Source organism: Lytechinus variegatus, chromosome 4, assembly GCF_018143015.1.
Source record: "Lytechinus variegatus isolate NC3 chromosome 4, Lvar_3.0, whole genome shotgun sequence".
Classification (NCBI taxonomy): Eukaryota; Metazoa; Echinodermata; class Echinoidea; order Temnopleuroida; family Toxopneustidae; genus Lytechinus; species Lytechinus variegatus.
Genome location: NC_054743.1, coordinates 46,628,321 through 46,772,499, shown reverse-complemented (window position 1 = coordinate 46,772,499; position 144,179 = coordinate 46,628,321). Strand labels below are relative to the sequence as shown.

General features: G+C 36.4%; 6 protein-coding genes and 1 non-coding gene across 7 annotated transcripts; 3 read left to right on the top strand and 4 right to left on the bottom strand.

Annotated features, from left to right (window-relative positions):
- Positions 1-29,193: 29,193 nt before the first annotated feature.
- Positions 29,194-48,316, top strand: LOC121414183. The gene is made up of 5 exons (XM_041607257.1): positions 29,194-29,436; positions 45,107-45,848; positions 47,101-47,232; positions 47,610-47,804; positions 48,151-48,316. The coding sequence occupies exons 2-4, from the start codon at positions 45,168-45,170 to the stop codon at positions 47,790-47,792; spliced, it is 996 nt and encodes a 331-aa protein (XP_041463191.1). The 5' UTR covers positions 29,194-29,436; positions 45,107-45,167; the 3' UTR covers positions 47,793-47,804; positions 48,151-48,316.
- Positions 38,057-39,645, top strand: LOC121413034 (proline-rich protein 36-like). The gene has a single exon (XM_041605797.1). It carries the CDS (start codon positions 38,065-38,067, stop codon positions 39,643-39,645), a length of 1,581 nt encoding a protein of 526 aa, XP_041461731.1. The 5' UTR covers positions 38,057-38,064.
- On the top strand, positions 48,151-50,252 carry LOC121414184. The gene is made up of 2 exons (XM_041607258.1): positions 48,151-48,323; positions 49,356-50,252. Exons 1-2 carry the CDS (start codon positions 48,259-48,261, stop codon positions 49,615-49,617), a joined length of 327 nt encoding a protein of 108 aa, XP_041463192.1. The 5' UTR covers positions 48,151-48,258; the 3' UTR covers positions 49,618-50,252.
- An 8,732-nt stretch (positions 50,253-58,984) lies between these two features.
- Positions 58,985-59,118, bottom strand: LOC121414587. Its single transcript, XR_005969889.1, has one exon. It is a non-coding gene; the product is annotated as a U11 spliceosomal RNA (small nuclear RNA).
- A 4,391-nt stretch (positions 59,119-63,509) lies between these two features.
- LOC121414182 lies at positions 63,510-72,058 on the bottom strand. Its single transcript, XM_041607256.1, has 5 exons — positions 71,871-72,058; positions 68,984-69,790; positions 68,480-68,693; positions 66,298-66,467; positions 63,510-65,050 (listed from the first exon to the last, which is right to left on the bottom strand). The coding sequence occupies exons 1-5, from the start codon at positions 71,999-72,001 to the stop codon at positions 64,660-64,662; spliced, it is 1,713 nt and encodes a 570-aa protein (XP_041463190.1). The 5' UTR covers positions 72,002-72,058; the 3' UTR covers positions 63,510-64,659.
- A 4,525-nt stretch (positions 72,059-76,583) lies between these two features.
- LOC121412725 (ribonuclease Oy-like) lies at positions 76,584-96,981 on the bottom strand. The gene is made up of 8 exons (XM_041605496.1): positions 96,775-96,981; positions 94,631-94,694; positions 93,212-93,267; positions 91,413-91,482; positions 90,144-90,211; positions 88,686-88,799; positions 86,484-86,601; positions 76,584-77,549 (listed from the first exon to the last, which is right to left on the bottom strand). Exons 1-8 carry the CDS (start codon positions 96,870-96,872, stop codon positions 77,226-77,228), a joined length of 912 nt encoding a protein of 303 aa, XP_041461430.1. The 5' UTR covers positions 96,873-96,981; the 3' UTR covers positions 76,584-77,225.
- An 11,937-nt stretch (positions 96,982-108,918) lies between these two features.
- On the bottom strand, positions 108,919-138,183 carry LOC121414181 (transmembrane protein 181-like). The gene is made up of 16 exons (XM_041607255.1): positions 138,070-138,183; positions 132,173-132,276; positions 129,134-129,183; positions 122,647-122,737; positions 121,676-121,797; positions 119,774-119,890; positions 118,651-118,731; positions 117,433-117,532; positions 116,514-116,641; positions 114,704-114,853; positions 113,638-113,740; positions 112,607-112,658; positions 111,366-111,448; positions 110,441-110,530; positions 109,578-109,644; positions 108,919-109,055 (listed from the first exon to the last, which is right to left on the bottom strand). Exons 1-16 carry the CDS (start codon positions 138,093-138,095, stop codon positions 108,983-108,985), a joined length of 1,437 nt encoding a protein of 478 aa, XP_041463189.1. The 5' UTR covers positions 138,096-138,183; the 3' UTR covers positions 108,919-108,982.
- Positions 138,184-144,179: the final 5,996 nt, after the last annotated feature.

Genomic DNA, 144,179 nt, shown 5'->3' with positions numbered 1-144,179 from the left:
TGGGATCCTCACTACCAAGACTACATCTGGAAACTTGAAATGGTTCAGAGGCGTGCTGCTCGGTTTACACTTGGAGACTACCACCCCAGACCCAGTGTCACCAAAATGCTTCACTCATTGAAATGGCAGTCTCTCGCTGAAAGGAGAGCTCACCTGAAAGTGATCATGCTCTACCGTATTCTTCATGGACTGATTGCCATCCGACCTGAACCACCTTACCTCTACACAGCACTACGATCATCTGGACGACATACTCAATATCGACAATTGTGTAGCACCTCTGGGTTTCAGAACTCCTTCTTTCCTAGTGTTGTACGCCATTGGAACCAGCTCCCTGCCAGTGTAACATCTGCTTCTTCTCTGGAACAGTTTAAGAGGCAGCTGGACGGGATAACGCTGCGCCAGGCTTAGATGGAAAAGGAGTTAGTTTTTACTTGCACAAGGAGCACTTTTACCTAATATGTACATACACCTTTAACCTCATAAGCATATTACTGAGGTTCGGCAATGCAGCATGGCACACTAGTTTTTCAGCACTGCACAAAGTACGAAAATACTCTACCCAGAGGTCTGTACTACACCATGAAGAAGAAGAAGTGTGTTTATTGAAAAACTGCAAGCTGTTCTGGCCCATTCACTTGCTGTCGATGTTACAGGGATACACTGTTTGATCCATCTACAACATTCAAGGTAAGCATGTTTGGAAACTGTACTTGTTCTGACGATGCATTCAGGTCAGATGACAGATACAGATCTGATATAAATAATTTTAGAATCATGCATTTTGATTAAAATAACAAGTCTTTATTTTAGAATAATGTTTTTGAACAATTGCACTTGCAGCAGATTTTTTCTTCAGATTTCTAAATAAACTGGTCAGGACTCAGGCTATTAAATTATTTCAAGGAGCACTGGCATGGACCATGGCTTTGCTTGGTTGGACTAAAAAAATCTACTGTTTCAGAGGAATGTGTAATTAAGATTTTAGTATACTCGGAATTATATCACGATAATGCCGACGTCATGAAGCCAGACAAATTTTCAGCAGCGGTTACCGTGATTCCTGGCCGAAATTAGAGTCTGATGTTTCTTTCAGGTCAGATGACGGATACAGATCTGATATACATAACCGGAGAAATCCGAGTTTTGAATTTACAGGGTCCTCGCACACGACAAAACAATGGCCAACACGTTTGGCCACTGACCATTTCTTATTCCGTGAGAGGATTTTTAAGATATATGAAACAAAGTCCGCTCGCCGCTATGGACTAATCGTGTTTCGGCAATTCAACTGCAGTTTCAATCATTTCGCGATGGATATTGGCGTGTTATTTTGTGGTTCCTGACTTTGCTACGTAATGAAATTTCATTTTTTTTTCAGTCGTGAAGAAGAATGTCTATGCTTTATATTGATTATAATATTAATGTGACGCAAGTGTGATTTCTAAGTGAAAATATGCTTTGTTTATTCACATATATTTCTTTAAAAAAAATCATTTTTTCTAAGCTACATATCGGTTACCAAAATACGTTAAATGTGCACTTTATTTCACTGTTCAGTAAATTCAAACTTTTATCTATATAACAAGACCAATGTTGTGAGGAATAAACAATTCTAAGAGCAAAAAACGCTGATTGGAAAGACCGTCTTCGGGCTGCTGTCAGCTCAGCTACTCACTGCTCATTGTGTGACGTCACTCAGCTGGATCTCGCAAGAGGACCGGTGGAAGGCAGAAATATGGCATGAAAATAAATCGTTTTAGAGAGCTGATTTCTGCAAACTCTAATCACTATTTTGAAAAGTGAAGTTATATATTTGATTAGTAATACTTCCCCTTTACAATGATAACCACAAAAAGGCGTTATAAAATACTTTTGATTCTTTGGGTGTCTACTTTAACAAATGGACGCAGGAGACCGCCATCGTATGCGGTTAAGCTTGTAATTGATGGTGGCCTCATAAAAAGGGTTCGTGACTAATTGGTATTTACTGATCAAGTGGGTGCTGTAGTTGCAGTGCAGTAGAATTAGAATTATAATAAGAATGTGAAGTGAATAATGATAGCAATTTATGATATTATGATATAGAACATTAATGATAGTGATATTGTATGTTTGTAAGCACAGAAAGCTATGTAAGATGGATATGACTTAAAGATTACGCGTCAAATGAGCCCTATAGAGAGTGCTGAAGGCGCGTTCAGAATGAAAGATTAAATACATCATTTTTGTTTCGAACATTGTTGAGAGACTCAACAGGTATACAATTTGTTTATGTCTTAGTGAAGGCTTGATTATACAGGAACAAAAGATCTTTTCCCAAAAGTTTCTGAAATTTTTAAAGTAAAGATTGAATTGGATGCTGAACTACGGGTCTGGGAATGATTTGAAGAGGAGGTCCTGGTTTTGGAATGAAATGGCAAGCGAAATGTGTCTAAGTTTATCTAAAATGTTGGTGTGGTTCATAAAGGAAGAGGGGGGAAATTGCTCAAGAATGACAATGTAGGACAAATTAGATTCTTCATGTGCTCCACCCTCAACGAAAACTTTCATCACAAAAACATGAATTGTCTGTTTGTATTTAAAACATGGGATGTTATGCATGATAATAAGAACTTACATTCGGATTTTTAAATTAGATGCCCTAGACTACCACTTTTAGGGAGGAAAAAATGCAAACATACCCAACTTGACGGCCTTGTGGTGTTTCTACTGTACTAGATATTTTCTTCAATCCCTTTTTCTTCATCTTCCTCTGGCTGAATATATATAAGGTATTTGCTTCCTACCTTTATTAAAGGTATACTGCGGTATAGTTTTATTTTGTTCATTCTTCGCCGACCCCCCCCCCCCACACACTCTTTTACATTTGTCCACTTTCCTTCTCATTCTTTACCCCGCGATTATACGCTCATCTTTGGGTTTTCCTTTGCAGTCTGATTTTTTAGTGTCCGATCTCCTTGATTGCTAATTTTATAGTTACCTAAGGAACCTGCAGACATTACAAGCTCTGCTTTTTTATGCAGGTTTCGTCATATTTCACTTTATTTACTGCCATTATCTTTTGTATTTTGTATGTAATCAAATCTATTTTTTGTATTATGTTATTATTTTGTTATCTTGTGAAGTATGAAAATAAATTCAATTAAATTCTACTTTTTGCTTCTTCTTTTTCTTCCTCTTTTATTTCCTCTTTTTTTCATCACATCTAATTTTTCCTTCCCTTTGTTTTTGTTCTTTATGTTTTCCTACTTTTTGTTTTCTTTCTTTGCTTACTTTATCTCCTTCGCTTGTTTCTCTCTCTTTTTTGGTGTTGTTTTGTCACCTCAAGCTGGATAGGCGATTTTATTGAACTGGTGCTGTAACAAAAAAAAAAAAAAACAACGGTTACACTTCGTAATTCCGAAGCTTCGTAATTCCGAAGGTTCTTTATTCCGAAGGTTCGTAATTCCGAAACACGTAAATTGCCTATACCTCGATGTTCGTTAATCCGAAAACGAAAAAGGGTTCGTTAATCCGAACATTTGTGGCGTAATTCCGACGGTTCGTTATTCCGAAGGTTCGATAATCCGAAAACGTAATAAGGTTCGTTAATCCGAAAACGAAATAAGGTTCGTTTTTCCGAAGGTTCGTTAATCCGAAAACGAAATAAGGTTCGTTAATCCGAAAACAAAATAAGGTTCGTTAATCCGAAAAATGAAAACCGGGGAGGCAGAGGCAAGGAGGAGGGGGCGGGGGACACTGTTGCCGTTCAATTGTTATGAGGATGGGAAGGCAAGGGCGGCCGAACGAATTTTCGTTTGGGGGGTAAAGCCAAAAAAATGAAACTCATACGTCAAAATTGACATTTTCACCTTAAGATTATCATCTGCTTGAAGTCATTGTGTGTTTGATAGTGATTAAGTAGAGAAAAACCTTTTTTTGAAGTGATTTCTTATTAAGGCAAAACGTATATTTAGGCTTTATTTTTCGGGAGAGAGTATAATGAGCGAGCGGCTTGGTAAAACAAATTCAAAGGTGAAGTTGTAAAACTTTTTTGGGTCAATTATTCTTAAAATGGCATTATTGTGAGGTGTTGCGAGCGTGAATCACAAGCTAAAACTTTAGGGTATTTCAATAAAAAATGAAAATAAGTTTTTAAAAATCCGAGCAGATTTCTGCTGTCATTAAACAGATGTGCATCTAACTAAAAAATTAACACGAGCGCAAAACGCGAGCTTAAACATACTGACCAGAAAAAGGAACTTTCCCATTTTGGAAAATATTAATTTCCCTGTTTTTTATTTCATTTGGGGGGGAAGTGCCCCCTGCCTCCCTCCCGGCGGATCCAACTATCGTCAAATGGGGGGGGGGCAATTTTTTCCAGCCATATTTTCCTCGATCGGCAGCTTAAAGTTGATTTTTGTTTGTTTCTTTGAAAGGGTAGTCCTCACAGTCAATAATTAGCTTTATACTTATAAAATAAAGTAAATATGTAATAACATGATAAACCCTTTTTAAATAATGCGAGCGCGAGCTATATATATATTTTTTTTAATATGATGGGCAATATGTTTGTGATCTTCAAAACGAGATGCCTATGTAACTAAATTTAGATAATAACTGCGAGCAAGAAGCGCAAACAGACATTTTGAATATATAAGCTCTGACCTGATCTAAAGGGGACATTTTAAGAAATTTTTGCAGTTAGCCATGAAGACGATGCGTGTTTCAACCAGTGGCGGCGGAACATATTTTCCTGGGGGGGGAGAGCAAAGCCAAAAAAGGGGCCAATAGGGGCAATTTGGGGCAAACGTATATTTTCACCATGAGATTATCATCTGTGTAAAGAGGTTGTGTGTTTTGTAGTAATTGCATTGAGCAAAAAATTTTAAGTGATAACTGATTGATAAATTATATATCTATGTGTCATTTTTGCGAGCGTAGCGAGCAAGTGGTTTGGGGGAAAGAAATCAAATCTGAAGATGTATAATTCGCCTTTTTGGTCAATTACTGTTAAAAGGGCATCCTTGTGAGATGTTGCGAGCGAATCACGTGCTCAAACTTTTGGAAATTTCATGTAGGCCTAGAATGATAATAATGATAATTATGATATAGATATTATTTACCCTGGGAAGCCACTTCAGTTCTGAAAACTGTTCTCCCAGCTATTATTATTTTTTTACAAGAATGCTTAGAATGTCCAGTTTTCAGGTTGGAAAATCGGAAAATTTTGGCTCACGTTTCTCGCTCGTATCAAGTATTGTTTATTGAGGAACTCATTCTATTCCTGGTTACAAAAAAAAGTATAAAAATGTCCAGTTTTCAGGTGGAATATCACAAATTTAAGCTTGCGGTTCGCGCTCTCATTATTTAGTTCGTGAGATATATACTCTATTCATGAGTCACTAAATGCAGTCCTTAAAAGATTACTTAGAAGCCTGTTGCATAAAACATTTTACCTGAGAAAACTCTGGTAAAAACTGAAAACTAAGGTTAGTCTGATTTCCGCCATTATGCCTTTAGCACAGAGCAAAAACTCCGGTAAAAACAACCTGAGTTTTCTCAGGTAAAAAGTTTTATGCAACGGGCCCCAGGTCAGTATATAAACAAATTACAGCTCGCCCTCGAGTTAATTTTTTAGAAAGATACACATTTTTCTCACGATTACAAAAAATGCTCAGAATGTTTAAGTTCACGTCTTGTTACATGAAATGTCTACTAGTTTGAGCTTGCGATTCGCGCTTTCAACATCTCACAAGGATCATTATTAGTATTATTTTTATTTTTATTACCAGCAGAAGCTGTTATCAAAAATGACATCCCCTCCAATACAAATTCTATTATCTATGGTTACTCGCACGCGACCAACACACTTGATCCCTGCATCTTTAAACCATTTGCTTAGGCAGCAATTGCTCAGATAAAATCGAAATTAGCCTATGCTTGATCAGGGCGCCTATTCTTAATGAAATACATGCTTTTGGCCACAACACACGCATGTATCATCGATCGTTATTACTATCATTGCAGAATATCGTGTAATCTTGTAATGACAACACCGTTTTTGTTACCAAACTGAATAATTTTCATTTTCGGAAATACGAACCTTATTTAATTTTCGGATTAACGAACCTTATTTCGTTTTCGGATTAACGAACCTTCGGAATTACGAACCTTATTTCGTTTTCGGATTAACGAACCTTATTTCGTTTTCGGATTAACGAACCTTATTTCGTTTTCGGATTGACGAACCTTCGGAATTACGAACCTCATTTTGTTTTCGGATTAACGAACCTTCGGAATTACGAAACTTATTTCGTTTTCGGATTGACGAACCTTCGGAATTACGAACCTTATTTCGTTTTCGGATTGACGAACCTTCGGAATTACGAACCTTCGGAAATACGAACCTTCGGAATAACCGAACCTTCGGAATTAAGAAGCTTCGGAATTACGAATGTATGCGAAAAAAACAGCGATAGCGATTAATGACCCATCATGACTAACGTTCTTGGAAATACTTTTCGACGTCTGGACACTCAGTCCGGCTCTCGAATTCAATTGGCGGAAGCTTGTATCATGTTTAGTACTAATAGCCGGAAAGTCCAGTTGACCAAGATAACTAACCATGTTTTATTTTTCTTCGAAGTGTCTGACCATGGAGGAAGAACATCCATGGTCTGACTCCTTGGTCTGACTGTATTTACGGTTCCCGCGTACATTCCATGGTCTCACCTTTCTGAGGTGGCCTTCCTGAGCGCAGTGTTTCAGGGATAATCCTTAAAGGAGAATGAACATGATATCTTGTGTGAAAACAGAAAAATCAAAGAAATAGATCAACGAAATTTTGAGAAAAATCGGACAAATAATGAGAAGGTTATAAGCATTTGAATATTGCGATCACTAATGCTATGGAGATCCTCACATTGGCAATGCGACAAAGATGTGTGATGTCACTTGTGAACAACTCTCCCCATTACTTTACTTGCCTCTTTTACCACATCTATCAGTAGATCATGTGTTCTGACTATAGGAGGGCATGTAATACAGATTTCCAAAGAATAAATCATGGATAAAGTGTTTGTATCACCATAAGAAAAAGCAAAAAGAGACATTTTGGGGGTATTTTCTAGTCCATCAAGAGAAAGTTGTTCACAAGTGACATCACACATCTTGAATTGCTAACGGGAGGATCTCCATAGCATTAGCGATTGCAATATTCAAATGCTCATAACTTTCTCATTGTTTGTCCGATTTTGTCAAACTTTCGTTGATCTGTTTCCTTAATTTTTCTGTTTCGACACAAGCCTACTTATTCCAAAGGTTTAATTCCCCTTTAAAGCACTGGGTAATCGATAATTACATCTGACCATTGTCATTTTGCCCATTATATCTAGGCCTACACAGAACTAATTTTGGTCTTCTTGGAAAACCCTTACTGGAAGTTTACTTTCTTCAAATGAGTCCAATGAACCCAACTGTTGTATCGGTTAATATTTTGAAGCCAATGTCTGCCCTCGCCAGGTCAAATGAAAATTAAAAAAAGATTTAGGGTAAAGGAACTTATTCTAGAAAAGAAGAAGAGAGGGTAAAAACCTTCTTTCAGGTTTGCTGTTATTATTGAAAGAACCCACTGGAAGTAATAAATGATTAAATGAACAAACAAAGGAATAAATATAGATGAATGAAATAATGAATCAAATATATGAATACAGAAATAAATAATTAGATAAACAAACGAATAGATGAATAAATATAATTATGAAATAATAAATTAAATGTATGCATAAATGAATACATAATTGAAATAAAATAGAACAAAAATTCAGTTGAATAAAATCGAATTGAATGAATAATAAGTAAGTTTTCATCTGCCCGCCTTAAAGGGAAAGTTCACCCTGAAGAAAACTTTGTTGTAAAAATAGCATAAAAAATAATAAAAATATTGGTGAAGGTTTGAGGAAAATCCGTTAAAGAGTAAGAAAGTTATTAGAGTTCAAAATTTTGGATTTGTGACGTCATAAACGAGCAGCTGCCCCATGTGTTATGTAATATAAAATGTATGAATTTCAAATTTTGTATGGTTCCTGATGACTTAATTTTGTTTTCTTTTCATGATCTGGTGTGAAATCATTTGTCTATTGATATACAAAAGTTACAGTGAAAACCATTTTCAATTTTCTGAGAAAATGACATTTCATTGATTTTTTTACCATTCGCTGTGTAGGAATGCTGCTCGCATATGACGTCACAAATCAAATAATTGAAATTCTAATAACTTTTTAATTATTTGATGAATTTTCCTCAAACCTTCGGCAATATTTTTTATTATTTTTTCTGCTATTTTTACAATAAACTTTTTGTCAGGGTGAACTTCCCCTTTAATACGGGGCATCCCGTCAACGGATATTTTAAACGTGTTAAGTGAAGATCTTTGAAATGCCAAATGATCGCCTCAATACTTGACCACTGGAGAAGTGCTGTGGCCGAGTGGTCCTGGCAGTGGCGGACGCTGACCCGGAGGAGACAATTGATTGGAGGGGCACTGCATTGTTTGTGAACAATGCTGTGCCCTTCCAACGCTTTGTCTCCTCCAGGTCACGGTCCGCCACTGGGTCCTGGGTTCGATTCCCGGCACGGACTTTTACCAAGGTACTTTTATTGACATTGTTCTTTTGTCATTCTTGCATCAAATAAATGAAAATACTGGATGCATTATGGATACCAATGTGTACAGGTGCTTAAAAATTGAAATAAAATAAAACACTCTTAAATCTATCCTTCGCTATTTACTTTGAATAATTTTACACCCCATCAACCCCTTTACCCTCCCCCTCTTTTTTTTTTTTCTTTATTTTGATTTCCATTCAAAACATAATACAAAGAATATAAAGTAATACAAATCAAGTACAATTTTACAGAAGGGCATTCTTACTTCGTAAAATAGAAAAAAACAGTATAACATAGAGCATAAATGGAAATGAGGAGGGTCCACTAAAAAGCAATGCTTATAAAGTGTGGATCCTCCTTGAAAATGAAGAAAATATATTCGACTTATTCTTATATGCGTCCAAGTATATATTACAGGAAAGAAAAAAGAGAACAAAAGAAATCAAATTGATGCAAACATAATTACTGAACAAATGCAAAGCTTTTCACACAAAGGTCTTCGGTGTAAATGATATGTTGCGCAAGACAGAAAAGAAAAAAAAAACAGAAAGAAAGAGGAGATGACAAGACATAGAAGACAAGACAACAACAAGAGACAGGACAGTACAAGACAAGTCGCCCTTTCCCACTCCCACCTTCATCATGACCATGGTCGGGAGGATTCCAGGACTGCACAATATGGATAAATAAGATACGAAAGGGGCATAATTATGACCTCACAAGCTCCAACTGAATCATTACAAAGGAACATCTTTTAGAGCCTCAACTTAGCTTTAATTCATTTAAGATGAGAAAAAAATTAAGTGCACTATAGGCCCAACATTTTGGACGGCTCAAAAAATCTTCGCGATCAGCAGCTACGAAAAGGCAAAAAGCCAATCCAAACGGATCAGTGAGAACAATTGACTTTTTTTTCAAAGTCACTTTGGTCTGCTAAGGTTACAATATACCCCTTCTAAAACGTGTAAAATGGGAATATGATAGCAGAAAACCACAGACAAGTTGAACACTGAATACATGTCGCCGTCAACAATGGATCAAGTAAGTAATATTCTTTGTCCAACCCCCTTTCTTTCGAATGTATTGTGAGGAATAAAATGCTGACCATATACCTTGACGAATTATTTGGTTAATAGACTTCCATTCTTTCCTTTAGGGAATTTGCACTTGAACCTCACATCTGTGTGACCGAGTTTGTACCAAAACGATATCAATATCGCTCGGTTCACTGGCCACATTATCATACCGAAACTCATTATTGCCTGAAAAAAAGCGGAAATGTCAATGAGGATGATGGGAATGATGTGGGATTCCATATTTTGAAATTGTGTTTGCTGTGATTTTTATCAGACGTGTCTTCCAAAGTTTAGAACATTTCTACCTCATTTCTACCTCCATGCTATATAATTTTTTGTTTTAAATGATATTTTATTTCTTCGTCGTAATATGATTTTACAATAATTGTAAAATCATACTACGAGGAAGATATTTGGAATTATTCCAAATATCGCGAAACAAGTTAGTCACAAACTAAGTATCTCATATAAAAAACAAACAAATAGGAGCATACAAACTCATATCAAAATTATCTCAAATCAATATAACTGTACAATTTCTTCAAAACATTAAGTTTTAACCCGAATATATATATATATTTTTTATGTGAAACTCTTATAACTTTTTCCCCCAAAAAAGTACATAATATAGAATAAAAAAACTCAATATTTATATCATGTTAATATCAAAATTATGTCAAATCAAATAAACTACTGTTTTCATGAAACTCTATCAAATTTTCTCTTTTTATTCAAAATAACTTTTTGTCGGGGTGGACTTTAGCTTGAATGCACCATGTGCATGATGGGGGTAGGAAAGAACCTCCATGAATTGTGGTAGGGTCAATGAATGAAGCTGGATCTAAAGCCGGGGTAATATATACCCCGGCTTCATACGTATGTTATAGGAGGCTGCATCCTACAAGCTTCGCTTTTTAGCAGCCTCCTCCGTTTCCGACCTGTTATCTTGAGTATTATACATAATAAGTTTCTTTGTTTTATTGATTATAATTATATCAAGATGTATGTAACAAAACTATTGTAAATGTAAATGATTGTTGGAAATGGAAAAAATAAATGAAATGAAATGAAATATAGCGGACAGGTTAACCGGCAACGAGAAAATTTGCGTTTCATTAATGGTATATTATCATTATCACGGTCTGTGCAGTGATTAATGCTCTTGCTACGAAGTCAGGATTTCAATTTACACATCTGCTAAAGGGGGCAACTGAATATGAAAACCTTAAAAATAATTACAAATTGTAACGATTAGGAGTGGGCCCTACACAGCAAAGACTGTGGTGTTAACCGGTGTACATAGAGGACCACACCAGTTGTTTTACACCGGTGTTAAATTGGTGGTGTTAGTTTTACACCCATAGGTGTTATTACAACACCATTGGTTGTTATATTTACACTCTTTGGTGTTATGTTCAATCTCTAGGGTGTAGTTTTAACACCTCAGGGTGTGGTCCTCTATTAACACCAACTGGTGTCAGTTTTAACACCACAGTTTTTACAGTGTACGAAAAAGGAAGAAAAAGGGGGTGACCTACAGAAAATATTGAAGGGCACCTTGAACAAAAGACCAAGTACGTCATCTTCCATTAAACAGAGCGTGCTGAGTGTGGTTGGGTGAACAAAAAAAGGGATAGTGGGGGCTTTAAAGGAGTACTCCATGCTGAAAATAATAGGGTTTGAACAGATAAGGTAAAATCAGAAAAATATAGTTGCGACATTTCAAATTTTTGCATCATATTGTTGAAACATTTCTCTACATGTCTTCGTGAATATGCAACATGCAAGCTGATGATGTCATCTCCCCACTTGTTCTTTATTTTATTCAAATGTTGTACTCGTGAAACAATATCAATGGATTGACTTCTGATATATCGTGTAAGATAATCATTGCTACAACTGATGTTATTACAAGAGAGACATTTCATACACATGTAGTAACATTATACATAATTATAAAAAGGAAAGTGGGGACATGATTTCATAAGCCTTTCTATTGCAGCGTGATTACATGCTTTCACAAAATATTGCTAGATTTTCAATAACATCAGTTTTATCATCATTATTGTTTTTATTTTTTCATTTTTTATTTACTTTTTATCATTATTATTTTTTGGGGGGGATGGGAATATATCTGTTGCTTTGCTTATTAAATTTAACTCTTATTGTTTTGCTTTTAGATGCCATCATTTTCAGCCACGAATATCACTTTAATGAGAATGGCACGACCTCGTTTCCGACTCCGCTCGATCATCGCTTGAGTATCATCCGCCCATACAAATTGGCATTTCATACGCCGAATTTGTCATCGATGTGACTTTCCTGCCCGGGTCAAAAACAAAATCAGATAAAGAGAGATGAAATGAAATATGAGCTGCGAAAACAATGAATTCAAAGAAATGCGGGGAGAAAAAAGGAAAGATGTATAGAATTTTCTCCCCTTCCCATCAATTTGGCATGTTTGGTGCAAACAGGGATGCAAGAAGGTCACAGGTTTCTGGGTCTATCGACTAGACTTTACTTGGAGTATCTATTCTGGATAAATGGGGCGAATCAGTGAGATTGGTTGAACCCACTGGCGGATGCAGGTAAGGGGGGGGGGGCACATTTAGCCCGTGCCAGTCCACCCCCTCACCCAACCTTTGAGAGCCAACAATATTTCAGCGCGAAATGTCTTGCATACGCATATAGGCGAAGACCCGATGATTTGCTTATTTATTTGTTTTGTTTTATTTATATTTTTTTTGCTTGTCAAACTTTTCCTGACATACATTATCATCATTCGGTAGTGAAGAACTTTATTTTTTTTCTTTTCAAAGTTTTTCTGAACAAAAATACCCCTCCCCCCACTTGAAAATCCCGACTCCGCCCTGGTTTAACTGGGACAATCCCCTTGTCAAATGACCTGGACACGGTGCGTCGTTTCCCAGATGACAATGCACTTCGCAGACGCTATTTGGAACGTTTGAAATCTATTGAAAATGCCTGTCAAATTACATTGTATAGATTAGGGGTCATTGTCGAAAATTAGTGGATCAGGACAGAACATCGTCTTAAGATTCTACCGGTAGAAAGGGGTAGAATACCGGACGAAAAAATTGCAATGTCACTTGTCCAGAGTCTAGGACGACATAAATCAATTTGTTTTTCTCTCTTTATTACTACGTACTGCAACCAACTAATGCCCCTTCACCTGAGTAGATCGTTTATGCAGTTACATGTTTTATCGATAACATCAGACAAAAGACAAGACTGAATGGTCAAAATGCTCAACTCACACCGGAAGGCTTGCCTCAACCTTCAGGCTTCGTCGAGAATCCCTTTAAACCTTTCGTCTGACCTGACACGACCGTCACTCAGCCAGCGGTACGAATTGCTGGACATTCGTGCTCGACTTTTCCGTCTCACATAACATCGCGTTGCGGTTTGGGAGGTGGGCTCACTTCCAGTTCTCTCGGACTAGTTCGTGATCGCACAATTACATTTTTCTGTCGTTTCCTCGAAAAACGGGGATCTCTACCGTGCTAGGTTCTGTCATCAGTTTGGTCAGTTCGGGGTCAGTTTTGCCTAAATGAAGCGAATCTAGGGCAGTCCAAAAATCCAGGCAGAAGTCAGTTTCTGGCGGGCAAGCTGTCACGACACGGATTTTCGTGTCGTCTGCGGATTGTCTGCGGGATGCGCACTTGGAGTTGTAGTAATGTTCATTCATAAATTCTGACGTCGACAGGCCAGCGGGGTCAAGGGTAAACACACGCGTGGACTGACGATGTGGGCGGGGATGTGGGTCATTATAGGTTGTGAGTTGAATGTCCTTGAGTTGCGTTGCTGGGAGGAAGGGTGGCTGAAACATCGAAAAGTACGACGAGCTCATAGACCCTTCATGAAACCAAGGAATAAGTTTATAACCGGGGTTTATAAATGAGAGAATGTATATGTATGAACTATGACTATAAAAATCCTTTAATTTTTTATATAGCGCTTAAGACAAATGTTTCTAAGCGCTGCATACTATTATCCCGGCTTTAGCACGGCTACCCTGATTGGGCGCATCAAGCATTCAAGGAATTACTTCCTACCGGGTACCCATTTACTACACCTGGGTCGAGAGTGGCAAATGTAGATAAATGCCTTGCCAAAGGACGCTACTGCTGTGATGGGATTTGAACCCCGGACCTTATGGTTCACAGTCCGGAGACTTATCCACTGAGCCACAGCACCTCTTGATATTGATATTAATTGATATTGGGGCACATAAACGAATTAATAATAATTAGACTTATATCGCCCCAAATCCACTCTGTAGAGTGCTCAAGGCGCTTTTTAGGCCAAATTATAAAATAAATTAATAAGAATTGAAGAGAAATGTTTCAAGGTATTGTCTGAAAGTTTCAGAGGTCAAGCACTGTTTGATGTGAAATACCTTTTTTGTCGTGAGCTTATTAATTTTACAAAGCATTTGCGTTTTTAAACTTGACCTCTATTTTATGATTATAGTTTTGAGATGTATAGGCCTACGTTTAGATTGTGGATATTGTAGTTTGTTCGTTAGAGAAATGAGGATCTATGTAAATCGTATACTTTAATATATTTGCGTCATAATAAGTAAAATTATGGGAAAGGGGGAACTGCTATGTGTGAGGATTTATTTGAAAAAAAGGTCAACTTCATTGGCTTCAGCCCCCCCCCCCCCTTTTTTTCAAAAACCGTGTACATAAACGTAAAAATGACCACATGATTGCATTTTTTTGCATGGTCAGCCCCCCCCCCCTTGAAAACCGTTCCGCGGCCCCTGAACTTGACCTCGATATTAGTCAAGCGAGTAAAACGTTTAAAATATAGAGACCAAATAAATATTACAAGAATACACCATAGCTTAATTAACTTGGATATGACAAAATGACTGTGGACGTGCCGTAGTATTTGAGTTTGGATTTTCATTTCACCGCGTTCCGAGGCGTTTTCTTGTCGTGGTTTTTGGTAAAACGCAGGTCAGCATTTGCGCAATGCTTTGTTCATCCGCTTTCACCGTGCCCATAGACGTCGGGAATCGTCACCAACAGTAAACCGGATAAAACCACATTCGATTCATCTTTAAGTAAATACAAATCTTCAATTGTATTATGTTAAAAGAAGCATAGACTAATATGACCAGTTATTACTATTATCCCCACGGAACGCCCGATGACTCCGCACAATAAGAACGGGCCTACGCTGTCGAGCCGCTTAAATAATTCTTAATGCATTAAAAAAGAAAAGGAAAAGGAGATCGACACTAAGCTTGAAAAAAGCAGGTCATTTAATTTGAACCCGTCCATCCGGCGAATATTGTGCGATTATTATCTAGAATGATATTAAAGGGGAATTTCACCCTGACAAAAATATTGCCGAAGTTTTAACAAAATCCATCAAAGAATTTAAAAGTTATTAGAATTTTGATTGTTTGATTTGTGAGTCAACTGCGAGAGGTATTCCTACATACATGTAGCGAAAGGTAAAAAATCAATGAAATTTCATTTTCTCAGAAAATTGATTTTTTTTACTGTACCATTTGTATATCAATAGACAAAACATTTCACACTCGATAATGAATAGAAAACAAAATTAAGTCATCAGGAACAATCGGAAAAATGAAATTCATCCATTTTATATTACATTACATATTATAGGCAAGCTGCTCGTTTATGACGTCACAAAGCTAAGATTCTAATAATTCTGTTAAATTTTAACGGTTTTCCCTCGAACCTTCGCAAATATTTTTGATTATTACTTTTTGACTATTCCTACAACAAACATTTCTTCAAGGCTAACTTCCCCTTTAACAATTACTCCTTTTTAATGACTTTTATGAACATTGGCATAATATTCAAGATTTCGTTTCTGAGTGCAAACTCATGACCCCTTCCCCTCCCAGCCTTATTCATTTCATGGTCATGCATGAGAAAAAGATGAAAATTCTATGGTTGTCCAGTCTACCCCGTGAAACCGAATCCAAAGACAACGTCCAGGGAAGATGAACCCTCCCCAAACACATTGAACGGGTTAGAGAGAGAGCAAGGCGACCAAGCGGTGATTACTGAAGAAAAAAAATCTTGCATATTACACGTGATAGTAGACTTTATCAACAACTATGATGAATGGGAGAGAAAATAACAAGATAATAAATGGATTCTTTTTTTAGTTCAAAATAAGTACCCCAAACGAATATGAATTACATATTTCAGTGTGATATATTATATAATACAATCCAGATATTTTGTAAACGTGTCCCAGATTTTATAAAAGATTCTATTGAACGAAGGCCTATAGCTGGCATTTTGGACACGAAGGACCATATTCTATTCGGTTTAACTTATACCATGGTCTATCTCTGTGCTAAATTATGGGAAGCCAAACATTTCAAATTTGTTTACATTGCATCATACTTCAAACTATCACTGTGCTCTTTCCTAATTCTTTAAAATTGAATATAACTATCTTATTTTTCCTTCCCAGACAGTTAAGAATGATTTAAGAGTCAAAGGAACTGCTTAAAGAACCTCTTCTGTTAGCACAATTGGCTCTCCGTTAAACGATACCTTTACGCTAGTTAGAATAGTTAGTTAGAATCAACCCTAATTCTCCAGAATTCGGTCTTGGTACCATAATTTTACTCAATCACAATTGTTAGGAATGCTATAAAGAATATTTTCACCAAAAAGTAGCATTCTAGGAGCTTTATTTAGTGAATCAGACCAAAAAGTATGATTTCATGAATAAATTAGCATAATTAATTCATATAAATATTCAGTGAAATTTACTAATGGAACTGTGTAGATCACGTCATTCTCTACCATCGTGCAGATTTTCGTTGTGATCGCGCAATCCGCGGCCGAGATCTCAAGGGGGGGGGGGGGGGGGGGGGCATAATGCCCCCCCCCCCCCCCCGGGAATGACAAGAATCAAAATACCCCGGAGATTTAAACCCGATTTCAGAATACGGGCCGAAGTGTTAAGTAAAAAAAGAGGCGGACGAAACTAATGAAGCAACAATTCTGATCATCTTTGAATAATATTCTATATAGAATAAAGAACAAGATGAAGGTAAATATTGTATCATGCGAACGGGCAAGGCAAGAGATTTGGTTGGTGTTTCATAAAGCTGTTCGTTAGTTAAGAGCGACTTTAAGAACGACTGGTGAACCTTTCTTACGCGCTGAATAATCACCAATGATCACTTCATTTACCATAAGAAAGGATCACCGGTCGTTCCTAAAGTCGCTCTTAAGTTAACTTACGAACAGCTTTATGAAATGCCCCCTGAATCTATTCCATGACCGTTTACCACCAAAGGCCCTTCGCAATGAGCGTATTTGATGTTATTATTTTTATTAACTGAGCAAACCATATGCCAAATACAGAATCATGAACCATGACACAAAAATGGTCTCATCCTCATTTCTATGCATGACCCCAAATTGTCATATCGCATGACCCATTTAACCATGATAATTTACGATATCATTACTTCAAACCATGATAGCTGCTTCTTTGACGCATTCTGTGGCATTGATTCGTTGGTTTCTGAAAGAATTTACCCAATCTGTCACGCGATCACTGCAATGATATATGTGACTTACGTTCCCTACGTTGTGTATGTCTTGTATATCCCTGGAATTCGGGGTTCGTTGCGAGTTTGAAAATGGGTCAGCCCTCAATCTAGATCATAACGTTCCTTTGTGTTTTTCAAAAAGTACACAGCCATCGTAGCTACAGCAAGCATATTTCGTCACCATCACAAGTGATCCCCGCGACCCACATCTCGAGATCGTCTGATGATGAGCTCTAAATCATTGTATGATCCAGTTCATTCACAAAGTTTCCTTGGGGCGCGAATGGCGTGATTGGCTCCTGCAAAATAAAACCGCCTAGTCTAGTTCTAGACTCTCCTTATTTTTTACTTATTTCTTTATTTTAGGTCTACTAATTTTCTCATGGTAAATTGGTAAGCCTACAGGCGGGTCACGCGCTCGGTCGTCTTGGCGTAGGTCGGCAATTTAAGAATTCGCTAAAGACTCAAGAATTTAGCCTAACTCTAACGCCGAAAATATGCAAATTGACTGATATGGCGACAATAGCCAAATAATAAAAAAGAACCTCACACTCTCTAAAGACTAAATTAAACAGGATTCCGCTATGTTCATACACGTCTGCAAAAAAAAACATATGCACACACCCTCGCGCATGAACACGCCATGTCATTTTGCGAGGAAAAAAATATATGGTGTACAATGTTCCCATTTATGTTCACTCTCGCATTAATAGGAACGAAGTTCTGAGCTGTTTAATCTAGTTTACCAAGGCTTTGTTGATCTGGGTTATTGGTACGTCTAGGTCATTACGTAAAATGTGTTGCCGCGACCTAATTTTTAATATCTTAACACAAGTAGAACGGAATCGGGTCAAGGGCACTATTGTGCGCTCCATATCTCTTGTGACATGAGTAATGTCGTTCCCGAAAACGTGAATTCCAACAATCATGCATGCCTTCAAAGATTACCGTCGTCATTATTGACTTAGTATTCACGGTACATGGGGTGTAATATTGATAAATTTACAAATTGTCAGTTTCTGTAGAAGGTATGACGAACACTATTTCGGGAAGAGCCGCATTTAATATTTTGTGAAACTTTCTTCCCTCTTGAATTATTCATCATCGACAATGTTTGACAGCTTAATTCGATGTGAACACCTCAATTAATAATTTTACTCTTTTATGCCGGGGGGGGGGGGCACTTCCATTCACGAGTGGATACCATGCGCGACCATGGGGTCTCGAAAAGCACCCTAAACACGTAATTTCCATATTCTGAAAATGCACCCCTTAACAAGTATATAGGCGTGTGAAACCCTACCCTTAACAAGTATTGGAAACAAAACGATACTCTTGGCAAATATTCCCTGAAATGAACCCCTAAACAAGTACAGGAATGTTTTATTGTTACGGGTCCTTCGGTCGTCGGCTTTTACTATTTGGTTTAGTACTCGGACCCCAGCTTCTTCACCACGTGCAAATCGGACTCTAAACACGAAGTGTTTGGGCAAAAAGGACATCCTTTACAAAACATTTTAATTTTGTTTTATCATCCCCGCAAATTCGACCCTAAACACGTTTTTTTCCTAGCGAAACAGATACCCTTTTTTCATTATTTTTGTGTTTTTGACACCCTTATCACGTTACGTACGTAACGTGCCCTATCGTGAAAGAGATATCCTTTTACGTGTTTTTTTTTGGTCGCGCATGGTATCCACTCCTCAACGTAAGTGGCCCATGGGCTTTTATGTGATGTCCTGCATCATGATCCACACCATATCTAATGTAGGCCTTCTGAGAGGGATTTATTTTTTCTTGAATCCATAGTCATATTCTACTACCGAAAGTCCAATTAAAGATGTGGTATTTTGATGGGGGGGGGGGGAGACGAATCAAATTAAGGCGACGTCGATTATTTTCTATTTATTCCCCTCTCTCTTCTTATCTCCCGCACTCTCCCTCTCTCAGCGGTCCCAGCGGTCCGACCTCCTTTGTTTTGGCTCTTCTTTGCTTCTTCCTTTATTTATTTTTGGTGTATTTCTTCTTGTTCTGCGATTTCTTCTTTCGCTACCATTGGGGTTAGGTAGCTCCATGTTTGAAAATTCAGATTGGCGTTGGACCCAGCTTTTCTCGGACAAGAACGAGGAATCCGAACCACTTCATCAGCGCTCCTGTACATACACCTTCCGATGACCTCTCCACATGAACATGGGTTAATTGAAGGCAAGAATCACCCACAAACATGACAATCGGGGACTCTCCTGTGTAAATTATAGCCATGTCTTTCCTAATACACCCTCTTCCCCATCCCCTCACAGACGTGCACACACCCTCACAAACACACGCACACTCACATACGCAACGCAAGACTAACGATACCTGTATAATAATAATAATTATAATAATATGCAACATTCATATAGCGCTTAATACAAATGTTTCTAAGCGCTGCATTCTATTACCCCTCCTTAAGCACTGAGCTACCCTGATTGGGCGCATCGAGTATTCAAGGAATTCCTTTCTACCGGGCACCCATTTACTACACCTGGGTCGAGAGTGGCAAATGTAGATAAACGTCTTGCCAAGGACGCTAGTGCTGCGGTGGGATTTGAACCCCGGACCATGTGGTTCAAAGTCCGAAGACTTATCCACTGAGCCGCAACACCTCTACGAATCCCAATAAACTCGAATCCCTGCCTACTTTTGCTGGTAATTTAGAGGTAATTTGTACTTCACTAAGCATGGTTGGATTCGCGAAAATGATATTCAAACAGTGTAATTTTCAATCCAAACACTAAATTGCTTACACTCCGGGATTATACATGTATGATTAAAACCACTATTTAAACTATATTTGGGATATTTTTTTTTTTTGAAATGGTTAATTTTATTAAAGCCAATACGTCACAGCCTCTTTAAAGAGCATTATCTCATGACATAAATCAGTTCGATAGGTTCTTACTCCCTTCTAACTTACTAACTTGCCAGATTAGCCATCAATTCCTAAGTTAAGGGCTCTCTCAGTCTTTTCTTAAATGTAGCCACTCTATGTGAAGACACAACTTCTTCCGGAAGTCTATTCCACTGATGGACCACTCTGTTACTGAAGTAGTGGCCGGTTAGTTGTGTTCTGGAACGTCTTTGGAACAACTTTCTAGAATGACCTCTAAGAACGTTTTAGGTGAGAAAAGAAACTTTCGGCTGAATTTCCATAGTACCAATTTAAATATTAAGTAGTAATAAGATCTGCTTTAATTCTCCTCTCCTCCAAAGATTCAGAAGGTATTCTCTTGTTGCCAATTCCTACACACTATGCATTCATTTGGTTATTATCCCCACATAGATCAACCGACCAGAATTGATAGCCATTCATCAACACTTATCGACAACATATTTTCAAACATACTAAACAGAGATACTTCCAGCGGATTAATAATATCTGATATAGCTGATCATTTACCGGTTTTTTTATTATGTGATAATGATATTTCAAAAGAAAATTCACCTAAATCTACAATGTATAGTAAAGAAACACCAATCAATATTGAATCGTTTAAAAGTGATCTTGCGATTGAGGAATGGTTAGATGTATTTAATGAGTCAAATTCAGATATTGCTTACACAAATTTTAACAAAAAATTGCAGAAATATTACGATAAAAATTTTCCTCTATCACCTATCAAAAAAAGAAAAGCAAAAATGCCATGGATCACTAAAGCTATTCTACGATCCATACACACCCGAAATAAACTATACAAGACATTTTTAAAGAACCCTTCTATTCAAAACAAAAATAAATATAAAACTTATAGAAATAGACTAACCAATATAATTCGGGCTTCTCGCAAATTGTTTTATTCCCAGAAACTTAACAAAGTTAAATCAAACATGAAAGCCACATGGGAGATAATCAATGATTTGATTGGCAAGAAACCCAAAGTATTACCTAAAGACAATTTCACAGTTCATGCTGCTGCAATAAATTCAGATGATGTAGCTGATACCTTTAATTCCTTTTTCGTTAACATAGGACCCTCTTTGGCTAACAACCTTGCCAGACCAAACCAAAGTTTTGCAAAATTTCTTCCCACACCCATCAATTCTTCCCTATTCTTTAACCCCACAAATGTTCAGGAAATAATTGAAATAACAAAAAATCTCAAATCCAGCAAATCACAGGGATATGATAGAATTAGTACTTTCTTTCTTAAGCAGATCATACATTATATTGTCTCTCCATTGTGTCATATTTTTAATCTGTCGATCAGCACCGGTAAATGTCCAGATTCCCTAAAAATTGCAAAGGTAAATCCTATTTTAAAAAAAGACAATCCACACGAAATAACAAATTATAGGCCTATTTCTATTCTCCCCAGCATATCCAAAATATTAGAGAAGATTATTTACAAAAGACTTTATAAGTTCCTAGATACTTTTCAGTTTCTAAATTCAAACCAATATGGATTCAGGAAAGGGCATTCAACTGATCAGGCTTTAATACAAATATACGATAAAATTACAAATGCAATGACAAATAAAGAACACATAATAGGAGTATTCATGGACCTAAGCAAAGCATTCGACACTCTTGACCACCAGATTTTACTTAAAAAACTTGAAAATTATGGAATTCGGGGAATCGCACTATCATGGTTTGAGAGTTATTTGTCTGATAGAAAACAATATGTCACTCACAACAATATTTCTTCTAACTTTCAGTCAATAAAATGCGGAGTTCCACAAGGATCGATCCTTGGCCCCTTACTTTTCCTTATATATATTAATGATTTGACTACTGTAACGCCTTTATTATCATTTGTATTATTTGCCGATGACACAAACATTTTGTTTCAAACACTAGTTTAGAAACTTTAGTAGATACATTTAATCGTGAATTACCTAAACTATCTTTATGGTTTAAATGTAATAGGCTCTCACTTAATATAGACAAAACAAACTTTATGTATTTTACGCATACAAGTTCACATATTACTGAGTTTCCATACGACATAAGCATAGATAATATTCCACTCAAAAGGAAAAAAGAAACAAAGTTTTTAGGTGTCACAATAGATGAACATTTAAATTGGAATGAACATATACGTTGTATAACTACTAACATCTCCAGAAACGTAGGTGTACTTTACAAAATGAAAAACATAATTCCTCATACTACACTCGTTCTACTATACAATTCATTAATATTGCCGTATATATCGTACTGCAATATAGTTTGGGCAACGTGTGCAAAAACTAAAATTAATATAATATACTTATTACAGAAAAAAGCAATTCGAATTTGTACTAATTCGCAATATTTATCACACACAAATCCATTATTCCATAAACTAAAGACTCTAACTATTTTTGACATAAACTCATTTCAAAGCTTACTGCTTATGTTCAAATACGTAAATAACATGCTCCCACCTTCATTTCACAATTTTTATACTATGAACACATCTATCCATTCATACCCTACGCGGAACTCTTCTAATTTCCATTTAATCAACCCCAAATTGCTTATTGCGCAGAGATCCATAAGACACCATGGTCCTGATTTGTGGAACTCTCTACCTGAATCTATAAAAAGATCCACGTCTCTTTACTCATTTAAGGCAAACGTTAAATCTATGTTGATATCAGAATATTTGAAGTAAAATTTCTGTGTCGATGTGTCATCATTAAAGCATCATCACCATCATCCTCTCCATCGCCTTCATCTTCACCATCATCTTCATCCTTATCATCTCCATCTTCATTGCTCAAATTACATTACTGCTGTTTTTCATGAAATGAACTGTTTATCGATTCTGCTGTATTAATGTATTATATTAATCAATGAGTTCTAACCTGGGGTTGTCATTTTTTCAAGCAATCTGCTTATGATGACAATCCTTCTCCTGCAAATTGTAAATGTTAACTAATTTGGTATGAGATCAGTTTTGTTTGTAATGATAATTTTAGTACATTTAGTTATGATTCATGCCAAAAAAGTTCTCAATATACTATGTTTGTTATGTTATGGAAAATGTATTATATACGAATGATGTAATTGCAGAAGTAAACAATAAAATAAAATAAAATCAAATCAAATTAGACGTAGACATTTTGGTATGGACCTTTTTTAGCTTTTCAATGTTCTTCTTGGTTAGTGGGCTCCATACGGATGACACATATTCCAACGCTGGGCGAATTGTGGTCTGATACAATATAGTAACTTTATTTTCTTCATGTCCAGTAAAACAACGTCGGAACATGGCGATTTTCCGATGAGCCTTTTTTTCACAAGTTCGTCTATGTGGCTGGTAGGGGTGAGATTATTACTCAATATACGCATTACCATACCCATCTATGCCATACCCAAGATGCAACATTTTCATATTCACGTAGTCTAAATAAATGTGCCCATTAGGATGATAACTTAAATTGTTCCGCCACTCAACACTCCTACCACAATATTTTGCCATGACCAAAATGATAACACCGTATTTACAAGCACTGGTATGTTGGAATAAAGATTTTGATTTGATTTTATTTTATTGTTTACTTCTGCAATTACATCATTCGTATATAATACATTTTCCATAACCAGTTAACATAACAAACATAGTATATTGAGAACTTTTTTGGGCATGAATCATAACTAAGTGTACTAAAATTATCATTACAAACAAAACTGATCTCATACCAAATTAGTTAACATTTACAATTTGCAGGAGAAGGATTGTCATCATAAGCAGATTGCTTGAAAAAATGACAACCCCATGCAGGTTAAAACTCATTGATTAATATAATACATTAATACAGCAGAATCGATATACAGTACATTTCATGAAAAACATTAATGCATGTCCGTCATTTATCTTCTTTAAAAAATAATTTCCAGTTTATGAAAAGCTTATGAAATAAGTTATGAAAAGGTTTATGAATCAAGAATATCATCATGCACACAGGCCTATGGAAGAGTAAATTGCCAATTCGTCTACTGCCAACTTGTCCACTCACCGGATGGTCTACCTTCATTTAATCTAACACCATTCCGTCCATCGATATTTCTAACAACTATTTGGTCCAAAACCATTTGGTCGAATCATCACTTTGTCTAATTACCAGTTTGTCTATGACCGTTTCGTCTCATAACCATGCAGTTGGCCTTATGTCCATTTTATTTTATTAATTTCGCCTAATTCATACTTATAGTCCAATTAGACCAAATGGTATATGGACTAAATGGCTATTGGACAAACTGCGTGGTTGATTAGACGAAATGGTGAGTGGACGAAATGGCAATTAGACCATGTGAATAGTGGACGAATTGATGATAGACCAAATGATAGTAGACGAGTTGGTAAGTGAATGAATTGGCATCACACCAATTAAAAATATAGCCTACCTATGGATTCAGTATACTCACTGTGTGTTTGAGTCTTTCCGACAGTGATACTGTCCAGTATCTCGAATCCATTATTCCCATATATTCTGTCTTTTGATTTCATCGTATTACTTCATAAACAATGTACATCTACTTCGTCTAAATTCCTTTTCTTCTCATTCAATATTCAACTACAGTTTTCCTCTATTACCCATTATTGTCATATAGCCCGTTCATCATTTTTTTCTTTCCAATCTCCTATCTCCAGTAAGTCCATAAGCCTACCCGTTCCGTCTAATACCCATGGTCTAAGTCCGCAGTATTCTATGAACCACTTTTTTTTAACAAAGAAAAAGATTAAATGAAGAGGAAATAAGACCAAATTATGTAGGAAGTAAGAATAACTGGGTCTTAGACCAAGTTTAGTGTAGACCAAACGGCAGTTAGATTATAGGCCTATAGGGCAAATGGGTTTAGCCCACTGCGACTATCTGAGAAGCAGACCAACATGACCAACGGAATGTGGACCAAGTGATCGTTAACCCTTTAGACCTAATAATAATAATAAGAAGAATAATCTGTATTTATATAGCACTTAACACATCGGAACGACGTCTCTAAGCGCTTTACAGATATATTATTACATCAGTCATCGGATCCTTGCATGCCTGCATACAATGTATGCACTTCTCCACTCCCTGGGGAGCATTCCAACAAAAGTTCCAAGACTCAATTGCTATAGGTATACTACATAGGCTTTCGCATCCTACCGGTTACCCATTTAAAACCTGGGTGGAGAGTGGCAAATTGTGGATTGACGCCTTGTCAAAGGACGCTAGGCCATGGTGGGATTCAAACTCACCACCCTCTTATTACGAGGCGAGAGTCTGAACCGCTACACCACAGCGCTTCCACCTACAAAGGGTATTCAATGTAAGGAAGGATTTTAATTCAACTAGACATAATTCCTTCCACGATAGTCATATAGAGGAAGTCAACATCGTTACTATTTAAAACCATTTTATTCACCACAGCTTCATTTTGATGGTATATATAGAAACACACAGCTTAATACAGCCCACACCGCTCAAACCACACTGACGCACAAGCATCGACTTGGAAAAAAATACCTCCACTTATAAAATCATAAATTTCTCATGAAGCCCTTTTGGAATTTTAAAGAGCATACAAACCTACAGCCGCAATATTGCCCCCAGCTCAGGTCATCCACTTCTCATAATCTGGCCAGATTTATTACCCATAATACTTTGCAGCGTATATAGTATCGTGATATAGACCCACTTGAATAACACACTATTTTAATACTCGGTACGTTCATATTGCAATAATTGTGTTAAGTAGCGAAACAGATACCTTTCCCCTCAAGAACATATAAGTTTCTCTATACACAAATAAAATATAGGCTAATTTATTCCCTGTAGTAATAGTTTAAAAAGGTTATCAATTTCAAGACTAGCTAAAGAAACAGCCGATCAGAGTCCGCATGCACTTAGTCTTAGTCCGATCGATGTCCCTTTAAAAAATCAGTCTGTCCTAAAGGTGAAATGGAAGAGGGGAGATTTTTTTCCCTGAGACCACTGTAGAATATCTCTACGACCGCCTTAATTGAATCGAATTGAATTGAATAACTATATTGTCCATAACGGATTTTTTTTCATTGGATTACACACATGTAGATACAATGTATATACACAGAACAAAACAAAAGATGATGAAAACATGTCAATAGGAGGAAATAATTCCGACTCAGGTGCACTCCTGGTCTCCCGACACTCCTAACCTGGCTGGCACTCCTGGCCGGCAATATTATGAATCACACTGAACAATGAAAAGTTAATCAAAATGAGACAAGGAAAAAAAACAGTTATATCTTTGTTAAGTTTCGCATTATTTCACTTAAACAGCTCACTGCATGTCGTCATGAATATGCAATGAGCAAGGTGATGACGTCAGGTTATCATGGTTATCCCCACCTATTCTTTTTGCATTTTGTAAAGTGAAACTAAGTGAAAAAGTGAAAAGTGAAAATTCGTCCACCGGAAATATATAAAAAAGAATGACAACTGATTTAATGAGTAAGCCATTGCTGCATTTGTTTACAAAGAGATATTCCATACACACGTGTATGAATACATGAAATAATAACAATTTTTTGTAATAAAGTAAGAAAAAAAAGACATTTCAACAATGTAAAAATCGATCCGTCTATTGCCCATTCATGTTGGCGTGGATACAGCAGTTTCCACAAAGGAAGTATATTGCTTAACTAAGAACTTAATTATTTAGAATCATATTTTGATGGCATTTTCAGCATTTCCATCACAATATAATTTTCAGCCCGGAGTACCCCTATAATAAAACCAGTGAATGATAATTTATTTCGGTCGTGTATTAACAAAGACCGTTATCGTAAATCGAAAGAACAATTTATACATATTTTATTTCTACAATTATAATCATGCTTTAATCATGCAATCTTCAGTCTGTATTTACCGGATGAGTTAATGTGTCACTGATAATCAAACATTAGCATTTATTTCGTCAAATAATTTGAGACTACTAACAGGATTATTTATGATTTCCCTCAATCCTTTATATATGATTTCGTTACATTCAAACCCCCTTTGCTTCATCGAATAAAACGAACATTGATAATGTTTTTCTTTATATTTTTGTAGTCGTTACATAATCTTTAATGTAAACAGTTTATTGTCCTATTTCATGAAGGTAGATAACAGAATAATATTTATTATGGTGATTCTTTTTTTATCAAAGTGAAGAAAGACACGTAACCATGAATATATAACCGCCCCGATTTACAACTTTTATAACTTTAATACGTTTTAATCCTTGAATATAGTTTGTCTAAATCATATTACCAAAACGATTGTTTCCAATTCGTCCAATGCCATCTCGTCTACTATAATTTGGTCTAACATCAGTTCGTCCACTCACCACATGGACTACTTTCATTTAGTTTAATGCCATTCCGTCTAATAACCAGTTGGTCCAATAGCCATGTAGTCCATATACCATTTTGTCTCATTGGACTAAGTGTTAAAGGTCAAGTCCACACCACAAAGATGTTGATTTGAATCAATAGAGAAAAATCAGACAAGCACAATGCTGAAAATTTCATCAAAATCGGATGTAAAATAAGAAAGTTATGACATTTCAAATTTTTGCTTATTTTTTACAAATAGTTATATGAATGAGCCAGTTACATCCAAATGAGAGAGTTGATGATGTCACTCACTATTTCTTTTGTTTTTTATTGTTTGAATTATACATTATTTCAATTTTTACGAATTTGATGATTAGGACCTCCTTGCCTGAAGTACAAAATGTTAAAATAATGGAATTCCACCTGTTCAGGGAGGAATGAAACTTCATTTCACATGACAATGACGAGAAAAGCAAAATATTCCATATAATAAAATACAAAAAAATATTGAGTGAGTGATGTCTTCAGTTACCGACCGAGACATATATAACTGTTTTGTGAAATGAAGCGAAACTTCAAAATGTCATAACTTTCTTATTTTACATCCGATTTTGATGAAATTTTCAGTGTTGTGCTTGTTGAATTTTTCTATTTTTTATTCAAAACAAAAGTTTTTGTTGGGGTGGACTTGTCCTTTAAATTGTTCAAATTGAAATGCATATTAGACCAACTGGTCATGGGACGAAATGGTCATAGACGAAATGGTGATTATGCGAAGTGATGATTGCATCAAATGTTTATCAAACCAAATGGTTGTTAGAGGAAATGTTGATGGACTGAATCAGTAGCATACCTAGGATTTTCCACGAGGGGGGGGGGGGGCAAAATCGTCTGCCTAAAAATTTGACAAGAAAAAAGGTCTTCAGCCTTAACCAAAAATAAAGGATCTCGTACCCCAAACAAATTGACAAGCCCCCCCCCCCAAAAAAAAAAAAAAAAAATCAACAGGATATAAGGACATTATGCACCAGAAAAATTTTTTTTAACTTCGTCAGGGGGGAAGGGATACGTCCCTTGCATGGATTGTGAATCGTGGGGGGGAGTCTGCCCCCTGCCCCCCCCCCCCCCTCCCCTCCCCCCCCCGTAGGTACGCTGGTAGACTGAATGGCATTAGACTAAATGGAATGAGACCATGCGGTGAGTGAACGAGATGGCAGTAGACGAATTGAAATTTACCTCTCAAAATATGTCATATTTAAACAGAAATCGGGAAAAGGGTCAACAAAATCTACGTGCGCCGGTGTATGCATCGATGAGCAGTTCAAAATTCAACGAAATCGCCCACTCTTGAAAACACCTCGCCCCCTACTGGAAGAGTGAGAAAGTCTAGAAACGTGGGTGCCAAACAATTGACCAATGGTAATGATTCTGCGATGAAAGTGGGCGTGCCTCGGTTTCGTCGCCGACGAATGACACCGCACGACCAGACTCGGTGCACGTGCCGTTCCGGGGTGCCAACAACTAAACATGAGTGCAATTGTTTAGTGGAAGTCCCTGGGCGCAGGGTGCTTGATCACTTCCGTGGGGGTATATATCAGGGTAAATGCTCTTCTCGGCGACATTAATTCTCAAAACGAGGGGGAAAAGCTCACGTTGATCGACGATCCTGTCCTCTGGACTCTCTAAACTTTTTTTCGATTGCTTGTATGATTTCATGGTTGCATTTCTCAGTTTTTCCTCTTCCCTGGCTGGATGATACGTCGTTAATACAGCTTCTACATAATTCTGGAACATATAGGTAAGAGGAAATTTCTGTTTTTCCCTCCAAAATTATTTCAATATTTCAAAATGCAATGTTACCTCGATTATCTAATGTTTATATTAGTATATGCTTGCAAAAATGATAAAATTATATGTTTTTTTATAGCATCTAGTAGTAAAACGGTAGGTTCCCCCCTTTTTTTGGAGGGGGGAGGGTTAAATGTTTAAATGTCAGCAGTTTCGTACACGCTGACAGTTCCTCCCAAAAATGACAAGAAAATTAATGGGTATCCCCCCATACCCCTTTGGTTTGTGCGGTATTTGGCGTTTTTCCCCAACCTAATCCAATTTATTCGTCAAACTAATTATTTTCAGATGTCTCTGTATTTGGAAATGAAGTGTGTTCAACTCCATTTTCTTATTGATGTTGATAAGAAATAGACGAGATAAAAATAGATCGATTATTCTTCGTCTGAGTATGTATTTTTTAACCCACGAAACGTGAATATTTCTTATAGAAACTATTACCGGTTCATTTGTTTCTTTATGTTTACGGGAAAATGTTTCACGTTTTTGCTACACGTGGTCTTATCTCTAAATGACACAATCCACATATTTCTCAGGGTTCATTTTCCTATTTATCACCAACTATATTGTACCATTATTGTGAGATAAAGTGTGTGTTCTTTAATTGAATTTATGTGCGGATGTTTGGTTGTCTCGCATTAAAGGCATTTGGGGATCAAGCTAAAGTTCATAACCATGAGCATCGATCGCATCCGACTGACAATTTCGTGTTGATTCAGTGGATAAGTCCCAGGACTTTGAACTACAAGGTATGGGGTTCAAATCACAACGCAGTACTCGCGTCCTTTTGGCAATGCGTTTATTTATTGAATTATCCGCATTACTCCTAGGCGGCTAATTGGAGGATAGGTTTATGAAAAGGGTATCATTCATTTGCCACTTTCCAATGAACAAAATTGCTGGCAAGATGTTTTCCGGAGTTGCCCCGCAGTAAGCTATGTTTAGCCTGATAGTAACCCCTGAAAGCTCCCGTTGTGTTGTAGAAATTGCAACTTTGTTCATTGGTTTATTTTGTTCAATATTGTTTTTCAATATTGTTAAATATTTTGTTATGTACTGTGTGTTTTCTTTATTAATTTGTATAGTGAACACCAGCAGAAACAATAAATGAAACAAGATCGACCCCCCCCCCCCCCGAAGAAAAGAAGAAAATTATTCATAAGCTGGCTGAGTATTGTGGGGACCATTAATATTAACCCCCAATTCAGTACACTTATTCACTATTTCGACTATCAGTACTACCGTGATTAATATCATTATTATTATTCATTTTTATTTCCAAATTATCTTTTGCTTGTTTACTTCATTCTGATTAATTCCATTCCATGGATTATACTTACAAGGTAACCTATATTTGAGCTGCCAATGTATTCCAGTTTTTTGTATAAATCACGTTCGATCATGAAAAAGCCATGGTATAATTCAAGAAAAATGTGTTTTGCTGTTTTCTGAAAACTTGGCACGATGCCAAGAGTGTAAATAAATAATAAAAACAGAAACATCCAGGGTAAGAAAATGTGTTTTTCAGTATTCCATTCGAAGAAGAAGAAAAAGTGCATTGAAAATTCGCGAGCGTGTCTGTCATGTCAATACCTTTTGTTACCTGGACAGGATCAGAGTCTGAAATCCACAATGCCCCCCAGACACATAGGGAAAACGGACTCCGAAACGAGCGATCGTTTTGTCATGGGAAATAATGTAGGGGAGCTTTGATCGGACTGGGGTCAGTTACACCAGTGCGACAGTGCCCATAATCACGATAATGTTTACGTCCTTTACCGAGGTATCCGAGACAATGTTGACATTCCCTCGGTAATGTTTATGAAGGAAATACAGTCGAAGCATGTAACGTGTCGTTATCAGAAACCGAAAAGTTTGTTCTTCAAGTTCATGAAGCTACTAGCGGAGCTCCATGGTTTCATGTATTTATAAAGGAGAATGAAACATTTAGGACAAGATAACTTGTGTGAAAACAGGAAAAATCAAAGAAACGGATCAATGAAAGTTTGAGAAAAATCAGACAAATAATGAGAAAATTATGAGCATTTGAATATTGCCATCACTAATGTTATGGAGATCTCACATTGGCAATGCGACAAAGATGTGTGATGTCACTTGTGAACAACTCTCCCCATTAGTTTAGTATAATTATATTCACTTAAATTGCCTCTTTTATCACATCTATCAGTCGATCATGTGTTCTTACTATAGGAGGGCATGTAATGCAGATTTTAAAAGAATACATCATGGATAAAGAGTTTGTATCACCCTAAGAAAGAGCAAAAATAGACGTTTGGGGGTATTTTATAGTCCAAAGGGAAAGTTGTTCACATGTGACATCACACATCCTTGTTGCATTGCCAATAGGAGGATCCCCATAGCATTAGAGATTGCAATATTCAAATGCTCATAACTTTCTCATTAATTGTCTGATTTTTTCTCAAACGTTTGTTGATCTGTTTCTTTGATTTTTCTGTTTCGACACAAGCCTACATATTTGTTACAAAGTTTTCATTCCCCTTTAAATGTTTAATTTTGTGTCGCTGTACTGTCGGCCTAACTGTATTCAGATAAGGTTAGAAAAATCATGTTTCATTTGGCATAAATATACCTCAGTTCGGACCCTTGCCCATTAATTTGTCAACATACAAATTGCTCTCCTGCCTGTATGATCTCATTTCAGATGGTACACTCTAAAAACAAAAAAAAAATGAATGGTTCAATCAACAATTAAATAGTCGGAGAAATATCAACCTTTTCTACATGTCGCATTTACAACTTTCAATGGTTTGACCCAACACTTGAAGTGTTGGAATCAGTTTTATGCAAGGTTGGTTAAAACAATTGTGCAAGGTTGTCACTCGTCCCACCTTTCAAATGTTGATTCAACATTTTGTTTTGTGGAGTGAATAATTCCACTATGTCTACAACCGGTTCGTCTAAATAAAGGTAACACTGTCTCGTTATCAATTACATGTACTCTACCATTTCGTCCGATTCACATTTGGGCCTATTTCGTCCACCATGCCCTGTAAAAACTGTGGTGTTAAAACTGACACCAATTGGTGTTAATAGAGGACCACACCCTGAGGTGTTCAAATTTCACCCTAGAGATTGAACATAACACTAAAGAGTGTAAATGTAACAACCATAGGTGTTGTAATAACACTGTAAGAGCCAATATTACAACCCTCAACTTAAAATCCCTTTAAAATGCTCCCTTCATATTTTGATGTAAGACACGCCTTGATTCCTTACAACCCAAGGGTAGAAACATCTATCCTTGTCATGTTTATGCCTCCCAAGTGAAATGTATTTCCTATGGTCAATCACCGTGGTAACATGTGCTGTTTGTATGGTCTCTGTTGGTCATTAATGACATTCCATTCAACTCTATAAAAGCCCACCCTTTTCTTTTTTTTTTTTTTTTTTTTTTTTTTGTATTTATATGTTTTATTGGGTCCACACTGACCAAAAATAAACAAAACTAACAAATCAAACATAATTAAAATATTTACAAGTGATCATAACATCATTAGAAAAAAAAAAAAAAAAAAAAAAAAACATATAATAATAAAAAGAATAAATAAGAAAAAAATAAATAATAAAGAAAAAAAGAGCGGAAAGATTTATGCAATGGCACAGACATGATAACTTATACAACTTTGATGGCAAGTATTTGTATGCATATATACAGGGTAAACATGATACATATAATGATACATGTAAAGATGACAAAAATTATAATTCAAACTTCCATTTCTTAAAATGAGCCGTGAGTTTATGTCTTTTTTTGGCCACACAATATTCAATTTCCCTTTGCTTTTTAACAAATGATCTGAAGGCTCCAAAGTTTGGATCAACTTTGCTGAATTTACAAATGAAAATGAAGTACTTCAACAATAAAAATAAGTAGGAAATGAACTTGTCATCCGGATCACCAAACATTTTACTGAAATTAGATAAAGTAAAATCGGAATCAAACTTCTGTATTAAAATAGTCAATAAATCTTGCCACAGGGGTAAAACCTTTTCACAAACACAAAATATATGAACCGATGTTTCAGGGAATTTGTTGCAAAATTCACACAAAGGGGAATCTTTCCTTTTAATCTTGAAAAGAAAATCATTAAAAGCAATGCATTTGTGAAAAACTTTGAAATAAAAGGAACGAATTTTAGTGTCTATCGAACATTTGAAGTTATTGCAATGTATTTTCTCCCATGATATATTGTCAGGAATGGGTAAGATACTGCTCCAATATTCATAACGTGCGTCAGGGCTAGATTTGCCACTCAAGATATTATAGGCGTAGCTGGGTAATTTTTTAATACCTATCAATTTGAGAATTAACATATGATGAACATCATCATTGTCATGGACGTCAGCTTTTTGAAGATTGGGAATAAGCCAGTCTTTAGGGATATTTTGGATTAGAAAATTAAATTTTCTTCTGTCAGAACGAGGTATATTAAAATCCAAGATAAGTTCTTCAAACAATTTATGGCCAGGGAGGGGTGGATTAAGCAAATCTGATATCGTGTGAACATTGTTATCATACCATGTACCATAATAAAAATATTGTTTGGATTTAGAACGAATCAATCTGTTAAACCATAATGATTGACATTCCCCTAAGTCAGAGAAACTACAATCAAAGATATCAAAAGTGGCTTGTTCTCGATATATATACCAGGTGCGTAAAGAATCAGCAAGTTGTGTACATCCCAGAGATCTTAAAACACATTCAGGGGCATACGCTTTCCAAAGAATATTTGAATCTTGATGAAAAGATTCCAAAAAGGACAACTCAATATATTTCCATGTCGAAGTGTATCTGTCATCAAGAAGATATTGCACCCAATACATCCTTTGAGCAAGGGCAAATGCATAAGGGTCTACCATTCGAAGGCCACATTGGCTATAATCATTGCACATCAGTTTTCTTTTAACCCTGTCCTTGCCTCCTTTCCAAATAAATCTAAAAAACATTTTATTCAAGTCCTTATAAAATTTAGAAGGAACTTTGATACCAAGAACAGAAAAAAGGTATAAAAGTTGAGGCAAAATAAGAGACTTGATAACACAAATTCTACCAATCAGAGAAAGATTCCTCATTTGCCAGCAGTTAATAGTCTGTTCCATTCTTTTCAACTTTACCTTATAATTGAGATCAAACAGTGAACCAAAATTAAGTGAAAAATGAATTCCCAAAGATTTAAATGTATTTGTCTTCCACGTTATTCCCCGGTTAGCAAGGGGAAATTCTTGGCAACCCCGCTTAGAACCAATCCAGATGGCTTCTGTTTTAGATAAATTAATTCTACATCCAGAATGCACTCCAAATATATGTAAAGTATCAAAAAGGTGATTAAAAGAATTATTAGAACCGTCCAAAAATACAACAGAATCATCTGCAAAAAGAGAAATCTTTACTTCATGCCCGTTAACAGGAATTCCTTTGATTTGATCATTTTGGCGAATAGAAAGAGCCATTATCTCGATTACAAGAAGAAATAAATATGGTGAAATCGGGCATCCTTGAAAAATACCTCTTTGCATAGAAATACGGTCTGTTAAAAATCCATTATTTAAAACATAAGTCTGCCGCGAAGAATACAGAGTCTTGATCCAATTTATAAAATTATTCCCAAAATTAAAATGTTGTAATGTTTGAATTAAAAACCTGTGGGACACACTGTCAAATGCCTTTTCAATATCCAAGAGTACAATTGAACCAGGAATATCTTTAAAATCACAGTATTCAATAATATCTAAAATCAGGCGAACATTACCACTTATATTTCTTCCCTTCAAAAATCCAGATTGGTCAGAATGGATAAGAGAATAAATACAACGTTTTAATCTATTAGCTAGACATTTTGCTAAAATCTTATAATCAACACTTAAGAGGGTAATGGGCCTATAATTCTTGATAAATAGAGGGTCTCTATCCTTTTTCGGAAGGAGACTAATAACACCATTTCTTTGGGACATGGACATCACTCCATTAAGCAAAGAAAAATTAAAAGAATCTAAAAGCATATCACAGATATCAGGCCAAAAAGTCACGTAAAATTCAGCAGGAAGACCGTCAAGTCCGGGAGTTTTATTTGCTTTCATTGACTTGATTACATCAAATAGTTCTTGCTTCGTTAAGGGATTGTCTAAAAGCGATCTATCATCCTCAGACAACTTTTTAATTTCTATTTTCCCAAAAATATCTTCGTTAAAATTTTCACCTGAGGTTCCAATAGCAGGGTCATGATTGGCATAGAGTTTACTATAAAAGTTTTGAATTTCCTTTAATATTTCATGTGGATCAGTAATAAGGTTGCCTGAAGAATCCTGAAGTTTGCTTATATTTTTTTTCTGCCAAGATCTGTTTTCTAAATTACAAAAATACTTAGAATTCTTCTCCCCTTCCTCTAACCACCTAGCTCTAGATCTTATAATGAGGCCTTTTGTTTCATAATGATGGATGATGAAAATGAATTGATTTAGACCATGATTTATCCTGCACAAATGTTTATTCTAGTTAGTTTTATGATGCAATTTCGTTTAAATCTATGCAGTTTTTACAGGATTGGAGCAACGATTATGGTCAAAGATATTTGGATGATTGGCCACCATCTTAATGTCTTGATAACTATCTTCTCAACATGTACATCCACTACAATTTCTCTCAGAATCTTTTTGTTTTCTGTACTCAATGACTTCTCTTGTCATGATTATCGTTCAAATAGTTAAATTATTCGATTTAATTATGAACACTTTTTATCGTTCAATTGTCACAAGATAATTATTTCTCTAACTTTCTTAAGGTTCCGTATTTCCAATGAAAGGTGCATTTTGAATACCTGTTCTGTTGTGTATATAGCCACAACTGATTTTATGTGTTTCATGTAGATAAATTGTAATGTATGCAACATGTTTTTTTATTGTTCCACTTTATAACATGCATACTTGAAGGGGATTTATTTTTAGTTTTATTACCACGCAATCTCTATATACCTGTAACTCAATACTTTGTTATTATCTGTAAGCCGTTATAGCTCCATGTTTATAATTCGATGTTTGGTAATTTTTGTTGTGTTATAGCTTTGTTTTACATTTTGTAGTTTAGTTACATTGATTGATTAATGTTTTTTCATTACATTTTGTGATTTTGTTATCCTGATAGGTTTATATTTTGTTTTACTGGTTACCTGTGTTTACTTAATATAATGAAAGTCAGTTCTATATCTTCGAACCATCATTTAAAATGATTCTAAGATTTTCTGCATGTATTATAAAACTTTAATAGGTATGTCATGGGACATTTTCAGCAAGCCTCATATATTTTGAAACGAGGACGTTTCTTCTTGAAAGAGGTATCTAATGTAAGAGCCAATATTACAACCCTCAACTTAAAATCCCTTTAAAATGTTCCCTTCATATTTTGATGTAAGACACGCCTTGATTCCTTACAACCCAAGGGTAGAAACATCTATCCTTGTCATGTTTATGCCTCCCAAGTGAAATGTATTTCCTATGGTCAATCACCGTGGTAACATGTGCTGTTTGTATGGTCTCTGTTGGTCATTAATGACATTCCATTCAACTCTATAAAAGCCCACCCTTTTCTAATTCAGTGTTCTTTCTCCAGGGTACCTCTCCACCTTCGGGTGAGGTTCCAACCATTATCATCACTGCAGAATGTTATACATGTATATTTACTTATCATTTTTCTAATATTAATTAAACTACGATCTTTAACTGTAAATGACTGGAGTGAACTGTCTTGTTTACTGTTATGCGTGTGATATCGAAGTGACACTCTATTTATTGCCATCGAAGGATTATATATAAATATCGACAGAAAATAGAGTGTTACATTGGTGGCAGCGGTAAACGGTTTACACCTCACCCTCGGATTTTTGTTTTCAAACCGTTCCTGCGTGAATTAACAACATACAACCTCATATCGATGATTTCGATATGCTCATCTAACTTGGACACTTTGCTGAGTTTGTTTGTTGAATAGCTGATCAACTTCGCTGTCGTCTTCTTTGCCACCAGCCTCAACATTTCAGTCGTCGCTGTCATTGCCATCATCGTCGTCTTCATCATCACCATCGTCATTGTAATTCAATCAGAGCCTACCAATCCAATTGAAGTCTTCATCACCAGGTTGCTGCAATTCTGGATCGATAAGTTTATAGTATACCTTCTTAATTCTTCACATTTTAGGCTTTACTATCCTGTTGTTCCTGCTATCTGCCGGACTGAACGTAAATTCCTGTTATAGAGGCCACCTCAAAGTCGTCTTGATTATACTAGCCGATTGATCTTTGCAATATACAGAGCAAGCGGACTGGAGTTGATTCACAGTATCTATATATAATATATATGTATTTATTTTCTACTCCTTTTTAGGCAATCGCCCTTCATTGTTTTGTTGTATTTTTAATGCATTAATTCATTTTCTTCATAAAATATATAATTTGCTTTGTAGGTTTAAGATCTTTTCTTAGATATCTATGTTTAGCGCATATTCATTTTATTCTATCTTCAGGTTAGAGTTGGTTTATTATGAATGGATCGGAAGTTCAAATATGATTTTAGTTATCACCCTTCATCTTTTCCCTCTGTCCCACATGTCCGCGTATATTTCGTTGATAAAGACCAAGCTCCTGTCCCAGCTTCATTGGACCCATCCTCCCCATGCTCCCTTATTAGCAACAGTCTTTTAGATACATTACCATGTCTCAAAGATTTGGAGGAAGGTGAGCCCTTGTACTACCCATGTCCCCCTTGTCGCTCCAACCCTCAGCCTACTTACTCAGAATGGACTGTAACTACCCCCCTTAGTTTAGGTTTGAACCTGGATCATATATCCTGTACATTACATGCTGTGGATGATCTTAAGCCCAACATTGTCCTAGGCGCAGATTTTCTTTCTAGATTAGAAGATGAATATGTAGTCACAGATAACATTTCCCAATGCCTATTCATTGACTCTGTCAGGATTCCCTTCTTGTCCCGCACTGAGGTAGATCATTATGATCCTATTGAGGACATACCAGCTTTGTATTTCAGAGATTGCGGACCTCCGGTTCTCGGAACAAGTCCCAGCACACCAACCACTTCACCCCCTCATCCATGTACATCTGCTGCATACCTGTATGATGTAGATCATGCAGGTCAATATTACCATCACGATGTCTATTTCCCTCAGAATATTGAAACCTCCTCTCCTTCAGTTCCTTCTCCTGCTCCTCTCTCTCCATCTCACCATCTCCCTGACGACACCTCATCCCAATACCTTTCTCCTAACCCCTCTCAAACACCCCTTCTCTCTCAACTTCCTGGCCCGTGTCATTCTGATGAGACTCCCCCTCTTTCTGAGGTCCTCCCTAACACTAAGTGTGCACCCATTACATCCTCTCCTCCTGCACTTACTCCTCTTCCTCCCCCAACACATTGCATCATTATCATTGATGCAGAAAATGACAAACCTGATTTGGATGCATGTTCTCCAACTCTCCACACACCTGTGTCCCCTCGGCTCACTCCCCTGGACCAGCCTTTAGCCCCTCCTATCCTCACCCCTGCCCTATCAACCCCATCCTCACTTGAACCTCAACGTTTGACCCAACCGTCCCTTTCCCATTCCTGTATATCTTCCGACAGTCTTCTTTCCCTCCCACCATCTCCTACTCCACAAGCTACTCCTCCTTCTCCTCAACCTCCACCCCCTTCCCCGCCTCCCCCTCCTCCGCCGCCTAGCCCTGATAACACATCTCCTCCAGTCGCACCTTTGCTAACTGTTCTCGACAATGATCTAGGTTCGTTTCTCCCTCTTGATCAGGTTAATGCCACTCCCAAGATTGATATTGGTCCACCCAATCTCCCAATTGTATCATTGGATAAAGTTGAGAGGAGCACCTTGATTAATTTCATTGGATCTAAATCGACCCATTCTTGCATTCAAGACAATGATACCCTACTTGGTACTCCAAGCTTCTTGCCACGAGCAAGTTCCATCTTTGATTCACTTTGTCGTCTCACTTCCATCATTTCCACTGACCCACTCCCCTCCTCTGCTCTCCACCATGGGTTTACTCCTGTCATACTCCCTCATGGTCCTGGTCCCCCTCTTATCCCATGTTATTGATTGAAAAATGATTGATACTTCTGGATGATGAAAATGAATTGATTTAGACCATGATTTATCCTGCACAAATGTTTATTCTAGTTAGTTTTATGATGCAATTTCGTTTAAATCTATGCAGTTTTTACAGGATTGGAGCAACGATTATGGTCAAAGATATTTGGATGATTGGCCACCATCTTAATGTCTTGATAACTATCTTCTCAACATGTACATCCACTACAATTTCTCTCAGAATCTTTTTGTTTTCTGTACTCAATGACTTCTCTTGTCATGATTATCGTTCAAATAGTTAAATTATTCGATTTAATTATGAACACTTTTTATCGTTCAATTGTCACAAGATAATTATTTCTCTAACTTTCTTAAGGTTCCGTATTTCCAATGAAAGGTGCATTTTGAATACCTGTTCTGTTGTGTATATAGCCACAACTGATTTTATGTGTTTCATGTAGATAAATTGTAATGTATGCAACATGTTTTTTTATTGTTCCACTTTATAACATGCATACTTGAAGGGGATTTATTTTTAGTTTTATTACCACGCAATCTCTATATACCTGTAACTCAATACTTTGTTATTATCTGTAAGCCGTTATAGCTCCATGTTTATAATTCGATGTTTGGTAATTTTTGTTGTGTTATAGCTTTGTTTTACATTTTGTAGTTTAGTTACATTGATTGATTAATGTTTTTTCATTACATTTTGTGATTTTGTTATCCTGATAGGTTTATATTTTGTTTTACTGGTTACCTGTGTTTACTTAATATAATGAAAGTCAGTTCTATATCTTCGAACCATCATTTAAAATGATTCTAAGATTTTCTGCATGTATTATAAAACTTTAATAGGTATGTCATGGGACATTTTCAGCAAGCCTCATATATTTTGAAACGAGGACGTTTCTTCTTGAAAGAGGTATCTAATGTAAGAGCCAATATTACAACCCTCACCTTAAAATCCCTTTAAAATGTTCCCTTCATATTTTGATGTAAGACACGCCTTGATTCCTTACAACCCAAGGGTAGAAACATCTATCCTTGTCATGTTTATGCCTCCCAAGTGAAATGTATTTCCTATGGTCAATCACCGTGGTAACATGTGCTGTTTGTATGGTCTCTGTTGGTCATTAATGACATTCCATTCAACTCTATAAAAGCCCACCCTTTTCTAATTCAGTGTTCTTTCTCCAGGGTACCTCTCCACCTTCGGGTGAGGTTCCAACCATTATCATCACTGCAGAATGTTATACATGTATATTTACTTATCATTTTTCTAATATTAATTAAACTACGATCTTTAACTGTAAATGACTGGAGTGAACTGTCTTGTTTACTGTTATGCGTGTGATATCGAAGTGACACTCTATTTATTGCCATCGAAGGATTATATATAAATATCGACAGAAAATAGAGTGTTACAACACCTATAGGTGTAAAACTAACACCACCAATTTAACACCGGTGTAAAATAACTGGCGTGATCCTTTATGTACACCGGTTAACACCACAATTTTTGCTGTGTGCCCACCATAACACAAAGGTTTGCGATTAATTGCAAATAAGAAAGAACTGCACAGATTGGTTCCCGGTCATCATTTTAAACAGAGTACGCATGCAACGATGATCTTGATTGGTCATTGGACTCGAACGATTGATTGCAAACCTTTGTGATACAGAGCCCTGGTGGGCCAACTCTAAATATATGGTATTTGTTCTGAAGTCCGGTTTTACTTAGGGCCTTTTCACACGTGAATCTAGAATCGTCATTGTAATGATGATTGCTATAAATAATAGTGACTGTGATTAGCGTTCGTGATTCTAATCATGTTCTAGTTTGGTTTCACACGAGCTAAATATTCGTCATTAGCCTTATTTTTCACTGGAATCATCATTCAAATTACGATTTTTTTTACCGTGTGAAACGGCAGTATGGCTATGTCTGTGCGAAAATTATGGGATGCCAATGTTATTCGCCTCTGTTGCATTATAACCTGACAACATTTTGGCATTTTCATTTCATTAATTTTCATATCCAACATCGATTCATTTATTTCCATATTCAACATTCGCGCCATCAATGTTAGATATAGAAATACATGGGATTAAAAAAAATGTTAATAGGTTTGTAATATATTCATATACTGTAAAAACTCTGGTATTGATTTAACACCAGCCCGGAATCTATATATGTCCACACCAGAGAAGTGTTAAACAACACAGGTTTGGGTGTTAGTCTAACACCAGATAGGTGTTTATACAACACAAGTTAGTATTAAAACAGCATCGGTTTGATTTTAAACTGGTGTTTATTCAATACTTCTCTGGCGTGGACATATATAGATTCCGGGCTGGTGTTAAATCAACACCGGAGTTTTTGCAGTGTATTGTTTTAATCCCAATGCAACAGAGGCGAATAGCACTGATTAGATTATCATTCCCAGACACTTTGGAATGCGGAATCAGAATGATACCGGCTGATGAATCGAGCCTGTTTAGAGGTTCGAGTATTAACATACTGGCCATCCCAAGTTATAGCACACCATTAGACCTTAGTTTGAATTAAATCGAACATACCCTACTTAAGCATTTTGCATAAAATATGTTAACAAGGACTGGGGGCATGATGCCCCCCCCCCCTAACACCTCGCGCGATATTTCCGAAACGCAACAAAAATAGAGCCGCAAAATTTAATGCCTTTTTTTTGACGCCTCGCGCAATATTTTTTAGACCATGCAATTTTGCGACGAACGGGTATAGCGTCGCCGCCACCCGACTTTTTATTACACCATGTCGGTCATGCCGAAAATGGCTCGTTTGTATACTTGTGTACAAAGTCTATGGGAGATTAAATTCACAAAAGGGTGATTATTTTTCATTCTAATTGTTCTGCTCAATCAATTTAGGTTTTAATTTGGTTGTTAAATGGTCTGTAATAATTGCCATGCATTGAAAAAAAAAGAAAATAGAATGATGAAAAAGCAAGAAAATAAATGAGAAATTATAAAAACAAAGAAATACATAAGGAAATAGCGTGAACGGCGGCCGAGATTATAAGGGGCCGGGGTTGCACCCCCCCCCCCCCTCCCCGGTCCTCACTACATCTCAAATAGCCCAACCCTTTAGGATTAAGAGGGCACTGATCTCTTCCGTTTTCTCATAAAATTTGTACACGATACAAAGTGGAACGGGTTCATCCCCCATTTTTTCAGGAAGAGTGTGGCCCTTCAGAAAAGGAGCTATGACATGTCTGATTGACGATCGCGAAAACTCCATATAGCCAAATTCGGGGGCCTGTAACACAAAGCTCTGCGATTGATCACACAGTTTGCGATTGATTGAATGATCCATGTAATAAATCGGTTCAGTTCAAGCGTCTTTATTTTTCATGTGTCAAAAGAACAGTTAAAGAATACAATACATAAAAAACATAAAAATCGTGCCTAAAAATGAAGTAAATTGAGAATAAAGCTTAGATACTTGGTAAAAAAATGACCAGGTTCATTACAAATGATGTAGAAATGAGACACTGAAAAAGAAGCAGAGCTTGTAGAAAATTGAGTGCCTCTGAGATTAAATACAATGTCTTAGTCATATAGTCATATCGGGGGGGGGGGGGGCAGTCGAGGTTTTCTCTGTGTGCAAAAATACCACCTAAACAAGTTTTTCGCGGGCTTTATTGACACATTTTGGCCCATAAACACGAGTCCACGCGCAAAACTGAAAAAAAAAAACACCCCTTTAAACGCGTTTTTTTTTTGGTCACGCGTGTGTGCACAAATATATTTGACCGCCCCCCGGGAGTCAAATAAGATTGTATGTATAAAATAATTGACCATTATACATTGCGTTAAAAAAAATTAGCCCTGGGATCAAACGCTATGGCTGTGTTTAAGGCTGTCCTTTCTGATCGAGTTAGCAGATCGGCAGTTTGAACCGGGCGATGAACTCAATGTGTTGTTTAGGATCAAAACATCGAATTGTAAATAGTTCAAACAGATGAAATGTGTAAGGTACACGTGACATCGGGATCTGTAACAATCACTCCAACGTGATTGCTCACTCTACAGCAAATTGATAAATAATAAAACCATAAACATGGAGATCATCGTTGTTGAATGAATGAAGATCGCAATTCATCCATTCATATTTCATAAAACTTGAACCTCTATGTTCCCATTTTATGTTGTTATCATTCCGGTCATTAAAGGAGAATGAAACCTTTGGATCAAGATAGCTTGTGTGAAAACAGAAAAATCTAAGAAGCAGATCAACAAAAGTTTCAGAAAAATCGGACAAATAATGAGAAAGTTATGAGCATTTGAATATTGCAATCACTAATGTTATAGAGATCCTCCAATTGACAATGCGACAAAGATGTGTGATGTCACTTGTGAACAACTCTCCCCATTACTTTAGTATATATTTCACTTAAATTGCCTCTTTTATCACATCTATCCATAGATCATGTGTTCTTTTTATAGGAGGGCATGTAATACAGACTTTCAAAGAATGCAACATGGATAGAGAGTTTGTATCACCACAAGAAACAGCAAAAAGAGACATTTTCAGGGTATTTTATAGTCCATCCAAGGGAAAGTTGTTCACGTGTGACATCACACATATTTGTCGCATTGAGGATCTCGATAGCATTAGTTACGGCAATATTCGAATACTCTTAACTTTTTCGTTATTTTTCCGATTTTTCTCAAACTTTCTTCTTATTCTTTTATTTTTCTGTTTCGACACAAGCCTACTTGTTCCAAAGGTTTCATTCCCCTTTAATTATTTTTCTCGATTGTAGAGGCACATGAACTTTTCGTTCGTGAATAACAGTTACGTGTTTTTATCTCGACGCTTCTCACAGTCTATACCCTTTTATGCGCTACTTAAGGGGGTACTCAGGGCTGAAAAATTCACAAAGCAGAAAGCTGAAAATTTCATCAAAATCGGAGTAACAAATAACGAAGTTATTTTTTAGAATAAAGTTATATGCACGTCAACATTAATATTGATTAGATGAGCTGATGATGTCACATCCCCACTTACCTTTTTCTCATGTTATTACATGCAAAACTAATTATTTTTAGTTTTGTACATGTGTAAGTGATTTGTCTCCTTTATGCAATGAGTATCTAATGCACTTAATCAGTTGTCAATCCACTTTTACAGTAGAAATTTTTTGAATAAACTTAATTTCATATAATAATATATAATAGAACAAGCGGGGTTATGACATCATCAATGTGCTCATTGAATATTCATGAAGACATGCCTCGAACCATTTCACCGGAATAATGCCAATCTTTAAAATGTCAGTAACTGTGTTATTCCCTAATCAGATTTTGATCAAATTTTCAGTGTTTTGTTTGTCTGATTTTTCTTTGTCTGTTTATATCTTATTATTTTGAACCCGGAGCATCCCTTTAAAAGTAATCATGTTTCCCGTTTGTTTATCTACAGCTAACGATGATAGCACTACGACTAGAGTGCACGTAAGGTGACGTCAAACTAAACATCAAGAATGGGAAACAGTGGCAGTTCACCGATGGGTGCATCCGTGCCAGTCAACTCCCAGGGACTTGAAAATCGCCCTCCCCTCGAGAAACCAATCAACATCACTAATAACAACTCTTCCATGAAGACACCAAAGGATCCTCCGTCCACCAATGGTATCGAGAAAGGGTTGATCAGTATGAACGGAAGCGGCAGCCACGACGTGATTTTCAACAAGGACAACGAGCCGTTAATCGGGGAGAACACCAAGTTTGAATGGGACAGACAGGTACCCCTCATGGACCCCACCGTAGTGGCCATGATGGTAGAGAAGATGGAGATGATGAAGAAGATGAAGAAGATGGGAGGGCGCCCTCCGATGAACAATGGGCAAGAACCAAACGGGACGGTGGTGGACGGGAAGATGCCAACGAACGGTAACCTGCATCCGGCACCTTTGAATGGTAACACGACATCCAACAAACGGTTACCAACGAATGGTACACACCCCCATGGGAAGGCCCCGCCCAACGGTGCACACCCCGTGATTGGGAAGATGCCGCCGAAGTTCCCCAAGCTCCTGGGCAGTACAGAAAATGCTGTTCGGATTGTGAGGCATATGAAGACAGTGTTCAATTCAGATGAAGTACAGGACCTCTGCGATGAAAAACTGGATTCGACAGACAGCAACATGATGTTCAAAATGATGGTAAGTCGCGGAATTAAGAATTCACTGGTACGGAAACCGTATATCCCGGGACCCGTCTTACAAAGATCGGCGATTGATTCGACCAACTTTATACAGAAATCCAACTTTGGGGGCGCTTAGGAGACTCGAGGTCAATTCCCCCAATCTGGAACCGCGTTTAAATTCGGAGCGGACAAAAAAAGTAGAAATCCCGGGTCCTGAATCGAGGACTAAGCTGCTGTACTAGTCCTTCAAGTTTTGACTGAGATTTCTTATGTATATTTTGCCATCCTTTACGCTACATTCTTTCAGTCAGCGTTAATCCATTACTCACCGTCTCTGATTTTTGTCTCGCCCACAGAGTTGAAGGCGAGACTTAGTGATCCAAATGTCCGTCCGTCTGAAACCTGACGACACATAACTCCGCAACCATAAGTAACTTTTCATACAAAATTGGATGGTAGATATACTTAGGGGACCTGCATGTTATGCTGCATTCGGAGTTCACATGGTAAGGTCAAAGGTCATTTTCAGGTAAATGTTAAAGTTTACGTGCAAGACTCTAATATGACACATAACTCTGCAACCGTAAATCGCTTTTTAAACCAAACTTAATGTACTATAAGGGGACCTGTATGTTATGCTACAGTCGGAGGTCACATGGTAAAGTCAAAGGTCATTTTCAGGTCAACGTTAAAGTTTATTTGCAAGACTCTCTTATGACACATAAATCCGCAACCGTAAGTCACATTTCACCCAAACTTGAGTTGTAGATGGACTTAGGAGACCTGTATATCATGGCGCAGAGGTCACATAGTAAGTCAAAAGTAATGTTGAGGTCAATGATATGACACATAACTATGCAACTGTAAATCACTAGTACAGCAAATTTGGGTTGTAGCTGTACTAGGAGACCTGCATGTTATTCTGATCGGATGTCACATGGTAAGGTCAAAGTTCACTTTGAGGTCAACAGACTCATAACATTAAGTGTTATTCCATCCCAGTCATTTCACGATAAAGTTTCAATACAATTCTGTTGTGGGTGAGACACAAAATCGCTTATGCCTTGTTAGTTTGTTGGTTTAGTTTTTTTTTCAATTTCTTTTACAATGTCAAATGAATATTAGACTTTAAATCCAACCCAAAACCCAGTTATTTACAGCCGATTGACGTTCCGCCATTGTAGGGTGAACGAAATCGATTTTAGAGGCGTGAATGTGTACCCCTGTGGTACCCTCTAGTATCATTTTTTCTTTCTTGTTTTATGCAGCAATGTAAACTGGAGATGGAATTCAAATTCTTAAACGACCTGGGTATGGGTCACCTCACGCAGCTGATCAAACAAGGAAAACTCCCTCCTGTTGTGCAATTGGTCTTCATATGCTACCAAGACGATCCAGAGGTAAGTCTTTCTGTCACAAGGGGAACTGTTAATGGAGATCATTTGTCAGGGATTTTCACTGACACTTTCAGCCAATCAGATGCCAGTTTTCGTTAGTCTATAACAGTTCGTCGTTCAGCGAGTGACAGTGCAATAAATATTATCAAGTGAGTGGGGGAAAATGATGACACTGGACTTATTGCCCTTTTACTTGTCGAAAACGGGGGTATCAATGAAAATCAAAATTTGTTTCATGAAATTCGATCCACCAACCCCTAGTTTCAAATTCCCGACCAGTCAACGATTCTGAACCTGAACATGCTTAAAAATGTACCTTTATCCAAGTCATCCCATTGCAACTTCATTCATTTACCTTCCTGAATTTCTTTCAACTTCAGGTCTTAAAGGAAATGGCATTCGTTGGTCCCATATTTTCAAAGCGACCCGAGCTAATGGTTAGAAAAGGAGACGCAGTTCCGAATATCATCCTGAGGACTTGCTCCGAAGAGGCAGTGACGCTGAACGAACTTCATCTAAACAAAAACCTCCCCCTTGTTGTCTTTGCTGCCTCATCATCCTGACCCCCGCTTCAGGTAAGTGCCTCTATGAACTGTAATGTTATAATCTACTGAAATACTCTAATTTCATAGGATGAGAGGCATATTTACCAGCGAAAAGTCACTGACAAAGCGCTCCAAAAAGCACTTCCTTCTACCTTGGGGCCTTTAACTTATCAAGTTATACCCTATCCCTCCGAAATCTTTCATTCAATCAAGCCAAAAATTAGTATTTGCCATGAGACAAGAGCCCACGTCCTAAAAAAGAACGTTTGCCATCCTTCTCACGGATCTTCCTATTATTCGTTACAGACCGATAACGTTCTTGTCAACTAACTTAACAGTTTGTGTTTTGTCATTTTTTTTCATCGTGCATTTACAGGCCTGTTTAATAGGTGGAGCTCTCTCTGACTTGCTGGAGAGTTACCGAACGCAGGCCGAGTTCTTAGTAGTTTACTTGGAGGAGGCTCATGCCAAAGGGGAATTTGGCATGGGAAGTAAGATGAGTAGGAATTCTAGACATTCCTCTATCCATGATAGAATCAATGCGGCAAAGTAAGTAGCAATTTAATTTTTCTTTTAATTTCTAAGATTTTTAAATTTCATTTCATTTCGAATCATTTGAACATGTTGAAGCACGGTGCCTACCTCCGCCAGCAAACCGTTCTTCCGCAAGGTTGTGTAGATATATATTTTTTTGAATTTCATCTACATTTAAGATCTTCAAATGATCGCTTAAACTAAGCGATCATACACCGCCGGTTTGTGATAGGTCCATGTTGCGACCAAGTCGTTTTCAGCTATACGGCGTTTCGTTATTCATTTTTTAATGTGATTGCCCGAAAAGCAACGCGCGACTTTTACTCATATTTATTGTTCTCAAGAATAGCTTCTGAATGACAACACGACTGATTCCTTATTGAATTCGTGATGTGCGGGTGTTTAAGGAAAAAAGAAACACATACACAAAGCTGGTCACACTATTATACGCCGACGTATATACGCTGACTAAAAGGTGGCATTCACATATTATGCAGGTTTGATCGTTTGCGATCACAATATTTATGTTGCAAAGAAACGCAACGGTTTTAAGCTGTTGCACCATCAGTTGTCTTTCGGAAGGTAGATATGGTCGTTGAAAACACGAAAAAAAATAGATTGTAGATGCATCTTTCTTACCAATCCCACTTCAAGTATAACAAATCCGACTCGAGAACGGTAAAGATGTACCAGAATAGTGGGATAGCAGAGATCAATTTCTTAACGTTTCATTTTCAAACAAACGAAAATGTTATGATGTACTGCAAACCTTAATTATCATTTAAAAATAATAATTTTAAAAAAAGTTAGAAATGAATATATAGAATAAAAATGAGATGAGAATAAAGTAAAGTACGGTGAGGTCCCCTATCAAACTAAAATGTTTGAACTACAAGCATTGCCTCAGTTTGTCACTTTTTCTGAACATGCCGAAAGATATCAAACATTTTAGGGAACGGGGGCCTCAATGATAAAATATGTATTTAACCTATGTACTAATTTAACTTTTCCATTACTCTCTCTCTCTTTTATGAAATAAATTTTCAGAGATCTAGTAGCACTGGACAAAACTCACAGTTGCTGTTTAACCGAAGACATTTCCGACACCAATCGAATGCGGGTTGTAGTGGATACCATGGACAATACCTTTACGTCTCGCTTTGACGCCTTCCCCGATCGCGCGTTCATCATCCGCAACGAACAAGTGGCGTACATTGGTTCCGATATTATGGACCAAATGGAGCACCCCGAACGGCTGATGACGGACGAGATCCGCGTCTGGTTGAAAGAGAATAAAGAGAACATTTAAATGATTATTCCAGCCGCCATTAGACCGTCAGAGTGACTTTTTTTTTATTCTGGCGCGTTTCAAAGTCGAGGACATGACGAACATGCAGCTTCAGAGACTTTTAGATAGACGCCAATCAAAGAAGAGCATTGCGTGTTTGAAAATTGCCGTTAGCATGGTTAGCCCGTACTGCTTTGCACGCTGGCAAATTGAAAGGAAGAAAGCGAGATGGCTCTATATCCACATTTGGATAGCGTACGTCGTCATCAGACATGACAGATACATTTGTCTCTGTTTTAAGGGAGACGTCACTTTTGTCTCTCGTTTACCTGTTAATTGTCTCCCGAGACATGCTATATAGACCGTCGCAGTTCGACATAAACGCGTATGAGTCCCCATCAAACAGAGATGTCATCAACTGCGCACTTGTAAAGTCGACATCGGGGGTCTTTTCACGAGGAGTTTTTGTAAGAGATTTTTTTTTCACTAATTCGCTCTCGGCCAATAGGATGCGAAGATTTCAACTAGTTCAGAAGACCAGTCAGTGAAAAATTACGGGGAAATGAAGCATTTCATGAAACAAATACATGTAGTGATTTTCAAATGTTGCTAAACCTATAGAAATCTTTGTATCTTATTGGCTTACCCCCCCCCCCCCACCACCCAAAAAAGCACTATTTTATTCAACACACCCATGAGCAACGGGAAACGACTGCTGGTAAAGTTTATGTTGAATTTGCTATTTTTTGTTCTCATTTATTATTATAATAAATTTTTTTCGGGGGGGGGGGCACATGTACCATAATCCATCTTTGGGTATTTTTTTTCTTCTTAATTTTCCTCAAACTACCTCGCGTACGATTAAGAGACAATGCAAATGGCTTTACAAACAATTCACTTGCTTCACCGTTGGCCTCTGACCACAAACCAACCCGGGCACAAGACATTGAAGACCATTCTCTGAATTCAACAACTGAATACCTTATCTTGAAAGAAAAGGTAGTAACATTGGCCAATCATAATCGTTGTTGCATGATCAAAGCCTTCAGGTTTTTTCTACTATCAACTAATCACGATTCAGTCATTTGCAATCTCTTTCAACTGAACGCAAATCATAATTTCAGAAAGAGAAAAATTTGGAATTTTGTAGGCTAGATATTCAGAGCGAAAACATGTACGGCACTTGTTCGACGTACACTCGTAAAAGTAATGATTATATGAATATTATCTTTTTTATGTTTTTTGTAGTCTGCATTAAATCACAAAATCATGCGTATTATACTTCACTTTGAATGTATAACTAGTATGCACACGTCATTAAGCCAGTTCGTAGTTCCTTTCTGCGCATGATCAAAAGATTCTACGCATGATCAGAACAAGGTCATTTGTAATGGTGCTTTAAAATCTAATGAGATAAGCACCAACTTTGATGTCTTGATTATTCATATATTCTTTTGAATTGTCGTTTTCATTTACATCCACAAAAAACAACAATGCTTCCACGAACGACTGGTATTTCACAGTTTGTCAAGTACATTGTACAACATGCTAAAGGTATATGCATTCAAAGTAGGAATGCAACAAATACCGTCATTAAGTGTTCATTGGTGTGCTATTCTAGTCACCTGGTCTATTCAATTTCTTCATCCTGTATGTAAGGCAAGCTTACGTAATATCTTGCTTTGAAATCTGCCTATCATGATGAAAGAAATGAAAGGTCATTTGACCAAAATTGCCCATGAAGTAACTACGAAATGGTCTATTAAATAAAATAATTGAATGTGTATTGTATATAGATAATATATTTGCAGCTGTCATGACATAGGGCATTATTAACTACAATTGTTGATTAATTACCTTTCATCAAACCATTTCTAACAAAAAGAAGTTTTCTATTTTGATCTTTTTTTTTGTTTACTTCTGTAAACAACAAACTCAAGTAACATAAAATAGAAGTAGAATTAAGAATTTCGCTATGATAATACATTTTGTGGCATTGTTACGGAGGTCCTGCGACACCAAAAGAAAGTAGACTTTCACTTTCTTATGGAGGAGGTTCGTTAGTCCGAAAAATTTATCCCGAAGGCGTGATAAATCCAAAACTAAGTATATTAATAAGCAATTAACGCTATGAACTATCCTTCATTTTCAGACTCTAGAATCGTTTGGATAACGAAGAATCGTTTTCGGATTAACGAATCTTTGGAACAAGAACCTTCGGAATAATGAACAGAACTTCGGAAAAAAAAGAAAAGAAACGAATCTTTTTTCGGACGAAGGAACCTTCGGAATAGCGAAGTGTAGCTGGTTACATAGTTATGAATAATTTCAAGTAAACAACACCAAATGGAGGGACATGGTGACTTTGATTACAAATAGACCGTCAGTACATTGGCTAAATGGACAATAAGATATTAAATCTGAATTACACAATAATTACGTAGCTAATGAAACAGTCATTATTTTAGGAAACGTCTTGTATTATGCTGTAGAAGTCTGAGTTTGATGATCAATGGACTTTTAGTACTTTTGGTGATTCCATATTTTATTCATTTTCCGTTCACAAAGTACAACAAAATCAAACAATACATAGTCAAATTTAAAGTACAACATCAATCGAAATAAGGTATAAACAATGAGAATTAATGCAAACTAAAGTAACTTTGACTATAATTTGCCTCAAATATCGCAGCCTATTTCCTCTCGTCTCTATTGGGAGATATGCGACTAGTTTGGGCAATACTTTGCGATATTACCAGCAATGATGGTCAGTGTGCATAACCTTTGACATTTAAAAAAAAAAATATAGTTGATATTTTTGGAGCTCATTGAAAATTGAATGAGCATAAATACAGAAATGCACTAAATTACGTATGATACCTCAATATACCCGCAAATCTTTTCAAAACAAAACTATTTCAGATGTTTGGGCATTACCAACCGAATAAGAATCTTTCAAATTATGTTTAACACCTCTTCAGGAATTATTATTTATTATATGTTACGTATTTACTATGCAAACGTCTTGAAATTAAGCTCCATGATATTTTCTTATCACAGTATATTGGATGTATATGACAGGTTTCTTTTATCATTATAAATGGCTACTTGCACAATTAAATTTTCATTTAGAACATGCATTAGTATAGAACGGATCAGACAACAGGCCGCTTCGCATTAATAGGTACATGAAATCAGCTTTCGAATTACTACACTAAATTTCTTCTACCTTGCATTGTGTGACATAGACCTTAATTAACCTGAATAACAAGTCCCAATTCACAACCCGTTTATTCCTGTAGCAGATAATCTTAATAGATAGGTGGATATGATAAGTGCTGTGTTTATGATATTGTATTTACATTTTCGCTTCAGAGTACATATTTATATTGCTGTGCCTATAATAATATAAATCTATGTTATTTTTTTAAGGGGGGGGGGGTATTTTACTTAGAATCAAATTGTCATTGATGGCCTAATTTTCATTTTTATTTTGACAAAACATTTCATGGGATTCCAAAATGTTGTCACCTTGAAAACTCTGTACTTATTTTTTAATTCTTTCTTAATAAAAAAAAACTGTCATGCCCTTAAAGGGATGGTCCAGGCTGGAGATATTCATATCTCAATAAATAGAGTAAAATTCCCAAAGCAGAATGCTGAAAATTTGATCAAAATTTGATAACAAATAACGAAGTTATGGAATTTCAAATATTTATATTATTAGGGTAAAACAGTTCGGGGCTTGTCTTTATGAATATTCATTAGGTGGGCTGGTGATGTCATATCCCCACTTGTTATTTTGTATTTTATTGTATGAAATTAGGTTTATTCAGAAATTTTCTACCATGAACTAAAACAATAGGATTGATAACTGATTAAGTGCATTAGTTATCAGGGACCGCGGAACGGTTTTCAAAGTGGGGGGGGGGGGCTATGCAAAAAATCACAATCATATGGTCATTTTTACGTTATTGTACACGGTTTTGGAAAATATTGGGAGGGGGGGGCTATAGCCCGCTTCCGCGGCCCTTGGTTATTTATTGCCGCAACTTATTTCATCATAATGAAGATACATCATTTACACATGCATGAACAAATGTAAAAAATATGATTTCATGTAATAACATAAGAAAAGGGAAAGTGGGGATGTAACATCATCAGCCCACCTAATGAATATTCATGACGATATGCATATAACTGTTTTCACAAAATATTGCTAAACTTTAAAATTCAATGACTTTGTTATTTGTCGTCCGATTTTGATGCAATTTTCAGCATTTTGGTCTTTGAATTTTACTCTTTTTATTTAGGTATGAATGATTTCAGCCTCGACCATCCTAAAAGATCTGTTGATGTGGGGATATTGTTGTGGAGCGTCTGATCACTATAATAACAAAATGCCAATATTTGGAACAAATTGTGTATAACCATTCAGATACGCTATACATATAGTATGTTTTAATCCACACTGGAAACATGTTCTACTATAATATGTTTACAATGTTATGAATATATGCCAGTGGGAAGTTACTTTTTATTACCACCACAATATTTTAACTAAATTATTACTATCATTAACTAATTTTTCATGTTCTGGCCGATCTCACGCATTCATTGATTTATTTGTACATGTCTAGGGTCAACGGGGGCAGATGCCCCGGGGCGATACATTCCGGGGGAGGGGGGCTATAAGCGGAGTCGGGAGGGGGCTAAATGTGGAGTATATTAGGATGGGGGGGGGGGGGGCGGATAAGGAAGGGGAGATGGGAAATGATAATGAAAAAGAGAAATTGTGATCACATGAACACCTAAAGAAGCCAGAGACTTATGGGGTCCGTTATACTATTATGGTAACCTAGCTTTCCGGTCATATTTCTAAGGAATCCTCGATTTTGATTGGCTGCTTCAAGTGGATAGCATGGCAGTTACCAGTGGAAGGCGGAGTTACATAATTAAGGTAACATCCCATAAACCGTTTTGGATGGGGCGAAATTTATCGATTTCCCCGGGCGTTGAATTTCCCAGAAGTATGTTATTATTCCTAGATGCACATAATTATATCGCCATATTTTGTAACCTGTAAGCACCCATTCCATTTCTCTCTTTTGTTACCATATCTATTTTTCATGTATCTTTTGTCGATCGTATTCAGAATGAGAGTTATATGTTTATAAGTACTAAGTCTAAACTAGTTATTTTTTTAGTAATTTATTCATTGAGATATTGTAAGCTTGTATTTGTATTTCTGTGGATAAACATTGGATAGATGGGGAATCCTGTATTTCTGAAGTAAGCACATGAAGACTTCGCATGAAAGATATCCATTATCAGTGTCGAAGTTGGAATATTTTTTTATTCAACAAATGCCGGATTCCCTATTCTCGGCAGTTTATCCATCGGCTGATGTATCATTCTCTGTGAATACAATATATTAATATATTGTATACCTGTATATATATATATATAATTTTCGTCAAATATTGAGTGTCACTGTGTGTTGTCATGAAAAACGAGGATGGAAATATTATTAAAGCACGCGATGCGCACATCACAAGAAGATATATACTTTGTGTAACTTTCCAATTTTTACTTTGTCCTGTATTTTTTTCTTCTTTTGAAATTTAGAAATTTTCATTGTGCCTCTCTTCTCCCTTTTGTGCCGCCAATTGTGTTTTGTTGGAAATTTGATAAATTAATGTAATGAAATAAAATGAAATTGAGGGGAGGGGGCGCTATTTCACAGCTCCTGCATGCAACTATGGGTAATGACCTTCATGCAAAGACAATTGGGAGTTTTCCCAATCTCGACGGGGACAGATTCTACAACATAGAAAATCTATGAGAAAAAAAACCTTCATGACGTAAAAAGCGGTCTTTGTCGAAAATTTGTGAATCTGAACAGAAGTGCCATCCTGGACTCTCGACACTCGGACGATACTCTTGGCAATTTTTCGTCAGCTCTCGTCTGCTCTCCCAGCTCACCAAATTTCGACAGTCAACTAAGCTTTCCAATGTTAAAGGACAAGTCCACCCCAACAAAAACTTCATTCATTTGAATTCAAAGAAAAAAATCCAACAAGCATAACGCTGAAAATTTAACGAAAATGTAAAATAATAAAGTTATGACATTTAAAACTTTTGATTCATCATTTCACAAAACAGTTATATGCACATCTCGGTTGGTGTGCAAATGAGGGAACTGATGACATCACTCACTATTTTTTTTTTATTATATGAAATACGAAATAATCTAATTTTCTCCCCATTGTCCTGTGAAACAAAGTTTTATTTCTCACTGAACATGTGTAATTAGCATTGTTTAACATTTTACGGTTCAGTCAAGTTTGTCCTTATTGTCAAATCTGTAATAATTGAAATATTGATAATTCAGACTATAAAATACAAAAGAAATAGTGAGTGGGCGATATCATCGACTCTCTCATTTGCATGTAACTGACTCGTTCATATAACACTTTTGTGAAAAAAGGCGAAACTTTAAAAATGTCATAACTTTCTTATTTTACATCCGATTTTGATGAAATTTTCAGCATTATGCTTGTCTGAATTTTATCTATTGATTCAAATGAACATTTTTCTGAGGTGGACTTGACCTTTAAATGTGATTTGACGGGCATCATCGATAGATTTACTATGTTGTAGAATCCGTTCCCACTGCAATTGCGGAAACTTGCTGTTGATCCATCCTGCGGCGGCGAAGCGGTATTTCTTCTGAGGGCGGGAGAGGGCGCTATTTAAAATGACTCGCACGAGAGATTCATTTAGTTTTCGAGAGAAAAATGATTGGGGTAATATTGTTTGGTTAAAGGACCAACATTTCCCCCCCCCCCCCAAAAAAAAATATCCCGTCATTACTTTAAAAGGGTCATATAGAATGCATCCATCCCCACGCCGGCCGGCCCTCGTGGACTGAGTCTATAGGGCCTTTCCAATTCCCCCCACCCCTTCTTCACTTTCCCAATCCTTCACTAATAACGCCTGGGGGCGTTTCATAAAGTTGTTCGTAAGTTAAGAGCGACTTTAAGAACGACTGGTGAACCTTTCTTACGCGCTAACCCTTCGCGAATTCAATATTACCATTTATCACAAGAAAGGATCACCAGTCGTTCTTAAAGTCGCTCTTAACTTACGAACAGCTTTATGAAACACCCACCTGTTTCTATTAAGTCAAACATTACTTTTAACCCTATCGGCCGGGGTATTTTTGGAGTTCATAATGGTACAAAACTGTATAGTAATTTATTTCATGCAAATTGCTATTAAGCGATTATGGTAATTTATGCGTAATTAGTGTGCGAAATCATACTTTTCCCTCTAACTCCCTAAACAAAGCTCTAAATGGTCCAATGTTTGGTATTCCTAACAAGTGTACATGAAAAAATTGCGATATCAGATCAATTTCCTATCTATTTTATTGTTTTTATTGCAATTTCTTATGTATTTCTCGGTTTTTTACCTTTTGTTTTTCATTGTTTTCTTCAATGAAATTTGTTGAGAACTCTTCTGAGATCATAAGCAGCATAAAATAAATACATCTAAACCAGCAAAAATAAAAATAATCGTACATTTATTATTTTTGGTTGAAAACACAATTTGCATTGACTTTGTACACGAAATCACGTTTTTGAGCAATTTTTGGTCGACATGCAGTTACATAATGTTACGTAACTTCGGAAACGGCACCCAGGTGACGCAAAAATGGTCTCAAAAGTTGCGCAAGACTTGAAAGTAAAAAGTCAGCGAGCGGCGCGGTCAAAAAATTTCGCGCGACGAAAATATTGCGCGAATCGGTGAAGGGGGTGGGGGGCTCCGAGCGTCCCCCGGCCTTGATAGGGTTAACTCTATTCCACATGAACAGGAGAAGGCGTCTGGATTCATGCATTGTTTAATTTTAAATTGTATTATTAAAATAAAGAAATATCAAAAGGCTTATATACTGATTGTTAATGTAAAAATAGAGAATAATATATCATTGTCAAAATCATTCAACCATTTTCGATCAATGACCACTTGTATTTATATCATTACTTTTACTCAGACTTTGTTCAACACGTTGATCACTTTCCCACTTTCCATTCTCCCTCCTTTTTTTTAAAATAAAATCTTCCACTCAATAAATGAAAACACTGTACACGTAATTTGTGTAGTTTTCTACCAAAATATCACAAAACATCCCTTATTGCGTACTACATGCTTAGATAATTATATAGATGACATAAATATAAACTTGATAATTTTCTCGAAAATCACAATTTAATCACAACTATTGCTTCCAATGATTTGGTAAAGATTTTTTTAGATTATCAATCATACATGGCAAGTATTTCTTTAAAAACTCTCCACATGCATGGCAGGAAAAAGCGGGGAAAGTCCAGCCTCCACACACTGTTAGATTGATGATGCTTTTGATTTCAAGCCAACAGACTCAATTCACATTTTAATGTATTTATTTTAGCCGATGGTATAATGTACCTACTTTCCTTTCTCAGATTTTTTATCATATGAGATCCTCAAAATTTAATTTTATTTATAAAATTATCTTTCTTATAACCAGATCAGTTAATTCTAAATAAACTCAAGTAAACATTTATTTTCTTCCAATTGACATTTCATACATTTTCATTTTAAATACACAATCAATAGTATGACCTTATAAAGTATTATCTTACACACAAAATCGGTAATCAGTTCTTCTAAATTCATGAGGCAGAGAACACTAAAAAAATTCATTATGAAATAATAATAGAAGTGGGTAGATAGCATTATCAGCTCTCTACTGCATATTACAGAGGCGTGCAAAGAAACGTTTTAGCAAAATAATACACTATCTATTATAACTTACTGTTTTAGATTTTGAAGAAATTTTTATTCAGATTATAATTTTAGTCTGTTATCAATACCTCTTTAATGACTTCATAAATAGTTTGATGCTTTCTACTGAAATAAGCAATCAGGAATTAAAAATTAAGCTGTATTTGTCTTCATCTTTTTTTTTTTTTTTTTGGGGGGGGGGGGGAACATTATGAAAGGGCACAAATATCGAACTAGAACTATCACTTAAGGTGATTAATACCCCCGCCGTACGCCATTACCATGGCAACAGTTTCCAACACATGGAAAAAATGGGGAAAAAAACTCATCCATTGTTGCTTGAATGAAATCAGCTTAAACCTCACGCAAGCTTTTTTCGTATAGAAGTTGTAACCATGTGAGTATGACTTCATCATTCCAAAGTGTAATGATATTTGGAAACTTATAATGGATTGTTTTGTAAGAAACAAAAGGACATTTGACTTCTATAATCAGAAGAATATGGAGCCAAGCGGTCAAATGGATGAGACATTTTCCTTTGGCTTTGATCAAATTATAGGGCGTCAGTGCAATAGACAACTAACAGCCACAAATCACAAATATTATGCTTCCGAAATCTCTTGATAGTGATTCCGCACAGGAAACCCCATGGGGGTATCCCATGTGCCACAAGCAGCAAAAGCCCTTTTTGAACAACATTGCAGGTTTTGTTAGAGTTATCTTTTTAATATCATTAAAGTATTATGGTTAGTGAATGAGCAAAGTAAAACTCAATGTAATTTATACATAAAAAAATGACGATATAGTGAAGTTATAATGTACATTTGTTGCACAATAAATTTGCATAAAAATAATTACATGCATGCACGATAGAAATTAAAGACTAAAAAAATATAATTTTTTCAATATAAATGGCATAGTGAACAGGCAAGAAAGGATGTATGCATATTCATGACCCTAAAATGCATATTAATGAGGACCTACTTAATATGCATGAGATAGCAAACATGGCCCATTTGTGTCCTCCATTGATTCTTTGTGCAAGGCAGGCATCAATGAAAGGTTGTGTTTCCAGGTAAAATAGTAGACTACATTTCCCTGTAATAATTCTACAAGATCTTTAGCTATGGACATGAAAGAATGTCCAAATGCTAGTATTTCTATGTTTTTCCCTTTTTCCACTTTCCCTTCACGATCTATCTGCTCTCTGAATATCATCTTTCCATTTCAAACTTTTTTTTTACCACATTATCTTAATAAAATGATACTCGATATACAGAAAATTGAGTTTTCCTTCCTTCCCTCCCCTCCCTCCCTTCCTTTACCATTCTCCCATCCTTCTTTCTATCATTTTTTCTTCATTCTCTTCCTTTTTTTCTGTCCATTCTCATCCTGTTTGTCTCTTTACCTCATCCTCCATTCATTCTCACTCATTTAATATTCATCTAATAAACACACTAGAAATTTGACTTGTCCAAAGGACACAGATGCCCCCGCGTAACGCGATCAGAAATTCATTCAATATGATTAAGGTCAAGTCCACCCCAGCAAAATGTGGATTTGAATAAAAAGAGAAAAATCAAACTAGCATAACACTGAAAATTTCATCAAATAAATAAGTTATGGCATTATAAAATTTTGCTTATTTTTCACAAAACAGTGATATGCACAACTCAGTGACATGCAAAGGAGTCAGTTGATGATGTCGATCACTCAATATTTCTTTTGTTTTTTGTTTGAATTGTACAATATTTCATTTTTTACAGGTATGACCACAGGGAACGACTTGACTGAATCATATAGTATTAAACAATGCTAATATCACATGTTCAGGGAGGAATTGATCAGTTTCACTTGACGATGAGGAGAAAATTAGAATATTTCATAAAATAAAATACAAAAGTAATATTGAGTGGATGACATCATCAGTCTCCTAATTTGCATACCAACCAGGATGTGCAGATAAATGTTTTGTGAAATTAAGTGAAACTTTTAAAAATGTCATAACTTTCTTATTTTACATCCGATTTTAGGTCTAAATCTGAAACACGTGCACATGTTTATTCAGATATGCTCGTTGGATTTTTCTCTTTTTAATCAAACAATTTTTTGTTGGGGTGGACTCAAATATCGTGCAGAAACCAATATAATTGAGACCTTTGAACTAACTCTCATATTTAATGAGCTGTGACCTTTGACCTGCAGACTCCGAATTCGAACAAAGCCTGTATTTTGGTGTCATCTACCTACACACCAAAAGTTTAAAAAATCCATTGAAGTATTTTTTGAGTTATATTGCGCGGAAACAGAGTGGGATGTACGGAAGGACGGACAGAGGCAATGCTTAGTTCCCCTTCCGGACTTCGTCTGCGGGGGCATAAAAAGCCCCCCCCCCCCCCCCCGATATATGGCGAACTTGGTCACGCAACATTTAAAAAATTATATTAATTAGAATTCATTCACTTGAATGTAGACTCCAGAAAATACCAGATAATTGCACAAAGTCAAATACAAATGGACCCTTGTTACATCTAGAAACTTGCTTTCCTGATGCATAACAGGGGGCTCCTTTGGGTAGGAAAGAAAGTAAATGTAAACACATAAAACCAACCACAGGCCACATTTTTAGCGCACCTCCCGCAGGCCTGGGTAGTCTCGGGCTGAACTCTGACCAACTGTCCATAGACGTAAACACAAACCTTCCTCGAAACCATCTGAGCTCACATGTAGTAGTTTGCAGCATAAAATAGACCCCAGTTTTGTCTTTGGCAGTATAAATTTTAGTCAGAAAGAGGATTGTTGGGGTTATGAAGTGTAGGTACTATAATCAGATTCTTAAAGGAGAATTAAACCATTGGAACAAGATAGCTTGTGTGAAAACAGAAAAATAAAAGAAACAGATCAACAAAAGTTTGAGAAAAATCAGACAAATAATGAGAGAGTTATGAGCATTTGAATATTGCGATCACTATTGCTATGGAGATAGCAAATTGGCAATGCGACAAAGATGTGTGATGTCACTGATGAACAACTCTCCCTATTACTTTAGTATATATTTCACTTGAATTGCCTCTTTTATCACATCTATCCATAGATCATGTGTTCTTTCTACATGAGGGCATGTAATACATATTTTTTAAGAATACATAATGGATAAAGAGTTTGTATCATCATAAGAAAAAACAAAAAGAGACATTTTGAGGGTATTTTATAGTCCACCAAACGGAAAGTTGTTCATCAGTGACATCACACATCTTTGTCGCATCGCCAATGGGAGGATCTCCATAGCATTAGTGATTGCAATATTCAAATGCTCATAACTTTCTCATTATTTGTCCGATTTTTCTCAAACTTTCTTAGTTTCTTTATTCTTATTCTTTGATTTTTCTGTTTCTACACAAGCCTATTTGTTCCAAAGGTTTCATTCCCCTTTAAATACTAACCCAGATACAGTGTAGTCTACACTTTCTCTCGACCACTTTTGGGTGGGTTTGTTCCATCAGACCAAGCTGAAAGAGGTTTAAATTGAAACATACTGCGGGATTGACACAAATTTTTGTGACCAGTAAGGGGGAATACATGTGCTCTAATGTACATGTACCTCTTTTCCAGCCCAGGTCTGTGAAACTAATCCATCTAACTACTTTCAAGGTTACAACTGGTCTCAGTCGGGACTTGGGTAAGTGATTTTCTTTTAGATGTAACATGGGTCTTGTATAGAAAAGCACACACATGCAGCCTGTAACAAAGAAACACACACACACACACACACCCTCATGCACACTCCATTCAAAAATGCCATCACATCAAGCCTTGTGCAGTTCACATTTTCCCAGCAGAAAATTAAGATTGAAGTACAGCAATTGTGGTGGCATATATTGCATTCATGATTAATCAAATAGGCGAAACTAGAATTCAATAAAAAGATAAAGATATACACAAGTACATAAATTAATAAATAAATACATGTATATAAATACCGATATGAAAGTTCATAATACCAGGTGGTAGTTTCATTAAGTTGTTCATAAAGTAATGCACAACTGGAACATAATAATAATAATATAATATAGGGTATTTATATTGTGCACATATCCACCCTGTTAGGTGCTCAAGGCACTCCTATACCCAACTATTAAGACAGGCATTCAAAGCGCACACGGCTTTTTAAGGAATTACTTCCTACCGGTACCCATTTACCTCACCTGGGTCGAGTGCAGCACATTGTGGATCAGTTTCTTGCTGATGGAAATTACGCCATAGCTGGGATTCGAACCCACGACCCTCTGTTTCAAAGTCCGAAGACTAATCCACTTGGCCACAACGCTCCACATGTTGCTGGGTGATTAGTCAGCTACACAGGGATATAGAGTATCGTAGTGTGACGTCACGGTGTCATGACAACGAACTCACTGGTTTGCAGCTGCACGATCATCTATACACATTTGTATTTGCAAAATAGTGATGTGTTTTGTCCCTGATTGTTACCATCATTCTGGGAGTCCTAACACAGCACCATTACATAAAGTTGTTTGTATGTTAAGAGCGACTTTAAGACTGTCTGGTGATCCTTTCTTAAGGTGAATGGTATAATAAATGCTGCGTAATTTTGGAACCACGTACCCGGGGGTCACAATTTTGGTCTCAAAAGTTGCGCGAGACTTGAAAGTAAAAAGTCAGCGAGCGACGCGGTCAAAAAATTTTGCGCAGCGGATTTATTGCGAAAAATGTCGAGGGGGGGGCTGAATCAGCCCCCCCAGTCTTTTTAGGGTTAAAGATAAATCCCAGTTGTGGTAACGATATCAAAATGAGTTTGTACAGAATCCAATGAAATGACATTGAAGTGTCTGTTTGTATAAATGAAATAAATGTGCCAAAGGATTTGGGAAGAAATTGTGCAATTGCTGAGAAATTGGCAAATAAGCATGGGATTCGGGTCAAGTGTTCGACCGACATCAAAGCAATAATAATACACTGTCCCACATGTGCTTATCTGTGTTGGTGATCTTCAGTGTGGACATTTTTCAGCATAGATTTCAAGTTTTCACAAAGTTCAGTTTATGTAACTGTACCAGATCTAGATATACTGACAATTAAGCCTGGTTTTACAGACTTTCTCATGAAATCGGTGTTTACTGCAACTACATGTACTTTCTTTTATCTTTAAAGTTGCTCCTAATTTTACGAACAGCCTTATGTAACGGCCCCACAGCTTCATTTGTTTAGAACCAGGTTGCCATGACACCATGGCAACTGACGTCATCATTTTGGTACTCTATATCATATAGGTTAATAAGAAACGATCACAAGTCATGCATAAAGTCAATTGTAACTTTATACAAACAGCTTTATGAATTATACACCTCATCGTGTATAACAATGAAATATCTTATTGCACTTAAAAAGTATTCTTGTTTACATTCTACTGGGGAGGGGGTCAAGATTTTATCATTGCATTGTTTGTGATTGATATTTGGTCTGTGTGTGAAAACCATGTTGAACATGTATTTGGCCAGAAATGTAAATGATTAAATAATGGGAATCACAATAAAATATACTGCACGGTCATTATTGCATGCACAAGTCAATGCTGCCTGACTGCACCTACTACAAATCCCTTTTCAGGCCCACATAGGGACTTTGGGCTGTCCATATGTAATTCACCATCCCCAAATCAAGAAACCCTGCGGGTTACCCATTCCATTGCCATAGGAATCCAGTACTGTAGCTTAAATGTAATCATAACAATATCAAAGGATCTTTCAAATCCCACGATCTTTAATCAAAATGTCAGCCAGAGTCTGGCCTGCCAACTGAGGTCCTGCCAGACCCATTGCCCAGACATCTGAAAACTCAATGTACCATGATTTTACCATTTGTAATATCCCATGAACATTATAAAGGACTATCTCAATGACATTCTCAATGACATTCTCAAGGACATTCTCAAAGACATTCTCAACAACATTCTCAATGACATTGTTAAGGACATTTACAAGTTAAGTGGTTCAGCTTTTCCTCTGGGACTGGATATTGGGTAGGAAATGTAGAAGTTAAGGGACCCACTGGACCTGCTCTTTCATCCAGATAACCATATACATTGTACAATACCAAGCATTTCCCCAAAGACTCCATCCTTATCCATCCTTCTCCATTTGAATAATTATGTCTCTAAAATAGGGTCTGCATTGTGATAGCAGGCACAAATGGTCACCAAAGTCAAAGAGAATTTCAGAAGAAATCTGGTCCTTGGAAGACATAGTCCATTGTAGTGAAGGAATCGGAAAAGAGACAGTTCGGTCTATCCTCCACCTCCGCATGGACGCAGTGTATCGGCCATCGCCGCTGCCGAGCAAACTCTCCTCCAAACACTGCAGCCAGCTTGTCCAGACTTACCCGTAGATCTCTTTCGAACCTCGCCCCAAAGCTACCGATCTGCGTGTTCTCCCCAACAAAGAAGATGTGACTCACTAACCGCCGTACGTTGAGGAGGTCAAACTGGCTGAGGAGTTCTGTTACCATGGAAACAAGGTCAAGGCACCTGTACATGTACTCTGTTGCTAGAAGGACGAGGAAGTCTGAGCGCTTGCAAGAGTCGACACCCCGGAAGACGCATAGAATGCTAGAGGAGACATAACATTGAAAATTAGGCAAACTTTTTCAAAAAACTTGAATGTACAAATTGCAGTATATTTGGCTCATTTCTTATGATTATAGAATAAAAATACAAGTAGATTTGAACCTTAAAAGTGTTATATATTGGAAAGACTACGATGCCAATGAAGTCTACATTTGCTTCTGCCAAAGTCAAATCTCTTGGGTCCATAGAAGTCTGTCAGACTGGCAAAATTTGAATGATTGTTTTTTTGCACAATGAAATGATGCACTGAGTTTTTCAAGCGACTGGACTGAAGGGCAACTTAAAATGCAGAGTCTATTGTAAATGATGCAAATGATTATAAAGAGATTTCTAAAAGAAAAACATTGAAAGTGAGCATAGCATTAAAGGGGTATTCCAGGCCGAACATAATATGGTTTGAACAGACAAGAGTTCAGTAAAATTAGACACACATTACACTGAGATTTTGTCTAAATCAGACAAGGAATAATGAAGTTATGACATTCTAAAGACAAACTGTAGTCCCACATGCACACTTTTATGTTAGTAGATCTAGTGACTCGTATCATAGTACTTTTCATTAGTAAAGAAGGCGTATACACTTGACAATCTCCTTTGCTGGTATGATTGAAGACTAATATGCTCTTTACTTTTGATCAATTACAAATCATATTTTGTTTAAGCTGACTTTAGGGTCGCACTTAAACGCTGACGCGTACATGATATGCAACGCGCAATCTTATTAATTATCAGACCAATTCAGTAATACCTTTTTATACCACACGCAACTAGGTATTTAATGTAAGTGCAACTCTAATTCATATTTAAATCTTTATGAAACACCCCCCAGGGGCCGATTGCACGAAAGGGTCTTTCCAAGGACCGTCTTTCGTGTCGCCCATCTTTTATGATACGCTATAAGCGGGGGTGTTTCTTAAATTTATGATAAAGAATAAGATTTGTTAGCTTGCTTTTAATTCAAATTTTAAATAATTTCATGATATATCACATCATTTTATAAACAAATATTTTGTTTATTTTAATGGACGAATGAAATATGTTTGCAGATGATTTATTTAAAATGCGTTTCACATGGCGCATCATAAAAGATGGGCGACACGAAAGACGGTCCTTGCAAAGACCCTTTCGTGCAATCGGCCCCAGGTCTCTTTGGAGCATCTCTGGGCGAAATTACCCCGAGCCCTATGGATGTAGTTTGATCCCTGAATGGCAGTACAGGATTATCTTACCTCTCCTTGAGCTGTAGAGCAGTACCTGTGTGAAGGACACCAAGCTGGGAGTTGTAGGCATACTCTGAAGGGTTTTCTGGACGGACGGCTGCCATGAGGTCGCGAACGGGTGAGAGGGCAAGGGTCATGCGTTCTGGATTGGTGTTCAGCATTAGAGATGTGGCCTTAATCTTGTGCGGGAGAGAAGAGGGATGGATCTCAATAAATCTTCTGCTTACAGTGTGACGTGTATTAAATCAAAAGTATGTACATACATGTAGCACCCTAAACCGGGGAAATGAGAGATCTAAATCCCCTCTGAGAGGCTTGAAGCCTTGAAGATAAATGTAACTGTGTCTCAAGCTTGAAAGGTTCAATATTTATTTTGTTCCATCTGTTTAATACTCATTTAATTTCTCCATAAGAAAAAATGTGCTTCATGCTCAAGGATAGTGCTGGTCCCCCATGAGCCTATTTTGTTGACTTTGCCATAACGGTAATTAATGAGCTCGGCAGCCAACCAAAGGAATTAATTTCATGGCAATTACCATTTTCTTTATGAAATGTGGCCAAGGGCCATGTAACACAAATGGGTTTTTTTAATCACTATTATGAAATGGCCTATCAAGACCATCGTTGCATTGCAATTTGTTCAGTACGCAGACCGAGAACCAATCTAAATTGTTCTTACCAACTGGTGATTAATCTCTAACCTTTGTGTAACGAGGCCCTGGGGGCCGTCTCATAAAGCTGTACGTAAGTTAAGAGCGACTCTAAGAAGAACTGGTAAACCTTTTTTACGCGCTATGCTATCACCAATGAACATTTTAGTGTACACCATTTACCACGAGAAAGGATCACCAGACGTTCTTAAAGTTGCTCTTAACCTTACAAACAGCTTTATGAAACACCCACCAGGTCAGAATGTCAGAGTCAATATTGCACTGCACAATACAGAACTGCCATCTTTGACGTCAAATTTTCAATGAGAATTGACGTCTCCCTGGCTATCAAGACTTTGTACATGTACATGTAGCTCTGTCCTGCTCTATGTACATTTGTGCCCATACTGTGACATCACTCATTTGCGTCAATGAGAGACTGGTTGTCTATGGTGTACTCAACACCATGCATTACTCGGTGTTTCTCTTTCAGAGATTACAAAAATATTTCAAACACTTTAATTTCCCAGAATCTCACTTAAGATTTCCCTTGTGTTCAATTCCTATTCTTCTGTCTAATCATAATTCATTGTAAAGTTAAATATTTTCTGCCGTCTTGTACATGCATGTCTCAGGAAAATGTGGCTGACCAACAAGCCACTAACACTTACACATGGGGTAATGTAATTATTAAGAAAAAGCTGAACACGTTAATTGTCTGATAATCGTCACACCAAAAGTGAGTAATATATAATCTTCTGAAACAAAAATTTACATTTTGTTTTTCTAATAAGGCAAGCCTACTGTATATTATTTTAGCCATTAATGATTGGCATTCTTGAGGGTTGTTCGTATTAAAATTGGAATCACATTCTCTACTTAAATGTTAAAGAGAAATGCCAGTAGTTGCAGTAAACACTGATTTCATGAGAAAGTCTGTAAAACAAGGCTTAATTGTCAGTATATCCTCGAGGATCTAGATCTGGTACAGTTACATTAACTGAACATTGTGAAATCTTGAAATCTACGCTGAAAAATGTTCACACCGAAGATCCCCAACACAGATAAGCGGACGTGGGACAATGTATAATTATTGCTTAGAGCGTCGGGCCACACGCTCTACCCGAATCCTGTGCTTATTTGCTGATTTCTCAGCAATTACCCAATTTCTTCCAGAATCCTTTGGCACATGCGTTTTATTTATACAAACAGACACTTTGGTGGTCATTTCATTGGATTCTGTACTAACTCATTTTGATATCGTTACCAAAACTAGCATTCACCTTTAAAATTATAAATACTGTAGAGCATGAACACACTCTTGGACATAACTCTTACCTACCAGGCAAACAAATATTCTTTTTTTTCATTTTCAGGGGTTACTTTTCACAACCTACTGCTTTAATCAGCAATTTTGGTTAAGCTCTAACATTGCAGTAAGTGTAGATTTTCTGGGGCTCTTTTTTTATTTTCCATGGCTCTTTTGAGCATTTCGGGGGCGAAATCGCCCCGAGCCCCCGTGTATTTTTTCCGTTACCTACCCTACTGAGGTTGGGGTTCTTCACAACCAAGCTCAGGACTAGGTAATCTACCACATGTGAGAATCCTATGGGTTTGCATCTGACATGGTCTGAGCAAAGGATGCCATCGACGATGGGAGTGATCACTGTGTGATGGACGTAGCTCTCAATAACAAGGCAAGTCTCGGCTCTGGCACTGTCGCTGACGTGGTATGCTACATTGAACGGCAAGATGCTATGAGGAGAGGGAACAACAGTTACAGTTAAATTTTAGGTTGTCACTACTTACAATTGACTTTTAGGTTGTAAGGGTTCATAGCATACCATACCCATTGAAACTGTTTTATTACTTGTGAATAACTCCTGAAATATGGAAAAGTAATATATATTTTGCTTCTCTAGGCTATTTCTTGTTTGAACGATAAATGTATTTTCAAATGGCACATATGTTCAATGTGCAACTGAATATAACATACTGTTGTATTGAGTCATTAAGGTAAAATATTAAGTCAGTTACTGCCTTACCAAGTGTATCCCAGGAAACGAAAGAAGAGGTCCTGTACTATTTGCAAGTCTTTGGGATTTATGTCGATGGGCGTTCTGAGACACAAGGGCTCAGCTTCTTGAGAGAAGTCTCTCAGCAATCCTGGACGGAGTAACTCCTGCAAGCTGCACTTCAGCTCAAAGTTTTTTATTTCCGCAATCTTGCTGGCATCGGTAATGACACCTTTGGACGTTTGTGGAAGCCTTCTACGTACTTTCCATCCACTTCCCAGGAGGTTCAAAGAGCAGAACTGCAACGGCATCCCACACTCAAATCCCGAGATCTGTGAGAGGCATTTCTCGCGCATCTTCCGCCTCTTCCTCAGTAGCATGGCAATGCGATGGTTGTAGAAGGCTTTCTTCTCAGAATCACGAAAAGGCCAGAGATCTGCAAAGGCATCATCTGTCTGAGACACACCACCAAGCAGCATGTGCTCTGTTGTAGCATCCAAAAACTTTGTGTCGCACTCCTTCAGTTTACGCAAAGGAACCACCGAAGACAGTGCCGACCGCAAACGGATCTGCCAGGAGGACTCGGCCCTTCGCCACAGCTGGGTCGAGTCGAAGAAGGAAAAGGATGTGAGATTCTGAGCAATGTTGAAGGATTCTATTTCATCCTTAGGGTTCATCACAAACCATTGCTGTGAACATTCTCTATGCCTGAGACATGCCTGAAGACGATAGCAGAGGTTCTGGTACAAGAATGGAACAAGAGGCAGTGATTCTGCATGGTTCCTATACTTCTCCTTCAGACCAAACAACTTACACAGCTTGTTCCATTGAATCTTCCTGTAAAAAAACCGAAGAAAATTAATTTAAGGACAGACATTTTATAGAGTCTAATAACAAAAACAAAATCACATTTCCAGTAGAGGAGCACAACCAATATATGGGGCTCAAGGGAGACTGTCTCCCATGAGAAATTATCTCCAATATCACAGATTTTTGCTTAGAATTTGGGCATCCAATTTCAGAGATAGTCTCCAGTTTGGGAGACCATTTTCCTTCAACATTTGCTGCAAAAGGATTAGCTTGGCAGTAAATAAAAATGTGATTAGTGGATTCCCAATGAAAAATAACCCCTTTTCACTGTCTACTTTTGTTTTGATAAGGAATTCGTTGTCATCCACACACAAAAAAATGGGCTTTTGGCCTCGGTGAGACAAAATTTGGGGTGGAAAAAATTATGCTTCTGTTGGTGTTGTTTCTTCTGTTCTTTAGCAAAGCAAGTCTCCAATATGGGAGATTGCCTCCCATATTGGAGTCTCCCATATTGGCCGTGCACCTCTACTAACTTTCATCTTATAAGCTGATATGCTAAAATTCCAGTTTGTTTAGATCTCTAGATCTATCATGTAGCTTCTTAATCATCATGGAGTCCTCAACTCAAGACTATGCCTAGACCAAAAGCTTCGGTCTCTGTTATGTTGGTTGTTCAGCTGAACTCTGTTGGCTTCACTCACCAAATACAGAGACCAAAGTTGTAGCGCGATCTGTACAGGGGACTTAATGGCCATATGTTTATGTACTTAAGTCTTAAGATCGGATAAAACGGGGAAGTGAATTTGCGCGACAGCTGAGGTAAGTCACTGTTTTTGTCCCTTTTAATTTGATTTTTCTCTGTTTTTGGGCTATTAATGCCAAGAGGGAATATTAATTTGCATTTTGGTAGCGTTAATTTTCAAAATTTTTATTCATTAAAGACAAAAATTGAAAAGCCCTGATGGGGGGATTTTGCATTGCAAGTCCCCTAATGGTGGGTGCACGATAGCGAGCCGTCTGTGTACGAGGAGAAATAAAAAAAAAAATGTTAAAAAACTCCTCGAAACAGACAGCTGCCAGCTGTCTAGACTATGCTCTACCTCGATGTCAAGATTCTGTGACTGACGATAGAGTAGACCTTCATCCATATAATCGAGGTACATTAAGTTAAGTGCATAATTTATATTTTCCCCTTTTATTTTGAGCGCTATTGAGATGTCCGTCTATTTTTACAAGGACGAGTCCCGGGGAGCATTTCATGAAACGATTTGTCTGACGTTTTACTTTTCCGACAAGTCCTGTTTTAGTGTTTACATTAGTCCACTCATTCAATGAACAAGGTTATAATATAACCTTGTTCTCAGTTATATCTCCATGTGTGACAAAGTAAGGGTGGCAATGTTTGGCTTATTTTCTCTTTTTCTTTGGGGCAAATGCTTGATTTTTTACACTGACAGTTTCCATTAGACCTGTTAATTCATACTGCTTGGCTCTTATTTCAATTTGATTCTTTATATCATTTTTTCTTAATTAAAAATAGAGATCAAAAAATGAAAATTTTCTTGCCATATCACTTTCCACCAATAGAGGGCGTACACAAAAATATGCCAAAAATTCAAGTTTTTGAGCGCTCTGGCGAATACAAAAATTATTCCCACATTACTAATGATAAATAAATTAAAACTGTATGGAAATTAGTAATTTTGGTCACAAAAGTGATATTTTAATGATTTTTTAAAGTGTGTGCTCTATACAGCATTGGCATACCATAGTCCTACCTGTACATTCTCCACAGGCCAGATGGTAGCAGTGAACAAGTGCTTTAGTCAGTGTTTTATCTGACAGTTACAGTAACAATAGTACCTCTCAGCCAATCGGATTTAAGGAAAGTTGTCAGATCTGACAACTTGTCGGACAAAAATGTAAGTTAGACGAAATGACGCTCCCCTGGGCTCCCGGCCCGCTGAGCTCCGGGTTTAAGGTCCACCATATACACTCCGCCTTCACACAAAGTCGGGGATCCATACTAACTTAATGCAATGTTTCCGTACTTCATTAATACCACTACTACTTGCACTAGGGCCGATTACGTCTAGAATAAACTTACCAAACAGAATTAGACGAAAGGATTGCGTTGAGATATTTGCATGTCGACTGTAATTTTCCAAGCTCACTTAGAGAACAAAATGCTGCAACGTCCATCCAAATAGTTTGAATCTCTAGGCCGTCGAAACCCATTTTAATCGACAGTCGACAGAGACGCCATCCCTCTTCCGATGCAGCTCCAAGCTTGCGTTTATGCGTTCCCCATTATGTGCCCCCCCCCCTTTCGGCCCCGACCACCACGCGCCCGGGGGTGGGGCCAGATACCGGTATACTTCGTGCAAGTAAAGACCGTCGATCCACTTTGCTAATTCAATATATCATACATCACTTTTTTTTATTCTATTCAATAACTTTTGTGAACAAACCTGAAGTTAGGGTATTTCTTTTTCCCTCTAATTTTTTTTTCTTATATAGTCCCTTTGTTTTGCGCGTGCATGCAACATGCATAGCTCTGGGAAGCGAGGGTGCATGCTGCGGGGGCCTACATGCACCCCAAGATTTTTCCTTGGAGGTGCTGCTTACATTTTCCATAGGCATGCAGCACGATCAGCATATGCACCATGCACCCTTGTTAAAAAAAAATCCCATGCACCTAGCTCCAGGGTCCTGTATGAAAACTCAGTAGGATTACGTGAAAACACCGTTTGGAGTCGGACCGCAGTTCAGATTGCAAACTGCGGTGTTATACCCCATTTTTCGTTTGGATCTCCCAAATATCATTTCCAATTATCAGCCGCGCTTGGCAAGTTAATCCAGGGGTATATCTCCGCTGTCTCAATTTCACCCCCACAGGCCAGAGCGTTGAGCAATAAAGGACGAAAAGATAAACAACAGCTGTCCTATTACGTAAGACTAATTCTCTGCCTATAGTTCGGAATGAAATTATTGTATTCGATATCTATCACGTTTTCAAAGGCATATTGTATTTCGTAATCCAATGTTAGTCCATTTTCAATTTCGAACGAAGAAATCGACCTCGAAATAAGGTACCTTTTGATAGAATGAAAAGGAATGGAATCCACTGTTGTACCAGTAGCCTATATATACAGTAGGCTTATACTTCCCTATACCCTTGTCTATCATAGGGGCCGCAGATCCGTGTGGAGTTAGAGGGAGTTGATCACCCCCCCCCCCACCGTGCACAAAAAGATGTACAAATTATCGTCTGATTGCGATTTGGTTTTTTTCATGGTGCGGCCCCATTTCGCACGGCCGCCCTTGATGTTGAATCCTATATTATGTTTTCTATAGGCCTATAGGCCATTTAGGACTGATTTTAGCCCACATTATGAAAAATACGAGACATTTGACTTCCTCCTGCTCGTACGCACGGGCGTCCGTCGATATAACACATAATATTTTTATGAAAATATGCACCTTTTTTCTTAAAAGTTGATGGAGAGGGGGAAAAATTAATCGTATCAAGTCGGGGTATTCAGTAATGAGTACAGGAGAAACTATATTTCACTGATTTTTATGATTCATCCCATTTGATTAACTCATCTATTCGTGTTTTGGGGCTAATCTTTCCCTTACGCATTGCTTTTTGGCAGAAGTTCTATGGAAAATGCACCTTTTTTCACACAAACTTTGAGACACTCTGTATTCATTCCCCCATTGCTCGAGAATGAATGGGCAGTTAACGACGGGGTTAAAGATTTATTGAGGAACGGAATGTATATTTCATGAAAATGAAAGCCATTTCCCCATTGGATGTTATCTTCAATACGTGTTTTTTAGATGAAGTCAGTTATCGAATAGGCTCTCCTGGCATTTGAGGTCTCTATCGGTGACGTCACTCAGGATCGTCATGCCTGGACCATCGGCCAGGCAGGGGTCGCAATGGTATATGATTTATGCATAATGCACTCGATATATACAATAATCTTGTCCTCCCGTTCAAATGAATGTGAAACTCATATAATTTCCATCAGAGCATTCAACAGGAGTACTGTAGTACACATTTCTTTGTTATAAGTGAATTAAAGTCCCTCCAGTGAGTTTGCCTCACCCCTATTGTGAAAATGTATCACCCCTAAGTTGTAACACAGTCAGCTGTTTGCACTCAGGGTCACTCCGTGACCTGTGTGTGCGTTCAAGAGTTGTACACGATTTTCTGTAGGCAGAAATCTTTCATAATGTATAGCAACGAATGCCCTATATGCCAGTGAGGTCGTGATTTTAACGGCTTCACCAGAACTTGAGCACAAATTATGCAGCTATACAGGCTATTGCCCTACAATAAAATTAAAGCATTTCCCTTTTCAAGATCAATAGAGCAAAACTAAACTAGCAGATCGTTGTATGTGTGTGTGTGTGTGTATTTGAGTTTTGTCAGACGTGTATCAATCAGATATGATTATTTACGTCTGTGACGGACCTTTAAAGTCACCAACCGAAAGACGTGACCAGGGCTCGAACCTCGAACCTCTGCATCAATTTGTAACTTCCCCACAACAGCTTGGATTACAGGCGCACGCCACGCCCTGTTGTATACTTAGTTGGACATTTTCACAAAACAGTTATATGCACAACACAGTGATATGCAAACGAAAGAGCCGATGCTGTCACTAATACTTTTTATTTTTTTATTGTTTGACTTATACAATATTTGATTTTTTTTCTTTTTTACAAATTGAACCTTTGCATATATCAACGAGTCGTACATATGGCTTTTTATGTGAAAAATAAAAGAGGGCGTATTTCATCAAAATGCTGTGATGAATTGATTTGACTTCTACCATCCTTCTTTAAAATGGCATAGCCCCTATTTTCGAGGCACATTATAATTCGAGTACCCACCCCCTCGGGCTCCAGATAATATGATTTGAACAGAAAAACCAAAATCAGACAAAAGATCGGACAAAGAATAACAATTAAAACCCCATGTAGCAGTTTTTAAAGATTTGCATTAGTTCAGCGTTATAGTTCTGATGCCATGCACTTGTTGTATTTCATTATATATATTAAATTATGTTTATTCATTTTCTTACTCTAAGAACTTAGAAAAAAGTCGGATTGACAACTGATTTAATGCTGTAACTTATTGTAATAGGGAGACATATCCTGCACAAAAAATGAAATTATGATTTCATGTAATAACTTGGAGAGGGCTGTGAGATCAGCAGGTACACCCAAGGAATATTAATGCGATGTGCATAATATAAAACTGTAGTCACAAAGTAATGCTAAACGATTGAATTGAACGACTTTGATTTTGTGATCAGATCTTGAAGACATTTAAGGGTTTGCTCGGATTATTGTTTTCAGCTTGCAATGGAGTACCCCTATAAAGAGGAGCAACAGCAGCATATGTCTAGCTATGAGAGGTACACTGATTATTAAACGAGTATGGAAAAGCACAAAGTAACACATATTATATGTGCGAAATATTTCCTTATGGTCTAAATTTATAAGGAATACCACCCAAACAAATATCAGGACTATATGCACGATGGCGGTGACCCCCAAAAGGACCCCTCAAGTGCTTGATTACCATAAAATCACATTGCGATCGATGTTTCCTTACAGACAATGTACAAGATAGTGCATGGTTTGCTACCAGTGAGTATTCGTTAACAAATCGTTTTAAGTGATTGTAACTACATGCTAAGATCACCGTCTCTAAAAATCAAATTACCCTTAGTTAAAAGCAATTTTAAGAAAAGAAGTTTACAGTACAAGGGGGGGGGGAGAAGCTGGAACGCACTAATATAATGACTTAAAAGTAACTAGTTTCAACATATTTAGATTGGACACAAGAGGATGTAAATTTGATTGTTTTGTTTGTTTGTTTTTCTTTTTAATATTGATGATATTATGATTGCATATTTCTTTCGTATTATGTATCTTAATATCTTAATAGCATATACATGTAATGTGATTTTGATATGTACGTAAGGATGTTTAGAAGAACAGTCATTGACTGAAATTCGTTTACCATGATGAAATAAACAATTAAATGAAATAAATAAAATGTTTGATGCTCATTGGGTGGAGTTTGAGAAGTGATAACTTTTTAACAGACTGCAACTCCCCCCGCCGGGGGGGGTCTATTCCATTTTCCAAACAATATGTGTTCTGTCTTATCAGGTATCACACGGATCATAAATAATTTCCAATATCAGATTGCTAAAACTAATTCACCATCTTGTAGGCATGGTAGGAGAGGCTCCCAAAAGTGGCCGTGGGGTAATATTGTTTTCTTCTTGAATAGCAGCTAGAATGTGATCAAAGTCATGAAGAAATGACCCAGTAAGAGCAAAGTTAGAGTTATAAAATTCTTACTCTGCTCTCGCCTGATAGGCTTATACCGATAAGGGGCACTTCAATTTTGGAATGGTATAGGATAGGCCTACCCCTAAAACCCGTAACCCATTATGTAGGTTTTAACATCTGTCAAATAATTTGGTATTGTTTAAAACTCAGATAAAATAAAAATGTATCTTGTTAAAAAATATCCCGAAATGATGCGATAGGGGCACTTTGTGTGCTATTACTACAACTTGACCATTTTCTAACAAAGAAGTTCCTTTTTAATATACAACATCTATTACATCAATTTATTTGTTTACTTTTTAAAAAATCTTTTGAACAAAGTCTTTGAGTGATGGGCCTTGAATATATCATATCGAAACCTTGCACCCTGGACAATAATACCCATTTTAATACCAAGTCCAGATTAAATGAAGACAGCAATTCAGGTAAAACAATTGGTAGATATAATGATTTAATTCCTTTAAGAAGATTTACACAGAAAAAATATTGCATTTCTCCACAAACAAATATTACATTTATGAATGTATCAATTCCAATTTTTCGAAATATTGTTTATATTCTGCTGAGCATTTACGTTACTGATCTTTTTTGTGCCTCGCGTTAAAATCAAAAGTGAAACTCGAAGAATCGAGTTTATCTAGCGGTGCGATATATAATAACCTTCAGGTAAATAATTCCACACGATTTTTTTGAAGTTTTATGCGAAAAAAGTCAAGATTTTAAAGATGAAAGGCGCGTACACATTTTTTTAGAGAGTAAGCCATACGTCATTGTAAAAAACAGGAATATCTAGAGGAAGAATGACATTAATATCATTATGTTGTTTTTTGGTCATACTACCCCCCCATAAAGACTGCATACAAATTAATTTCGGACAAGCATGCCTGTAGCCCGATTCTCATATCATTTCGATTTACAAGATAATGTAGTTTCACGTTGAATGATATTTTATATGATAGTATCACAATAGCGATTCCATGTAACAATAGCTAATATGCTTATTGAGAAATAACTAATTCTAATTGAGGTATGCAAGAAATCCGCTGAAATTCCATTCCATGGATATCAGTTATGAGCATCAGAGCCTAGTTGAATTCTGTCTTATGTAGGGATTCTCCATGACATTCCTCCATAGCTCCATCTCCTCCTCTTCCTCCTCCGCCTCTTCTTCCTTCATCACCATCTTCATCATTTCCCTGCCTAGCATCTCGGCGACGTCGCTCATGGCGTCAGCAGATGTCCCCGTCGTCGTCGAGATCTTACTCAGGAATGTGGGGTAAAGAACCTTCTTAAGGGGGTTGCATTTGCCTCCACCTGCCAAGGCGGCACCGCATGTGACTGGAGCCAGTGTCTTGCTGAAGCACATCCGAACCTCCCACAGGTACTGGATCTTCTTTTTCTCCTGTCAGAACAGAGTAAATTCGTCATGAAATTTGTCGCCAGCGTTACAGACTGGGTGTAGATATAAACAATACTTTATAATAAATAATCATACTACATAATACTGCAAAAACGCTGTTTAGGCTACACATTTTTGAGCGACGCAGTTCAAGCTCATTGATCCAAAAACATTTAACAATTTGCTTCTAAAAAGTGTGCCTTTTTACGTTTAAACAATTAACGGGCTAAAACAGTGCATGCCTGAAATTTTAAGCAGCGTTCCATCGTTTTTGGCACAGTGACTTCGTGGGTGCGTCGTGGTCTAGTGGTTCTGACTCTCGCCTTTGAAACAGAGGGTAGTGGGTTCGAAACGTAGTCATGGTGTGTTTTCGTTCAGCAATAAATTTATCCACACTGCGCTGCACTCGACCCAAATTGAAGTGAATGGGTACCCAGCAGGAGTAATTCTTTGCATGCACTGAGCGCCGGTGATGGTAGCTCGAACTAAAGCCGGGGTAACAATAGCAACGCTTTGTATCCTCTTGCACTAAATCTGTGAAATGCACAGCAAAATAATTTCTTTAGAATTGTATGATTAACTTAAAGCCACCATTATTTTCAAGCTATAGCTAGGCCTACCCGCTGACTATAGAGCTAGACTCTTTGCTTTCATTGCATGTTACATATTTTCAGAAATTGAAAAATATGTTTTAGTTTACATCCAGTATTTGTGTCGAGTCCAGTACGGCACTGCTATTTTGATTCACTGACTTTCGACAAAGACTGTTTTGTCATTAAAGGGCTTTTGACAAGAGATTATCTGCGTTATAGAAAGTGTCTACGTAATGATTGCGAAAATTCCTTGTCATTGTTCAATAAAAAAGAAACAAATGTGCCGTGTCCAGTACGGCACTGCTGTTTTAATTTACCGACTTTCGACAAAGGCTGTTTTGTCATTGAAGGGCTTTTGACAAGAGATTATCTGCGTTATAGAAAGTGTCTGCGTAATGATTGCGAAAATTCCTTGTCATTGTTCAATAAAAAAGAAACAAATGTGCCGTGTCCAGTAAGGCACTGTTGTTTTAATTTACCGACTTTCGACAAAGGCTGTTTTGTCATTGAAGGGCCTTTGACAAGAGATTATCTGCGTTATAGAAAGTGTCTGCGTAATGATTGCGAAAATTCCTTGTCATTGTTCAATAAAAAAGAAACAAATCTGCCGTGTCCAGTAAGGCACTGTTTTTTTAATTTACCGACTTTCGACAAAGGCTGTTTTGTCATTGAAGGGCTTTTGACAAGAGATTATCTGCTTTATAGAAAGTGTCTGCGTAATGATTGCGAAAATTCCTTGTCATTGTTCAATAAAAAAGAAACAAATGTGCCGTGTCCAGTAAGGCACTGTTGTTTTAATTTACCGACTTTCGACAAAGACTGTTTTGTCATTGAAGGGCTTTTGACAAGAGATTATCTGCGTTATAGAAAGTGTCTGCGTAATGATTGCGAAAATTCCTTGTCATTGTTCAATAAAAAAGAAACAAATGTGCCGTGTCCAGTAAGGCACTGTTGTTTTAATTTACCGACTTTCGACAAAGACTGTTTTGTCATTGAAGGGCTTTTGACAAGAGATTATCTGCTTTATAGAAAGTGTCTGCGTAATGATTGCGAAAATTCCTTGTCATTGTTCAATAAAAAAGAAACAAATGTGCCGTGTCCAGTAAGGCACTGCTGTTTTAATTTACCGACTTTCGACAAAGGCTGTTTTGTCATTGAAGGGCTTTTGACAAGAGATCGTCTGCGTTATAGAAAGTGTCTGCGTAATGATTGCGAAAATTCCTTGTCATTGTTCAATAAAAAAGAAAAAAATGTGCCGAGTCCAGTACGGCACTGCTGTTTTAATTTACCGACTTTCGACAAAGGCTGTTTTGTCATTGAAGGGCTTTTGACAAGAGATTGTCTGCGTTATAGAAAGTGTCTGCGTAATGATTGCGAAAATTCTTGTCATTGTTCAATAAAAAAGAAACAAATGTGCCGTGTCCAGTAAGGCACTGTAGTTTTAATTTACCGACTTTCGACAAAGGCTGTTTTGTCATTGAAGGGCTTTTGACAAGAGATTATCTGCGTTATAGAAAGTGTCTGCGTAATGATTGCGAAAATTCCTTGTCATTCAATTCAATTTCAATTCAATTCAATTCAATTTTATTTATTTCACTTCCATCAAACAAAAACAAATTGTATACCATATAAGTATTTGTATCTATTGCAAAGAAACAAAAATAATAATACATATGTTGTGAAAAAAAAAAACTTACACGATTTGGGCAACACATTGGAGGTTTTAAATAAGTATACTAATTCTCAATAGAAATTAGATTAGGATGGAAATGGAGGGACCCACTAAAAAGCAATGCTTGTACAATGTGGGCCCCTCAAAAATAGATAACAAAACCATTAACAGAGTACAAATACAGACATATGTAATCAAATGAGAAAAAAAAATGAGAGAGAAATACTCACAAAATATAAAATACGAAGATATCAAAAAATATAGTTTGTATAGGACAAAACAAACCGTCCTAAAATATATCCAAAAATATATTCACCCTTCCCACCCCCCCCAAAAAAAAAAAAAGAAAAAAAAGAAAGGGGAGAATGCCCTGAGAAGATGGATGGGTGCTGCTAAACGTAGGTAGAACACATGCCATCGTGGACTCAAGCAGACTGGATTCAATGTGTATAAAAGGAGAAAAAAAATATAAAATGACCTGGAAAGAATAAAATGAGAGAAAAATGTGATTGATGCCGTAAATAAATAAGCGGTAGGAAGGCGGATAAGCGGACAGGAAAGAGAAAAAAGATGAGAGGATAGATACAAGTAATATATGAGGTTAAAAACAGAGCACAATTGGGAAGGACTTGTGTCAGATTTTTTTTTTTCAATTAAAAAAAAGGGATGAATTATGTTTTATAGTCTTTATAGTAAAAATGATGACTAACCTCTTGACAGAGATGATGAATAAGATTTAATTTGAGGATACATTATAAGATTTTAATAGAGATAATTTGAATTTAGTCTTAAAAGAGTTCAAAGATTTTGCAGTTCTTATATCATTATGAAGTGAGTTCCATAACTTCGGTCCCTCATATATAAATGTGTTCTGAGCCAGCAAAGTTCTTAGAAGTGGTAAATGGAATTCACCCAATCGCCTTGTTGGATAGTTATGAATGGATTGATTTTTTGGAAACATTGAATGAAATACATTTGGGAGGTTGTTATTGTTATAATTGTACATAAACTGACCGAGATTGAACAAATACAAGTCTTTAATTTTCAATATTTTATGTTCCAAAAATAATGGGTCAGTATGAGACAAATATGCTTTGTGACATATGACACGAAGAGACTTCTTTTGTAATAGGAGTAATTTGTCTAAGAGTGTTTGATGTGTGTTGCCCCACGCTAAAATTCCATAATTTAAATACGGTAATATAAGGGATGAATATAATGTAAGCAGGGACGATAATGGTAAACAAAATTTAAGCTTGTTAATTATACCAATGTTGCGTGAAATAGTTTTACATATGTTATCTATGTGGAATTTCCATGAGAGCTTATTATCGACTGTTATTCCAAGAAACTTAATATGGGATACTTTTTCCAAGGGAGTTCCATCCAAAATAATATCAACAGGAAGTGTATTAATAGAGTTGCTAAACAACATATATTTTGTTTTTTGTAAATTTATTGACAATTTATTTGCTCTTATCCATTGGGTGACATTTTTTAGTTCAGAGTTGATTGTATTAGCAAGGTGAAGAGGATTTTTATGTGAAAAAAATAAGTAAGAGTCGTCCGCAAAGAAAATGAAAGAAAGAACATCTGATGATCTACAAAAATTATTAATATAAACTATAAACAAAATCGGGCCTAAAAGACTACCCTGTGGAACTCCACAATTATTTTTTTCCATTTGAGAATTGCATCCGTTTAAAAAGACATATTGCTTCCTATTCAAGAGGTAGCTCATTGTTCAATAAAAAAGAAAAAAATGTGCCGTGTCAAGTAAGGCACTGCTGTTTTAATTTACCGACTTTCGACAAAGGCTGTTTTGTCATTGAAGGGCTTTTGACAAGAGATTATCTGCGTTATAGAAAGTGTCTGCGTAATGATTGCGAAAATTCCTTATTGTTCAATAAAAAAGAAACAAATGTGCCGTGTCCAGTAAGGCACTGTTGTTTTAATTTACCGACTTTCGACAAAGGCTGTTTTGTCATTGAAGGGCTTTTGACAAGAGATTATTTGCGTTATAGAAAGTGTCTGCGTAATGATTGCGAAAATTCCTTGTCATTGTTCAATAAAAAAGAAAAAAAATGTGCCGTGTCCAGTAAGGCACTGTTGTTTTAATTTACCGCCTTTCGACAAAGGCTGTTTTGCCATTGAAGGGCTTTTGACAAGAGATTATCTGCGTTATAGAAAGTGTCTGCGTAATGATTGCAAAAATTCCTTGTCATTGTTCAATAAAAAAGAGAAAAAAATGTGCCGTGTCCAGTAAGGCACTGCTGTTTTAATTTACCTATTTTCGACAAAGGCTGTTTTGCCATTGAACGGCTTTTGACAAGAGATTATCTGTGTTATAGAAAGGGTCCTCGTAGTAATTGCGAAAATTCCTTGTCATTTTTCAATAAAAAAAGAAAAAATGTGCCGTGTCCAGTACGGCACTGCTGTTTTAATTTACCGACTTTTGACAGAGGCCGTTTTGCCATTGAACGGCTTTTGACAAGAGATCTGCGTTAAAGAAAGTGTCTGCGTAATGATTGCGAAAATTCCTTGTCATTGTTCAATAAAAAAGAAACAAATGTGCCGTGTCCAGTAAGGCACTGCTGTTTTAATTTACCGACTTTCGACAAAGGCTGTTTTGTCATTGAAGGGCTTTTGACAAGAGATTGTCTGCGTTATAGAAAGTGTCTGCGTAATGATTGCGAAAATTCCTTGTCATTGTTCAATAAAAAAGAAAAAAATGTGCCGAGTCCAGTACGGCACTGCTGTTTTAATTTACCGACTTTCGACAAAGGCTGTTTTGTCATTGAAGGGCTTTTGACAAGAGATTGTCTGCGTTATAGAAAGTGTCTGCGTAATGATTGCGAAAATTCTTGTCATTGTTCAATAAAAAAGAAACAAATGTGCCGTGTCCAGTAAGGCACTGTAGTTTTAATTTACCGACTTTCGACAAAGGCTGTTTTGTCATTGAAGGGCTTTTGACAAGAGATTATCTGCGTTATAGAAAGTGTCTGCGTAATGATTGCGAAAATTCCTTGTCATTCAATTCAATTTCAATTCAATTCAATTCAATTTTATTTATTTCACTTCCATCAAACAAAAACAAATTGTATACCATATAAGTATTTGTATCTATTGCAAAGAAACAAAAATAATAATACATATGTTGTGAAAAAAAAAACTTACACGATTTGGGCAACACATTGGAGGTTTTAAATAAGTATACTAATTCTCAATAGAAATTAGATTAGGATGGAAATGGAGGGACCCACTAAAAAGCAATGCTTGTACAATGTGGGCCCCTCAAAAATAGATAACAAAACCATTAACAGAGTACAAATACAGACATATGTAATCAAATGAGAAAAAAAAATGAGAGAGAAATACTCACAAAATATAAAATACGAAGATATCAAAAAATATAGTTTGTATAGGACAAAACAAACCGTCCTAAAATATATCCAAAAATATATTCACCCTTCCCACCCCCCCCCCCAAAAAAAAAAAGAAAAAAAAGAAAGGGGAGAATGCCCTGAGAAGATGGATGGGTGCTGCTAAACGTAGGTAGAACACATGCCATCGTGGACTCAAGCAGACTGGATTCAATGTGTATAAAAGGAGAAAAAAAATATAAAATGACCTGGAAAGAATAAAATGAGCGAAAAATGTGATTGATGCCGTAAATAAATAAGCGGTAGGAAGGCGGATAAGCGGACAGGAAAGAGAAAAAAGATGAGAGGATAGATACAAGTAATATATGAGGTTAAAAACAGAGCACAATTGGGAAGGACTTGTGTCAGATTTTTTTTTTTCAATAAAAAAAAGGGATGAATTATGTTTTATAGTCTTTATAGTAAAAATGATGACTAACCTCTTGACAGAGATGATGAATAAGATTTAATTTGAGGATACATTATAAGATTTTAATAGAGATAATTTGAATTTAGTCTTAAAAGAGTTCAAAGATTTTGCAGTTCTTATATCATTATGAAGTGAGTTCCATAACTTCGGTCCCTCATATATAAATGTGTTCTGAGCCAGCAAAGTTCTTAGAAGTGGTAAATGGAATTCACCCAATCGCCTTGTTGGATAGTTATGAATGGATTGATTTTTTGGTTTCATTGAATGAAATACATTTGGGAGGTTGTTATTGTTATAATTGTACATAAACTGACCGAGATTGAACAAATACAAGTCTTTAATTTTCAATATTTTATGTTCCAAAAATAATGGGTCAGTATGAGACAAATATGCTTTGTGACATATGACACGAAGAGACTTCTTTTGTAATAGGAGTAATTTGTCTAAGAGTGTTTGATGTGTGTTGCCCCACGCTAAAATTCCATAATTTAAATACGGTAATATAAGGGATGAATATAATGTAAGCAGGGACGATAATGGTAAACAAAATTTAAGCTTGTTAATTATACCAATGTTGCGTGAAATAGTTTTACATATGTTATCTATGTGGAATTTCCATGAGAGCTTATTATCGACTGTTATTCCAAGAAACTTAATATGGGATACTTTTTCCAAGGGAGTTCCATCCAAAATAATATCAACAGGAAGTGTATTAATAGAGTTGCTAAACAACATATATTTTGTTTTTTGTAAATTTATTGACAATTTATTTGCTCTTATCCATTGGGTGACATTTTTTAGTTCAGAGTTGATTGTATTAGTAAGGTGAAGAGGATTTTTATGTGAAAAAAATAAGTAAGAGTCGTCCGCAAAGAAAATGAAAGAAAGAACATCTGATGATCTACAAAAATTATTAATATAAACTATAAACAAAATCGGGCCTAAAAGACTACCCTGTGGAACTCCACAATTATTTTTTTCCATTTGAGAATTGCATCCGTTTAAAAAGACATATTGCTTCCTATTCAAGAGGTAGCTCATTGTTCAATAAAAAAGAAAAAAATGTGCCGTGTCAAGTAAGGCACTGCTGTTTTAATTTACCGACTTTCGACAAAGGCTGTTTTGTCATTGAAGGGCTTTTGACAAGAGATTATCTGCGTTATAGAAAGTGTCTGCGTAATGATTGCGAAAATTCCTTATTGTTCAATAAAAAAGAAACAAATGTGCCGTGTCCAGTAAGGCACTGTTGTTTTAATTTACCGACTTTCGACAAAGGCTGTTTTGTCATTGAAGGGCTTTTGACAAGAGATTATTTGCGTTATAGAAAGTGTCTGCGTAATGATTGCGAAAATTCCTTGTCATTGTTCAATAAAAAAGAAAAAAAATGTGCCGTGTCCAGTAAGGCACTGTTGTTTTAATTTACCGCCTTTCGACAAAGGCTGTTTTGCCATTGAAGGGCTTTTGACAAGAGATTATCTGCGTTATAGAAAGTGTCTGCGTAATGATTGCGAAAATTCCTTGTCATTGTTCAATAAAAAAGAGAAAAAAATGTGCCGTGTCCAGTAAGGCACTGCTGTTTTAATTTACCTACTTTCGACAAAGGCTGTTTTGCCATTGAACGGCTTTTGACAAGAGATTATCTGTGTTATAGAAAGGGTCCTCGTAGTAATTGCGAAAATTCCTTGTCATTTTTCAATAAAAAAAGAAAAAATGTGCCGTGTCCAGTACGGCACTGCTGTTTTAATTTACCGACTTTTGACAGAGGCCGTTTTGCCATTGAACGGCTTTTGACAAGAGATCTGCGTTAAAGAAAGTGTCTGCGTAATGATTGCGAAAATTCCTTGTCATTGTTCAATAAAAAAGAAAAAATGTGCCGTGTCCAGTACGGCACTGCTGTTTTAACTTACCGACTTTCGACAAAGGCTGTTTTGTCATTGAAGGGCTTTTGACAAGAGATTATCTGCGTTATAGAAAGTGTCTGCGTAATGATTGCGTAAATTCCTTGTCATTGTTTAATAAAAAAAAATGTGCCGTGTCCAGTACGGCACTGTTGTTTTAATTTACCGACTTTTAACAAAGGCTGTTTTGCCATTGAACGGCTTTTGATAAGAGATTATCTGCGTTAAAGAAAGTGTCCTCGTACATGTCGTAGTAATTGCGAAAATTCCTTGTCATTGTTCAATAAAAAAGAAAAAAATGTGCCGTGTCCAGTACGGCACTGCTGTTTTAATTTACCGACTTTCGACATAGGCTGTTTTGCCATTGAACGGCTTTTGACAAGAGATTATCTGCGTTATAGAAAGTGTCTGCGTAATGATTGCGAAAATTCCTTGTCATTGTTCAATAAAAAAGAAAAAATGTGCCGTGTCCAGTACGGCACTGCTGTTTTAATTTACCGACTTTTGACAAAGGCTGTTTTGCCATTGAACGGCTTTTGACAAGAGATTATCTGCGTTATAGAAAGTGTCTGCGTCAGGCGCGTACGCAGGATTTTTGAAGGGGGGGGGGGTTCGAGCTGATTTCTTTTTTAAAAATCTCCCGCCCAGTCTCTAAAAAGTGATGGGGGGGGGGGGGGGTGAATCCGCCCTCTTTTTTCCTTACAATTTCTTCCGTCATACATTATTATGTAGGGGTACCGTGCGTCTACCAGACCGACCTCTGGGGAGACAAAAAAAAAGGGAAACGAACCCCCTAACCCCCCCCCTGCGTACGCGCCTGGTCTGCGTACTGATTGCGAAAATTCCTTATCATTTTTCAATGAAAAAAAATAACACCCCCTTAGTGCAGACCCTAACTACGACCCCATTGCGAAAAACTTACCACACAATACACAGCGGGATCAACACCTAGACCTTTTCTGAGAGCCGTGGTGATGTAAGCGAGTGGGTATTTGATTGTGTCTGAGGGGCGTACAGCATTGGTACCGTCCGCGAGAATTCTACAAACAGGAAAAGAATATATATACAGGCCTACGATATCTTTTGTCACCTGCCACGTCCCCCCCCCCAAAAAAAAAAAACCGAACAACAGCCATAAATTGCCCAAAATGAACAATTGAGATTTTTTTTTTTGGAGCTTGGAAAGCGTTTTCTATAAGTTAAAAAAAATGATATATGTTTTCGAAAAGTATAATAACCCCTCACAAGTACTTGATTGAACGCAGTGAAAAAATAAGCACGTTCACGGTTGTAAACTGCGCACGAGCAATAAAAGGTCATCTGTGATAAACTTAGCTAATGTTAGACTATTTTTCTCTTTTGGAGACCAAATTACCCTTTTTCGTTATTTAGAGAGAACCTTTCCTGGCGACTTGAAAGAGACTTTTCGCGTTCACAACAACGCAAATACTCACAACTGAATGATACGCGCGGTATATAAGCTAAAACAACAACAACAACAACGCATGGGCGGAAATCCCAGGGGGACGTGTCCCCCTACTCAAAATAGTAGGGGGGACACAATATCAAATGTTCCCCTACTATTTGTGGTCTTTTATGATGGTAAGAAATACATCATTCAAAATCGAAAAAAAACGTGTATTTTATGAGGAGATGACCTTACTTTTGGGATGATAACTTTTTTTCTTGCTTGCCAAATTTATTTTCGTCGAAATGACCTTAAATTTCGGGTGATAACCTTCTTTTTTTGGGATGGGGGCTTTTTGTTAAATTTTCCAGCCCCTTGTCCAAGTCCCCTACCTTTGGGGAGAGATTTCCGCCCCTGCAACAACGGGAACGCTAGATATGCGGTTTGTGTGCAAAATTCTATTTGCTACTATCAGCGACATCTCCGATTTGGAACGATTTTTGCACGCATTGTGGGCGTCGTCGTAGAGCTCTATAGAGCGCCTCTGTAATATAGAAGCAACCGTCAGTCAGCGCGCTTGCAGATAGATACTTATACACTCTGTGCAGGCATGTACCCATGTTCAAAAAATTAATTCTTGATTTTCCCATTAAAACAAGATTTTCATCAAAATATAGGCCTATAGGTCTATAAAGTATTCAGGTTTTGAAAATAAATAGTATCTGGTAATCATCACCACCGTGATTTAATTTTCCCGTCAAAACAACTTGCGATATATACAGGCAGCTGTTTCTTTCCATTTTTTTGAAGACGTGGCCAGAGGTCTCTTCAAAATCATCTAGCGCTGCAAAGGTCAGTTCCTGTCGTTATGCGAAAAGCTCTATTGTTGGTTTTAGGGTCACCGGTTATGGTGCAAGGTACTGCATGGAATTGCGAAAGGTGGGTTGGGATTGTCCGACAATTTGTCAGATCTGGCATCTAAATTTCCCTGATTTTGATTGGGTAAGAGGCACTGGTCCCGTGGTAACTATCTGATAAAATTAGACTTGTCGGATAAAACGTCAGGCGAGTCCTTTAACTAATCGCTCCCCTGGTTTCCACATCTTTTTACAGTTTGTAAATCAGTTATCATGTTCACATAAACACATTCTAAAAGCATAAGAGAAGATCTAAGTAGCTACATATGGAACTCTACCTTGCCAAAATAATCAATCCCCAAATGTCCTAAAATAATGGGAAACTGTTTATTAAAAGATTTAACACTGTAAAAATTGTGGTGTTAAAATGGACACCAGTTGGTGTGAATAGAGGACCACACCCCGTGAGGTGTTAAAATTATATACACCCTAGAGGTTGAACATAACACCAAATTTAAATGTAACAACCCAAACTAACACTGTCAATTTAACACCGGTGTAAAATAACTGGTTTGATCCTAAATGCACACCGGTTAACACCACAGTTTTTGCCGTGAGTTAATGTTGGTCTATTTTTCTTTAATAGAAATTCTACTTCTGATAGTGATCTCTAAGTTCGTCGGTGATCGGGTCGGTTATTCAACGGACTTGCTCAACTTCGACTGGTCTCCAAAACATGCATTCCGAGATAATCGCGTTTAAAGCTCGGAGGTTTTTCAGACGCTTTGATATTAAACAAAAAAACTATACACGTTTCGTGCATGCGAAAACACTCAGTATAGGCCTACTCGCTACTCACCTTTTGATGTTGTATCTGTCATACAAGTCCATTGTGCCTCGAAAATACTTTTTGGCGCTGCTAAACGTTGGCAGATCACTAGCACACGTCCCATGCTTTTCATACTCGTGCTTCCTGAAAATGAATTAAACATTACCATATCACATGCAGGGGTATGATTATCTGAATACTGATTTGAATAATTTGAAACATGCTTACATCAATCTAATCTTCCACCTTTACATTCCTTCTCTTCCCTTTTTTCTTTCCTGTATACGCATATATGATTAGGTCGGCAATTTACATTATTATTGATTTCCAGATCCACTCTTTACAAGCATTGCTGTGAGTGCACCCCCTCCCCCCATTTCCATTTATGCTCTATTTTATACTGCTTTTTTTTCCTTTTTAGGAGATACGAATATTCATCTGTTGAAGGTCAAGTCCACCTCAGAAAAATGTTGATTTGAATCAATCGAGAAAAATCAGACAAGCACAATGCTGAAAATTTCATCAAAATCGGATGTAAAATAAGAAAGTTATGACATTTCAAAGTTTCGCTTATTTTCAACAAAATAGTTATATGAACGAGCCAGTTACATCCAAATGAGAGAGTCGATGATGTCACTCACTATTTCTTTTGTTTTTTATTGTTTGAATTATACAATATTTCAATATTTACGAATTTGAGAATTAGGACCTCCTTGTCTGAAGCACAAAATGTTAAAATAATGGAATTCCACGTGTGTAGGGAGGAATGAAACTTCATATTACATGACAATGACGAGAAAATCAAAATATTTCATATAATAAAATACAAAAGAAATAGTGAGTGATGTCATCAACTCTCTCATTTGGATGTAATTGGCTCGTTGACTATTTTGTTGAAAATAAGCGAAACTTTAAAACACCATAACTTTCTTATTTTACAACCGATTTTGTTGAAATTTTCAGTGTTGTGCTTGTTGAATTTTCTCTTTTTATTCAAATGAAATTTTTGTTGGGGTGGACTTGACCTTTAAAAGGCTGGCTTCTATACGTACTTTTGTCCTACTTGCATACTAGTAGGCTTATATAACATATTTTTAGTAAAAGCCCTGGTTTTAATTTGTGAGACACACCTACTCGACTTTAAATCCTAGTAGATATCCTAATATTGAAAAAAAAGAAAAGAGAGGAAAAAAAATATAGAAAAGAAAAAGAAAATTTGAATTTTACTTTATTCAATTACTTTTTTTTAAGAAAACAAATGTTAATTAAATAATATATGATTGCGAAAATAGTCAAATTGACTGGTTGCCAAAAAAAATAAGACCCCCCCCCTTTGTCGGCGCTTATAAATGATCTAGTCATCCAATTTCAACCAATCAGGCGCAAGGATTTCGGTAGCTTTTATACAGTTGATAATAGCAACAACAAAAAATACTGATAAATTACTTCATGGAGTGCCCTATGCGGATGTTCTGTCTTTATACATACCAAAAGTCGTTTACAGAGCCCCCTCTTTTGTAGGTCGGCCATTTCAAGAGCATTTCAGAGCGTATATCCTACAATAAAATATGATTGAAAATTAATGATAATGATAATTATAATGATATAGGGTATTTATATCGCGCATAGTATCCACCTTGTAAGGAGCTCAAGGCTCTCCTATATTACCCGGCTAAGCTAGGCGTTCATAGCGCACACAGCTTTTTTAAGGAATTACTTCCTACCGGCACCCATTTTCATCACCTGGGTTGAGTGCAGCACATTGTGGATCAGTTTCTTGCTGAAGAAAATTACGCCATAACACAAAGGTAAGGAAAGAATCTGAAATAAAGCCCCTGTCAAAAAATACACACGTATCCTCATCATCCGCGGATTGCCTTAAGGGATATATAGGATCCGCGTTTCTATAGGGTTAATCGGGCTCTCATAGCGGGACGTGCTTTCTTATCCTTAATCCCATATCAAATCAATAATCGCCTTTTGTTAAAAAAAACGATCCTCCACAACAAAGAATTTGAATTATCAATACTTTGTATTTTAGAAGTCATCCTTTCTCAACTTCCTATATCATTTGTACATACATTTTTAAAATTCATTTATGTCTATTTATACATATTAAATCGCATAATTGATACAAATGTACATTTCGTTTCCATTTGTTTAAATTCTTTGTCTTGGAGGAATTAACATTGCTATTGAAGAAAGAAGAAAGTGTGTCGAGGTTTAGAAGAGAGAAATGGGATATTTGGTTGGTTGCATGCAGAAATGTGATTGAGAAACATACGAATCAGTCTGATGAAGTCTTGAATAAAAGTGAACAAAGATCCATTCATTTTGAAAAGATTTATTGTTGGGAGTGCAATTCTTGATAATAATAATAATAATAGGCATTTATATAGCGCCATCTATCTAGAAATATTCTATTCCGAGGCGCGTTGTTATCATTATTATTACCCCGGCTTTAGCTCGAGCTGCCTTTCAGCGCTCATGCATTCAAGGGATTAATCCTGCCCGGTACCCATTCACCTCACCTGGGTCGAGTGCAGCACAATGTGGACAAATTTCTTGCTGATAAGAATATAGAATGGTTGATTATTCATTGATTTGCAGCAATTATGTTTAGTCGGTTATAAAGACATGCCTATATAGTGCCTAGTTCCTTGCGATACAGAAATACGTATTTAGTGAACATGTTGAGTAGAAAAAATGTCGGAAAATACAAAAGAATGTAAATACTGCTTTATTGAAAATACTTACTTTGATGTCGTCGTCATTGAAAGTTCCAGTACAGTCTACTGGTGTGTTTTTGACGTTATTCTTAAACGGCCTGCAAATCGAAGGAAACGGAATTTTAAAGCAATATTAAAGGACAAGTCCACCCCAACAAAAACTTGATTTGAATAAATAGATAAAAATTCAACAAGTATAACGTTAAAAATTTCATCAAAATCGGATGTAAAATAAGAAAGTTATGGAATTTTAAAGTTTCGCTTATTTTCAACAAAATAGTTCTATGAACGAGCCAGTTACATCCAAATGAGAGAGTTGATGACATCACTCACTCACTATTTCTTTTGTATTTTATTATATGAAATATGAAATATTTTTATTTTCTCGTCATTGTCGTGTGAAACGAAGTTTCATTCCTCCCTGAACACGTGGAATTCCATTTTTTTTTTACATTTTGTGCTTCAGGCAAGGAGGTCCTAATCTTCAAACTCATAAAAATTGAAATATTGTATAATATTCAAACAATAAAAACAAAAGAAATAGTGAGTAAGTGACATCATCGACTCTCTCATCTGGATGTAACTGGCTCGTTCATATAACTATTTTGTTAAAAATAAGCGAAACTTTGAAATGTCATAACTTTCTTATTTTACATCCGATTTTGATGAAATTTTCAGCCTTGTGCTTGTCTGATTTTTCTCTATTGATACAAATCAACATTTTTCTGAGGTGGACTTGACCTTAATAATGCAGACATTATATCGCATTGTTATTAACGTCGCTATAATCATGTATATTATACGCTTGCAAAGAAAAGGTATAATATCCCGGTATAACACACATTTGCCTGATATGCGCTCCAACAGTCCCACGCATAAAATGATCTAATTTATTAAAGGGGAAGTTCACCCTGACAAAAAGTTTATTGTAAAAATAGCAGAAAATTTAATGAAAAATATTGCCGAAGGTTTGGGGAAAATTCATCAAATAATTAAAAAATTATTAGAATTTCAATTATTTGATTTGTGACGTCATATGCGAGCAGCATTCCTACATAGCGAATGGTAAAAAATCAATGAAATGTCATTTTCTCAGAAAATTGGAAATGGTTTTCACTGTAACTTTTGTATATCAATAGAAAAATCGTTTCACACCCGATCATGAAAAGAAAACAAAACTAAGTCATCAGGAACCATACAAAATTTGAAATTTATGCATTTTATATTACATAACACATGGGACAGCTGCTCGTTTATGACGTCACAAATCCAAAACTTTGAACTCTAATAACTTTCTTACTCTTTAACGGATTTTCCTCAAACCTTCACCAATATTTTTTACTATTTTTTCTGCTATTTTTACAAGAAAGTTTTCTTCAGGGTGAACTTCCCCTTTAATGATCTCTTAAGATGAAGAAGTTGAGAACTGGCTGAATTACATGGCATCATCTATTTAACTAGTGTTTGTGGACTTTAATAGAATCTTTATTAGGTGACGTACACCTCTTCCCCCCTTTCAATATTCTTGTGCCAAATTGATTTTTTATCCATTGTTTGTGCGTGTCCCATATCTCATCGATTGCTGATTTCATAATAGTTTAAAGGAACCTGCAGAAAACATAAGCTCTGCTTTTTATGCGGGTTCCTTCAGTTTACGTCACACTCATGTATTGTCATTGTTATAATATACAATGCACTTTGCTATACTATATCACTTCGCCACACTGTCTGTATTCTGTATTCAAATTGCTTTGATATTTAGTTGAAATATGAGAATTAATTCGAATCAAATAAAATAAAATGGAATGCCGTTAAAATATGACTTACCAAAGTCCGTGAATAGTCCAGTTCTTCTTGTATGTACTGAGGATATCACACGGTGACTGTCAAATACGAACAAAAAAAAGATAGAAGAAAAAAACCCTTCATTTATTCTGGCTTTTAGCAAGAAATTCCAAGCAAGCAAGGCGGCTGAGCGAACACTGATGGTGGATTGATTGATTGCGAAAGATCTACCAACTCCCATGACGGGGAGAGGGATTAAACATATCATTCTTCATAAATTTTAATTTGATTTTCTGCACATCAAACTGCGATTTTCGAAATGACAGGATATGGATGGAAAGATGGCCGGAGTAGGATTATGGGGGCCGTTTCATATAGATGTTCGTAAGTTAAGAGCGATGTTAAGATAGACTGATGGTCCTTTCTTACGAGCTCAGACATCACCAATGAACATTTCGTATATACTACCAACGATCATCAGTCGTTCTTAAAGTCGCTCTTAACTTACGAAGAGCTTTATGAAACATATTTGCAGACACAGAAGTTTGGGTTTCTCGATTCACATAGTGCATATTGTTGAGCCTGAAGTGAATTTGAATTTATTCGTTTATTTCACTTATATTTCCATTTATCGACATACAAATATAAAAATAATAAACAAACACAAATCAGTTATGAGCAAAAAATAATAAAAATGGCAGAAGTAAAAACACGGCAGATGCAAAAATGGTAGACGTAAAAATGGCAGATGCAAAAATGAAAGTGGCGAAAATTCCAAAAGTAAAAATGAAAGAGGCGAAAATTCCAGAAGTAAAAATGAAAGAGGCGTAAATAGAAGAAGTAAAACTGAAAAAGACGTAAATAGAAGAAGTTAAAATGGCATGCCACATCGGTAACCCCAAATAGTGGTCATTTTCTTCGATATAAGTCATATTTAACTTATTTGTAAGCATTATCTCGAAATGAGCTGATTTATATATTATTTCTGTTGTCAGAGAGTTTCATTTGATCCAAATGAAACACTTTCTTGTCAAAGTGACTACAATCTGGTGAGTGAGAAAAAATTATCCGCCAATTTAGTAGAAAAGAGTTGTGACACTGATGTCGTGGCTTCGAATCCCGCTCGGTCTACCTGTGATTTGTGCTTCAGCCCCCCATAAAAAAGTGTAAAAAAGTAAAAATAACCATATGATTGTGACTTTTTACATGGTCAGCCCCCACACTTTTGGCTCAGCCCCCGTTCCGCAGCCCCAGTCTGAGGGCCATGAAATATATTTTTAATGGAAATCGTCTTATGCTCTAATGTTAGACTTCTTTTGCTTTCTTTTAGTCATTTCCTTAGAACCATTATTTCAGGGTTTCATGAGATACACCCCATCAAAATATGATTGGGGTGCCCAACTGCCGCCCCCTGGAAAATCCTTGACCGCCCCTGCATGTTGCTAGACCTATATGACTTACCTTCTCGCAAAAAGATGGAGCCCATGATTCTACCAAAGTCAATTTGTCATAGGTATCCTCCTCGCTGTTTGAAAAAAAAGTTTTTAAAGAGCGAAATTGAGACATGTGAGAGGGGAAAGGGTAATATGAGAGAGAGAGTCAAGCAGTATTGAATTTATGTTCTTTTAAATGTAGGCTGAAAATATTTCTTTTATATACAATCGTTAGCTAGTGGATAAGCGCCTTGCTTGAGTGACTATCATGTAGAGCTCTTTATAATGTATTGATAATTTTTCATTTGATTTATTTCGCTTCATTGCGTTATAGGAGTTTTTAATCCTTATTTTCTTCCGGGAACCTATATGTCTACAAGCTTTGCCTTTTAATAGATTCCTCATATTTCACGTAATTGTATTTCCTTGTAGAATACTACAACTATGTATTTTTTCATCATGTTCTCATAATTATGTGCAAGATATATCTTTTTGTGAGTGTGAAACAATAACTCAAATCAAATCAAATCGAAATGAATAAAATGTTTTATTAGTAATATACAATATCAATAATCCTATATAAGAAAAGCGATAATAAACCGCTTTTGTAATGTTTTATGCAATTAAAGGAAAGCCCGGAAAAACCCTTGGGGTGAAAGATTCAGAACAGATTGATATGACTTATGTTGATTTATACATTCATATTTATTTCGACAAGAAAAGTGATACAAGAGGGAGGGGAACGAAAGAGATAGCTCAATTGGTCTGATAAACACAAAATATATAAATATATTGTATATAATGAGATTTTTTTAGAAATAGCAATATAGCAATATCTCTGTCAGATCATATCTTCATTTTCCCCGCCGAACCACCTATCGAAAATTGCATTATTGATGCAGATAGTATATGCTAATTTATGCAAACGAATCAGCATTTCAGTGGAATCGAAAGTAAGTACAATAGATTATTGTCTGAATAACCGCCATGTATCTATTTGGTCAACAGTTTTGATAAACCGACATAACCCACGACTGAAAATAACATGTTCAAGCAAATGTGCTATTGCATTTCAAAGACTGTCTAAAATTTTGGTGAAAGAGCAGTAATGTGAACTATACTCTAAAATCAATGAACATGACAATATTTCCAGCTCAAGCGTTGTTTGAGAAAGTCTAAACAAGACTTACGTAGATAAATATTTTTTTATTTCAATAGGGTACACAGTAAATAAGCCGTTTAAGATCTAACGCAGTTTATTATATGAACCTTTCAGTACTTGTTTAACAATTTAAACACCATGTTTAATTCGTTGAGAATTAAATATTTACATTTAAAATTGGATGCTTAGGATCGAATTCAATTCTGAAATAAAAATCGATAAATTTACTCAATAAAACACATTTTTTAGTTTATATCCTAACACCACCACCGTTTTGGGTAATTGCACACTGTAAAAAATGTATTGGGTAAAATATTAACCAGCACGTGGGTAATTCATTATGTGTCCAACTAATTTGGGGGCAGTATTTTACTAATTGCGGGAAGCATATTGTCCGGTAAGGTTAAAAAAGGCGGCGATTACTTTTGAATGGCCAAAATTGTCATCACACTGGATAATAAAATTTCCGAAAAGAAATTGTTGGTTGGCCTTGGACACATAATTACCATCATGGAGCATTTTTACCCAATATGTTTAGATGTTAAAAACGCTGTTTAATATTTTTTTCACACGACGTTGCTTACTAATAATGAACCTTACAGTAATTGTTTAAATAGTTTTAAAAAAGGTGTTTGTGGAATCTTTAACAAAAAAGTTTAATTTTGTTTGTATTGTACGAGTTTGGAGAAATTAACAATAAGACAAGAATGAGAAAAAAAATATCATCAAAAAGTTCTTCCTTGCCCCCCTTTTTCTCCGATCTGTTTTTACTTCTTTCAAAATAAGAGGGGAGCAGATGACAGTCTGCATGGGCCCATGACCCCCTCCCTGAGGCACAGCCCCGCCTCCAGCAAATACTTTATAACACTGCTCTCCAATTTATATATACATGTATATATATATATATATATATATATATATATATATTGGTAGAATATATGATTATTAAAACAACAGTTGTTATAAAGGGAAACAAACAGAAGAGAGAGAGAAAAAAAATGTATACTTACAAAATCTCGCCGAGAAGCTCCCGAAATGACCTTCCCTCACTGAAGCTTATGCAGCAGCTTAGGGCAAGAACAACAATCAGAACATAAAAGCGAGCCATTTTGACTTCAGAAATGCAAACAACTCCAGATCTGATCAAAGTGTTGTTACTTCGATACGTGTTCAGACGATCCCGTGCGGTAAGTCGTGGCGTCGTACTTCAGCTTATCAGACTGGTTTGGCGCGAAGTTGGGCACGCCTTTTATTTAAGAGCGGGTTCATTAGACGCGTACACTGACATCCCCGTTTTGAGATCGATCACACTTTAAACATATACCAGCGTTTTGGTGACAGGAACGAGCAGGCCATTTCCATTTTTTGTTAAGTTTTAAATGACAAAGCGAGTGGACAATGACTGATTGGTTTTGAACGTTTTCATACCCATCTCCTTATAGTCTTTCTCATCGTCAATAACGCGAACATGCACATGAAATATAAGGACACATCATTTTTACGACGGGGGGGGGGGGGTCTTTTTCAAATGCCGACTGCGTAATGCCACAAAATGAAATGTTAAGGGGATTCAGTTTAGGGCCTGCTATTTTCGAAAGTTTCTCGAGATGCAAGTGTGCCAAAATTAGAATAATTTAATATAAAATGTATAGAAAAGGGTTTATGATGGATTTAGATTGTAAAAGCCCAAATCATATAATACCGAACGTTGATTAAAAGTACATTATTGAAAAAAATACAATGTAATAGATTAGTAAAGTGATGAAATGGAAATAATATGCACACATTCGTGGAACAACACAGGGGCGTACGTAGGTTGGTTTGAGTATTGGGAAGTGCACATCTTAATTATAGATCGAGGTGGCACTAAAGTTAGGAAAATCAGCTGTTGATAGCAGAACTTAGGGGTAAAAAGTGTTATGCTTTTTATTATATCATTGTCGGAACTCCTCTGCCTCAGAGGGAGGGGGCACCTGCACCCCGTACGTGCACCCCCAGCTTCATAACTTGCGCGACACCATTGGCGGCGGAAGCCAATAAATTTAGGGGGTGTCCACCTGAAATTTTGGGATGGACACATGTAAAAAATAGGACAGGCGCCCCAATTTTTTTTTAAATTTAGGGGGGGGGAACCGTCCCCCCACCTAAAATTTAGGGGGGGGGGAAACGTCCCCCCCGTCCCCCGCTTCCGCCGCCTATGCGCGACACCCCTGCCCTGTCCGTCGAAACGCAAAAGTGATCATTAGGAATAGCATGCCTGGCTCTCGTAGAAATCTTAGAACCTTTCTCTGTTCCTTAATTGGAACCTTTTATTATCTTAAAAGAATTAGAAAAGGGTTCACAAAGTTATTTCCAACCGTTTTTGGTTCTATTCAATTCAATTCAATTCTCTATTTTCCATTTCCATTCAAAACATAAAACAAAGTAACATATTAAACAAATCAAGTACATTTTTACAGACGAGCATTCTTACTTCATAAAACAAAAAAACAATATAATATTGAGCATAAATGGAAATGAGGGGATCCACTCTAAAGCAAAGCTTGTAAAGTGTGGATCCCCCTTGGAAATGAAGAAAATATGGTCGACTCATATATGCGTATATATACAGGAAAGAAAAAAGAGAAGGAAGAAAAAGGTCGAAATATTTTGCTGTAAACATAACTACTGAACAAATGCAAAACTATTCACACAAAGAGGTGTTCGTTGTGAATGATATGTTGCACAGTAGACAGAAGAAAAAGCAGAAAGAGGAAGACGAAACAAGACAAGATACAAGAGAGTACAAGACAAGATAACATAATAAGTATTTTTTTAAAAAGGGGGAGTTCTGAAAGCCAGGACCCTTTAAAGGTCAAGTCCACCTCAGAAAAATGTTGATTTGAATCTGTAAAGAGAAAATAGGCAAGCACAAAGCTGAAAATTTCATCAAAATCGGATGTAAATTAAGAAAGTTATGACATTTCAAAGTTTCGCTTATTGTCAACAAAATAGTTATATGCACAAACCGATTTCTGCGAGCTTTACAAAAATGGACAGTATGAACTCAAGAGGAACATTCTGTCAAAAATTTCACTTTCATTTGATAGATGAGACCAGACCCAAGAGCATATGGGAAAAGACGATACCAATGTTATATATTTTTCAATTGCCAGGACTTTTTCAAAGTGTAAACTTTCTACTGATACGCACTGTACACACACCCACACATTTATTTACAACTTTCTCTACCTCTTCACAAGGAGTAAATTACAATTATTAATCATAATCAGAGGGTTCATTCTCAGTCACACGTTGCTATGATAGGCAAAAAACCACCAACTTTCAGATTTGTTTTGATATCACCGTATGAATCCAATACCAGTAGATCATACGGTAAGAAACAGCAAGCAAAAATTATAAGAAATAAACACAGCTGATACAAAAAGATGAAGATTGTGCTTACTTATGGCAGAAATGCTAATTTTGGTGGCAAAGTTGTTACAAAATGTTTAGTTATATCTGTTTTATTTCAAATGGCTAAAAGTGCAGGAGAAATGTTCCGCACGGTCAGTTTGTATTTTGTCATTTTTCCTTGACACAGTGAAAATTAACATTTCTATGCGTAATGGTAACAAATCTAAAATTGATGTTTTTTGCCAATCAAAAGTATATTCATAGGTTTTAAAATTTACAACTTTCTCTTCCTCTTCACAATGAGTAAATGACAATTATTAATTAATCAATTAATGATTAGACTTATATCTTGCCAAATCCACTCTGTAGAGTGCTCAAGGCGCTTTTTAGGAAATTATAAAAGAAATTAAGAAGAATTGAACAGAAATGTTTTGAGGTAATTTTTGAAAGTTTCAGAAGTCAAGCACTGTTTGATGTTATGAGGGAGGCTATTCCATAGCTTCGACTGAGGATGAATAAACAAATGATCTTTCACCCCAGGTTTTGGAAACTTGGGGGGTAATAAGAGAATTGGAAAGGGAGGGACGTAAGGATCTTGAAGGGGTATAACTTTTTATCAAGCATGATCAGAGGGTGCATCCTCAATCAGACGTTGCTATGATAGGCAAACAAGCACTAACTTTCAGATTTGTTTTATTATCACCGTATGAATCCAATGCTAGTAGATCATACGGTAAGGAACAGCAAGCAAAAATTAAAAGAAATAAACACAGCTGATACAAAAAGATAAAGATTGTGCTTACTTATGGCAGAAATGCTAATTTTGGTGGCAAAGTTGTTACAAAATGTTTAGATATATCTGTTTCATTCAAATGGCTAAAAATGCATGAGAAATGTATGAGAAATGTTCCGCACGGTCGGTTTTTTTTCGTCTTTTTTCCTTAACACAGTAAAAATTAGCATTTCTAAGCATAATGGTAACAAATCTAAACAAGCACTAACTTTCGGATTTGTTTTGTTATCACTGTATGAATCCAATAGAACCTACTGTAAGAAACTGTAAGCAAAAATTAAAAGATGTAAACACAAGGGGTTAAATAGTACTTGTCTTTACTTTATTATCATACTGTAGTAAACTTCTCCTTTTCCAATATTACTATGTACATCACATTATTTTGTACTGTTATTATCTGTTACTATTACATAACAATGTAACGAATATCACCCGAACAAATAGTGAAAATATAGTATGCTGCTTCTATATGGTGATCATTTGACAATAATTATGCGACTCTGCTCAAATATCTCATTTATGCTTTACGAGTGCTGCTAGCTGAAATGCTGATTACAGAACGGACTTACATATTCCAAAATCAGATGTAACACAAAGGGTAACAATTAATAATATGTTTGATTTTCATGATGAATTATGTGTTGTAGTCAATGAGATCATAAAAAAATGAATATGTTATATGATCATTGCTAAACTTTTTGTTACCGGGCCCCCAGTTGCAAAAGGCAATGTGTTCAAAATATCCCACAAAAAAGCCAAGGGCGTTTCAGGAAAGGAGTCGCTTTGAAAATCACCACCAATATTAACAAACATAGATTTCAACCGCTTATTATTCTTTACAGTAAACCTGGCTTCATTTTAAATCCCTGTACTCACGAATGTTTGATTGAATGGTAAATATCAACATGGGAGAGGTTGAAACAGGGATAAACAATGAGAATGACAAGTCCAGTAAAACGCCTAATAATATAGAATATGATGGATTTCAATTGATGCACTTATCTTAATATCTTGGCATTGAAGGCCCCTATCAACATAACAGACAAATGTGAACAGAACTATCTGAAAATACATGCATCAAACTGCCAAGGATGTTGCCTTCCATTTCACATATGCAAGCTATTTTCATACAACCGCACCATGAGGTATACATCATAATGGAAATGTAAACCAATTTTGTACATTTTAGAATTTTCGTTAAGTCCTTATCAATTCCAACCAAATATCTGCTCAACTCAAATATAAAATAAATAAAAATATGCTGGTTACTAGCACAAGGTATCACTTTTTTTCCTTTTCCCTATGAATTAATATATATATATTTTTTTCTACAAAACTCTTACTAAAAATGCTAGTACTTACGAGTCCCTATTCATCCCTGCACTGTATGTATAGTAAGCAAACCATAAACAGATGGCTCAATAATACTTTGTAAGTCATTGACTTTTAGCAAAACGTAACAATATACAAAACAAATCTGGCTGGAGAATGATCTTAAACTACATCGCACACACCTAATATGTTTTTACCTACATGAAAGAAAACCATTATAACTTAGAACAACTAAATGGTACCAAAAATACTCTGCAACTCCAGATCAAAGTATATACAGATAATTAATCTTCCGTAATTGCAGCTATATCCCTTCAAGCACAGGTAAATATGTACAAATTTTTAATCAAATACTAACTGAAAAGCCAGCAGGGGTTAAATACAATGAAAGAAAGAAATCAGGGAAAAAAGCTAGCAAGCAAGCCCCCTGGTAAAACAATCAAATTCAATAATAACAATAATATATTACTTTTTAATATAATTATATATCCCATAAAGATGATTTATTGAAATTAACATTGGCAGTTAATGAAAGCAAAGGTATTTTTTTCATATTGACCCAATATTGCACACTTGATAATTGAAAACCCTTGTTTATAAATACAGAGTGAAGAAATTCTGATAGAATACAACATATTTTCAACTGTATCAAAAAATAAAGAAGATTTATGCCCCTCGCCCTTTTTAAGGCAACTTTTATTTGTGCTGAGAAGAATAAATAAATTCAGGTATAAAAGGACATTCCCTAGATAGGAGTAAATTTGATGGAAAATTAGGAAAAAAGAGAGAGAGGAATGTGAATAAATCTTTGAGATTCTTTTAACAAAAAACAAAAATTCTGATCAATAACTTAAAACATGTATTTTCATCAAATTCTGAAATTCATAATTATGTAAGATGTCTTAACCCCCCCCCAAAAAAAAAACTAGCACTATATTGCTTCTCTTCTTAAAAACAACTTTAAAGTTTATCAATAAATAAGGTAATTAAAGTAAAATTATAGTTAGACATAGAAATGAAAAAAAAATACAAAGGACAATTTGCATTTACTTTCTCTCAAACTTGGAACTACCTCCCCCCATGAAATACAAGAGCTATAATTAAAAAAATATTGACATTGAAATCCTATAGAACTAATTGCAAAATTAATACACTCTACTGACAATGTTGAATTGTTTATTAAAGTGAAAAAAACCCACAAGACACATGACCTCATAAAGGTTGTTCAAAATTTCACATGCTGGGCTAAAAAAAATCAGAATATAACAAACGCTTGTAAGAATAATAGTAAAGGGAGGGGGACCTCTTTATAAGCAACCCCTTGTAAAGGCATTCCAAATTTCACATTTGCTGGGCTAGGCTTTATTCTAAGCAAAATATATAGGAAAAAAATCTTTGTATTTTGTTAGAGTGTTCTTAACGTCTGATCATTAATTTTCCTGTATATGAATACAAAGGCGGTATTCTGAACATTGTCTTTTCTCCATATTTTATCTTATCTCAGAGATATGACAAAATCGGTATTCTGGTGGATGTCATAACTTTTGTCACAAAAATTGTCATAAATTTTGTCTCTTCTCTTTATCGCGCACCAAAAATACGCGGCTTTAAATGCGCGTAATCCTTTTTGTCATATCTTTTAGTACCAAATATCCCGATACCCTGCCGACTGAATGTCAAGCAAATAATTATATCATTTAGATTAGATTGTGGTATTAGTTTCACTCATCTTCCATGACAATTTTCAAAATTATTTTTTCATGCTACAATTAGTTAGGCCCTACATATTTATTCCTCTTTTTTTTCTCTGTTTTCCTTACTTTTCTACTTCTCCTCTAAAATCCTTCACAGCTCCCTGTCTCTCTTTGTAATTAAGCGCATCAATATACGCGTAGTTGCGCGATGCCAGCAACTGTTTTGGGGATACGCCCTACCTGCCACAGGGCTTTCCTATTGGCTAGAAGGGCTCCAACTGGGAACTAACGATGATTTTGATTGGTTCGCTTCCGAAAAGATGGGTGGGAACTTTGAGAGATATGACAGGGAAAAGACAATGTTCAGAATACCGATTTGTGACAATCATAGCGGTGTCATATCTCGGAGAGAAATGACAAAATTTAAGACAAAAGTTATGACAAAGTTACAGAATACCACCCCAGGATATAACATCTCCACTACTACTATTACTACTAATAAAAATAGTACACTGTATGTCATAAGAAAACATGAACAAACCCCAAAGAAAGTTGGAGAATATATTTCACTTTTGCCAAGTATGAATATTCTTTGATAATATTATGCCCTTCTTCCTTGATTCTATGGCCCGCATTCTGAAATCGGGTTTAATTAAAACTCTTGTTTAGAAGTGTGGTTTAAGTATGGATGTCCGATAGTAGCATAAATCAGTATAAACAGTATAATTTCACTGTATGAACTACAATTTTTCTCTCAAATCATTTTAACTGTTTCGGATGGATAAACAAGGTAGCTCTCTTCACCATTCATGAGGTAGGAAGATCACAGTATACGTAAGAAAGATACAATTTAAGGAAAGTTTAAAAGTTTTGACGTTTTTGGCTTTCCATAATTTTGGCAGAGTTAGACCATGATCTAAGTTAAACCTGACTTCAGAATACGGGCCTATAATTTTCATTACTGTGATGCATTACATCACTCGCCTCTTTTGGTACATGAACTAATATGATAAATGTAGGCGAAATATAAAGATTGCTCTCTTATACCGTACGGTATAACATATATGATCCATCTTGAAAACTAGGAAAACAGATTAGGGTATGAAGGTGGACAGAAATCGACATAAGTTTGATATTATAACGACTAAAGGGGAAAAAACATTTAAGTATCAAACACACACTTTCTGAAATAATGCATTTACCACTCACTAAAAATAACAGCCTGTTTCATAACTAAGCAAATATATACATAATAATCTACATGCTGAAAATTTCCTTTGTGGAAATGTTTTTTTAGAAAAAAAATTGTCACACATTTTAACTTTTACAAAGTAAAAAGAAGAATATTATGTTTACACATAACATTGAATCTATTACATGTCTCAATCACTTGTTGCCCGAAAAAGGAAAAACAAAACAAAACAAAAATGCAAACTGACATCTCTATTTTCAAGACCGTGGTGCTAAATAATTTTGAAAGTGTTAGATGCTGTGCTGATGTGTTAACTGCTATAAAAAAAACACATACATGTTTAATCACTGGATCTATGCTTTATTACATGTACATATAAAGAAGAATTAGTACAGAAAAAACCCCAAAGGCATTTGAGAATACATCTGATGGCATAAGCATAAACCCCAAAGTTCAGGGAAGTTATAATAGTCTTCACTAAATATTCTATTAACGGAAAGTCGAATTTTGTCTCCAGGCAGTTCCAGCATACGAATACGCAATTCAGCAAGTTCCAAGGCATCACATTCTCAAACTTCCAGTATTCAAACAAACTGAACAGTTCTACAGGGAATGTATTGCATCAGTGAATGAATGTCAAATGTATCTGATAAACTCAGCAAGAACTGTTGGAATTCTGTAAATTTCAAAGTGTGAGGCTCTCAAAGTATTATGTCTGTTCCATGGACCATCCCTTAGTATAAGATTTTTCTTCAATCTGTCCATATTTTACAGGCTTAACCAAGGCAAGTACAAGTATATTTCAATATCCAACAATTATTTTGGAACTTAATTGGCAAGGTAATAGGGGGTTAATAAGATCAGAACTTTTCTTGGAAGTTGTAAGCCAGTACTATATACTAAAACAGGAAGCTGAGAGAGCTCAAATAAAATAATTTCGCTTGTGTAAATTCATATACACAGGGCCGTCGCCAGGGGGGGTGCGGAGGGTGCGAACGCACCCCCTTCAGAACCAAAAAAAAATTAAAAAAAAAAAAAAAACTGGAGGGGGGGGGTAGGGATACTTTGAGGGCTCTTTTGAAAAAGATCTGGCCGGCGGGCTATATAACTGCATGAAATTGAGTTAATACGTTGTTTTTTGTGTTTTTGTGTTTTTTTTTCATAAAAAACACCCCCCCTAGAAAAAAGCTGGTGACGGCCCTGTATACATGTATATATGAAACTACAAAAAGCTTTCATTTGGAGATTTAAGAATAAAAGTATCAGTCAAAAATGCGAATAAAGAGAAATCAGCAATATCTACCCAACTGTTATATAATTCAGTGTGCATTGGCAACCACAAAGAATATTGTAAAACACACATCTTCCCTATACACAATGACTGATGGAAGACTATTTACTACAACACTAGGCTGCCCTACTTTAACAAATGTAGGGCAACATCACGTTCCTAAACCCATCAAAATAAGTCCTGCATTGTGAACACAAAGCTGCAAACTGTGTGCAACGAAATACAAAATAAGGGATCATAATGGCAAAAAGAGAGGAATTTCCCCCCAAATTGGGAATTTCGAACACGCCCCTTTGGGAATGACAACCTGCGTTCAGTGATTCTCATGACTGCGCTTTGAAATATTGACCCACAAATGACATTTACATTTAGTATCTAAACATACTACTACATTCATAGAAATTACTTCAAATTGTGTAAGTTTTACGAAAACAGGCATTTCTTTTATAGAGAATTGTATTTTACGGAGATAAAACCTATTGTCGTAATTTTGTTCCCAAAATGGTAATAATTACGGCAAAAACGTAATGGTTGGCAGCTCTGTGCACACGCTGTAGGAAAATTGTGCATTTAAAGGAAACCAAAACCCAAGAAGAGAAGTAATCTTATTGGAAAGAGTAAAATGAGAGGAAAAATTTAAAACAAGTTTTTATAAAAGTCGATTATGAAATACGCAAGTTGTCAGCGTTTAAAAAGTCTTGTTTTAATTTCGGTGAGGATCCTCACATTGTCAAACGTGCTTCAAAATGGCTGATTTTGTGGACAACTCTACCCCGGTATGTGAGACGAATCAAGAGTGCAGTCAGCGCACATCTAGTACGTTATACAATGATGCGTGCGCGCATCGCATGTTTTGTAGTATGGATCGATATCATGATGAAGCCCATATCTCGTGCGCGCACCTTTTCGAAACGTACAAGTGTAAGTACCGGCCGCACACGCGCAGAGACGCAGAGTCATGAAAATCTCACGCATAACATTTTTTTTTAAACTTTGCATTTCTAGTACAATTAACACAGCCTCCTTATACAGTTCTCCTACAATGGTCAAACAATGCCATTTTACAATAGCTATGAGCTCTTGTTTTTTTTAATTGTCAGAACTGCACACATGTACAAATCTTACAAACAAATTTTCAGATTTTCCTCATCTTTCAAATTGCATCTTGCCTCCTGAGCACAACAAACGTCATGGAAAAATACAATTCACACCACATGTGTCGAGGTCAGGAGAGAATGCGAAATATGTAAATAAAGGGGAAAATCTGAAAATTTGTGGACAAAACAAATTGAGAGTTGTCCACAAAATCAGCCATTTTGAAGCATGTTTGACAATGTGAGGATCCCCATCAAAAATACGAGACTTTTTAAACGTTGACAACTTGCTTACATGTATTTCATTACCAATTTTGATGAAACTTGTTTTAGATTTTTCCTCCCATTTTACTCTTTCCAATAAGATAGCTTCTCTTCTTGGGTTTTGGTTTCCTTTAAATGCACAATTTTCGATAAATTATAGTCACAGCCTGTATTCCTACAAGGGACCACTCTTTTTTAACATTTTGGTCCCATGTTGGAAATATGTAGGGTAAGTTTGCAGAATAGTCCCCCTACCCAAATCTCTTAAATAAAAAAAAAATTGTGAAAATAATTATTGAATACAATCAAGAATACAAGGAAGCTAACAACCCAAATATATTTTTTTGTATTACACTATTGGGTATTTTAATCATTACTAGATTTATCAATCAACTGCAGTATGCGTAGCTACTATTGAAAGGGTGTAGATCAAATATTTGGCTGCCAGTTTTTTAGACTGAAAATAAATTAAAAGTGTCTACAATATGAATTACCATTTTTTTTAGAAGAATGTATCGCATCCTAGGAAAGCATCTCTTGAAAAATATTCACAAATGAAAAAAAAGATGAGCTAAAAACAGAGTAAAACCGCATGTATGTAAAAAAAGATTTAAAAAAAGATCATATCTGTGTTGTGCTATCTGCGTTTTTGTTTAAAGGGACATATCAAACATCTGGATGGCATCTTTTTTCATTCAAAATAATACACAATTATACAAAAAATCACAAATTTGAAAACAAAAGAATTCCAAAACTTTAAAAATGGAGCAAGATTACAGATACCATAGGACAAATTTGTGACCAACTAATGTTTATTTGCTGTTTCATTTTAAGAGTCATATGAAGTGCTAAATTTGGATTATATCTTTCTATGAAATAAAAAAAAGAAGCAAAATCGTACCCCCCCGAAAGATAAAAAAAAAGCAACTTTGCAAGTGACAGATAGCAAACCACTTTTGCAAATTGATCGAGTTTTCAAGAGTAAAACCACATCAAAATCTGTATGATGTACTTTTTTTTATATGACTCTTCTATCAGCCCTCCCCCTTCCCACACAAAACTCAACACACAAGTAATACCAAATGGAACAAAGAACGTTGACATGTTGAGCAAGTTTCCGCACGTAACGTCAGATCAAAACCTGAATCACATGCCGACTACATGCTACTGGTTTAACCCTATCTAGGCCGGGGTATTTTGGGAGTTCATATGGCCGGGGGGGGGGGGCCTCCCAGGCCCCCCCCTAAGATCTCGGCCGTCGACCGCGCGATCGCGCCGAAAATTGGCATGCTGGTTGCCTGGGACATAATCTCCAAGAATGTATAGTAATTTTTTTCGTGTGAGTCACTATCAAGTGATTATGCTAATTTATGCGTAATTAGTATGCGAAATCATACTTTTTCCTCTAACTCCCTAAATAAAGCTCCAAATGTACTAATTTTTGGTATAGAAACTCTTTGTGGTGTTCTTAGCAAGTGTACATGAAAAAAATTGCGATATCAAATCATTTTCTTATGTATTTTATTGTTTTTTGCAATTTCTTATGTATTTCTTTGTTTTTTGACCTTTTGTTTTTCATTGTTTTTTCAATGAAATTTGTTGGGGACTCTTCTGTGATCATAAAAAGCATAAAATAAATACATTTAGAGCAGCAAAACTAAAAATAATCATACATTTATGAATTTTGGTTGAAAACACAATTTGCATTGACTTTGTACACGAAATCACGTTTTTGAGCAATTTTCGGTCTGACATGCACTTACATAATGTTGCATAATTTCAGAACCACGTACCCGGAGGACGCAAAGTTGGTCTCAAAAGTTGCGCAAGACTTGAAAGTAAAAAGTCAGCGAGTGGCGCGGTAAAAAAATTTCGCGCGGCGAAAATATTGCGCGATTTGTTGAGGGGGGGGCCTCTGAGGCCCCCCCCGGCCTAGATAGGGTTAAAGGGACATATCAGGTTTTTGTAAGACATTTTGATCAACCAAGAAAAAAAAACACTAAGATAAAAAAAAAATAATAAAATGTTGAAAATTAAGCCAGTTTGCATGGGAGGAGACAGATCATAAACCACTTGTGCATCTAATCTACTACTAGTATCTTGTTGAAAGGGACGAATCAAATCTTTGGATGGTATCGCTTCATGGTAGGGAAGAACCTCTTTCACTCCTCCTCGTTAGCCATGTGTCTGTTGTTTCCCGTCAGTGACGTGTGTACACCATCTTCACTGTCACTCCTGTAAGGAATTGAAAGAAAGTATAATCCTAACTAGCTCGGGAGGGGGTAGGGGAGGGTGGCTTTTCAACCCCCCGCCCCTGCTTCTCAACAGTTTGTACAATGAATCTGTGACAGGAAAAATCATGCTGCAATATTCCATGACTGCTGATACATGTACATTGTATATCTATTTCTTCAATATACATAGATAAAAAGCTAAAAAGTTTCCAGACTTAAGTTCAGTTTTTAAATTGTATTTAAAAAACAACAGCCAAAGTATGAATTCATGCCTTAATAAGAATAATTAGTTAACAAATAAATTTCAATAGTTTTTCATAGTATAATTAACAATCCATCTTTCTAAAGCCATAATACACAGCGTGCATGTACTAGAATATTGATCACTGAAACACATAAGAAATTCTATGCACTTTTGCAACAAGGAAAAAAATAATCCTACACCTGAATTACTTCCATTTATTCATTTCTTGTGATGGAAATGAAAATATATGCATTTGAATAGATGGTGTCAATTTCTTACCCATAGATAAGCTCATCCTCAGATTCATTTAGCATGGAGAATGTTGGATTATCCTTGAAGTATGTGTCTGAAAGAACAAATTATATTATACCATTATCAATCGATATCAAATGATATTATACCATTACCAAAGATCGTGGGTTCGAGTCCACCCCGGGGGGATGACTGAAGCCAGTGCGTTGTGTGTAAACGTCTCTCCCATGTTTCATAGATGCAGGCTATGTTACAATGGAAAACGCTCCGTCCCTCGGATAGGACGTTAAATGGAGGCCCCGTGTAGAGGAGAGTCACCACCTTTGCACGTTAAGAACCCACTGCACTATTCGTATAAGAGTAGGGGGAAACCCCGGTGTAGTGGTCCACCTGTATTCCCCCCAATTTATATCGGGAGGAGAGACCTGCTGGTCATAGTGATTCAGTTCGCTTTTCGCCTCCCAGGCACAGGTGACGCCAAACAAATAATAATAATCACCGCGAATAGATAAACAAAGTCAACTGATATTTGTAATGTTACTTTTTGTATGTTGTTATGATCATATTTGTGAAATGTACATGTAGATTGAATTAATAATAATGATGATGATAATCACAATAATAATAGTATTTCCAGTGTGTGCACTTTATGATGATCATCAACAAAATATGAAAAGAATTATGATTTTTAGGTCACAGTTATCTTAAAAGTGTCTGCACTGATATTTGTTTTCTTCCCTGGGTGTTTCTGTATCCATACGAATATTATATACAACACAAATCAAGTTCAAGAATTTTCTACATATTATCTTTGTAATGGCAACCTACATGTGTACGCCTGTAAAGGCCCAAAATGGGGCCTAACAATTAAGAAAAGAGAAGGATGTTACCTTTATGAGCATTCTTTGAGGGTGAATACACAAATGCCATGGTGAAGAGATAGCAGTTCAGAAGGCTGTAGAAGGCCAGGAACTCAGCACGTAAAGAAATTTAGTCAAGGAAACAAAAAATTAGCACAGAGAGCAGCTTTTGTTGCTCCAACAGATTTCAATTTTTTTCTTCCTTTTTTTAAAACAACTGAAGGTTTAATAAAGGATATGTATCATTTATAAAGCGTTTTATACAATAAATGACAAGTGCCACAAACTATTAGCATGCTGGCTTTAGCATGGCTACTCTGTATGGGCACTAAAAAATTCAAGAAATTCCTTCCTACATTTACTAGACCTGACTGGAGAGTGGCACATGTAGATTGATGCCTTGCCAAAGGATGCGAGTGCTGCTGTGGGATTCAAACCCCTGACCTTGTGGGTCAAAGTCCGGAGACTTATCCACTGAGCCACAACACTTGTGCACTCTGAAATACCTGTCACTGAAGTGGCCTTAAACACTGGGGTGCAAAAAATATAGCATTTGTTGTCTGATATTTTTGCATTATATAATGGTAATAATTAGTTGGGTCCTTTATTCTCTCTTATACCTTGGTCACATTTGCTCTACGGCGGCAGTACGGCGAGTCAAAAACAGCAGTTTTATTGATTTTAATTTATACCACGTATATGTAGTTGGAGAAAAAATGTTAAAACGGCTGTTTTCGACTAGCTGTACGGCCGCCTTAGAGCAAATGTGACCAAAGTCTTAGTAACTCTCATCCTCTTCTTTCCATAATCTCAACATAAAAAGTTGAAGAAGCCTTTCAGGATTGAGCCTGAGAAGTGCCATCCCTATAAATGAAATGCCAACCGCAATTTCATGAAAATAAATTGAAAAAAAATTAAGAAAAATTTTCAGACAAAAAGGTTATGGAAAGGATATAGTTTTTGTAGTACGTCGAGAGCTCCGTCACAAAGTTTTCATTTAGAATGTTGACTCCATATCGCATGATGGTGATTGTTATCCTGTAGCGTAAATGCAAATAAAACAATACACATGTATATATGAGAGAGCTCAGTTGGTAAGACCAAATATCCTGGATTCAAGTCCAGCCCTAGGTGGATGTCTGAAGCCTGCGTTGTGTGTAATGTGTACCTCCCCTATTTCATAGATGTGGGCTACGTTACATTGGAAAACACTATCCCTCAGAGAGGATATTAAATAGAGGCCCGGGGAGCGTTTCATGAAAGGACTTGTCAGACGTTTTATCCGACAAGTACTGTTTTATCCGACAGTTACTATGGTAACAGTGCCTCTCAGCCAATCATAATCAAGGAAAGTTGTCAGACCTGACAACTTGTCGGATGGAAATGTTGATGAAACGCTCCCCTGGTGTAGATTAGTGTCACCACCTCTGCACGTTAATAACCCACTGAACTATTTGCTCAGTGGGGGAACCCCAGTGAAGTGCTCGACTTGCATTCCCCCAATAAGTTACATCGTGAGGAGAGACCTGCGGGTCAAAGTTATTCAGTTCGCTTTTGCCTCCCAGACACAGGTGATGCCCCCAAAAATAACAAAACAGATAATTGCTGCCACTGTTTTTGTTTTGGGCAAAATAATTAATCAAAGGCATTCAACTGATGTTTGGACACAACTCTAAAATTTTTAGGACTACTCAATGTTTAGGATTTCATTTAGTCCCACTGGACGACAGACACAAAACGTATTCATAACAGATACAGCGGACAAGAAAAATTTCATGGTAGCTCCATCCGTTTCAATCTGCTCTAGACAATGGATGGAATGGGTGAACAATCAAACCACAGTGGACGGATGCTAGATGGATACAGAGCATATGAAACATGTTTGCAAAGAGTACGCAATGGATACATAACGTTTTTAAACAGATGGCAAGATTCTTTTCCGTTTTAAGTGAAGCGGGACCAAGCATTAAAGTAATGTATGGGCCCAAGTCTTAATTAGAATTAATTTTTAGAGGTTCGGTACTGTGGCTAAATTTAAGAAATCAGCCAAACACAAAAACTACTTATAAACATCATTCCATAGTTGAGAATGAGGTTTTACCCAAAATAAGAGAGCAAGCAAATTATGGGGACCCAATATTCATTAACATTAACACCCACCCAACTGGGGGACAAATACAGTAGCTTTCTACTTACGTTGATACAACTACCACTAGCATAAGCATCGTCATGACCTTTAACCTCAGATCTAGAAGAAAATAAATGACATTATTATTATTTCCAGTGGAACAACAGCAGTTATTTTTTTTGTTCAAATACATATCTCAACAATATTACCACATAGGCCAGTATTCTGAAATCATTTTAAATTTATAGACCATGGTCTAACTCTGTGCTAGAATCATGGGAAGCCAAAAGTGTCATTTTTTTTAATTAAGTTGTTTGTTATGTTTACTGTGCTCTTTCCTGATTCATCAATGGTGAAGACAATCATCCATTTAAACTTCCTAGACAGTTATGAATGATTTGAGAGCCAAATGAGCTGAAATATAATATCTGTAACTGTTAGTGATTTATGTAACAACTGGCTATCCATACTTACACCACAACTTTAAACCTGAGTTTATTAAGTTAAACCCGACTTCAGAATACGGCCATAGTGATAAAACATTAAAAATGTACAGTAAAAATGTACAGTAATTGTGAAGCTTTGTGTTATGGGCCCCGTGAGATGTTTAAATAAAAAAGAGTTTCTTGGTTCAAAAAGTTTTCTTGTTCCAAACAAATAGTTTAATTAAACATCAAAGACATGCATTGATGGAAAGAAGTTTCTTTTATGAGGGTTACTTCTAAAATGGTCAAGAGTTTTAATAATATACATTGAAGAAGTGACTATTTTAGCACCAGGCAATAGCTTTTTTAATGCATGACATGCAAGGCGATAATTTTGCTATAGTACCGGAGTGCATAGTTTTTTATGACATCAATGCAGTTTCTCATCTGGCGATGAGCAAAGTTCTATAAAGACCCTTTATAAAAAAATGACCTCATTCAAGACACAAATGTAGAATGTCTTCATTCAAGAGGTTCAAGAGCCAAGTTCAATGACCAGAAATAACCTTTGACCTGGAATACGCAACCTACAATTCATTCCAGTGGAAAGTGAGACAGGAAGCAATAGTTTACAAGAGCCTGTGGGGCAATAGTTGCACCGCCGGCGTACTTACTCATGTATGGAAGCGAGCGTAGTTCTGTGAAGGCTCTAATAACCAGGAAGAGCAGATAGAGAACATAAAACCCTCCAACAACTAGGAAGAATATCACCATACCCTGCCAATGGTAACAGTACAGAATCTGATAAAGCATTATATTGGCAAAAAGAAGCTGCTGAAAACTGCTTATCTAAAAAAAGAGCCAATGGAGTAAATAAGAGAGAGTCAAAAGGGGCCTAAGCTTTCGATCCTAGCAGAATCTTCGTCGGAGGCAAAATGACCTAAAGCATTATATTTCATAGGTGATGTAGATTCCAATCTGTGATAGGTCAATACGCCATCACGTGACAATAGCTGCGAAGATCGCATTAGTAATATTCTAGGTTTTGACGGCACGAATGCATGAAGAACACGCTTGATGTACTTTCCAAAATTTGTCTATTATGACGTAAATGGATCAGAGCTGCAACAAGAATTTTGGGTTAATCAGAGAGCCAGATGATGAATGCAATCTCTAATGGCGAATCCACATAGACTATATAACAGATATTGCCTGGTCTATCTTTTTAATAAATAACATTTCAACTCCCCTCCGAAACTATATTTTCCTTCGGGGAGAGGAAATGTTATATTCAAGCTCTAGGTAGGCAATATCTGTATAATATTAAAGTTTAACAGAGTAGGATCCAAATTTCAAAATCCTCTTTAAAATCATAAATCTTATGCCCCGGTAGTTTTGTTTAATGATATATGTAACTCAAAAGGGCCAAGTTGAATGACCACAAGTAACCTTGGATCTTGATTACACGACATAGAATTCATACCATATGATTACCACTATTTCCAAGCTTTTGACGGGTATCACTTGATTTTGACTTTTCCCACTTATAGATTATATATTAAACAAAACTTTTAGAATTAATTTTCACAGAATATCTTATTTTACTGAGTAATATATTGTCACTGTAAATCATTCGAAAGATAGCGAAATCATATTAGTTGGCACATCGGTATAATATCATTGATATTTTAAAAGGCCTCACAATGTAGAAAAATTCATAACATATAAGCAAAGACTTACGATGAAGTCCCCTGAATCGACTTTGTAGTTGAAGGTTGGGTCGTAGAGACTGCAGTATAACTGCCATGACGTTAGGACCAATGTTGAAACCCATAGCACACCAACTATTAATAGCTTGATCAAGTAAAACTTGACCCATTTTCTATCACTCTGAAAAAAAATAAAGCCCACAAAATAATAACAGAATATTAGTAATGACCAATTGTTTAAATACTCTAAAGCAAAATAATGTAGGCCAGAAAATACAATGTATTTAGACCTACATTATTACTATAGGCGCACTTTAGAAAAAAAACAGCAAATAATTTTCCTGGTATTGCATCGCAATTAGCTCCACATTTTTTAAAGACTGCTATGCATAAAGACTTATGTATAGCACCATTATTACATAGAACTGTACATTACTTTGTTGAGAGCTATTCTCTTATGACCAAAAATGCCATTTAAATTTGTAAAGCAAAATTCTTCCCAGAAAAACAAGCTCACTTTGTTAATAACATGTGGAATGCCTCTGGCCCTCTCACCTGCATCACGCGATTCAACATAGCAGCAGTGATGACTTTGAAAACTACTTTAACTCTCACAACATGTTCAGTAATACGGTTACTCTTATTTCAAAGTTTTATGAACTAGACCAATACACTTACAGATATAGGATGGTAATTTAACAAATACCCCCAATGTGGCCAAAATTCATTGACCTCACATGACTTTTGACCTTGATCATGTGACCTGAAACTTGCACAGGATATTCAGTGATACTTGATTACTATTATGTCCAAGTTTCATGAATCAGATCCAAAAACTTACAAAGTTATGATGGTAATTCAACAGATACTCCAAATCGGCCAAAGTTCATTGACCTTAAATGACCTTTGACCTTGGTCATGTGACATGAAACTCAGGCAGGATGTTTGGTGATACTTGATTAACCTTATGTCCAAGTTTAATGAACTAGGTCCATATATTTTCTAAGTTATGATGACATTTCAAAAACTTAACCTCAGGTTAAGATTTTGATGTTAATTCCCCCAACATGGTCTAAGTTCATTGACCCAAAATGACCTTTGACCTAGGTCATGTGACATGAAACTCTAATAGGATATTCAGTAGTACGTGATTAACCTTATGGCCAAGTTTCATGAACTAGGTCCATATACTTTCTAAGTTTTGATGTCATTTCAAAAACTTAACCTCAGGTTAAGATTTGATGTTGACGCCGCCGCCGTCGAAAAAGGGGGGCCTACATGTATAGTCTCACTCTGCTTTGCAGGTGAGCCAAAAAACATGTATTCTGACTATAAAAGTCAATTTCAATTTGGGGGTAGTCCCTAAATGAAATTATTTTCTGATGCAATTGTTCACTTTCACTGATAGTTCGCATCTGATTCTGCATGCTCAAAGATTCTCGCAACTTGACTGGTAAAAAATGAGATAAAATGTAGTTATCCATCAAGTATCACTTGCGGTAATGGAACTTTTTGTGTTTTGCTGATAACTTCAGCCCCACAGGGTTAAAACACATCAAAAATTTAGACTATGCTCGAAATAAGAGGTCGTTGGCACTCTTTGAAAAATAAACATCACTTTCTTTTTATGGAATAAACCAAAATAACAGTGATAATACTTATTCAGTTATGAAAAAAATAATTGCCTTTATACTCTATTTCCCCTTCCCCTCCAAAAAAAAACAACAACAAAACACAACCAAATAAACAATAAGAGCTCAAGAGTGGTTGAAAACTATACTTTTTACGACCCAAATGCTGCTTGTGACCCAAAAGTTTATAAAGTAAATGTGATGATTTACCTGTCTGATTCCGTGATAAGCACACAGCCAAAATAAGAGAAGTGCACATAAGAAAGTTGCTTGGAAAATGTCATCAAGTAGAATAGGTATCCAGCTGTTCACCAGTAACGTCAGAGGGTAGATGGGATCTGGAATGGAGGAATCAAAATTAAAAGAGAGATTATCACACATACCTGCCAACCTCTAGGAATGAAAAAGTGTATTCTGTGATAAAAAAGTGTATTTCATAATAAAATGTGTGGCGCACTTGCTCATTGCGGCACTCAAGCTGCATGCAAGCAAAAATGCACACTGCTCTTGCAGACGTAAAAAAAAACATTTAAACATGTGTATATCTCACCCTAGTTTTAACTAAATGATTGAAAAAAAAAGTTTTCTGAAATTACATGGATCTAATAAACCATATTTGTGTACATTTTATGAAATAGAGACATATAGAGATGATTCTTCTCAATAAATTACAATTTTTTTTCTTATTTTTTTACAAAAACATATTTTTTAAAGAAAAACGTCATGCCGTATTTTGCTTGCAAAAACGTACTTAATACGCTAAAAATGTACTGGTTGGCAGGTCTGTTATCATGTATTTTCATGGCGATTTTGACATCATATGAATATAACTCACGCGTAGCAGAACGGCAATCTATGACCAGCAGACATAAGGCCATTTCTAGTGGTATTGCATATTCATATGTGCATTCCATTTCCAGTATTTCAATTTGAATTTCAATTCTCATTCCTATTTCATTTCCAATTGATTTCCATTTTCATTCAATACCATTCTAATTTCCATTTCCATATTTCTAACTGCTTGCCATTCAATGCCATTCTTATTTCTACATTCCAATCATATCATCCTTCTTCCAAGTAATCCCAAAGTCAAATTTCCCTAAAAGTTTGACATCATTTTAAAACTTACCATTATACAGGAGTAGGAGAGGTAATAAAACTGACAGCCACTTTTGTTCTATCGACCAGTCTCTCATGGAAAACTTTCTCAGTGAATGAGCAAACATACACTAGAAAAAAATGGAACAATAATGGTGAGGATAGTCTGATACTTTTTAGAATAAGATTAAGATCCTAGCATTGGTTGCCTGTCAGGTCACGTATTATGTTCAAGATCTTACTACTCTCTTTTCAGTGTTTTCGACAAATGGCTCCATCTTATCTGTCAGAGTTGCTTGTAAAATAGAAACCTGTTTGAAATCTTAGATCACTTCATAAGGATTCACATAATGTACCTGTTGTTAAGACAAAGTTTTATGGCGAATGGGGGTTTGCGCATGCAGCACCGGAACTCTGAAATAGTATCCCACACAGTTTAAGGCAAGTTGATACAATTAGGCAGTTGAAATCTGCATTGAAAACATACACTGTATAACTGAAAAGAATATTATCAAAGCATTACCAGCAGCTTTCCCTCATCTTTTTTTTCTCCTAAAGTGCATTGAGACCTTTGTAAGGCATAATGTGCTATAGTAAAAGCGTTTCTATCATTATTATCATATTATACTCTTGATTCATAATTAGCTTCTAATAATGATAATTATACATGTATACATGCAGCTTCCCATGCTGGTATTTTGAATACATGTATTTTGAGAAAAGGGCACGTTGAATTTAATGATATTACAAGGCTGCTCGTCTGTGATGTCACAAAACAAATATTTTAGAGATTCATATTAAGCTCAGATATACTTTTTCATCAAACCTTCATCAGTATTTTTAATAAAAAAAATTCTGCTTTTATGAAGCCAAGCTACTGTTTGAGGTGAACTTCTCGTTTAAGATATGACATTTCGACTGGCAGACATTAGTGTTTTAATATTGAAGAAAGTGACATACATGTCAGGATCCTGAGGTATCGTGGTCTACTGGTCAGGTCCTATGGCTGTGAATCACAGGGTCATGGGTCCGATTCCAGTCACAACATAAATTTTCCTTTGGCAATATTCATCCACATTATTTTGCAACCCTTACCCAGGTGCTCAATGGGTACTGGTAGGAAACAACCGTGAATGTGGTTTGTTTTAGCAATGTTTGCGTAGCAGGCTGTGAAAAAAGCTATGAATCCAGCGACCTGGCATAATTGTGAAGCACTTTGAACAGTCATATATTATTACATTATACTTACTGTTATTATAAAGGTGATAACAAGAAAAACAAATCTGAACCAGATCATCATATTGGAGAAGGCAGGATTATACGTTCGAAACTGAAATGAGAAGGATAAGGATTAGATCAGGGGAGATTATCTTTAATTCCTTTTATTGCTTTTTGGGGGTGTAAGTGAAGGATTACAAATAGATTTTACCTAAGATCTTACAAAAGGTTTAATCATCATAAAATAAATCATCAAATCAAAAAGGGATGTCAGCCTAGAGAAAAAGGAAATTTAGATGTTAGAAAATTTCAGAGTACCTGTAAGCACTGGAAAACATTTCATGAAGATGATGATGGATGCCACTGATAATAACTTTGATATAAAAGTTGTAGAACTTTATCATTTTGGTACAAAAATATAGTTATGAATGACTTTATGTACGACTGGTGACCCTAATATATACATGTAAATGATACATCCATATGAAGCTGAATAGCAATTAGGAATATGATCCAGTTGTGTATAAATTCACAGACCTGCTAACCTCTGGGAATGAAAAACTGTATTATATAATAATATGTGTGACGTACTTGCTCATCGCGGTGCTCAAGCAGCATGCAAGCTAAAATTTGCACTGCTCATTGAAACATGTGTATATCTTCACCCTGGTTTTAACAAAATGATTGAAAAAAACAAAAGTTTTCTGAAATTACATGGATCTAATAACCACATTTGTGTACATTTTATGAAATAGAGACATATAGGATATAAATTACGATTTTATAAATTAATAATAAAATGTTGAATTAAAAAGTACTGCTGTATTTTGGTTGCAAAAACTTACGACATTGTACATACCCTTAAACGTACTGGTTCGCAGGTCTGAATTCATGCATAATTCTAAAGGCAGCTTTATGAACATATTTATGAAACACCAGCCAGGACGCGCTGTCCTGTATACACAAAAGTTGGTGATTATCTGTACGCTTGATTTTCACAATTAATTGAACTTTGTAGCCAATGCAATAGATCGTTCAAAAAAACTTCTACGATCATTGCCAGGCTTTGTGTTACGGGACACACGGACAGTGCTCTAAAAATTCAGCAAAGGTAACTCAATAGCAAGGTAATTAATCGCCAAAAGGCCACTTACATAGAAATTGATTGCAGTAACATGGAGCTTTTCTAATCCCTGGAAAGTCACAGTGACGATGTAAGTGGAGTATTTCAAGGTTGTTAAATGGAGCAGCAGCAGCTCGGTGCAATAGCCCTATTCAAGAGTGGGAACAAGAGAGAAAGAATCATATATCATAAATCCTCATTTCTTATTTTGTTAAGATTGTCAATTCAGGTCATGTACATTTCATCATAATCTTCTTAGCTTTCATCCTATTTATCCTCTTAGTACCAGCATGACTATCGCAGGGGTCAGGCCTACTGTACCTCAAATTCATCTTGAAGTCATGACTGATCTCAATTAATCACGGGGGAAAATACATATTTTCACTTTCATAAGCCCATGCATGTACTGGGATATATGCCACTACATGCATGGACGTATGACATAATACATGTACCATTCAAGATGGGGAGGGGGGGGGTGAAACAATAGATCACCCACTTCCCACTGAACAATTGATTCATCGCTTGAATTTACACCAGTGCGTACATGTATTTTCACACATCCCATTCTACTTTTCATAAATTTTTTGGAACACTTGCATCCCTCCTCATACAGGTCTAAGCTTCTGACAGAAGCTTTAACTCTTAACATGCCACGCACACTACTAAGCCAATGCCACAGTGCTAATCCGATGCTAATCCCCTGTGCCAGCCACAAAACCCCCCTGTGCCACATTGATTTTGGGATCACGAGTCGTATTCTCTCCTTCCAATAGTCATGATTACAATTGCTTGTAACTCTCTAACGATTAGTTTATCCACAAAATAATGTGTAGTAAAGTTGTAGGAAATTTCATACCCCTTATAATGATGTCCTCATTATGTGGATTGGTTATTATCTTTACCACTAAAATATGAGTTGTATCAAGTAGTTCCATTTTGTGGAGTGTTTTGTATGGATCAAAAACCTAGGTCTCTTCTCTCTCAGAGGCGGAGTCATATCTTGTAAAAAATGTAGAAATACTCGAAAAAGTCGAATGTAAACCGCGTGAGTACGTTTATCTGTCAGAAAGCATAGTTCACACTGCACACAATAGTGCTAATTACGGCGTGCATGCGATGCGCAATACAATGCAAATCGGCGTAACAATGATTGTTATTCCGAATGTGCGCAGTCATGCACGAAGCAGGCGAGGGTAGGAAACAATGCAAGCACAAAGCAATCAGTAGTAGGCGTGCGAGCACGAGTGTGGCATGTTATAGTAGGATACGTAGCGTGCAAGAAGCACTCAATGAGTTAAATTACATGTACCATCAACTTGACGAGATGGTTTGTCGTGTAGTCGTTATGACTCTCGTCTTTCAATCACAAGGATGTTGGTTTGATGCCCAGCCATGGCATGTTTTCCTTCAGCAAGAAATTCACCCACATTGTGCTGCACTAAACCCAAGTGAGGTGAATTGTTGTACCCGGCCGGATTAATTTCTAAAAGCACTGAGCGCTGAAATTTGAGCTATTAAAAGCTGGGGTACCAATAATATCAATGCACTTCGGAATAGATTATTTCTAAACAGATGGCGCTATATAAATGTCTATCATACATATTTCACCTTATCAAGCCGATTTCTAGCATTATTACATATGTAGGTAAGCATGGCAGGATATGTTGCCTTAATACAAAGTTGACTGTAATAAGTGATTTTAAACTCCATAGTGAAACAGTCTTCGGCCAAGAAATTCCACCTTAAATAATTGGGATAACTTTGCTCAAAATATACAAGTAAATGTAGAAGAAAAATTAAATTGCCTATATGACTGTGAAGTAAAATTAGATGTAATGTAATCAAGTAGAGTAGGAAAACCCATGACAAGGATTATGGCAGTGAGTTTCCCCTTACTAGGTAAATCAGAAGGGTCGGATGATCTGCTTACCTTTTCACAGCTGAGTTTTCTTGTTCTGTTGTAAGGGGCACTATTGAGTTTTTCTTGGCTGCTGTCCTGGGCTACGCCTCGGAGCATGATGCTTACATTGAATGGTTTCTGAAAAGTTTCCGCTGGAACGAGGAAATAAATCCAGTTTATATTTTTTTTCTTCTTTATTTTCAAAATTTATTCAAAGTGTCAAACCTCTGATTCTGACTATTAACCCTGTAGTGCTCATCCTTATCCTTTATAGTTTTCTTCCTATTTTCCTCCTCATCCATTTCCCTCTCTCCTCCTATCTCCTCCTCATTCTTCTCCTCCTCTTTCTTCTCCTTTTCCTCCTCCTTATTCTTTGCTGCATCTTCTTCAAAATCTGTTGTTTTTTCCCCTCATCTTTTTGTTTTCTTACTTCTTTTTTTTCTGTCCTTCTTTCTCTCTTCTTTTTTCTCATTGTTCTTTTATTCTTCCTATTCTTAATCTCCTGTCCTCCTTCTTCCCTATTTCTTCTTCTTCAAGATTTTCCTTGTCTTTCTTCTCCCCTCCACCATCTCATTCTCCCCTTCCTTCTCCTACCCCATCTTCCCATCATCCTCTTCCTCCTCTTTTCCCCAGTCTCACCCCCGCCCCGACGATTTAATTAAAGGATGTTATATATATTAATTAATTAATAATTATTAGTGTTTCTTAGCCAATCAAAGTCAAGGAAAGTTGTCAGATCTGACAACTTTGCAGAAAAAAATTATTGAAATATTCCAATATTGTCTCTGCATGTTGGAGCTAGGTTGGGCCATCTAATTTGCTCTCAAATATCAACATGAACACTTAACATTGATGTGACATATATGTACATGTATAACTTGATTTGTAATCTCCTACAACATTGAAATGCGCCAAATCAAATATGCTCTCTACACCAACACTGTCAACAATAACACTATGATTTTAAAATGCCACAATTTATGTACATGTAGCTCACTTACCTGACGTATCGTCAACTTCTATTGCTGTTGTAAGCCATAAAGATTTATTGAACTTGTTCAGGATAGGTGACGTCAACTCAAAAGGACCATTCTGCCAAATTGAGGAGAAACAAGAGTGAAATCATATTATGGAAATATACATTCTGTTCAATATGAGGTTAAAGAATCTATAACCAAAATATTAAGGTAAAAGAATTGAGAAAAAAAGAATAAAATTAGCTGAAATGAGGACAAAAAAATCATATTTGAAATGAGATACATGTACATGTATCAAGAATTCATAGCCGAACTGAGGTACATACATGTAGACTGTATAGAATTCATCACCCAAATGAAGAAAATAAAAAGAGAATTCAAAATATGAGTGTGTCACAAAGACCTTCAAGGCACACTATAATAATAATAGCCAATTTTTATAAAGCGCTTTTCCCAGAATGGCCCAAAGCGCGTTACAGCATATTATTACCCCGGTCATTGGATTCATTTCAATCAAGCACGAAAGGTGCACAATTTCCACTCCCTGGGGAGCATTCCTTGCATTCATCGCTGCCACATTATGGCGCTGGCAAAATCAAACATACAATATCTTTCGCATCCTACCGGGTACCCATTTAGCACCTGGCACACTTTAGCACACAATAGACATACTTTAACCTCAGTGATTAATGAACATGCAGACAAGCCCATCCTGTAAATTATGCATCTGACCAATTCAGCGATGCTCTAAGTTTAAAACACCACAAGTATCAAACTAGAAATTCAGATGACACTCTATGTAACATTCTCCACCAAAAATGAAGAGGGACCATAAAAGAATACAATCTACATGTACTGTATGTGTACCTGCATGAAATTATTTGCTGTACATGCAATTGGTGTACATCATGTATTTTTAAATTAAATTCATAATGAATCTGTACGTACATACATGTACATGTAGATCTAAATCATTTTTGGTTCCAGGAAACACTTCAGAATTCTGATCTTGGTACACTACATGTACCTCATTTCCATATCAATTTATGCTCTATATTATACTGTGTTTTTTTTACGAAGTAAGAATGCCCTTCTGTAAAATTGTATTTGATTTATATTGTTTTATATTACTTTGTATTGTTTTGAATGGAAATGAAATAAAAGAATTGAATTGAATTGAATTGAATGTACATGTACATGTAAAGTCACTACACCAGTATATGTGTATTGTTGGCTGACAGCACAACAATTGGCCTACAGTGTACTTTTACTTATTTAACAAAGGCTGATTGACAGAACCTCATAAATATTGTATTCAAGCATTATCATCTCATTCTTGTGAAACAGATGAGCTCCCTGGGGGCATGTCCAAGTTTTAGTGTCGGAATCTGATTCAGAGCTTTTGTTTCATGTGCAGTGTGTGTGTGTCAGTTGTCAGTGTACTCAATTCAGCAAGACATTTCTCAATTGCCTTGAAGTGGTACTCAAAGCAGAAAATACTATGATGTCAACAGACAGATCTTCTTGATTCATGTCTCAATGAATATACACAATGAGCAAGCTGACGATGACATACATGTACAGTACATGCATGCCCACTAATTCTTTTATATTTCATAATATGCAGTCATATTATTATTTTTTTCCTCCAAGAATGAAAAAAAGGCTTCTGATTATAAAAAAATGTGTATTTCATGCACTACAACTTATTTATAATCGTTCTACCAAGGAGAGTAGCATTCTAGCTTTTTAGGTACATGAATCTCCTTTCCTCTCCATTTTGAAAATGTCAAGACTCTTAAAAAGGCTCTTCACACTGAGGCACTACATGGTGGCTAGGGGCATGCTCATTATTCAGAAGGTGTCGTTTCACAAGTTCAGAAGTTCAACCATCCAAGCACAGCACAGCCTTCAAAGCAAAATTGCATTTGACAAAAATAGATATGGAAAATAATGTCTCCTACATGTACACATCAAAACACAACTTTCATGAAATCATGAAAAAAAAAGTTAAACAAAAGCTTTATAAATCCTAATGATTCAGATTTTTTTAAAAAATTTCATCTGGATCAATGCATCAGAGAAACTAAGTTATCATTTCCACAATTTGAGGACCCATTCTGAACACACAAGTAAAAACATAATCCCTTGTTTTCCTTTTACACTTAAGTATTTCAAACCAATACACCATCACTTTCTTTGATATGAAACCCAATGGGTCGTTTTAGCTCTATCGCCGTTAAAGTGGAATGAATGAAACCTTTTAATAAGTAGGCTTGTGCCAAAACAGAAAAATCAAAGAATACATGTAAGAACAAAGAAAGTTTGAGAAAAAATTGACAAATAATGAGAAAGTTATGAGCACTTAAATATTGCAATCACTATTGCTATGGAGATCCTCACATTGGCAATGCGACATGGATGTGTGATGTCACATGTGAACAACTTTCCCTTTGACGGACTATAGAATAGGCCCGTTTCGGGTACACGTGTACACGCACGGTCAAGTCAGTGCACGTGTACTAAATTCCATCACCGTGTACACGGTAGCATCTGCATAAACAAGCTCACAGCCTCACATTAAATCTTAGTTCTCAGACACTGCACATGTTTTAATTACTAATATGTCAACATATTTCAATTAATCCAGAGTGAGTTCACTTCCAAAATCGCCAATTTAATCCACATTCTTTCTGGAGACTCACGTTTTTGTACCACGAAATGGGTCTGCTCCGGTCTCAAAAGCTCGAAAGCGTTGCTCAATCACACTCAGAGTCAATTTGAGAATCACCAATTGCGATAGCGATCATCGCTACAACTTACGTGTTATACGCTCGCACACAAGCCTACAAACGCTCTTCAAATTGGCAACATAATAATGAAAATTAATCGATAACTTCAGTTACACTTATTCTGCAGCGATCTGTGCATGCATGTACGGTACGCGCGTTTCCGTTTTTCACCCTGGCGAAGGCATTTTCCGGAAAAGTAGCCAAAAAGCGACTAGTGAAGAGTCTACACACGTCGCTGGTTGCATGCAGCGTGCGACACAGGCGAGTCCACCACCCAAGGCTCGACATTAGCGGTGGCCCGGGGCCACCAAAAATTCATCTCGGGCAACCATTATTGAAAAAAATGTTAAGTTTTGGTGGCCCGAATCGGGCAACCAATAATTTTCAAAGTAGCCCAATTTTTCTCCCGATTTTGCATACATTTATCAACTTTCTACAGTTCAAATTGCAAGTCAATTCGTCATGCGCCTTTTTTGTCAATCTACACACAAATACACACACACAAAGATTGCACAGTCATGACAGTATGTAGGCCTACCGCTAGCATACAGTAACTATTATTCAGCCGGCTGTCTGGCTGAGCTTTGCATGCGTGAAACCACTGCAGCTGGCTGTGCGCTAGCAGACTATTCAGACTCAGGGAGCTGCGATGCGAAATGTTACTGCTAAGAAATCTTCCCCAGAACTTTGAAAATCTACGTCAAAGTCACATTTTACACCAATGACATGCCCTTCTACAGTCCATATTACTGAAACCTGATAATTCGCAAGCATTAAAAAGAGGAATTATGACCTCTGTTTTGACTCAAAAAGACCGATTTCCAAATGCATTAATACACATAAAACACATAGGTGAGTACATCACAGTCCCACATGTGCATTTGTATGTATGTTAATATTTGGTTTATTTTCGAAGCTGTCTTGAATAGACAGCTTCTTTCTTTCTTGTTTATAAATGACTTCTTAAACCACTCTTAAGGAAGTAAATACTTGGGAAGGCATTTTATTGATATGAAATGTGATTTTTTTCCATCATTTTGTCAAAAATAGGGAAGGAATTTTCTCACTGTTTTTTCCAGATAACTTGCCGTTTTCTTATTTTTTTCTGTCATTTTTTTTACAGTGATTAAACCATTTATACCCCTTCCCATTGAATATGCCTGATTAAAGAACATGTTTCTACTGAATAATAATAATTTTCCCCATTTTTTCTGATAATTTTGTCTTATTCATTTTTCTTACATTTTCTTTTTTTTTCTCAATTTTTTTTCTTTTATTTCAATTCTTTTATTTTCTTTCAATCATTTCATATTCACAATGATAGAACAATTTATATATTACCACAAAATAACAGCAAGCACAATTTACATACAAGATGTACAAAGAATAGTGGTACGTGGTAGTGACTGCAGAATATTTCAGTTTGTTTTATTCATTTTTAATTAATGTTTTTCTTTATATTTTTCGGGCCACCAAACTTTACTAATGGGCCACCAAAAAAAATTATTTGAAGGTTTTGGTGGCCCGAATGGGCCACCACCAAAAAAAGTTAATGTGGAGCCTTGCCACCACCACATGCAATTTGCACAGTTACTGATCAGAGCACAGAGTTCCTCAGTCGGCACTTCATGTGGCAGTCAGGAGTGAAATCCGAACATGCTTTTGCAGTCGCGTTGTTTATGATATTCTTTTTTTCTAAAAATAAATTATTAACTAAATGAATAGAATGACAGACAAAATCAAAATAAACAGATACATATAATGGAAAGACAAATTGAAGTTTGATGGACTGATACACTTAGAAGCTGCCAAAAGATAGAAGACTGATAAATAGATAGAGACAAGAAAGACAGATAGATAGATAGAAATATAGAGAGAGACAGAGAGAGAGGGAGAGAGAGAGGTGGATAGATAGAAAGAGAGAGAAAGAGGGAGAGATGGATGGATAGATAGATAAATAGAGAGAGGGGGAGAGACAGAGAGGTCGATATATAGAAGGAGAGGGGGGGGGGGAGAGAGATATTATAGATAGAAATATGGACAGACAAAGAGAAAGAGAGACTGAAAAGACAGACAGATGGATAGATAGAGGGAGGGAGAGAGATAGAGAATTTGAGAGATAAATAGATGTTAGATAGATAAAGAATGAGAGAAACAGAGAAGATAGACAAATTAACTGATACTGTAGTTTCATAGATAGATAGATGAATAGATAGAAGAAAGACAGACAGATGGATAGAGAGAGAGCTGGAGAATTTGAGATAGATAGATGTCAGATAGATCAAGAATGAGAGAGAAGAGCGACAAATTAACAGATAGAGGTAGGTAGGTAGAGAGAAATAGAGAAAGACAGACAGATGGACGGATAGAGAGAGACAGAGAATTTGAGATAGATAGATGTTATATAAAAGAGAGACAGAGAAGATTATTAGATAGATAGATACTGCAGTTACATAGATAGAGATAGAATTTGAGAGATAGATATATATAGACAGATGGAGAGAAAGACAGACATCAGCAAATCGGCAAGGCAAATGATCAAGGCAAACATTCGTATTGAACCTGGAAAGTATAAGCTCAGCTGCATTTGCATGTTCTGCGGATAACTTCGGTGCGGACTTTGGATCGCGCGCCCAGCTGATAATGTAAACAAACGTAGACGTAGACTCTTCACTAGTCGCTTTTTGGCTACTTTTCCGGAAAATGCCTTCGCCAGGGTGTAAAACGGAAACGCGCGTATGGCGCAGTATACAAAATGCGCATCCAACGAGCGTCGGCGCTAGCTAGGGCCCTGCACTGATTTTCTTTTGCATTCTTTATTAATTTAATGCGCTGCTAAGCCGAGTAAACTTTTAATTTGCATCAATTTTTGTGGATTGATACTTCAAATTTCTCAGGTAAGCTTTAAAACCGTGACTTAGGCTATATAGACCCCTTTTTATGACATATTGATGCGGGTCCGTGTCGACATGAAAACAGAACTCGCTCTCACAGTGTTTACAACGCGTACACGACCGAAAAACACGCCGTGTACACGTGCATCAAAAATGGACTTTCAAAACGGGCCTACTATAGAATACCCCAAAATATGTCTTTTTGCTTTTTCTAATGGTGATACAAACTCTTTATCCATGATGCATTCCTTGAAAATCTGTATTTCATGCCCTCCTACTGAAAGAATACATGGTCTACTGATAGATGTGATAATAGAGGCAATTTAAGTGAAATATATACTAACGTAATGGGGTGAGTTATTCACAAGTGACATCACACATCTTTGTCGCACTGCGATCAGGGAGGAATTAATCGTTGTTTCACACGACAACAGGGAGAAAATTGGAATATTTCATATTCAATAAAATACAAAAGAAATAGTGAGTGATAATCATCAGTCTGCTCATTTGCATACCCACAAGGATGTGAATATAATTGCTCTGTGAAATTAAGCAAAACACTAAAATGTCCTAACTCTTATTTTACATCCGATTTTGATGAAATTGTCAGTGTTATGCTTGTTGGATTTTTTTTCGAATCAACTTTTTATTGGGGTGGACTTGCCTTTTAATTGAAAGTAATATATCTTCTCACCTGACTTCACAATAAAATATCTATATCATGGCAGAACTTTAACACTTTATGTGCATTTTCTGGCGGTGCTCACTAACTTTTGAGCTCCATTGTACAAAGTGATAAGGAACTTTCAGTTCAATCAAACTTACCGGTAAATTTTCAACCTCTTTCTGTAGTTCATAGGCTTGTATATTAGGACCTGGAGATACAAAGTTATTAAAAACAGAAATACAAGTATACATGTTTAATTTTCTTCAATGACTTTTTGCATTATGGGGACTACATTTAATAGGAATTCTGGATTTTACATGTAGTTTGAATCAAATTCTTGCATCTTCTAAAAATTACTCTAAAATAGACTTGTAATATGTACATTGCAGTAATATTTGTTGTTAAATTTCTCGGTATACATGTGAGAAAAAAAATATGTTACGTAAATTTAAATTGGTTTTTGCCTCCCATTAAATAAGCTCAACTGGTACAATTAATAACGGATCTGATAAATTTTGAAACTAAATTACGGTAACAAATTGGATTAATTCAGTCAGCATGTTTGATCAGGTAAACTAAACAAAGGGCACAAACAAACATGTATCTTGGAAGTAAGCAGACATGTGACAATCTAGAAGAGTACGACACACAGATGTATTGTCAACCAAGTACAGTATGTATGATGTATGGTACGATCAAGTTGGGTAGTAAGGATTTCATGTGGTCCAGGGACACATTACATGTGCACGTACATGTTCATGAGCAGCAATTCTCTTTCATTTGTGTTTAAATAGATCTCCATGATTAAACTGACAATATAATTTTATTTTTGTCATTAAAGAAAAGAAAATGACCATCTCTAATAAAAAAAAAATCAAATTTGATAAATAGGGAAAAAAAATAATTGCAACTTGTCAGATTAATACATACAGAACTTTTTATTAAAGTATGAGTTTACACTTTTTACCAACCAAAATGGTTTGGAATGTCAGAATAGAACAGACTTTTATCAGCGTTTATTTCGATGTGGCATAAAGGTGTCCCAATATCAAATTTCGTCATTATACTTTGCAGGATACGAGATGAATTCCCCTTTCGGCACTACATCATACATGTATTAAACAGTAAACACACTTATTCTGATGATAACCTGCAGCAAAAGTACAGCATTGAATGAACTGATTGCTTGCAGATCAAGTGTTTGGAAGCTTTTTGAGAATACAATTTGGTGTGTCTACTTTGTGTTTACTTTAAAGCCTGTGTATAGCTTTGGTAAAGGGTCAATAATGTGATTGATAATCGAATATCATTAATATGACAGTCTTACTGAAGTGTAGAGACCGTTAGATATTTTTCTAACTGCACTTCTCTGAGAAAATTTCAAATATTCAAATCTTGGATATATAGCGCCCTCTCTCGGCGATGCTTGTTTTAAATTAAAAAATGGGCATTCAAGCACTTATCTTATAAATTTAGTGATTAGATATCCAAAAGTTACAGACAAAGAACATATCTTGAAAGTTTCAGCCCATTCCATGATTTGGAATAGGATTTAATTGAAAGACAAAAACACACAGATATTTTAATTTGATCGGGTGACCCGATAAAGTTAAATTTCCATGTAAAATCGCAAAATTTATCATGTAAAACACATTTTCATTTCATATCCTCCACATCATAACTGTTATAGGGCATATCCATTCATATTAGCTAGCAATGAATTGGAATAGTGATAGGTGCATTTTGGTGGATTTACCAAAACTATACACAATCTTTAAGAGAATTAGATGATATATAGTTTGCTCTTCAGAAAGGTCACAGGTTCTACATGTACATGTAGTACTATGGATAGTGGGATTGACAGAATGGCTGATTTTTGGGGTCTTTAATGTACAATTTATGCCTGCATTGACTCACTATTAAAATGAAAACATGTATGTGCACAGTTTGTCCTCTCTGTGTACAGTATGTATAATTGTTGGAATAACTATAATTCAAGCAGGTATTATTGTTTTTTTGCATCTTGTAAGACTGATCTTGTTGAAAAAAGTACCTTGCCTTCAAATTTAATTCTTGTGAAACATTTTGTTTACCTAGATATGAGACTTTCTTCCCCCACACTAAAAAGCACTGTCACCTTTGAAACAAAAGATATCAAATGGCTCAACTTAACCCACCCATAGGGTATTTCGAGCCACAAAAATTATGTACAAAAGCTATGGGACGATTTCTTATTCAGATGTCTTTTCACTTGCTAATTTTCTATGAACACTAACATCCTCTAAAAGTAAAACAACTGTCTTGTGAATTTAGTCCCTTCTGCCTGCATTCAATGGCTTTTTATTGTTTGCTTACCGGTAATACATGTACATTGTATGAATTACCATGGCTCAACTTGCCCCATGTAATTTGCGGATGAAAAAAAAAATATTTAGGGTAGAAAAAATATTCCAAATATTTTGTAATCAACATTGCATATAATTCAATTTGGGGAAAAATATATTTCTATTAAACTGCAGTATTTTCACATTTAAAACATTTCCAAAGCAAAGTTTTAAAAACTTTGTTTTAAAAAACAAAGATTTAAAAAGTGCACAAAAAAGGATCAGTTGGCATCTCTTAATTATGTATCCTTTCTTCCAGCATGTACAGTAACACAATACATTGTGTATTTACCTTTTATTTTATTCTAAATCACAATGTGGTATCCAGATAGGACTTTGATTCTTAAACTTTTGTTCAGAAGAGTTGCATGGGGAATAATAGAAGGCATGCCAGCCCCCCCCCCAAAAAAAAAAACATGACAAACAAGGGGAATGCTTTTGAAAGTAATTAATAATCAATTCAATAAAAGCAACTACATGCTTTTCACAGGGGCTGCGGAAGGGGGCTGACCATGCAAAAAATGACAATCTTATGGTAATTTTTATGTTTTTGTACACGGTTTTGGAAAAAGTGAGGGGGCTGAAGCCCCCCCCCTCCTTCTGCGGCCCCTGTTTCAGACTCCCTTTGTCCTTAATATACTGACGCGCCCCCTCCTCTTTTTTAATGCATTATTTAGATTTAAATAGATGGAAGAGACATGCATACATGTGCAATATCAACTGATCCAATTGTGAAGATCATTCAAAATTTACAAATTATCAATCCTGACTTAGAGAAACGATAGCTCATAAAAGTTTAGAAATGAAAATTACCTGCAATGCCAATTAATAATGAGATGCCGAAAGCCATGAAGAAACATATGAAGACTAAGACAAACTGCCTCTTGCTTAGGGTATAAAGGCGCATCTGTACGGACCTGCAAAGATAAATGAAGGAAAAATAAAATACAAATAATGCATGTAAGCGCGTGCATGCAGGGCCAAATAATGATGTGTGAAGAGCCAATGGATATACCGCACCAAGATCCGTAGGACCAAGTGTGGTATATCCATTTTGCGAGTCGAGCACAGCGTTCATTATTTAGGTCCTCTATGCACAAGAATGTGCACATTGTTTTATACAACCCTCCCCCTTTCCCCATAATACCGAGTTGCCCCGAATGCTATATTTGATCTAAATTCTAGATATTTCTATATTTTTCCAGACCTCACACTGTCTTGCACTCTGACGTCAGAGTGCAGGATGATACATGTACTTTTGCTATGTCGTCAGAGTGCAGGATAGTGCATTTTGGATACCGGTACAATGGTGCCATTCGCTGAATATCATATGATCAGATTTGGACTAATCAGACTACAGAACATTCTTGGGAGTTGTACATGTATATTGTGTTGCACTAGACTATGTGAATGTTCAATATAACACAAGCACAGCCTCAAACCAACAGGTACATGTAACAGAGATGCCAAGTTCAAATACCAGCTACGGTGAGATTTTCTGTGAATCTGAGTGAGATCACTGACATTGTGTATAATGTATATGGGGATAGGCTGTGATAGTTGCGTGAGATTTTAGGGGATGAACAAGAGTCCAAAATGCTTGAGTCTCACGCATAATGCGTGAGACTTGGTACATGTACATGTAGCTCTGAGGTTGACCAGCTTGGAGTTCACCTACATGTAGTCCAGAAGACTCCAGATCGAACGTAACATGAATGTGATTGGCCGGTGCATTTGAATGCTCAAGCTATATGATTACTACAAATAAACGAAGAACCGAACCCTGTGACCATAGTCTGAAGTCAGGTTTAACTTAGACCATGGTCTAAATCTGTGCAAAAATTATGGGAAGCCAAAAGTTTCACAATTTTTATTAAGTTGTATGATTCTTATGTTTACTGTGCTCTTTCCTGATTCACAGATGGTGAAGACAATCATCTACAGTGTATACACAGTGTGTATCAAAAAAAAGTTTACACTTTGAAAAAGCCCTGGGAATTAAAAAATATACAACATGTGGCTAATTTTTTCAAATATATTCTTGGGTTTGGGTCTCATCTATCCAATGAAAGTAAAAGTTTTGACAGAATGTCACACTTGAATGAGCACTGTCCATTTTTGTAAAGCTCGCGGAAATCTGCGCAGAAATGCTCGTTTTCACGCTGTGTCAAGGGTATAGGGCGAAATAAAAATTACCCAGCGAAACATTTTTCATACATTTTTCCCTTGCATTTTTAGTCAATTGAAATAAAAGGGATACATTCAAGCAGTTTGTACCAATTTTACAACCCACATTGAAATTTCAACACTTAGTAAGCTAAACTTACTACCCCTTTTGTGCCAGCTGGATCTGAGGTCATAATTGAATCTGAACAAAAGTTTATATCAGACATCTCCAGCATTTTTCACTAAGTTTTTATCATATAAAGTGGGTTTTCATTTCATTTTTCATTGAATACTTGTTTCTCCATACTTTTCCAAAGTGTGACAATGATTTACAAAATGAAAATCAAGCCTAAACCATTTCATGTGATCACAGCTCAGTGTAAAGCAAATATCGTCATGATGGCCTTGGTGTGTGGGGGAGTGGGGTGGGGCACAATGCACTTTTCGAAGTGTTTTGGGCAAGGAAACAAGTTTAAAAAGGTAAAAGATATCTTCAAATCAATTTACTAGTAAAATTCCACGTTATTCAGGATTAAGGTCTACTTTTATTCGCATAACTATTTTAAAGTTCTGCGCAAATCATTTTTCACTAACTTTTCAAAAATAAGTGGTGCTCACTCAAGCGGAAATATTTTTCGACAGTTATATCTTCACTTGCTTAAATGGATCTGTACCAATGTTAAAATGTGGAAATGTATAATTTTACAGGATATTTTCTAAGTGTAAACTTTGATACACACTGGATGTATTTCCTAGACAATTACATGTATGAATGATTTGAGAGCCAAATGACCTGAAATATAATATCCCTACCCGTTAGTGATTTATGGGTTGCATATCTCCACTCATTCAATGAACAAGGTTATAATATAACCTTGTTCTCAGTTATATCTCCATGTGTGGCAAAATAAGGGTGGCAATGTTTGGCTTATTTTCTCTTTTTCTTTGGGCAAATGCTTGATTTTTTACACTGACAGTTTTCATTACACCTATTATTCATACTACTTGGCTCTTATTTCAATTTGATTCTTTAAATCATTTTTTTTCTTAATTAAAAACAGAGATCAAAAAATGAAAATTTTCTTGCCATATTCCTTTCCACCAATAGTGGGCATACACAAAAATATGCCAAAAGTGACATTTTAATGATTTTTTGAAGTGTGTGCTCTGTACAACATTGGCATACCATAGTCCTACCTGTAGATTCACCACAGGCAGGGTGGTAGCAGTGAACAAGTGCATATTTTATGCATTGTGGTGCAAATCAGAAGCGCTCGCATGCATCGACTTTTGAACCCCTGATGTACTAAAAGTACATGTTTGTCAAATGGAAGGCGGGGGCGGTCAAATTGTGGCTACAAATCCCGGGGGTGGGGCACTCACATATATCGGTGGTGCAGGGACGTACCACTTTGTTGACCCCCCTTTCAGACCTAATTTTCAGTTAGAAACTCTAGATACTCCAAATGACAACAACAGAAGTTCAGTTCAGAAGCCACCCAGCCCAGATGCAAGACCCCCGTTACGAGGCATGTCTGTTCCCCAGCCCTGCCATAGATCTAGTTGATTTTGTCAAGTCCGAGCACCGAATGTGAGAGATGCACGTACGGCTTCGCAATTCCCAACATATAACTAGTAGCCACTCCATGCATGCAAAGCGCTATGATGCAACATACCTACAGTTCCATTGGGATCGTCCCAGTTTACAGGGACTGTCTCAGTTTATAAGGATTTCTTCACACAAGAAATCTAGGAAAGTTCATTCACCTGTCAAGTGCCGACACCAATCAAGTGTGCTAGTCAATGAAAACATATCAGGTTTCATAACAAGATTATTGGAAGACGGTAAGTCATGAAAAATAGACGGTGAACAGGGGGGAATTGAGGTCATTGAATCTATTTTTAGCACTCTCAATTTCCGCAATTGCTGTCTTTGTCCCGTAGGGGAAGTGAAAAAAAACGTCCCCATAAAGGACAGTCTCAATTTATCAAGACATGATTTGTCTTGGTTTATGAGGATATCCTTGTTTTCTGGGACAATCCCAATATTTGGACCAGCGCCTCTACTGCCCATTCCAAAGACCTTTTTCACACACCGTGGTAGGCCCTATATATTTAGTTACCACGACCTCCATACTTTACCCTTTTAATCAGTTCCTTAGACCCCCATTTCAAAGTTTTGTGAGGCAAACCCCCATTAAAAAAAAATTTGATTAAAATAACTTTTCATCAAAATTTTCATTACTTGTTGGATTTTTCTTTAATTAAAAAAAAAATTTGTTGGGGTGGACTTAAGTCAATTTTTCCCCGCTTTTGTGCATTTTTTTTAGGCCAAAACAGAAAAAGAACTTTGACATGATCAGATTATCCTGTTCTTTTTGATTTTTTAAAAATACATGTAAAGACAGAAGTCGATTGGCTGCCATGCCATCTGTCTTATCAGCCAAATCGTGGTTCTGGGCACTCATTCAATGAACAAGGTTATAATATAACCTTGTTCTCAGTTATATCTCAATGTGTGGCAAAATAAGGCTGGCAATGTTTGGCTTATCTTCTCTTTTTGTTTGGGGCAAATGCCTGATTTTTTTTACACTGACAGTTTCCATTACACCAATTATTCATACAACTTGGCTCTTATTTAAATTTGACACTTTAAATAATTTTTTCTTAATTAAAAATAGAGATCAAAAAATGAAAAATTTCTTGCCATATTACTTTCCAATAGAGGGTGTACACAAAAATATGCCCCAAATTCAAGTTTTTGAGCGCTCTAGTGAATACAAAAATTATTCCCAAGTTACTAATGTAAAATAAATTGCAACTGTATGGAAATTAGTAATTTTGGTCACAAAAAGTGAATGATTTTTTTAAAGTGTGTGCTCTGTACAACATTGGCATACCATAGTCCTACCTGAAGATTCCCCACAGGCAGGATGGTAGCAGTAAACAAGTGGTTCTGGGAACCACTCGTTGATTTGTATATGCGCACTTGTGTACAAAGACAAGTAAATGGTGGAAATGAGGAATTGTGCGTGTGACTAGAAAGCGCTGTGACCTGTGACTGTGTATTGAAGTGAACGTGGTTCCCAATAATATCGCGATAATGCCATGGCATCAATCATGATCATGCTATATTAAGCTAAAGCCACTCACACAACATGCGAGGTTAGTAATACTAACCTCGCACAACGCATGTGGTTTCATAGTGGACTTTGACGTTTTCATTCATCACACGAATGTGAGGGAATGAAAAACGGCAAACGTTTCAGCATTTCTCCACTTTCGTACTCTTATTTTAATGGTTTAATTTTGTTTTAAAAATGAATTGGAAATTATTTATAAAAGTGTTTTTATCGCTTACCTCCAAGTCTCAACCAGGATACTCCGTTCGATCCGTCCTTAATACTGCGGTGGAAAGTACGCAAACAATCGAAAAGCAATTTTTCGTATCGAACATTCTCAATTCAAGTCGTCAGCGCATAATAGGAAATTGTACCAAAAATCAACAGGTTGCATCTCATGTATATACTTATTGGTAAAGTACGCCATCTTTTGACAAGATGATGATGAAAGTGGATTGAACGAGCAAGAAAATAATGCTGATCGCCTAGAATGCAGCTAGCTTGCAACACCGTAAACAAAGGTACGGTAGGCACTTAAGAACCAAGTTTGAAAGGACACTCGTAAAATTACGTCACTGTCGCGATGAATATTCATTAGATCGTGGTCGTGCGTGTTCAATACAAACTCTCTGCATGCATGCACTCAGTGTGTATTGAACACGCACGACCACGATCTAATGAATATTCATCGGCGAGAGTGACATAATTTTACGAGTATCCTTTCAAACTTGGTTCTTAAGTGCCTACCTGCTTGGTGAATAATAATATCGCGCGCCCTCTTTAGGCAAAAATTGATATCCACGCTGAGCAGAAGTTATCTACGTGAAGATCACGAAAAATGCTCTTATTTTGTTAAAAAAACAGCGAAGAGAATTCAACGAACAATCCGTATGGTTCGGTAAGTGTTATAGAACAAGTAGAATTCTTAGTATGATGTAAAGTCATAGTTATTTTAGGGTGTGAAAGATTCGCGTGCACCAGGTGCATATGAATCCTTCACACACGAGACGATTTGAAACCATGAGTGAGCTAAAGCTAAATCGAATTCAAAGTCTTGCCTAAATTGGGATTTAGTTTCCGGAAATTTCATTTTCTTGAAGAGCTGTGGAAACAGTTCCGCTCCAACTGCACCAACGCATCGGCAATCGCGTCCCAGCACCACCACTCCACTCAGCTCATATTTAATCGCCGCGGCCGCGCCACTGCACTGGCACTGCACTACAGGTACTGTCAGTAGTCGCGGCCAGTGGACTAGCGGCGGCGCCAGTCAGTGCGATGCGGGACCTACGGCTACGGCGGGCGGTAAGGTGAGGAAAAGGTGCCGCATCGGATAAAAAAGAAACATTCGGTTAACTTACATAAAACTAAGCTACCAGATACAAATTTTTAACTACAAGCAGGAGGTAACAGTATGAAACTTACGAGTCTAGAATCGCTGGAATTTTCATGATGATAGGTTTAATTTCACGAAAAACGCCAACAACAACTCACAGCTTTTCTTTCCACGGCACCACGTAAACATAGGTGCAATGTACGCTACCGTACGGTCTGGTACCGTACTCGAATTGCACATGATTTCCCGTATAAAAAAAGAAAACACATAACCGAGTGTACCAGTAATCTCAGCTTCAATACTAGGACCTGGTTCGGTCCGGGGTCGGTGTATCTATGTATTTTCCATCAACAAAATACAAGCAAAAATTACAAAGTCAAATTTCAAATCAAATATAATTAGGGCCCTTATCTGACAAAAGGGTTTAAGTGCATATTTTTTATACTTGTTTTCAATGTACAAGAGGCTAGTACAGAAATAAATGTCTTCAAAATCAACATGCAAATACACATACACTTTATTAAAATTGTCTTAATCTGACAAAAACGTATTTCTGCTTTGAATTAGATCTTGAAAAACAAAAGTAATCTGATAAAAGACTCCAGAATGAAATAAAATATGGAGTCCATCAACCCAAAATAACTAGTATTACTAGTCAAATTGGTCAATTAGTCAATTGGTCATTTTGCCTCCGAAGAAGATTCTGCTAGAATCGAAAGCTTAGGCCCCATTTGACTCTCTATAGTCAATTAATGCTCAAACTTCACAGATGATTTTCTTGGAAAGTTTTTTGGGGCAAATGTGCAGACCACCCTCTGACCATGCTGACCAAAATAAACCTCAAAATCCCTAATCCCAAGTTTAGACATCATGTAACACTTATTTACTAAAATAATCAGTTTCACCAGGGTCAAATATGTTCCGCTTTTTTTACCGGACGCCCAGGGGAGGGGTGGGGGTAACCTGAAGACAAACCTCTATACCGGAGACCGGAGGAAGGAAATTTACAAGTACAAGTATAAGAGTGTATTGATAGACATTGACTTATTGTTCAGACATGTATTATATGTAAATAGTCTTTGTTGTTCTGCTCTAAAGCGCCTTGAGCATCTAATCAAGATGGAAAGTGGGCTATTATACAAATCTCATGTTATTATTATTATTCAATATAAAGACAAAATGGAAGGTTATGGAAAAAAAATCAGTTAGTAATAACTAAAAAAGGAATAGCTTCATTTAATCAATTTCACTAAATTTTCTGGATTTTGTTTCGTATTTTTTCCATCTAGATTGAGTGGAGTCTTCATTTAACAATGTTGTTTTTCAATTCAATTCTTTATTCCATTTCCATTCAAAACATAGTACAAAGTAATATAAAGTAATACAAATCAAGTACAATTTTGCAAACGAGCACTACTTCGTATAAAACAAAAAAACAATATGATATTGAGCATAAAATGGAAATGGGGGGGGGGGGGGGTACACTAAAAGCAAAGCTGGTAAAGTGTGGATCCCCCTTGGAAATGAAGAAAATATATAATCGACTTATTCATATATGCGTTTATATATACTGACAGGAAAGAAAGCTTGGCGCGTTTCACTCATCAGCAGGAAATATTGCACTATAACAAGTGTTAATTTTGTTATTCTTTGTTCAATGCGTATCTCTACATTTATGATAAAGTATGTTTATTGCGAATCCGAAAAAATAACTTTGGTCTAATAAATCAGAGTGCATGCGAAGTAACAGTTATTATTAAAAAAAAATGTTTAGAGTGTGGACAAAGTAGAAATTCAATAGAGAAAGCAGTGTTAGGGCTATTTTCCCTATTATATAGTGCATCTGTTATAAAAAAAAGTTATTCCGTCGAAAATCCCAACGCTGTTAATTTCCTGCTACGCTTTTATTTTGATTCATTAACGTCCGTCTTCTTCTCCATGGTGATGAGGGAAGCCCAGATGACTATATCTCGGAGCGCTACCATGGCAACAAAGGACTACCAGAATGTGATGACGTCAAACTGATTTTGTGCCCCGGTTTTGTGCCTACAGCAGGATGATCAAACGGGTTTGAAGATGGAGAAATGCATCATCCATGCACTGTTTTGAAGTGAGGACAATAGGTAGGGGAGGAGAAGAAGTGGGGGAGGAGAGAGAATGTGGTGTCGTTATACGAGGAGGGGACACAAAAAGGGAAGAGAGAGAGAGAGAGAGAGAGGGAGAGATGAGGGATAGAGGAGAGAGCGTGAGCGAGAAGAGAAAGTGGAAAGGGAGAGGGGGTGATCGGGGATCGAGAGAGAAAGAGGAGAGAGGAGGAGAGGGGGAGGGCGGCAAAGAGGAAACATGAAAGAGAGGGAGAGAGAGGGGGGAGGAGGGGGGGTTGATGTATGTTTAAGCCTACATAATATACCTTGATATTACATATCTCACTAACCACTGGAGTAACTGCATATTTCGGGGCAAATAGTAGAGCCAATGGCATACCTGACGGCACTGTCGGCAGAATAGTGGAGTGATCTTAAGAACCATATGGTAGCATATTTTCGTGGGTACACCAGTCTGAGACCATTGAAAACACGCGCTGTCCCAGGAAATGTTCTCATTGCTATTATCACACCATTGCATCACCAAAATCGTCATGAATCCTCATCACCACCATCATCAAAATCATCATCATCGTCGTCATCATCATCATCATCATAATCATCATCATCATCGTCACCATCATCACCCCATCACCAACACCACTACCCTCATCACTATAATAATGATAATCATCATTATCATCACAACCAACAACATTAATATCATCATCATCATCATCACCACCAACAACAACAACAACTACATTAATATCATCATCATCATCATCATTATCATCACCACCAACATTAATATCATCATCATCATCATCACCACCACCAATCCTCCTCATCATCATCATCATCATCATCATCACCACCACCACCAACTACATTAATATCATCATCATCGTCATCATCATCATCATCATCTTCATCATTGTGATCATCCATTCATTCATTTCAAGGGGGCACATTTTCCCTTGGACAATTTGAAAAGCAAAAAAGGGGTTTTTCAAAAAAAGAAAATAAAGGTCATTCTGTCTCACGTAAAATTTGACAAGCAAAAATCCTCACTTGTGTATGACGACATAATTATTCCCATTAAAATATTTAGTGTGACTCTCATAATAATAATAAGAATAAGTATAAACACCGGCAACTAAAAAATAATTCCAATCTCATCCGCTAATACCTACACCATCACATCCATAAGTATAAAAAAAACCAATTTCTCTTGATTATCGCATGCATTCAAAAACAGGTGTGGCAGATGTCTTCTTGGAATAACAAGACTTCATTAAGAAAAAAATAAACCTTCTAAAAGCTTTTGCTGCCTTGGTTAATTTAATACACATCATTGGGTTTATCGTTCATTTCTGCATGGGGACGAGCTGGCAGCATAACAATCAGGATATATTACTGGCTCTCAAAACCGTGTGATAAAAATAATCTATCAAATTAGTTGCATTGGGTATCATAACAAATGAATTATACATAATCCCAGCACTTCATGTGAAACTGAGACGGGTAAGGAAAGTATTTCTACCTGATCATTCTGCCGTGAAATGAAGGTCGTCCATGCCCCACTCGGGGACGCATTTGAAGTGGAAAATTGATATTTTAATCACTTATTGATGCTATTGATCGGCACAGTGCCCGATATTGTGGACAAGACAAGTGAATTTTCGAGTCACATTACTAAAAAGAATAAAATAATATTGTAAGGTTTTGAAGTACAAAACGAAGGATGTTCTGAATTGATAACTGATATGATTTGAATAACTGATCATGTCAGATTGATATTGAGATATTTCAATGGGCGGGTTTAAGATTTCACAATTCAGGGTCTCATAAATGGGTTGACCCCCCCCCCCCCCCCGAGTTTGCTTACAAAGAAATATTGAAGAAAAAAAAACATCAAATCATTCCACTCAACAAATAGCTCTCATGATAAGTGGGGGCGTAGTGGTCTAATAGTTAAGACTCTCGTCTTTCAATTTGAGGGACGTGGGTTCGAGTCCCAGCCACATTGTGCTGCACTCGGACGAGCATGACCAGGTGAGGCATATGGGTTTTTTTTTCTTACAATGTTTCATAATTCATCCCTTGTTCGTTTCTCTTATGTTGATTTCTAAAATCTTGGATCACTTGTAATTCATGTAAAATTCAGAAATGAGCTAGCCACATTTTCCCATCATGCCCATTGGGAGGTAGCCCCTGCATGCGGCAAATTTAAGAGGTGGTTTTTTGGTCTATAAAACAATATTAGTCTGATTCTTCGCAGGTATAAGTCTAATACCATTTGCTCTCCTGTCAATTGACGTTTGATATACACTAGACTTAGTCTATAATAGGCACATAGTAGGCGGCAAGTAGTAAGAATTCCAAAAATTTTCTGTAGAATCTGATTTTTTGTGCTATTTCTCCTATTTTTAGGGTGCTGAATACGAATCTGCTTGTTGCCAAATTTATAAATGCCGTCTTCGACCGTTGCCATGGCAACCGATTAATTTCTCAAAAATAACATGTATTCCCATGTAATTGGTAGATAAACATGATATTAATTAGCCAAGAGATTGAATTCAAGGTTCCGATTAAATACAAATAAAATTCAGAAATATTTAAGATCATCAAAATAGTTCCAATTAGCCTGTTGCCATGGTAACGGCTCATTTTTCCTCCAGAAAAGTAAAAAAAAATATTTAAAAGTTGTATAATCTGTTTTTTGTTTCATTTTCCCTGCGATTAGGGTGTTAAACATAGGGAGTGATTTTGCTAAATGTATAAATACACTTTCATTCCGTTGCCATGGTAACCAAATAATACCTAATTTGGTAAAAAAAGATAACATGGAAAAAAAAGATAATGGCAGGAAAGACAATAAAAGCTACTTAATCTACATACATGTGTTGGGGTTTTCCCACTCATTTAGAACAAAAACTACATAAGTGTTATGCATGAGATTATTGGAATGATAGGAATTGATGTTGCCTTGACAATGCTTGAATTTAAAAATATATATCAATGTTGCAAATGGCCCGTTGCCATGGTAACATCTTATTTTTCTCTGAAAAGTACAAATTTTGATAAAATCATGTAGAGTCACTTTTTATCCTTTAATTTCCACTAAGTTTAGGTTGCTAAAAATTAATATGCTTGTTGGTAATTATGTAAGTACCATCCCAGACCATTGCCATGGCAACCAAATACCAACTTATTTGGTAAAAAATAACCTGTTGAAAAAGGTAATGGTGGATGTACAGTAAAAACGAACTAATCTACATGCGAAAGGCTTGACCCATTAATTTAATTTTTAAAGCAAAATTCCGGTAAGTATTCTGCATTAATTAGAATGATAAAATGGATATTTCCTTAGCAACGCTTGATTTTATTAATAAATATCAATGATGCAAATCGCCTATTGTCATGGTAACGGCTCTATTTACACCAAAAAATAACAAATTTAATAAAGATTGTCCGATTATTCTTTCATTTCCGCCATAGTATACATGTAGGTTGCTAGACATTGATATGCTTGTTGCTGTTGCTTTGATAGTGGTTAATCAATTTAATTTCATATGATAAATATCAATGTTGCAAATTGCCTGATGTCGTGGTAAACATCACTCCTCGCAAAGCTCCCTCCTGCAGACTTTTCAACCTGAAGAAAGTAAACTGTGAGCAGATGTTGTTTGAAGGTTTGCATGGTGGCATGTACAATTGCTGATGTGGTTTACGGTACACCATGTGGAGTGTTATAGAAACAGTGGATAGAAGAAGAGAAGAAGTGGATAGGCGAGAAAGTGGAGATTTGAGAATAGAGTATTCTTTCTTGAAAATAGTCCTGAAAAGGAGTGTAAACCAGAAGGAATGTTGAGTGAGAACAGCTTGAGTAGTAGAGCTGATGAGGAGATGCTGGCTTGAGTCGGCGAGTAGAGATGATGAGTAGTAGAGAGACTCGACGTTTCGGACAGGTTGACTGTCCGTCTTCAGGAGACGGACAGTCAACCTGTCCGAAACGTCGAGTCTCACTGCACTCCCTACTCATTACGACACATTTTTAGAGCTGCTGAAGAAATCATCAAGGAAGAATATTCCACAGGGATGCCATACAA

Excerpts from the sequence above, each read along its gene's own strand:
- LOC121413034 (XM_041605797.1), top strand. The coding sequence starts at position 38,065 with ATGGATCGGAAGTTCAAATATGATTTTAGTTATCACCCTTCATCTTTT.
- LOC121414183 (XM_041607257.1), top strand. The coding sequence starts at position 45,168 with ATGGGAAACAGTGGCAGTTCACCGATGGGTGCATCCGTGCCAGTCAAC. Across the intron at positions 45,849-47,100 it reads ACATGATGTTCAAAATGATG|CAATGTAAACTGGAGATGGA; the intron begins GTAAGTCGCGGA and ends TGTTTTATGCAG. Across the intron at positions 47,233-47,609 it reads GCTACCAAGACGATCCAGAG|GTCTTAAAGGAAATGGCATT; the intron begins GTAAGTCTTTCT and ends TTTCAACTTCAG.
- LOC121414184 (XM_041607258.1), top strand. The coding sequence starts at position 48,259 with ATGGGAAGTAAGATGAGTAGGAATTCTAGACATTCCTCTATCCATGAT. Across the intron at positions 48,324-49,355 it reads GATAGAATCAATGCGGCAAA|AGATCTAGTAGCACTGGACA; the intron begins GTAAGTAGCAAT and ends ATAAATTTTCAG.
- LOC121414182 (XM_041607256.1), bottom strand. The coding sequence starts at position 72,001 with ATGGGTTTCGACGGCCTAGAGATTCAAACTATTTGGATGGACGTTGCA. Across the intron at positions 68,694-68,983 it reads CGTTTCCTGGGATACACTTG|CATCTTGCCGTTCAATGTAG; the intron begins GTAAGGCAGTAA and ends CTCTCCTCATAG. Across the intron at positions 65,051-66,297 it reads GCTCTACAGCTCAAGGAGAG|CATTCTATGCGTCTTCCGGG; the intron begins GTAAGATAATCC and ends TGTCTCCTCTAG.
- LOC121412725 (XM_041605496.1), bottom strand. The coding sequence starts at position 96,872 with ATGGCTCGCTTTTATGTTCTGATTGTTGTTCTTGCCCTAAGCTGCTGC. Across the intron at positions 94,695-96,774 it reads GAGCTTCTCGGCGAGATTTT|CGAGGAGGATACCTATGACA; the intron begins GTAAGTATACAT and ends TTTTTCAAACAG. Across the intron at positions 90,212-91,412 it reads TCAATGACGACGACATCAAA|GATATACGCTCTGAAATGCT; the intron begins GTAAGTATTTTC and ends ATTTTATTGTAG.
- LOC121414181 (XM_041607255.1), bottom strand. The coding sequence starts at position 138,095 with ATGAAAATTCCAGCGATTCTAGACTC. Across the intron at positions 116,642-117,432 it reads TCTCCTACTCCTGTATAATG|ATCCCATCTACCCTCTGACG; the intron begins GTAAGTTTTAAA and ends CCTCCATTCCAG. Across the intron at positions 111,449-112,606 it reads CTAGTGGTAGTTGTATCAAC|GATAACAATCACCATCATGC; the intron begins GTAAGTAGAAAG and ends TTTACGCTACAG.